General features: G+C 48.9%; 4 protein-coding genes and 1 pseudogene across 19 annotated transcripts in view; 4 read left to right on the forward strand and 1 right to left on the reverse strand.

The window, feature by feature from the left end:
* The window catches only part of LOC311633850 (heat shock transcription factor, Y-linked-like), a gene marked incomplete at both ends in the record, with an annotated part of 1,628 nt that extends 1,088 nt beyond the window's left edge, over nucleotides 1-540 (reverse strand). Inside the window, one exon of the mRNA XM_084906868.1 lies at nucleotides 28-540. Coding sequence (XP_084762994.1) covers nucleotides 28-540 — 513 coding nt within the window. The remainder of the gene's footprint in view (nucleotides 1-27) is intronic.
* A 43,158-nt stretch (nucleotides 541-43,698) lies between these two features.
* LOC311633025 (peptidyl-prolyl cis-trans isomerase A-like) lies at nucleotides 43,699-50,499 on the forward strand (annotated as a pseudogene). Its single transcript, XR_014797090.1, has 2 exons — nucleotides 43,699-43,822; nucleotides 49,508-50,499. The product of XR_014797090.1 is annotated as a peptidyl-prolyl cis-trans isomerase A-like (transcript).
* A 9,664-nt stretch (nucleotides 50,500-60,163) lies between these two features.
* On the forward strand, nucleotides 60,164-83,068 carry GRAMD1A (GRAM domain containing 1A). 12 transcript variants are annotated; one of them, XM_084905655.1, is made up of 20 exons: nucleotides 60,164-60,223; nucleotides 60,985-61,303; nucleotides 69,488-69,698; nucleotides 69,786-69,806; nucleotides 70,243-70,327; nucleotides 70,467-70,570; nucleotides 70,648-70,743; nucleotides 71,582-71,662; nucleotides 74,791-74,903; nucleotides 75,047-75,197; nucleotides 75,686-75,941; nucleotides 76,972-77,115; nucleotides 78,257-78,375; nucleotides 78,449-78,591; nucleotides 79,100-79,203; nucleotides 79,288-79,461; nucleotides 79,548-79,635; nucleotides 80,751-80,858; nucleotides 80,922-81,060; nucleotides 82,623-83,068. In XM_084905655.1, exons 2-20 carry the CDS (start codon nucleotides 61,035-61,037, stop codon nucleotides 82,713-82,715), a joined length of 2,499 nt encoding a protein of 832 aa, XP_084761781.1. In that variant the 5' UTR covers nucleotides 60,164-60,223; nucleotides 60,985-61,034; the 3' UTR covers nucleotides 82,716-83,068. The 12 variants fall into 12 exon arrangements, with proteins under 12 accessions (XP_084761781.1, XP_084761785.1, XP_084761786.1 ...); XM_084905659.1 differs by having other exon boundaries at nucleotides 76,975-77,115; nucleotides 80,940-81,060; XM_084905660.1 differs by having other exon boundaries at nucleotides 75,743-75,941.
* A 2,675-nt stretch (nucleotides 83,069-85,743) lies between these two features.
* Nucleotides 85,744-95,219, forward strand: SCN1B (sodium voltage-gated channel beta subunit 1). 2 transcript variants are annotated; one of them, XM_084906795.1, is made up of 6 exons: nucleotides 85,744-86,122; nucleotides 87,725-87,891; nucleotides 88,615-88,855; nucleotides 93,834-93,975; nucleotides 94,462-94,533; nucleotides 94,621-95,219. In XM_084906795.1, exons 1-5 carry the CDS (start codon nucleotides 86,083-86,085, stop codon nucleotides 94,526-94,528), a joined length of 657 nt encoding a protein of 218 aa, XP_084762921.1. In that variant the 5' UTR covers nucleotides 85,744-86,082; the 3' UTR covers nucleotides 94,529-94,533; nucleotides 94,621-95,219. The 2 variants fall into 2 exon arrangements, with proteins under 2 accessions (XP_084762921.1, XP_084762920.1); XM_084906794.1 differs by lacking the exon at nucleotides 85,744-86,122 and adding an exon at nucleotides 86,448-86,553.
* A 1,783-nt stretch (nucleotides 95,220-97,002) lies between these two features.
* Nucleotides 97,003-115,641, forward strand: HPN (hepsin). Of its 3 annotated transcripts, XM_084906793.1 has the most exons (13): nucleotides 97,003-97,166; nucleotides 97,723-97,792; nucleotides 102,958-103,059; nucleotides 103,141-103,182; nucleotides 110,496-110,625; nucleotides 110,696-110,818; nucleotides 110,938-110,978; nucleotides 111,686-111,851; nucleotides 111,946-112,136; nucleotides 114,342-114,437; nucleotides 114,627-114,769; nucleotides 114,928-115,092; nucleotides 115,303-115,641. In XM_084906793.1, the coding sequence occupies exons 2-13, from the start codon at nucleotides 97,777-97,779 to the stop codon at nucleotides 115,339-115,341; spliced, it is 1,254 nt and encodes a 417-aa protein (XP_084762919.1). In that variant the 5' UTR covers nucleotides 97,003-97,166; nucleotides 97,723-97,776; the 3' UTR covers nucleotides 115,342-115,641. The 3 variants fall into 3 exon arrangements, 2 of the variants coding, with proteins under 2 accessions (XP_084762919.1, XP_084762918.1); XM_084906792.1 differs by lacking the exon at nucleotides 97,003-97,166 and having other exon boundaries at nucleotides 97,195-97,792; XR_014797009.1 differs by lacking the exon at nucleotides 97,003-97,166 and having other exon boundaries at nucleotides 97,258-97,792; nucleotides 114,608-114,769.
* The last annotated feature ends 16,186 nt before the right edge of the window (nucleotides 115,642-131,827 follow it).

The raw sequence follows: 131,827 nt of genomic DNA on the forward strand, positions 1-131,827 counted from the left end.
AAGTTTTAACTGAAAATTTCTGAATACCTTGCTTAAAACAGAGACTTCTTTTTCTTCTGCCAGAAAGTCAGCTAGAGAAGCAGATCTTTGAAAATTCTGTCGCATTTTACTAAATCCATAAAGGTTAAGCTGTCGAACTAAACTTTTCATACTCTCAGTTTCGAATATTCTGAAAGGGGCCTTTCTTTCCAAAACTTCTTTCTTAAAAAGGTCTTCATTAATCACTATAGAAGTTCCATTCTCATCCCACCAAATAGACTTAAATTGATCGCTTTCAACTATCTTCCACAGTTTTCTGGGGAAGGTCATAGAAAGGAAATCATTGTCTTCATCTGGTTCGGAGGCACAGAATGTGTAACGTGGTCTTTTTATCAAGGTTTCTTCACACAAAGCCTGGAAGGCATATTCTTCTATCATAGACCTCAATTCTGAGTCCTCAGGGTAAGTGTGATCACACAATGCAGACCTAATGGAGGTTTCTGAATCATTTGATCCATCGTTAGGAGAAACAATTTGAATTTCTGAGGAAACATGGGCCATCTCAAATAAATTTTCTTTGGCGGCCTTCTACATCTGCATAATTTTGAACACTGGCTTCAAAGGCTGTCTTGGCAGGTTGACACAAATAAACTGCTCACACCATCACAATGGTCCTCAACCTGTGTAGCTGTGACATCATAAAATGACTGGTCTCCTAGCAATTAAATGTGATCTTCAACCAGTGTTTCCTTCTCACTCTATAGATTTTATTCAGTTTCAAATAAAATATAAGCCAGTTTTTAAATAAAAAATATTTTTATTGATTTCAGAGAGGAAGGGAGAGGGAAAAAGAGATAAAAACATCAAAGATGAGAGAATATCATTGAAAAGCTACCTCCTGCATGCCCCACACTGGGGATTGAGCCTGCAATCTGGGCATGTGCCCTGACCAGGAATCCAACTGTGACTTCCTGGTTCATAGGTTGATGCTCAACCACTGAGTCAAGCCAGCTGGGCTGAAGAGTACTTTAAAAGGAGAGATAAAAGGGATGTAGAACAGAAAGGAAACAGAAAAGTGTGTGGGTCTTCTTTCTAATTTCCCTGACATTATTATATCCAGTGATGTTAATGGGTTATTAAAGTCCCCTACTATGATTGTACTGCCGTTGATCTCTCCCTTGATATCCTCCAGCAGTATTTTTATGCATTTAGGTGCTCCTGTTTTGAGTGAATATATGTTTACCAGGGTTATATCCTCTTGTATTGATCCCTTTAGTATTATGAAGTGGCTTCCTTATCTCTTGTTATGGCCTTCACTTTGAGGTCTATTTTATCAGATTTAAGGATTGCTACCTGAACCTCATTCTCTCCTTCTGACATCCCTATTATGTGGGTATTGTTTCATTTCATGTTTTCCCAAAGATTCCTTAAATTCTCTTCCTGCTTTTTAATTATTTTTCCAATTGCTACTCTACTTGTTTTTTTTTCTACTTTGTCTTCTAACTCACTGGTTTGGTCCTCAGCTTCTTCTAGTCTACTGTTTAAAACCTTCCATGATGTTTTTTATTGCAGCTATGTCATTCTTCATTTCTTCCTGATTCCTACTCATGTTGGTACATTTCTCATTCAGTTTTATAATTCTCATTGAGTTGAGTATATTTCTCACCCATTCATTTGAACATCCATATAACCATTATTCTGAATTCTCTGTGACAAATTACTTGCCTCCATTTCATTTAGTTCCCTTTCTGGAGATTCCTCCTTTTCTTTCATTTGGGAGTTGTTTCTTTGTCTCCCCATTTTGGCGGTTCCTTTGAATTTGTTTCTATGTATTAGATCAAAGTGCTATAGCCACCCAGAGTTTTTGGGTTGGTATTGTGTAGTAGAAGTTTTGTGGGATCCAGTGGTGCAATCTATCAGGTATCCTGGGCTGGGTGTTCTTGGGAGGCCCCCTGCTTGAGATACTTGGGTTCTCCTGATGTAGTTGGGTCTTAAATGTTTTTGTCCTGTTCATGGATGGAGTCTCCTTCTCAGAGTGTCTGATTGTGTGGCTTATTCTTTACCACATTGTGCTAGCTGTTGTGGAGGTGCTTACTGAACAGCACAAAATACAGCAAGACAAGACACAACACAGAAGGAATAGAACACAAATGTACACTTGACCCCTAACCCTAACAAAAGTGATCACCAGAGATTGACTTTTTTCTAATTTTCTAAAAGAGAATTAGAAAAAAGAGAGCAAGATGATAGAAGGAAAAAAGAAAGAAAAAAAAATGTGTGGAGAAAACACAACAAAACAAATAGAAAGGGGAGGTCAGAATCTGCAGATGCAGAGCTTAAATAAAGAAAATAAGGTTAACAAATTAAATGAATAGGGGAAGGACCATGGTTTAGCATAGAGGAGGGAGGAAAGAAATGAGAAGATAAGAAAATAATTTTTTGAATAGGAGAATAGAGAGTATATAGGCCTAAATTAAGGAAGTGAAACAAGTTAAAAAAAATTAGGAGAAGAAAAGAGCAAGAGAAGAGAGAGAAAAAATTGAGTAGCGAAGAAGAGGAAAAGAGAAAGGGAAATTGAGTAGGAGCAGGGAAGAGGAAATTATATATATAAATATATGAATAGAGACTAGAATGGTAACAAATCAGTATAGCAGATAGATAAAGAAGATCAATTTTTTAAAAATATTTTATTGATTTTTTACAGAGAGGAAGGGAGAGATATAGAGAGCTAGAAATGTCGATGAGAGAGAAACATCGACCAGCTGCCTCTTGCACACCCCCTACTGGGGATGTGCCCGCAACTCAGGTACATGCCCTTAACTGGAATCGAACCTGGGACCTTTCAGTCCGCAGACAGACGCTCTACCACTGAGCCAAACCGGTTTCTGCAAGAAGATCAATTTTTTTAAATGGTAAAAAAGAAGAAAAAAACTAAAAAGGAAAAAGAAGAAAATGGGTGGAAAAAAGGAGAAAAGAGGAAGAAAAAGGTGCAAAAAATAAAATAGAAAATAAATAAATAAATAACTGAAGTGAAGTGTTGTTCATTCACTCAGCCAAATTTTAATGCCCAATGAAAGCTGGCTTAGATCCCCACTCTTCTGTTCTGTTGGCCAATTCTAGACTTTCTATTAGTACTTAGGTGCTAACCACTGTCAGACACTGCCTTTTGGCTTTTAACAGCCTGCTTGAAGCTCTACGTGATCCATGGGTTCACTGCTTGTGACTGTCTCCACAGGCCTTGGCTGTAAGTAGAAGGGGCCAATCTGCCCTCTTCGCCTGTCCACCAGCTGTCAATCTTAATCACTCGAGTGTTTTGAACAGGCTTTGGGTGAGGTTGGTGCTGTTTTGCTTTCAGGAAATATCGTGGATGTTTTTTCCTGGCCAGAGCCTCTCTGTGAGTGGTGCAAAATATTACTTGGCCCTTGGTTGGACAGAGATCCTTGTATGGAGAACAATGGAGTCAGCTGGGTCCCTGGAGTTTTTCTGCCTGGTTTTCAGAGTATTGGAGCTGGATGGCCCCTCTTCCAATCCGGTTACTGAGGGCTCCTTGAGACTGCTCAGACCTAGGAGTTTGGCCTCCGCCTTTGTTTCCTCTGTAAAGCTCAAAATGCAGCGTGTGGGAGGCTGTATCACCTGTCCTGAGGCTACTGGGAGGGGCTAGCTCCCCTGTGGAGAAATGGCCATTTAGGTTTGGAAGCACATAAATGATCTGGTTACTGCTTTTCCACATCTCCCTGCCCTGCTTCCCTCCCTGTCTCTCCTCAGGCACCTCACGTCTGAGCCTCCCTCCCTCCTTGCACCAAAGCCTCGGGTTTATTTCTGGGTTTACAGAATAAAAACAAAAACAAAAACAAAAACAAAACAACAAAACTACAGCTTTCTCTCCCACCAGCACCACGCTGCTTTCACCTTTCACCTGCCTTCCGTAGTGCAGCCTTTCCTGGCTATAGTCTCAGGTCCAGACTCCCCAGCAACCAGCACCCCTGTGACTTTTCCTTTTCACGGTTGGTTATTACGCCTGCCACCATGGAATTCAGCCTGGTGCTCAGCCTAGGCTGGGCTATTTTTCTGAGGGAACAAATTCTCCCATAACAGCTTCTTCCTCTTCCTCTCGGCCCGCTGGTCTGCAACTACACTGCCCAAGTGCCCATCAATAGATGAGTAGATAAAAAAATAATGGTACATCTACACAATAGAATACTTTGCGGCAATAAAAAAGAAAGAATTCTTAACATTTGCAACAGCATGGATGGACCTGGAGAATATTATGCTGAGTGAAATAAGCCAGTCAGAGAAAGATAAGTATCACATGATCTCACTCATATATGGAATCTAATAAACAAAATAAACTGATGAACAAAATAGTTCCAGAGACTGAAGCATAGAACAAACTGTTTAATCTCAGAGGGATGTGGGGAGGGTGGTGGGTAGGAAGAGGTCAACCAAACAACTTGTTTGCATATATGCATAACCATAAACAGTAGGGTGTGAAGGCTTGGAGTGGGTGATATAGGTGGAGTAGAAAGGGTCAGTGGTGGACAGAAGGGAACATATGTAATACTTTCAACAATAAGGATTTAATTTAAAAAAAGAGAGAGAGAACTTTCCTCTAAGTTGCCTCCCTTGTGCTCTAACATCAGTTTAATAAGATGTCTTAAAATTTTCTCTAGTGTTGAAGCATCCATCTTATATAAAAACTGCTGTTTGAAATTTTAACCCTGCTATTTGGCTTCTGTAAATTCTTGCTTGCTAAGACTACTCCCATTTCAGAGAGGCCATTAAACCTTCCCCAGACAAGTTTATCAGTGCTGGCACCAGGCCAGACCTCTGGTTGAGGTCTCAAGGCCCCAGTATATATGGGCTCTGTAAGAACTTGCAAAAGGGGCCAAAAACACTCCATATTTGGGAGACAAAGAAGGTAAAAACATATAAATAGGGAAAATTCCTGCATGTTGGGGCCCAGAATTTAAAAGACATTTTCCTCTGGACCTGAGCATAATAAATGTAACTCCATCTCTCTAAGTATTGCTTTGTTCTTCTTTGGTTTTCTGTAACATTATTTGGTTCCCTGACCATGAACAACTGTACTTGGCCTTTTTGGCCTTCGGTGAATGGGCCAGGTTTGGGGTCTGGGGGAGCTGGATAGGTCTCCGGGAGGTGTCGTTCTGCTGATTTAGCAGAATTGAACCAGGGGACTCCTGGCGCTCCAGGACCAGTGTCTATCTCAATTTCTATTTTGGCGAACCCAAGAACCCCAATGCCAGTAACAATATGGTTTCACTGGTGAATTCTACCAACTAATGATAGAGAGCCTGACGTAAACCCTAACAAATGATCAAATGATTTTCAACAAGGGTGCCAAGACATTCAATGGAGAAAAGACCGTATTTTCAATAATAGATGTCCGAAAAAATTGGATCTGCACATGAAAAAATAAAATTGGACCCTAGACCTACTGAGTCAGAATCTACATTTTTACCAAGATCTCCAAGAGACCCTTTTGCACCTTAAGTGTTGAGAAGTCTTAGCCTTGGCTGAACTGATTATTTCATTTCTAAAGCAATATGTTTCCATTGTTTCTACTTTAATGAGGCATTTTTCTTCAAGATCTATGAAGCACCTAAAAAAAAAAAAACCTCTGGAGCCTGGCCTGCATGGCTTAGTGGGTGAGCGTCAACCTGTGAACCAGGAGGTCATGGTTCAATTCCTGGTCAGGGCACAGGCCTGGGTTGCGGACTTGATCCCCAGTATGGGGCATGCAGGAGGCAGCTGATCAATGATATTCTCTCATCATTGATGTTTCTCACTCCCTGTCCCTCACCTTTCCTGTCTGAAATCAATAAAAATATATTTTAAAAATAAATAAATAAACTCTAATAAAATAAAATAAAATTGGACTTTCCTTTTGTGTCGCATATAAAAATTAACTCAGTATATATCAAAGACCCCAACATAAAGCTGAAACTGTAAAACTCTTAAAAACACTCATAGAAGAAAAGCTTTATGCCACTTATATGTAGAATCTAAAAAAAAAAAAAAAAGCTAAGACTACTTTCAGGGATCATTTCTATAATTTGTTACTAGAGAAGTTTCTCTGAATGTGTAGAGCACCCGAAACCACGAGGAGGAGATACAGCGTCCTCTCCTGAGCATGAAGCCGGCTCTTGGTGTTGCTTCAGCAACTGCCACTTGCCATTGATGATAGTTCTTCTGCCTCTTGGGAGAGAAAAGGGAGAGGATTAAAAAGAAAAAAAGAAAAAAAGCTAAACTTGTAGAAACAGAGATTGGAATGGTTGTTACCAGGGGCTGGAATGTGGGGCAATTGGGTATATATATGTTGTTAAAGGATAAAAACTTAAAACTGGAAGATGAGTAAGCTCTGGAGATCTAATGCACAGTATTGTGATGATAGATAATCCTGGAGAAGCGGCTGCCAGGCTGGGAGCGGCCAGGCCCGGAGCAGCAGCTGCCAGGCTGGGAGCGGCCAGGCCCGGAGCAGCCGGGTCGGGTGCGGCCAGGCCAGGAGCAGCAGCTGCCGGGCTGGGAGCGGCCAGGCCCGGAGCAGCCGGGTCTGGTGCGACCAGGCCCGGAGCAGCGGCTGACAGGCTGGGAGCGGCCAGGCCCGGAGCGGCCGGGACCGGAGCAACTGGGCCCAGAGCAGCCGGGTCGGGTGCGGCCAGGCCTGTAGCAGCAACAGCCAAGTCCAGAGCAACTAGGTCGGGAGCAGCAGTGACCAGACCCGGAGCAGCTGGTTGTGGAACGAACCAGAGCAACAGAGGCCAGGCCCGGAGCAGCCAGGCCCGAAACAGCTTGCTCCTCACCTGTCCCTGCCCACGGCTGCCTCTCAGACATGGCTGGAAACTTTTGCGGGAACTTGAGGGTCTGCTGAATCAAGTGATGAAGGCTTAGATCTGGATGTGTTGAGTTAGTATAGCGCTGGGGTGTTGATCTGAGTGCCTTGGGTGGTTTCTGGATGAGGCTGGTTGACCTATTTGGAAATGTCTTCTGTGTAAAGTGTATCATTGGGCATGTGGAGGTATTATTGATATGAGAAAATGCTAAGTAACAGATTTACTATCTGAAAAGGGATTTATTATCGGGGAAAGGGAGGGAGGAAGAGACTGAACATAAACTGTGCACCTATGGATGAGGACAATGGGGGATGGGGAGGGGGCGGAGGGTGGGGTGGGAACCTGGTGGAGGGGGGAAGAAATGAGGAACCTTTGTAATAATATGAACAATAAAGATTGATTAAAAAAAAATATGCACTTGAAAGTAGCTAAGGGACTATGTCTTAAATATTCTCACCATGAAAAAGAAATAATAATTCTGTGATGTGATGGAGATGTTAGTTAACACTACAGTGGTAATGATATTGCAATATATAAGTGTATCAAATCAACACATTGTATAACTTAAACTTACACAATCTTTTATGTCAACCATATCTCAGTAAATAAATTAGACAAGTTAAAAAAAAAAGAAAGGAATATTCAGGCCTTAAAATACAATGGTCCCCTGGAGATTTTGACATCAAATTAGACCTTGGTGATGACTAAGGTTTTTAGAAAGCAAGGTAAGCATCAGACCAGGAGGAAGAGGATCACCTGATGAAATGGTTGTCAAAAACATAAATTTAGAGGTGATCTCCTTACAGGCAGTAACGGTAACTGTATGGCATTGATATAGGGAGTTTAGGTGCCCAGGAATTGTGAATTTAGATTAACCAGTGTCAGTGATAATAGTCACACCCAGTGTGACTTAAATAGTAGTTCTTTGAGGAGCCCATGGGCCTTTCAATTAAGCCAATTTCCTGGGGCCTATAAGGAAGTGGGTGTTCTACTGAATGCCTTCTCCAAGAGCCCAGCATTTTGTATTCTAAGAAGTGAAATGGATGCCATTACCACTGTCTGTAATGCCAGGAACTCCAGTGGGGATAAGGAGTGCCATGATAAAGTCTTATATTATGGCCTTAGTATATATAGAAACATCTATAACCTTGATTTATTTTTGGGTGTATGTAAGCCAAGAAGTTCTGTGTTTTTTGTTCATTTGTTTTTGCATTAAATGAGACAAACTTGGAGAGAAATCGTTGCTGCCATTGTCCAAAGCAGACAGTCAAACCACTGGGTTGATTTAAAAATTTTTAAAAAATAAATAAGTAAATAAGTAAATAAATGGGAGGCGTGGTTATAAAATGTGCTACCCTTTGAGTTATAGCCTTTATCAGGGCCATGCTAGTTAACATTCCACTGAGCTCCATGACTTATAATACAATGTTATCATGAAGTAATAGAAACTCCCACTGCAGTTAGTTTACCTAGCTAATTCCAAGGGGCTCCCTAGGTATCCAAGGGGTCTGGGAAGAGGGTGTCTTCCTACAGCACCATAGTGTCTGCAAAGGGACTGAGGACAGGAGAAGCAGACCCCACCTATAGGTGAAACAATAGATATGCCTCACCTAATCATTATGATTCTTGCCTTGCTTAAATTTTCTTGTGATGGCACCTATTGCTCTAATATATTTCAACGTGGGCTTGGATGATCTGACTTAATGAGTAATAAATTAAAATTAATTAAGACTTTGACCTACAAATTGAACTTACAAAATGGACCACTCCCAGTTAAAATAGTTAATAAGGACCAAACAATGTAAGTTAAAACAGGGCCTTCAAGGATTGAACTTTATTATAGGAGACCTACTTAGTAAGGGGTGATTATCCCCACTGCTTTGCCATTTGACAGCCCAATTTTGTCTTTTCCTAATCCTGGAATGAATGGAGGCTCATGGTGGATTTCTACAAACTTTGATGCTATGGTCCTATTTCCAATACCCAATACCCAAAATTATGAAATTATCAACTTCATTCAATCAGTAGCTGGTAAATACTGTATTATTACCATTATAGATTTAGCTTATATGTATGCAGGTTATGTGGCTGAATTTCTGTTTTGGAACAGAACCAGGCCCTCTGATTGCTGGGGCTGACCAGCAGACGCTGAGTGATAAATGAATGGATTACTTTGACACAATTGTTTACTATGAAAGAGAGGGCTAAGAGGCTGCTTGGCTAAAGGAACCTGACAGCCTCAATTGCCTGCCTCATTAGGTTTTTGTTGTAACAGCAGTTTGAGATAAAGTTTATCTTTAAGATACAATCAGTACGTTAAGTAACCTGTGTTTGTAGTGTCTTTTAAGCTAGGACAACCAAAAGATTAAGCATAAGGATTCCAGTAAACACCAGAGGTCTGCTTGTGCACAGATTTGATTGGAAAGTGCAAGGAATAATTAGGGGCACACCTTCAGCATTCCCCTAAGTTGGAATTCCGGTAAACAGGATAGGCAGCCTTCCGCACACTTCCCTTTTCTCAGAATGTCCTCTTTACAAACTTTCCAGCCAAATCTCATGCTTCCCCACATCTGATAGTTCAGGTCTCTCTGTCCTTCCAGTTTCTGAAGCATTGAATTCATGTCCCCCTTCCCTCTAAGGATTGCCACCAAGGATGAAATCATATTTTGCCCCATAGCAAAGGGCTCTAAAGCAATCTGAGTCCAAGTAGTCAGACTCATTCCCAGAAGTGGCTGCCCCTGGGCTGAGATGTTTCCCCGAAGCCCTGCCTTCCTCTGCTTCAGACCCTGTGTGCAGCCCTGGCTCTGTTGCCTCATCTGTCAGTTATGGTCATTCTTTCAGGATAATCATTAATAAATGCTGGAACATTTTATTATTATTATTATTTATTTTAAAATATATTTTATTGATTTTGTACAGAGAGAAAGGGAGAGAGATAGAGAGTTAGAAACATCGATGAGAGAGAGTCATCAATCAGCTGCCTCTAGCACACCCCCTGCTGGGCATATGCCTGCAACCAAGGTACATGCCCTTGACCGGAATCGAACCCCGGGACCCTTCAGTCCCCAAGCCGACGCTCTATCCATTGAGCCAAACCGGTCTCGGCTAAATGCTGGAACATTTTAAATAAGAATATCTCAGTGTGTGTGTGTGTGTGTGTGTGTGTGTGTGTGTGTGTGTGAAAGAGAGAGAGAGAAACACAGAGAGACAGAGACAGAAAAGACAGAATAAATGCTTGTCAAGAAAGTTCTCTCCCAGGAAAGGAGGTCAGGATGGTTGCCCAGAGTGGTAACTTCTGCTCTCACTGGAGCATAGGTGTGTTTGGATTCAGTAGGTAAATACTGTTCTTTGTTTCTCAGGTCTTTTTCATGAGTTAATAGCCTTGCTTTTCCCAAAGAGAAATATTTTACTCCCCAAATCAAATCCCCAAATTCCCTCACATTCTCCAATGTACAGCTGGGGAAACTGGACTCTCATCCAGTCATCAAACTCAATTAAGAAAAATCAACTCCAGCAGACAACAGACCCATACTACTTAGAAATAAACTAACATCTGGTATGACTTCCACCTGCCCATTTTTTGCCACATACCGGATTCAGCTCATAAAATAATCTACCTTATTTAAGCAAGTTACTTTTTAGGAAAGAATTTTGCTGATTCAAAAAATAAGATTTTGGAACAGAGCACTCCCCAGGCATGAAGCTGTGGTCTGCAAGCTGCATGCCACCTTGGCGCCCATCACACCCTGTCCACCATGACTCTGGGCTCACCTCATCTACTCTTAGCGCATAAATTCAGAGAGGTCCTGGTCAGGTAGCTCAGTTGGTTAGAATGTCATCCAGATATGCTAAGGTTATAGGTTTGATTCCTGGTTAGGAACAACAAATCTCTCTCCCTTTTCCTCCTTTCCTCTCTCTCAAATCAGTAAAAGGAAAAATGTTTAAAACTATTTAAATTCACAGAGAAACATGAATGGAAAACAACAAAAAATGCTATCGGAACACTGGGGATCAGTAATTTTGCACAAGAAGCTTTGGGAGATGTTTACTGTAGTCTGTGTGAAATTGGAACAAAATTGAACAAACAAGATGGGTTTGGTGCTTTGAAGTATGAAAGCTGCTAGCGAATTCTATTCTCTATCAGGCGAAGTAACAAATTAATGAGGCTCTTGCAGGAAATCTGGGACTTATTAACACAGCTTGTTATGAAAATAGTCAGCTGATCAAGATGACACTGAATAACCCTTCAGAACTAGATGAACCAAATGAGGGAAGAAACATATGAGAAATATATAAAATATATTGAGTAGTGGAAATAGAACTCCCTAAATGAAGTAGAATGAAACAACTTGATCTAGAATAGTTGCCTGCAATTAGTGGTGGATAGAAGATTTAAAATAGCAATTTTCAGTAATGGCAATGAAAAAAGAAACTATAACAATGCTGTTAGAGGAAAACACCCCTTAACTTTCTAATAATTGCAGAGAAACACAATATGCATCTTTTTACAACACACTATGATTTTTAGGCTAGCCTACAGTTACAATATTCAGAATCCCTGAAGTAATCTGTGGTGAAATCTATCTATAAAATAGAGGGATATGCAAATTATCCAGGATGCCATAATGTTACGACTGAATAGCAGGGACCTGAGGCTGCATGGTGGTTGGCCTGGTCAAGGGACCTCAGGCCCTGCTCCCACCTCATGGGACTTGACAGAGGACCTTAGGCCTTCCCTCCCTGCCCCAGCGCTGGGCTGGGAGACCTTACTAGGGGTGTCGAACTCAATCAGAGAAGGGGCCAAAATCTAAAATCCAGCCTAAATCGCGGGCCGAATGGTTTACTGAACAGTCATAAACTGACAATGTTATAAACTGACAGCGGAGTGCAGTGATGACAGCGCGGTGCGGGCCACATTGCAAGGCCTGGCGGGCTGGATTTGGCCCGCGGGCCTTGTGTTTGACACATGTGCCTTAGACCATGCCCCTGCCTGGAAGGGCTTGACAGGGATCTCAGGCTGCACCCCCTACCCTAGGTCTTGCATTTTGTTTAAAACTAGAGGTCCAGAGCAGGAAAATCGTGCATGGCGGGTGTCAGGGCCAATCAGGGCCAGGCCATTCGGGGCCCAAAGGCCCCGGTGGGGTCGGGAGAGGAGGTGACTGTTGCCAGGCAGGGTGCAGAAGGAACAGATGTCAGATGCTGACGCTGCCCTTGGCACCCTGCTCTCCTTCCCTCAGTGCCACGCCATCACCAGAGGCCGACTGGTTTGGGGAGATCTATGGGGAGGTGCTGGAGGAGGTTTCAGTCCCTAGTTTGGAGCATGCAGGAAGCAGCCAATCAATGATTCTGTATCATTATTGATGTTTCTATTTCCCTCTCCGAAATCAATCAGATATACAATATATGTATATATGTATATTTTTAAATGCAAGGTTTTTAGAGGAAGAAAGGTAGGGCAAGGGAGCTATTGACTGGGGGCATTTGAGATCTTGCTCACATTTCAAATAGGATAACATAAGGTGGTCCTCAGGGGGTGACAGGTGAGGAGTGGCAGTGGGTAGAACAGGGCACTGGGGGCTGGAACAAGCTGCAATGACTGGGAATGCCTGTTACAGTGACACCAAATATGTGTTGGGGCCATCGCTGGGAGCATTCATCCCCAAGAGGTTTTGATTCCGGACAGGAAGAGAAACACGGAGATCAGCAAGCCTTTCTTAGCCTAGAAGGTGAGGTGGCGGCAGGAGTGGGCTGTCCTGCGTCCCCTACAAATGTAAAAACAGTGTCACTGCATATGGACATCAGTCACCAGCCAAATCAATGGCTGGTGACTGATGTCCTGGTGGCTGTGTCCTGCCACTCTCTGGCTGTGCTGCGTCGCTATTGGCCGGGGAGGCCAAAGCCACGCCCCAAAGCGCACGTAGTATACAAGGGTCCAGCAAGAAGCCAGATGCTGGAAGTGGAAGCCGAGGTGGCCCTGCAGCGCTCTGTCTGCCATGGAGCTAGCTGGACGGGAGCGGCTGTCAGTGTGACCGGCTTTGGAGTCAGAGGGGCTGTACTTCCTGCACCTCACAGCGAGTCCCTGTGAGCCCGTGGTGTGCCAGCTGGGCCGGGTGGGACCTGTGGAGGCCTTTCCCTCCTGGAGCCATTCTTCCCAGGGTGGCAGCGTCGGGCCGCTTTTTTTTTTCTTCTCTCCCCCCCCCCCCCCCCAGTTTATTTATTTATTTTTATAGGAAAGCAAGCTCTGGGCTTGCAGTTCCTGGATCCTTGGGACTTAGTGTGTGCTTCCAGGCCTCACTGTGCGCCCTCCCCCGACCCCCCCTGCTTTGAGCATCTGGCCCCTGGTAGTCAGTGCGCATCATAGTGACTGGTTGACTGGTTGTTCTGGTCATTCTGCCATAATGGTTGTGTTTTCATTGTCATTTGTTTACAGGATGTGTTTTATTTCTTCTTTGATCTCTTTGGTAACACATCCATTGTTTAATAGTGTGCTATTCAGCCTCCAAGTGTTTAAGTTTTTGTGATTGTTTTTACTGTAATTGACTTCTAATTTTATGCCATTGTGATCTGAGAAGATGCTTGACATGATTTCAATCTTGTTGAAAAAAAATATATATATATAAAAGTTTTCTTACCCATTCACTCACTTGATGTCTTTTGATTGGAGCATTTAATCCATTTACATTTAATGTTATTATTGATAGGTTCTTGTTTGTAGCCATTTCTGTACTTTATGCCTGTGTTCCTTCCTCCTTTTCTATTTACAGCATTCCCTTTATCATTTCTTACATTGCTGGCTTGGTAGTGATAAACTCCCTTAGCCTTTTTTGTCTGAAAAGTTCCTGATTTCCCCTTCAATTTTTATTGGTAGTCTTGCTAGATACAGTATTCTTGGATTCAGTCCTTTGCTTTGCATCACTTTGTATACGTCCTTCATTTCCTTCAAGCTTGATGTGTTTCTGTTGAGAAATCATTTGATAATCTGATGGGGGATCTTTTGTAGGTAACTCTCTGTCTCTCTCTTGCTGCCTTTAAGATTCTCTCTTTGTTTGTTAATATTTGCCATTGTAATTATGATGTGTCTTGGTGTGGGTCTTTTGGGATTCATATTTCTTGGGACTCCCTGTACTTGTGTAACTTTGTTCTTCCCCACATCAGGGAAGTTTTCTATCATTATTTCTTCAAATAGATTTTCTAATCCTTGCTGCTCTTCTTGTCATCCTGGCAGCCCTGTTATAGGCATGTTACTTCATTTTGTGTTGTCCCAAAGCTCCCTTAGGCTCTCCTCCTGCTTTTTAATTTTTTTTCTCCAGTTGCTGTTCAGATTGGGCTTGTTTCTCTACCTTATCTTCTAACTCACTAATTCAGTCCTCTGCTTCTTCTAGTCTACTGTTTAAACCTTCCATAGTATTTTTTATTGTAGTTATATCACTTTTGATTTCTTCCTGATTTTTGCATAGGTTGTTGATTTTCTCATCCATCTGCATGCTTCTGTTTCATTTATTTCCTTTCTTGGCGATTCTTCATTTTATTTCCTTTGGGGATTGTTTTGTTGTCTCCCCATTCTATCACCAGAAGGTTAAAATGCCAAGTTGAGGGGTTTTGGGCCATGTGCAGTGGGAATTTCATGCCATCTGTGGCACTGAAGAGCTCCGACACCAAGACGTGTAGCTGCCATGTGTTGGTGGGAGCCAGGTTCGCCCAGGATCAGTCACTGGTGCTCAGTGTGGCCTTGTGTGTGCACCTTGAATCAGGGGCCCTGCCTGCGCTACTGAAAAAGAGCCCCACTGCATGTGTCGAAAATCAGAGTCCCCTAGCGCATGCCAGAGTCAGAGGACCCCTGTGCCTGCACCAAGAATTGAGTATCAGAGTCTGTTGCTTTGTGATGCCTCATGCTGAGAATTGGAGTCACTGGCTCTTAGTGTGAATGCACTGGGAATCAGGGATCCCAGGTGTGTGCGATGAGAAACAGAGTCAAGTCACTGGTGCTCAGTGCTGCCTCTTGCGCAGAGAATCAGGGTCCCCGGTCTGCTTGGGGGAATGGGTTGCACAGTTGCACTGTCAGCAGGAGGTCCACTCCTGCACTGTGGAAAACAAACTTCCATGCACGCATGCCCAGAATCAAAATCAGGTGGCACTGCCACCCTGTTTGGGTGTGGGGTGTGGTCGCCCACTTGCATTGTGGGAAACAGATTCCCAGTACCTGAGCACGTGCCCAGGCTCATATTTCCATAGTGGAGCTGCATCCCTGTGTGAGGGGTGGGTCTAGCAGTTCCTATGGCACTACAGCGAGCCTGCGGGGAGGGGCATGGGCTTTGTAACTCACAGAAATCTGCGGCCGGATGTCTGGATTTTTGTTGTCTGTGGGTCTGTAGCTGTGGTCGCAGGTCTTTGTCCCTAGTTGCTGAAGGGTCCTGGTTTGTGTCTGAGACCAGATTGGGTGGTGGTGAGGCTAGGATCCTAGTCTCATACAGTCTGTTTTTCAAGATGATGTGGTCTCTGTGCTTGCGCTGGCCACCTCCCCATTGCTGATTCTTAAGTAGGATCAGCAAACTTTTTATATAAAGAGCCAAATCCTAAATATTTAAGCTCGATAGGCCATATGGTTTTTTCTTGCAGCTACTCAGTTCTACTGTTATGTGAAAGCAGCCATGGATAGGCTTGGTATGGCTGTGTCTCATTAAAACTTTGTTTCAGCCTGATCAGAGACAACCAATCAATGGCTCTCTTTCACATCAATGTTTCTCTCTCTCTCTCAAAAATCAATAAAACAAGGTTAAAAAAACAAAACAAATAAAACACTTTATTTCAAAAATGTATGGCAGGCCACATTTGGCCTGTGGACCAAGTTTGCTGGTACCTGAACTAGGTGGTCATGAAGTAGTAATTTTGTAATTCTGTCATTTCTTCAACATTTATTAGTTAGCATTCTAATATAAGAAGAGCATTCCCTTATCCCCATTTATTTATTTTTCATTTATTTTATTTATGCATTTTTATTGTATTCAGTAAGTTATAATATTTTACTATCATTCTGGTAGCAAATTGTCCCACATGTGGCAAATGGGAGCCTCTTTCTGGTAGCTTATGTGTCCTTTTGAATGAGTTTATATTAAAAAGAACACCTTGTAGTGAAATTTGCAGTATTAATATGCAAGCTAAAATATGTGATTAAATGGCATTTGCAAATTAGTAAAGAGCAGCTCTAGCTTCCCCCCCGCCCCGCCTCTCTGCGGCACTGATCTGTTGGAAGGGGGGAGGCGGGCAAGTCCGAGCCAATTGCACTCCCCTGTAATTCTCGGATATCCCTCCGAGTCAGATCCAAACGTGTTGCTCTTTAGATATCTCCCCTATTAGGAGCCCCGTCCACATTCACAGGTGACACCGGCCCAACAGCCAGGGGTTTCTACTTGTAAATACTACCCCAGTCCTCCAGTTTCCGCCTGCCTGGTGCTCGCTGGCTTCTGTCTTCCGATGCGGGGGACTCACCCTATCTCCGCGAAATCTGACCTTTTCGCCGGGCGGTGGGGCACTCCTTTGAGTCCAAGTGTTCCCACGCCTGGGATCAGCGTACTGGGGCTCACAGCTGCTCGGTGGTTGCAGCTGTGGGTATTCAGGCCTCTGAAACGATCCAATCTTCCTTTCAAGATGGCGAGATTTCCCCGTCCAAGCCCGTATGTAGCTCTGGGAGGGGACCCAGCCCCACCGTGGGTGCTTCCCCGTCAGGGGCACCCTGATCAGCGGCCCCCCAGTTTCTCCTGGTGTTCACCTGTCTCTTGGCTTGCTAATAAACACTCCAGGCACGACCCTCAGCTGCTCTCTCTTTCTGCTTGGGGTCAAGGCTCAGGACCCGCCTATCTATTCTTCCGCCGGTTCAAAAATATGAGAACTCCAAACTATGGAAAGAGCTTGATTCTCAAATCCAGAAGCAAACCAAATACTAAATTACAAAAAAGAAAAAAAAAAAGCACATTATATTAAAACTGTCAAAAATTAATGACAAAGGCCGAAACCGGTTTGGCTCAGATAGAGCGTTGGTCTGCGGACTCAGAGGTCTGTTTTGTCCCTCCGCAAGAGCAGTTCTAATAGGATGTTGAGAGGAAATGGAGAACAAGATGTTGACAGTGGACTCTATTGAGAGGAGACACAGCTGAGGAGTAATTGGGAAGAAAGAATGTCTTGGAAGAAAGTGCAGGGTCATAACAGTGAAGATAAGTAAGAAAGAGATGAGTGTTCTTTTTGAGAAATTTAAGGTCTTTTGCAACACATTTCAAAACAATTTTATGGTTAAAAGTCATATTGTTAGTAACATGCACTAATTATTTTTCATCTAGGAAATAAACTCAAAAAAATGTTTCAAAAAACATTTATGTGAGTGATGTCAGAAGCATGGCAGCATGGTAGGTCCTCACCTTTCCCCTATAGGTAGAAAAGCTATAATTCAACAAAGAATTCCCTACTCAACACACAAACATGCTTGAGAGATCTGTACATTGAAACAGCTAAAGGTGGGCCAACTGAAGTGAACAAGGGAGGAGGGAAAGGGAAAGAGCAGAGAGAGGTGCCATAGATGCAGCCTGGAGCTCACTGCAGGTCACAGGAGCAGGGGGAGAATCATGTTGCATCCTGCATATTCTGCAGCCCTGAGGAGCAGAGAGGTAGAATGGTCAGCTGAAACCAGTGACCAGGGCAGAGATGGTACACGAAGGTGGTAGCTGTGGTCTGGCAGCCGCCATCACCAGGCAGAAAACAAAGCCACAGCCTGGTTGCCTCCCATCACCGTCCCAGAGCTAGCAGCAGGCCCAAAAGAAGCTGTAGTTGTGAGTATTGGGTTACACAGCACATTATCTGCAGCCCTGAGAACTGGAGAGGAAGGAGCCTCCCTCTCTAAGCAGCAGGTGCATGCTGTGGCTGATCCCAGTGACAGATGGAGATAAAGAGGTATGGCAGATGAGGTCTAGCAGCCAAATTACCGGGAGAACAAAGCTACAAATGAATGAGCCAGCCACTCCTAGCCCACTCTGCCCTCATCCAGGTGGTACCTGGAACATCTCAGGCACTACAGCACTTCAGCAAGTGTCCAGTTGCAGGGAGCAGCACTGGCATTTCATGGGCTTGGAACTCAAACACATACCACTTCCCCCACTGGGGTGGTGCCCTGAGACCTAGATGACCTCAAGACAGAGGAGGTGCCCACCGCCCCAGGGAATACAGGGCATTTTCCATCACCCTGCAGAGATCCAAGAAGCCAGAGCAATGCAAGAGAAAATAAAAACTACTTCAGCACCACCTGCTGGAAAACCTCTTATCAACCTGCTAAATAGAGGAGTGCTAAGCCAGATTTCAATCCCATAAGTGCCTAGGAAGAGAAATAATTTATCAAATACCATGTGTCGTCAAGGGAACAAAACAGCTCAGAACGAAAGTAAAAATTTTCCAGAAGAGAAACTTAAAGGCATAGAAATATGTGACTTAAATGACAGAGAATACAAGACTGCAGTTCTGAAAAAACTCAATGAGCTACAAGAAAACTCAGGCACTTTAATGAACTCAGAAATAAAATCAATAAGCAAAATGAATACTTCACTAAAGATACTGAAATTTTGAAAAGAACCAAATAAAAGTGCTGGACCTGAAGAACTCAATAAAAGAGCTGAAGAATGAACTAATAAATTAGCTTAGGAAATAGAGCTGACAAGATGGAGGAAAGAATTTATGATATTGAAGATAGAAATCTAGAAATGACATGGAAGGAGGGATTTGAAAGTGAAAAAAAAAAAAAGAACACTGAGAACTCCATCAGTAAAAGCAATATAAGACTCATAGGTATACCAGAAGAAGAGAGGGAGAAGGGAACATATAGCCCATGTTTGATTCCAGTCAAGGGCATGTACATTGGTTGTGGCACATCCCTGGTGGGGGGTGTGCAGGAGTCAGCTGGTTGATGTTCCTCTCTCATCGATGTTTCTAGCTCTCTATCTCTCTCCCTTCCTCTCTGTGAAAAATCAATAAAATATATTTAAAAAATTAATGACAAAGAAGGAATTTTCAAGGCAGCCTAGGAAAATAAGACAGTAATATGAAGAAAACCCCATTAGATTATCACTGGATTTTTTTTTTTTTTTTTTTTTTTTTTTTTAGCAGAAACCCTATAAGCTAGGAGAGAGTGGAATCCAATATTCAAATTATTGAGAGAGTGAGATTATTAAAAAATAATATATCCAGCAAAGGTATCCTTTTGATATGAAAGAGAAACAAATTCTTTCACAGACATACAGAAGCTCGAGACCTGTGTTATTGGAAAAATTGAAGGAGTTACTGTATCTGAAACAAAAAGAATAAAGGATACAGAACTATGAGTAAGGTGGCTAATAGGCAGAAAAGACCAAGAAATTGAAACCATTATTCAGAAGATAATACTACTGTAATTTGGAAAGGAACTCAGGATAAAAAAGGATAATTGTGATAACAAAAACAGTGGGAGAAATGTCTGAATTTGCACAATGGAGTGGAGATAAGATACCTTAGGAAGAAAAAGGACTACTGTATATATGAAACTTTTTTTTCAAAAGCTAATGGTAACCACACCAAAAAAAAAAAAAAAAAAAAAAATCTAGAATTCAGACATGTGACAAAAAAAACAAGGAAATAGAGGGGGGAAATAATAGAATACCACCAAAGTAAAATAACAGAAACACAAAGGAAAGGAAACAATGGAGACAGAGCAGACAATAAAATAATAAAAGGGTTTTATAGGAAATCTTCATACAATGATAATTAACCTCTTATCAGATATAATTGGCAAATGGTGGGCTTCCTTTTCATAACCCATGGACATAAGCAATTGGTGAAGGCCTGCAAGGTGGATGGGATCAATGAGGAAAAACAGGGCACATCTGTAATACTTTCAACAATAAAGATGACATTTTAAAAAGGCCCAGGTTAACAGATTAGACCAAAAACAAAACCCAACCATGTCTCAGGAGATATAGCTCAGCTGCAGGGACAATTTAGACTCAAGAAAGGGTGGAAAATGGCACTCTAAGGAAATGGCATCCAGAGAAGGGCAAATGTAGCCATACTGGCATCTGACAAAATAGACTTCCAAGATAAAGAAGGTAACAAGTTAGATCTTGCTGCCCAGAAATTGCCCTCAGTTTTGGCTCAGATAAACTCATAAAAATTCTCTGCAGGTTCAGATGTTCTTATGTCAACAAACTGAGATGGTATTTAGTCTGAAATCTAAGCCACCCCTAAGACTTACTCATTTTCCCTGGATCAGCTCCCATATATACATGAGATATACTTGTTAATAAACATATATATTTTTTCTTGTTAAAAAATATAATAAGAGATAAGGATAGGCAATTTATCATGATAAAGTGACAATAATACATCAAGAAGATATAACCTTTATCCTATATAATAAAAGCCTAGGTGGTGTCACATTCTCGCATGATACCCTGTGTGATGTCATCACAAGATGGCCGCCACAAGACATGTGCACAGCGGAGGTGTGACCCAGTAGCCACTCCACGTGGTGAGGCCTGAGGGTCCCATGGCTCTGTGCAGTGCGGAGGAGGTAGGTCCCAGAAGAGGAGGTGGGTCGCAGCAAGGGAGGGCAGTTGTAGGTGATCAGGCCAGCAGGGGAGCAGTTAGGCATTCGAATGCTGGCAGTTGGACATCCCCCAAGAGGTCCCAGATTGGAGAGGGTGCAGGCCAGGTTGAGGGACACCACCCAACCGTGCACAAACTTCATGCACCGGGTTTCTAGTAAGTATATATGTACCTAATTAGGGAGCACCAAAATATATAAAGCAACTACTAACAGAACTAAAGGGAAAAACTGATAAGATTATCATTATAGCCGAAACCGGTTTGGCTCAGTGGTAGAGCGTCGGACTGCGGACTGAAAGGTCCCAGGTTCGATTCTGGTCAAGGGCATGTACATTGGTTGTGGGCACATCCCCAGTAGGGGGTGTGCAAGAGGCAGCTGGTTGATGTTTCTCTCTCATAGACATTTCTAGCTCTCTATTCCTCTCTCCTCCTCTCTGTAAAAAAATCAATAAAATATATTAAAGAAAAAAAAAGATTATCATTATAGTAGGGGACTGAAATACTCCATTGACATATGGATGGATTATTCAAACAAAAAATCAACAAGGAAATACAAGTTTTAAATAATACAGAGTAAAATGGACATAATCAACATTTACAGAAGCTTTTATCCCAGAACACCAGTTTACAGTATTTTCTGGCGTATAAGACGACCCCCTAATTTTACAGTTAAAACATAGGTTTAGGCCTATATTCGCTGTATAAGACTACCCCCCACTTCCGAGGCAACACCAGTTCTTTTTTAAATTAAATTTTTAATGAATGACATTTTTTGAACATACCGTAATATACCAAACATTGATATGATAAATGGAAGGTCTCTTCACAAATGGCAATGTCATGAACTTGACCGAGAAACAAAAAATCCAAAAGAGAACATTAACAATGATGGCATCATCTGGAAAGAAAATTACATGAAGAACTTTTCGGGATATACTCGGCATATAAGACAACCCCTGATTTTCGGTTGACTTTTTTTTGTTTCAAAAGTCGTCTTATATGCCGGAAAATACGGTATACATTCTTCTCTAGTGCACATGTAATATTCTCAAGGATAGACCATAAGTTATGATAGAAAACTAGCCTTAAAAATTTAAGAAGATTGAAATCATACCAAGCATATTCTCTGACCAAAATACTTTGAAATTAGAAATCAACTGCAAAAAGAGAGAAAACCCACAAATTCTATATAATAAAAGGGCAAATTGACTCTAATGGTAGAATGACCAGGGTGACCACTTGACCAGTCACTATGAGGGGCACTGACCATCTCTCTGTTCTTTTCCTGGCCAGCAGGCTTCGACTGCCTGATGGTGGATGGAGAACTGGGGTGGGTGGTGCCAGGCCAAGGGCCCCGCACACAGAGGGCAACTCATACAGTCACCCCCCACACAGAGGGCAACTCACACAGGAGTGGGGCTGGTGAGAGGGTGGGAACAGCCTACCTCTTTGTCCCTTCCCCCAGCCGTCAGGCTCCCATATCCCAGCCATCAGACTCCCATTGTCTGATGGCATACGGAGAACAGGGATGGGTGGTGGCAGGGGGCAGGGCTGGCAAGTGGGCAAAACGGCTGACCTCTCGGTTCCTCCCCTGGGCCGGCTGGCTCCAATCACCTGATGGCAAAGGGAAAATCGGGGGTGCTTGGCAACAGGGGGCAGGGCCAACTGCAGGCAGCCAGGGAAGATGGCCCTGATCGCAGGCCAGGCCTAGTAACTACCTGCACATGAATTTCGTGCACTGGGCCTCTAGTATGTAGATATTTAAAAAACATGCTACTGGAGATCCAAGATGGCGGCTTAGGTAAACACATCTAAACTGCTGCTGCGCACAACAATTTCAAAACTACAACTAAAAACAAAACATCTATCACCCAGAACCATGAGAAAACTGGCTGAAAGGAAGCTCCACAACTAGATTGAAAGAGAAAGGAGCATTCAGGGCACAACAGCTGAAATACTGAGGTACAGGGGCGCAAGTTCAATACGGGCAGATGATGAATCCCGGTTGGCGGATGGTGTTGCTTTCTTCAACCCAAAGAGAGACAAGCTCCCGATCTCTCTGAAATCCAGTTTCTGGGGAGAAGCTGGACTGTTTGCCATCGGGTCGGAAAGTGAGGGTGGTTTGCTTGCAGAGTTGCGTGCAAGAATAATTGTTTGCTATGCTGGGACACAAGAAACGGGGACACAGTTGGAGAGGCAGAGACTGCTGACTGGCAGCCATCGCTGTTTGCCACACCCTAGCCTAGAGACGCCCTGAGACTCTGCCCTGAGACTCTGCCCCGCACAATTACAAACATACCCAAGCTCCACACAGCAGCTTTTCATATGAATGGCCTTCTCTATTGCAGTTTAATCTAGCAAACTTGCAACTTGGTGCAGACAGCTCCAAAGCCTCCAAGCTCCAAGCAGGGAGGAGAGGACTGTGGTTCTCGCTGTAGCTCCTGTAGGGTGGCCTCAGATAGTAGCTGAACTGCACCCCATTGGAGATCTGGAGACGACACCAGATTTCAACTACTCTCATAAGGGACACATTCAAGAGACAGACTCAGTGAGCACCAAAGCCCTACGTGAACAAGTCCTCCCCCATAAACATGTCTCCAGCACAGCAATTTTTCTGTTATAGACACAGCAGGTCCTCACAGCCACTTGGCCTGGAGGTCAATTCCTCCCAGTGACACCAACAACATTCAAGACTTAAATACAGCCAAAACCAATTTGGCTCAGTGGATAGAGCTTCGGTCTGCGGACTGAAAGGTCCCGGGTTCGATTTCGGTCAAGAGCACGTACCTTGGTTGCGGGCACGTCCCCAGTAGGGGGTGTGCAAGAGGCAGCTGATCGATGATACTCTCTCATCGATGTTTCTAACTATCCCTCTCTCTTCCTCTCTGTAAAAAATCAATAAAATATTTTTTTTTAAAAAAAGACTTAATTACAACAAGGGTGTACACACAGTCCACAAAGGGGTGCATCAAGAGTGTCCACATCAGGCAACTGGGAGGCTAACCCATTGAACTATATAGGATACCCAGGCCCACAAAGCTACCCTACCAACTCAGGGAAGCAACAAAAATGCTGAGAAAAGGAAGGAGATCTCAAATAAAAGAAATGGAGGAGAACAAAAGATTGGATATAGAGTTCAAAACCACTGGGCCATATAGGACACCAAACACGTAAAGCAATCTTACCAACTCTGGGAAGCAGCGAAAATGCCGAGAAAAAGAAACAGATCTCAAGTGAAAGAGATGGAGGAGAACAAAAGACTAGATATAGAGTTCAAAACCACAGTTATAAGGTTTTTCCAAGGAAATAAAAGACTTGTACTCGGAAAACTATAGGACATTGAAGAAAGAGATTGATTAAGATACAAACAAATAGAAGCATATACCATGTTCATAGATTAGATCAATTAATATCATTAAAATGTCCATACTACCCAAAGCAGTTATTAGATTCAAAACAATTCCTATTAATATACCAATGGCATATTTCACAGAACTTACAACAAATATTCCAAAAAATTTAAATGGAGCCCAAAAGGACTCTGAACAGTCTCAGTAATCTTGAGAATGAAAAACAAAGTTGAAGGTGTCTTAATACCTGATATCAAACTATACTACAAGGTCATTGTAATCAAAACAGCTTGGTACTGGCAGAACAAGCATATAGGTCAATGGAACAAAACAGAGCGCCCAGAAATCAACCCATATCTCTATGATCAATTAATATTTGACAAGGGAGACAAGAGCATACAATGGAGTAAAGACAGTCTCTTCAGTAAATGGTGTTGGGAAAACTGGGCAGGGACATGCCCAAAATATGAAACTAGACCATCAACTTACACCATACCCAAGAATAAACTCAAAATGGATAAGAGGCTTAAATATAAGTTGCAAAACCCAGAAGAAAACATAGGCAGTAAAATCTCAGGCATCTCTTGTAGCAATATTTTTGCCAATATATCTCCTAGAGCAAGGGAAACAAAGGAAAAAATAAACAAATGGGACTACATCAAAATAAAAAGCTACTGTACAGCAAAGGAAATCATCAATAAAATGAAAATGGAACACACTGTATGGGGGAACATATTTGCCAATGATACATCTGATAAGGGGTTAATTTCCAAAATATATAAAGAACTTATACAACTCAACACCAAGAAGACAAACAATCCAATTAAAAACTGGGCAACATACAGATGGCCAATAGACATATGAAAAATTGCTCAATGTCACTAATCAGGAGAGAGATGAAAATTAAAACCACATGAGATATCACCTCACACCTGGCAGAACGGCTATAAATCAACAAATGGCAGTAAATCAACAAACAACAAGTGCTGCAAAGACATGGAGAAAATGGAAGCCTCATGCACTGTTAATGGGAATACAGACTGGTGCAGCCACTGAAGAAAACAATATGGAGTTTCCTCAAACACACACACACACACACACACACACACACAAAACAAAAACTAAAAATGGAACTGACCCAGTGATACCACTTCTAGGAATATATCCTAGTAATCCCACAACACCAATCAGAAAGTATGTATGCACCCCTATGTTCATAGCATCATTATTTACAATAGCCAAGATCTGGAAACAGCTCAAATGCCCTTCAATAGATGAGTGGATAAAAAAAGCTGTGGTACATTTACACAATGGAATACTATGAAGATGTAAAAAAGAAGGAATTCTTACCTTTTGTGACAGCATGGATGGGCCTGGAGATTATGATACTAAGTGAAATAAGAGACAGAGAAAGACAAATGCCATATGATCTCACTTATATGTGAAACTTAATAAGCAAAACAAACTGATGAACAAAAATAGAACCAGAGGCATGGATACATGGAACAGACTCACAGATTTCAGAGGGAAGGGAAATGGCAGACTGTATGAAAGAAGGTAAGGAGATTAGTCAAAGAACATACATGTACACCCATGAACACAGACAATCGTGTAAGTGGTGGCCAGAGGGAAAGGCGGGGGGCAGGGGATGGTTGGAGGTGGGCTAAGGTTGGGGAGAAACGGGTATATTTGTAGTAGTGTCAATGATAAAAATAAAGTTAAAAAATCAAAATGTCTATTGTGCAATATTGTTCATTTTTTTCATGGGTCAGGGAAGTCTTTTATTTATAGCTGGTTGGTCAGATTGAGATCAAGGCTTTACAATGGCTCATATAGCAATTGAGGTCCCTCACCTTCCCGTCTCTTCTCTAGAGTCAGCCTTGGAGGGAACAAGAACAGGGTCTTGAATAGCCACAGGACAGGCTAGGCAAAGGTGGGTAAATGCAAGGAGGGTCAGAACACAATGCATGGGTGACAGAAACAAGTTCGGAGGAGTGGAGGGACGAGAAGGAGGTAAGTGGGAGTGTCTTTCAGGTTGGAGTTAATGAGGGAGTAACAGTTGGGGGGGTGGGCTTTGAGAGGATTGGCTTCAGATAAGGTAGACTTGGATTTGTGAATGAACTGATTAAGACTGGACCGAAAAAGCCAGTTTTAACTTTACACTAAGAGGGATAAGCAGACCGTTGTTTAGAGACCATTTTTGGATCATTAGAATTCCTTCCTAATTATTTTTCCCATTGAAATTTAGAAGTCTCTTTTCAAGTACCAAAAAGTTAATTTTCTAATAATTTTCCTGGCACTTGAAAATTAAAGTGGTTGGGCCTGATCGGCTTTTGTTTGTAGTATGGGGTAAGAAATAGTACCTTTTTAGATACTTTAAAAATTTCTTTGGTTACATGTCTCTTTAGGTTTCTCTCTCTTTTTCAGCCCATTTTTATAACCTGTAAGTACCCTGATTAATGTTTAAGCTACCTATGTTTTTAATGTATGAGTGTAATTTTGTACATTTTCTAATAAAGTTGTTCTAATTCGATGTCAGGAGAGGGAGTGCTGTGAGAGTTAATATCTGTGTCTCTGGAATCAGGCACAGATTTCGTTTCTGGCTGGGCCGCTTACTTTGTAAGATGGAGTAGTTTTCCCTCTGAACCCGTAGCTCCAGGAGAGGTCTCCGCCTCAGTGCAGGCTGCTTGGTCAGGAAATCCTGTCCAGCAGACCTTTACCTTCTCTTAGAGTTCTGCTACCCCTTAGCTTGCCAACTAACACTTCCCAAATGACTCTCAGTGCTCCTTCTATCTGCTCTGGGACTAGACTCAGAACACGTCCATCTGTTCGGCCGCCATTTTGTCTTTATCCTGGCTGGGCTGCTTACTAACTCACCTTGGCCAAGTGCCTCATCTGCAAATGCTTCCAAACAGCCTGCTGTGAATTTAATGAGAATATGTGTCTAGAGATGTAGTGCACAGCACACCGCAGGAAATGCAGTCAATACTAGTGTAATAACTTTGCACGGTGACAGATGGCTACTAGGTTTGGTGTGTTGATCACATCAGAAGGTTTATATATAAAATTGTTACACATGGGGAAATTTATTATTTACAAAGGAAAAATAGGAACTTTATAGTAAGAAAACCAGCAGACACTATTTTAAGCAAGTGATCAAGGTCACCGTCACCAATAATATCATATTAACATCACAGCCCCTTGCTGGGAAGCACTGAGAAGGGCACAACATGACTCTTGTGGCATCCTTATCATAAAGACATAACCTCAATCTAATTGTGAGAAAAGCATCAGGCAAACCCAAACATGCTACAAAGATTTGTAGTAATTCTGGTCACCAATTATAATGTGTGTGGGGAAGTGGTTCGCTGTGACACCAGCTTGTTGTCCTACAATTCAACTCAGTTCTGTCACTGTCTACTGAAGATAGTGCCAGATACCACAGGTAGAGAGCTCAGTCCTATAAGACTGCACCCCTATACACACTTCAGATGCCAGTTGCAAGACCAGGTTATCACCCGTGCTCTGATTAATTAGCTACAGATTGGAGGTTCCCATGACTTCCTCCTCAGGTTTAATTTGTTAGAGTGGCTCAAGAACTCAGAGAAACATTTTACTTACTAGATTATCAGTTTATTATAAAGGATTATAACTCAGCCCTGGCTGGTGTGGCTCAATTGGTTGGAAAAATTGTCCTATACACCAAAAGGTTGGGGATTCAATTCCTGGGCTGGGAACATACTCAGGTTGTGGGTTCAATTCCTGGTCAGGGCATATATGGGATATAGCTGATTGATGTTTCTCTCTATCTTTCTTCTTCTCTCTGGAATTAAAAAAATATATAAAAGTTTAAAAAAGTATAGAAATCAGAAACAATTAGGTGGAAGAGATACATAAGGAAAGGTATGGGGAAAGGGCACGGAGCTTCTATGCCCAGATCTCCAAATGCTCACCAACCCATAGACTCTCCTAGACCCATCTTTCGGGTTTTTATGGAGACTTCATTAACCTTTGTATGATTGATTAAATCATTTGCCCTTGTGGATTGATTCAACTTCCAGCTGCTCTTCCCTCTGCAGAGATAGAGTGGGGTTGGGTTGAAAGTTCAAACTCTCTAATCATATTGTTGGATTCTCCTGGCAACTAGCCCCCACTTTTAGGCAGGGTAAAAAAAGTCACCTTATTAGCATAAAAAAGACACCTTTGTGCAAAGGTGTTTGGAGCCAGAAAGAGGACAAAGACCAAATATATACCTATTGTCTATTGCACAATTATAACTTGTCAAAAGTGTCAAGATCATGAGAGACATGGAAAGTCTTAGGATCTATCACAGATTGGAGGAGACTATTCAAATGAAGCAACCAAGACAACAAAAGGCAATGAGGGATACTAGAGTGGATCTTAGAATATGGAGTCCATTAGCTGGATAAATCCTCACAAAGTCTAGAGTTTAGGCAAATAGTATTGTACCAATATTAATTCTTTCGTTTTTGCCATTGTATTATAGTTATGCAAGATGTATAACAAGATGTATAGTGCTTCCTCTGCCCCCCCCCCAAGTGAGCGGTTGGTAAACATTTGCCAGCGCACTACTGTACTTAACCTAATTCACTTAACTAGTCCCCTATTAGTGAACATTTGAATTATTTCCAATATTTTTCTACCACAAAGTGGGTGGAGAGAGTCTGAAGGGAATAACCATACTGCATGCTTGTGAATATGTCTGTAAGAAATTATCTAGCACCATAATTCCTAGTTAAAAGCTAAGGGCACTGATACTTTTAACAAATATGTTGAAATAGCTTTCCTAGAGGTGAGGCCCACTCATGTGCCCTCCAGCAGCAGATACTGCCTATTGGTCTCCATCATCCTCAGCACAATGCCAGCGAACTCCTTTCTGTCACAGCCAATCTGACACATGAAGAATTGTTCTTTATAGCTTAAAATTTCATTTCTCTTCAGATGAATGAAATTAGTGGATTTTCTTTTCATTTTTTTAAAATTTAATAAATCTTTATTATTCAGATTATTACAGTTCCTCTTCCCCCCCCACCCCCAATAACTCCCATCCCACCCTCTTTTCTTACCTCCCCCCATTGTCCTCATCCATAGGTGTACAATTTTTGTTCAGTCTCTTCCTGCATCCCCACACCCTTTTCCCCTTGAGAGTTGTCAGTCCACTCCCTTTCTATGCCCCTGATTCTATTATATTCACCAGTACATCAGATTTTTAATTCACTTGATTTTTAGTTCACTTGTTGATAGATATGTATTTGTTGATCATAATTTTTATCTTTACCTTTTTCTTCTTCCTCTTCTTTTTTTTTTTTTTTATTAAATATATTTTATTGATTTTGTACAGAGAGGAAGGGAGAGAGATAGAGAGCCAGAAACATCAATGAGAGAGAGTCATCGATAAGCTGCCTCTTGCACACCCCCTACTGGGGATATGCCCGCAGCCAAGGTACATGCCCTTGACCGGAATCCAACCTTCAGTCCCCAAGCCAACGCTCTATCCATTGAGCCAAACCAGTCTCGGCTCTTCTTCCTATTCTTAAAGAATACCTTTCAGCATTCATATAATAGTGGTTTGGTGTTAATGAACTCCTTTAGCTTTTTCTTATCTGTGAAGCACTTTAGCTGACCTTCAATTCTGAATGTCAGCTTGGCTGGGTAGAGTAATGTTGGTTGTAGGTTCTTGCTATTCATCACTTTGACTATTCCTAGCCATTTCCGTTTGGCCTGCATAGTTTCTGTTGAGAAATCAGCTGACAATCGTATGGGTGCTCACTTGTAGATAATTAACTGTTTTTCTCTTGCTGCTTTTAATATTCTCTCTTTATCTTTTGCTCTTGGCATTTTAATTATGATGTGTCTTGGTGTGGTCCTCTTTGGATTCCTTTTGTTTGGGATTCTGCACGCTTCCTGGATTTATAAGTCTATTTCTTTCACCAGGTGGGTTAAGTTTCCAGTCATTATTTCTTCAAATAGGTTTTCAGTATCTTGGTCTCTCTCTCTTTTTCTGGCACCCCCATAATTCTAATGTTGGTATGCTTTAAGTTGTCCCAGAGGCTTCTTATGCTATCTTCAAATTTTTGGATTCTTTTTTCTTTTAACTTTTCCAGTTGAGTGATTTTTGCTTCTTTGTATTTCAAATCTTTGACTTGATTCTTGCATTCCTCTAGTTTGCTGTTGGGTGTCTAGATAATATTTTTTATTTCAGTCAGTGTATGTTTAATTTCTAATTGGTCCTTTTCCATATCCTGGAGTGTCTCTCTCATATCCTCTAGGGCAGGGGTCTTCAAACTACTGCCCGCGGGCCACATGCGGCCCGCAGAGGAGTCTGATCCGGCCTGCCAGGTTTTTTGGGCAGTGAGCGCAGCCGAGGTGTTACAGTAGGAATTAGTAGTTCATATAGTCCGGCCCTCCAGCTCTCTGAGGGACCGTGATCTGGCCCCCACTTTAAAAAGTTTGAGGACCCCTGCTCTAGGGTCTCGCTAAATTTATCAGCCTTTTCTAGGAAATTCTTTTTTTTTTCTTTCTTTTTTTTCTTCTAGTTTATTCTTACTCTCTTTTTATTCTCTCCCCTCACACACACAAAAAATTATCTTTATATACTTCCTCCCGTTCCTTCCCGGTATTCCCGAGGCCCGAAGCTGGAACTGGGACTTATTGCCGTCCACTTTGAAGTAACTGTCGGGTTTTCGGTTTTGGTTGTCTGACCATCCATCCCTCCAAGGAGAAGCACACAGACTGCTCTGCCCTTTCGGGGGAGGCAGGGGAGGCGACGGCCCCGTCCCTGAGCCTGAACTCATCCCCTTCCTCCACCCCGGCCTGGCAGCCCCGACGCGGAGGCACTGGGGTTTGAACTCTCGGGACTCCACAGCTTGGAGGCTCCGGGATCACCTGGAGGGAGGGGATCTGCCAGGCTAGCTGGGGAGTCTGTGTGTTTAGCGTTCTCTAGGAAATTCTTGAAAAACCTTATAACCATGGTTTTGAACTCTATCTCCAGTCGTTTGTTTTCTTCCATTTCTTTCATTTTTGATCTGTTTCTTTGTTTCCGCATTTTTGCTGCTTCCCTGAGTTGGTAGGGTAGCTTTGTGTGCTAAGGTATCCTATATGGGCCAGTGGATCAGCCTCCCCAGTTACCTGAGGTGGACACTCTTGGTGCACCCCTTTGTGGACTGTGTGTACAGCCTTGTTGTAGTTAAGTCTTATTTGCTGTTGGTAACACTGGGAGGAATTGACCTCCAGGCCAATTGGCTGTAAGGATCAGCTGTGTCTATGCCAGGAGACAGTTTTATTTGATTAGACTTGAAAAATTGCAAAAGCCTCTGTTTTCAGCTTGGATGGGGCAGAGTTTCAGGGTGGAGCCTACAGCTTTGACTTCCTGTCAGCCCCACTCTGTAATGTTCCTGAGTGTCCCTCGGTACTCGCTGCAAGCATGTCTGAGAGAAAGGTGCCCTTATGTTTCGCCTGCTGCCAGTCTAGTTTCTCCCCCAATGAATCTGGATTCCCAGATTCTTACCTGGAACTGGGGCTCAGCGCAGTCCGGAGCTTTCGTCTCCTTCCTGCTAGGGGAATCAAGCAGCACAGTTAACAGTCCATCCTCTGTGTGCATTCACATGCGCCCCTCTGGAGCTCTGCCTTTCGCCACTCCCCTGAGTTTCCGTCTTACAGCCCAGATTCCCTCCTTGTGAGCCTGGGTCACTAGGGTCTTGTCAGGAACTGGGGTTCAGTGCAGTTGGAATTGGGGTTCAGCACAGTCTGGAGCTTTTAGCTCCTTCCCGTTAGCGAACGCCAGCCAGACACTCAGCCGCCTCTTCCTCTTCGGCTCTGTCCTCTCCACATACACTCCTGTCTCTGTACCTCAGGCTTTTACAGCTCCTCTGATTTTCCTGTGATTTTCTCTTACTTCTACCCTGTCTCCCCGAAAATAAGACAGTGTCTTATATTAATTTTTGCTCCCAAAGATGCGCTAGGTCTTATTTTCAGGGGATGTCTTATTTTTCCATGAAGAAGAATACGGTACACATTTATCGTTAAATGAAAATAAAGGAAATTTATTACCTATATACGGTACGGTAGTACAGTAGTAGTCAACACAAACCAGACAAACTGTGAATCCTACAGTATCAAGAATTTACTCATTTATTCAATGACGATCATGTCATCATCATCTGGAACATCATCATAACAATCCAATTCCTGAATTTCCTGGTGAATTTCTTATGACTCCATTTCTTTCAGAATCAGTGGACTAAATCTCTCATGTTTAGCAATAGTACTGTCTTTAAATGAGTACTTCTTGTCAAGGTAGCCTACTCGCAGTGCATTTGCAATGCAACTGTCAGTGATTTTCTCCCATGAATTCTTCACCCAAGTCACAACTTCTTGTAGTTTAGGTTTCACAAAGTTTCCACGCTGATTTCTCTCCATTCTATTTTCAATGTAGTCATTAATTTCCATGCGCAAATTGTCTTTGAATGGCTTGTTTATTGCAATATCAAGAGTCTGGAGATAGGCCGTCATTCCTGCGGGAATCATTATCTGATCTATTTTTCTTTCGTGAAGAAATGTCTTCATGTCTTTAGCGCGGTGAGTGCTGGCTGCATCCCAGACTAGCAGACCTCTTTGGCTCCCTCGCATAACAAGCGGCAGCATTAAATCAACCCACTTCCATATAACTGCTTGTGTGGCCCAGGCTTTTTCAGTTTCAAAAATAAAAACACCCAAAACAGGTTCAATTTTTTCCTTCTTGCCCTTAGAAATGATTAAAGGTGGGATTTTAGTGCCATTCAGACGAATTGCCAAAATACAGGAAACGTGCACTTTCGTAAGCAGTGGAGGGAATGTACACTAAAGAGGCACCCTGCTATTCAATTGTTGTTTGAGATGATTGTCCCATAAACACTGCAGTTTCATCCATAGCAATCATGTTGGAAAGATTGTATTTAGAGAAGTCAGCATCATCAATAAAGGACTTGAATGCAAGTGCTCGCTTAATAACTTGAGTATCTTCCAACCTAAACAATGTTGTACCGGTAGATCTTCCTAAAGACAGTTCACTTCACTGAAGGAAATTATCCAGCCAGTGTTGTGATGCTTTGAAGTCTTTGGGGGCTATGTCAAACTGTGGTGCCATTGCAAGGGCAAATTCTTGAATCTGAGCCCTATTCACAACCAAAGCCTTTGCTCTCCTGTCAACAATCCATTCACAGATCAGGTATTCCAGCTCGGAAAATAATGGTTGCTGACCTGATCCACACTTGCGCTTTTTAGCATTTCCCTTGTCCACTTGTTCAATGAGGTTACCATACTCTGCTCGCCATTTTCGGACCAATCGGATACTCAACATCTTCTCTTTGCATAAAACAGTAAGATTTTGGCCCCAAGAGTCTTCCACGATTCCTTTCTTGTACTCCATGGAGTAGCTTTTTCTTTTTGCACTCATTTCTAGGGGTAAAAAAAAGGAATTGGGGTATCAAGGTTGGGGTAGGGGGATCACTTAAAATTCCACAGGAGGGATCAGAGGGGGGAATCAAAATGGCACAGGAGAATCAGAGGGGGGATTACCATTTTAGTAACCCCTTTTGATCCTCTTGTGTCTTTTTGATTGCCCCCTCTGATCCTCCTGTGTCATTTTAAGTGATCCCCCTCCCCCCACCCCTGTGCCACTGAACACCTTCACCAGACATCCCCCCTACCCTTTTATCAGACATTTACCCCCTGGGGCCTGCCTGGGGACTGTCACTGGGCTTGCTGGGGCCTGGATCTGGGCTGGAGCAGGGTCTGCCACTCACTTCAGTCATCATGAGGGCGGCCGCAAGCATCAGGTAGTGTCACCAGAGACAGACCAGCACTCACCACCTTCGCTGCGTCCCGTCCTCTCTAATCCACCTGTTCTTCTACACGCATCTGCGAAAGTCTCCTCCTCTCTCCCACCCCGCGCTCACCGCTCACTCCGACCTCTGCTCCGCCTCCACACAGCAGTGACGTCAGGACTCCGCGTAACGTCACTGGTTGCTAGACGCCAGTCGGGGCGGCCCTAGCGACCAGTTTATGGTAAATTAATTTTCATTCTTAGACAGAGCCTGGGGGGGCCTTATTTTCGGGGGGGGGGGATGCTTTATATTTCACTCAGAAGGAAACCTGTAAATAGGTCTTATTTTTGGAGGATGTTTTATTTTCGGGGAAACACAGTAGTTGTAGAATTTCCAGTCAGTCAGCTTTCCTGTGGTTCTGGATGTTGTCGGTTTTGTCTTTTAGTTGTATTTTTGAAATTGTTGTGCAAGGCTGCAGTTTAAGCGTTTACCTATACTGCTGTCTTGGTTTCTCCATTGAGTGGATTTTCTTATAAGACACCTTAAATTTTCCTTTTCTATGAACTATATCTTCATATTCTTTGCCCGTTTTTTTAACTAAATTGCTGTTTTTCATATTGATTTTAGGAGCTTTTTATATAACCATTTGTTATATTACTATCAATTATTATTATTATTATTATTATTATTTTAAAATAAATAGATTCTTGGTTCTAACAGTATTTTTTTTTTAATATATTTTATTGATTTTTTCACAGAGAGGAAGGGAGAAATATAGAGAGATAGAAACGTCAATGAGAGAGAAACATCGACCAGCTGCCTCTTGCACACCCCCTACTGGGGATGTGCCCGCAACTCAGGTACATGCCCTTGACCGGAATCGAACCTGGGACCTTTCAGTCCACAGACCGACGCTCTACCACTGAGCCAAACCGGTTTCGGCACTAACAGTATTTTTTAAAAATATATTTTTTTATTGATTTCAGAGAGGAAGGGTGAGGGAGAGAGAGAAAGAAACAACAATAATGAGAGAGAATCATTGATCAGCTGCCTCCTGCATGCCCCCTACTGGAGATTGAGCCTGCAACCTGGACATGTGCCCTTGACTAGAATCAAACCTAGGACCCTCCAGTCCACAGACGAATGCTCTATACACCGAGCCAAACCAGCTAGGGCACAATTATTTTTATTAGTATGTCATTTGTTTTCTTTTTTATGTAATTATTTAATAAGAATGTTTTTATATTCATAGTATCATACAAAGAAAGGCCATCCCAGCTCTAACCAGTTTGGCTAAGTGGATAGAGCATTGGTCTGCAGACTGAGGGGTCCCAGGTTCGATTCCAGTCAAGGGCACGTACCTGGGTTGTGGGCACATCCCCAATAGGGAGTGTGCAAGAGGAGGCAGCTGGTTGATATTTCTCTATCATTGATGTTTCTAACTCTATCCTCTCCTTTCCTCTCTGTAAAAAAAAAACAATTAAAAAAAGTCTTAAAAAAAAAAAAAAAAGGCCACACCAAAGCTGATGTTAATTTTTAAAAATACTCTTCCAGCCCTAGCAGGTTTTGCTCAGTGGTTAGGATCCTGGGTTCTATTCTGGTCAAGGGCATATGTGGGAGGCATCCAATTGAGACAGAGAAATGTCAATGTTTCTCTCTCACATCGGTGTTTCTATCTTTCCCCTTCCTTCCCTTGCACTCTCTCTAAAAACCAATAAAAAAATATCCTCCATGAGGATTAACACACAAACAAAAAAGAGATTATTTTAAAAAATACTCTTCCATATTTACTGAGAATATTTTCTGGTTTTTGTGCATTATGGTTACATGTTTGCACCATTTGGAATGGATCCTGATTTGAGGTTTTGGCTCTGTGGGGAAAGTGAAAATTTTCTTTTTTATTCTCTAGTTCCATCCTGAATAGGAGACAGATTGACAAGAGAAAAATAAAATGTAATTTCCTGTGCATAGGAGCCTCACATACATGAGAAAGAGATCCCACCTACATGACAGGTTCAAAGACAGAACAGAAAAGGGTATAAAGGACATTCTGAGTTAGTGATAAGGTAAGGCTCCTGGGGCTCCAGGGGGGAAGGGCTCAGGAGGATGATAAGGAGAGCAGAGGGTCCGTAATTAGGTTTGCTCTGCCCTCTAGTTGGGTCATAAAAATTTATTTCTGGCAATAATTCTTTTTATGGGCAAGATCCCTGTTTAAATTCTTTTGGATAGTTGAGGGGACAGGAGGGAGGCTCTCTTGAGTTTTCAGGGTCTTGGTTAGCTCAAAATAATTTATATACCACAGCCACACATATTGGGGCAACTCTTTCTGATGCCCTGTGGCTCTATATGCCTTATTCTCCTCTGTAGCACAGTGTCTGAAACCTAGGAGACATTCAATAACTATTTGTTAAATGGATGGAAAAAATTAGCACACAGGCCTGCTAACAGAACTGTCTGAAACCATTATTTCCTATTAGAGTCCAATGCATGAATTTGTGCACCAGTGGGGCTCCTTGGCCTGGCCTATGAGATCAGGCTGAAACTGCTCTCCAATATCAGCCGAAGGGTCCCTGATTGTCAGAGGGCACAGGCCAGGTCAAGGGACCCCACTTGTGCACAATCAGGGCTGAGGAGGGATATAGGAGGTTGGTCAGCCAGGGAGGGTCCGCAGGAGGGCTCTAGAGTATGTCCTGCCCTTCTCACTCAGTCCTGATTGGCTGGACTCCAACAGCAAGTTAACCTACCAGTTGGAGCATATGCCCCTTCATGGTCAGAACACTTCATAATGAGTGGTTGAGTGGCTTTAGCATATCCTTAGCATATTATGCTTTGATTGGTTGAATGGCTGACCATTTGACCAAACTCTTAGCATATTAGATTTTTGTTATATAAGACTAGTGGCCCAGTGCATGAATTTCCTGCATGGGGGGAAGGGAGGTTATGCATTATGGTTTTTGTGCATTATGGTTACATGTTTGCACCATTTGGAATGAATCCTGATTTGAAGTTTTGGCTCTGTGGGGAAAGTGAAAATTTCCTCCAACAGGGATGGGGCCTAATCCAGCAGTGGGACATCCCTCTCATAAGGGACTGCTGGCTCCTAACCTGCCTGCCTGCCTGATCACCCCTAATTGCCTCTGCCTGTCTGCCTGATTGCCCCTAATTGCCTCTGCCTGCCTGCCTGATTGCCCCTAACCTCTCTGCCTGCCTGCCTGATCACCCCTAACTGCTTTTGCCTGCCTGCTTGATCTTGCCCCCAACTGCCCTGTCCTGCCAGCCTGATCTTGCCCCTAACTGCCCTCCCCTGCTTTCCTGGTTGCCCCAACTGCCCTCCCCTACCGACTTGATCTCGCCCCCAATGGCTCTCCCCTGCTAAACTTATCTCACCCCCAACTGCTCTGCCCTGCTGGTCTGATCTCTCCCCCAACTGCTCTCCCTGCCAACCTGATCACCCCTAACTGCCTCTGCCTTCTTGATCACCCCTAACTGCCCTCCCCTGCAGGTATGATCCCAACTGCCCTTTCCTGCTGGCCAATTTGGTTATGATTGTTCAGTTTCTATGCCAGTCAGCATCAAAAGTTGTGCCTCCTAGGCAGCCATTGGCTCCTCACAGTTCACCCAGATTTGGTTATGATTGGTCTGTTTCTATGCCAGTCAGCATCTCTGGGCTTATCTCTGGACCTGATCAGAGGTGGGGATGGTTAGCAGCCCCTGAGAGGCCCTGAGAGAAACAGAGGTGCAGCTGCTGGTGAAGCCTGGAGAGAGAGAGGCAATGGCTGATCAACAGCTGCCATGGAGGCTAAGGATCACACCCTGCCTCTCTCTTCGGGCCTGATCCGCAGGCTCTTCGGCAGTCAGTGCTGGATCACTGTGCCTGCACCAGCAATGTAGCACTGTCTGCAGGATTGATTTCTGGTGTTCAGTTGAGCTTTCGATTGATCATTACGGACCCTGGGTTTCTATATATTAGGATTGCCCCTGTGAGTGACCTCCATGTAGAATGCCTCCCATTTTTCTTATTTCTCCCAAGAGAGCTCCCACAGAGCAATGTTCACTGACTTCTCTGAGGATGGGGAAACTACCAGCAGCTCTCTTCAGGTGAGGGCCTTTTGCGAGAACCACCATGGCTCTGATTGCATCTGTCTGAAATATTGGTCTCTTGTGTGGTGGTTACCTAACTCGCCTTGCTGAATGCCTTTTCATAATTTGGGGTGGTAACTTGGTGGCAACTACTGTATGCCTAGCTCCAGAGTACAGTAAACATGTCTTTTACGTCTGGCCCTGAAAACCATTGCAGATGTTAACACAAAAGTCCTAGGAAAATACGCTTTCCTCGAGTATTTGAGAAGCAAACAAAGTAGGACTGTTTTTCTTGGTGTGCAGTGCTTGGTTCTGGTTTACAGAATGTAAATTAAAAATGTAATGTGTAAAGACAAAAGGAAAGTTCATGGGGTAAACAGCTGATGTTATCATATGACTGTGTAGATGTGGGAGCAGAGAGGGGAAGCAGGGAGACAAGTGCCCAGGTGGCCCCAGAGTTCACTATCCTGCTTTCAAATGTTCTTTTTCCACTGAAACCGGTTTGGCTCAGTGGATAGAGCGTTGGCCTGCGGACTGAAAGGTCCCAGGTTCGATTCCAGTCAAGGGCATGTAACCTTGGTTGTGGGCACATCCCCAGTAGGGGGTGTGCAAGAGGCAGCTGATCGATGATTCTCTCTCATCGATGTTTCTAACTCTCTATCCCTCTCTCTTCCTCTCTGTAAAAAATCAATAAAATATATTAAAAACACACACACAAATGTTCTTTTTCCAACAAAACTCAGCCCAGAAATCCACTCCTGCTCCTCTTTCCCTCTGCCTGCTCCAATCAAGAATTTCTCCATCACTGAACTAGGCAAGGCTTCTTGATTCTGACGTGGAGAAGCATAAACGGCTTCTGGCCCAGGGTCCAGAACGGCCACAGAAGGAGAGGCAGGAGCTCAAATGAGAGACAGTGCATGACTTGGAGGAAACAGTTCTTCCTGGCACAGGAAAAGCCAGTACATCCTGAGGAAGCCACTTGTGCAAAGCCAGAGCCCTGCCTGGCCCAGAGGGCGCGTCCATGAATGTACATTTGAAGGTGGAGTGTGAGCCTGAGGCTTCCATGCTCAGACAGAATCTGACACAGGCTCCAGGGGAGGAGGGTTATAAGGGAATGCATGGGGTCAAGTGTTCAAGGTCAGCTCAGCAAACAGTAGACACTGAGAAAAGGAGCCAGCAAGCCAGCGTGGCATTGAATGCTTCCTTCTGGCACACTTGGGTGGGAGCCTGCTGTGTTGGGGGAGTGTGGGCATGTGTTTAACCTGAGTGTGACTGGGGATTTTGATGAAGAAATGACATGTGAGAGAGAAAAATAATTTAGAATATATAGAAGTAATCCTGTTATTTGCAGATATTTAATATTTTCTACAACTTTTGTGATATTATACTTAAGTACAGTTTTGGTAATATTATATTTAAAATATTTTTTCTTGAAATATTTATGTTTATTGCATGTAAATGGCTAATTATTTTGTGTCTACAATCTGTTAATAAGTTTAATTTGTATATTATAAAAATAATAATAAAAGAAAAGAAAAAAACATAAAAATTAAATACATGAAAAACATTTATTACCTCCCAGTTTTGTGAGTCAGCGTCCCTACCCAGGTGCTAGCCAGGGCTGGTGTCTCTTCTCATGGTTCAACTGGGAAGGAGCTGCTTCCAAGTTCATTCTGTTTCTCACAGGCCGTGGCTCTGAGGGCTGTTCGCCAGAGGCTGCTCTCAGTCCTCTTGTCCAACACGGCAGCTTGTGTCAACAGATGTGCAAGCCAAGAAGACAATTAAGAAAGTGCTAGCAGAGAGAAGCATGATCTTTTGTAACTTAATCATGGGTGTGACATGCCATCCCCTTTGCCATATTCCATTGGTTAGAAGCAAGTCAAGAAACCAGAGCCACACTGAAGGGAAGGAAATTATACAAGGGCACCAATAACAGGAGGTGAGGATCATTGGAGGCCTGCTTAGAAGTCTGCCTCCTGAAGGAATGGAAGTACCCGGAGAAAAACACCTAACTGCACTTCCCTCTGGTCTAGATTGTTCTTGAGAACTACTAGTATTTAAGGAGCCAACTTTTTAAATGAATGTGATGGCAAAGAAGAAAAAGTTAGAAAAATACCAGTCCTTCTAAAATTTTTAGGGCTAATTTCCTAATAGTTTATAAGCATTGGACTTAATCTCTAAGGAGACTGACTTTCAAAAATAGTAGTTAATGAAAAATAGGTCACTCACCTGTAATTAATTAAAACCAGAGCTTGCTCACTTCCACTTGCACCTCACCTCATCAAACTTAGTGTATTATCTTTGGGAGAGAGTCTGAGAGTGTTGCCGTTGTCTATTACCACATAACAAATCGCCCCAAGGTTTACCGGTTTAAAACATGTATTTTGCTCACAAATCTGCAATTTGTACATGTCTGCTCTACTCAGCATCAGCTGGGGTGGCTTGAAGACATGGAGCTGGAATCTTCTGAAGACTCTCTCGCTCACAACCAATGCTGGATCGCACCTGGAGTGGTGTCCAGGACACCCACGGGTGGCCCTTTTATGTGATTGCTTGGGTTTTCTCACAGCATGGTGTCTTGGTTCCCAGGGTAGCATACAGAGAGAGAAAGACAAGCAGAGTGTATCACCATTTAGGATTTAACATCAAAAGTCACCTAGCATTGTTCTCATCACTGTCTTAGGTCAGCTGGATTCAAAAGACGAAAGCATAAATCCCCTATCTTGATGGAGGAGTCTCAAAGTCTCGGGTAAGAAGGGCACGTGGGATGGAATTTATCTTCGGAAAACACAATCTGCCACAGAGGGCAAACTAGGCCCCGGCCATCCTGAACTTTCACGAGTGTCACTAGGCGTGTGCAGTCGGGAAGAGGCAGCAGGTATAATCTTGGTCCATGGAAGTACCATCCTTTCTGCCTCTCTCCGCTGGAGCAGGGGTTTGGGAACAGAACTACCTGCATGGACTGGAGAATATACAGGGCCCAGGGTTGCTGGCTAAGATTGTGGGTTTGGGATTCTCATTTGTCATGTTATTGTAAAGCCCTTACATCTCCCTGTGTTCCTTTTCTATTGCTGCAAAACAACTTAGCATCTTAAACAATGCCCATTTATTACTTCACAGAGTTATAGGTCAGAGGTCCGAGCACGTTTGGCTGGGTTTGCTCGGGTTACTACAAAGCTAAAATGAAGATGCTGGTGGCTGGGCCCTGGAGAAAAATCTGTAAATGCCCCAGAAATGATTTCTATTAGAGGAGGCTTCTAACATCACTTCTCTGCTGAGTGCTGCTAGGGAGGTTTTAGCCACCAGAGGATGCAAGAACCACAATCCCTGTACATACACCAGAGAGACTTGCCTGAGTTCCAGCTCCTTTCAACATACCCATTTACCTCTCTGTCACTCACTTTTTCACATCTGTACCCATCGAATCTAATGCAAGTGGGCATTGTGAAAACGAAAGAATGCCAGCAGAAGCAGCAGCATTGCCTGATAGTTGCTAGAAAAACAGAATCTCAGGCCCCAAGCCCAGACCTGTTGAATAAAAATCTGCACGTGGTGCCCCAACTGGTTTGGCTCAGTGGATAGAGCCTGCAGACAGAAAGGTCCTGGGTTTAATTCCGGGGCATGCAGAAGGCAGCCGATCAATGATTCTCTCTCCTCATTGATGTTTCTATCTCTCTCTCCCTCTCCTTTCCTCTCTAAAATTAATCTATAATAATAACAGTAATATGCAAATTGACCAGACCACTGAACAGCAGAATGACCATCAGACCATCTCTGGACGACCACACTGTGGCACTCACACACTGGCTACAGACTAGCCAAGGCGGGTGCTATGTGATTGGCTGGGGGCCTGGTCATCACCCCATGATCACCCTGCAGAGGGAAGCCCAGGCCACCAAACTACGGGCTGTGGCAGGTGAGTAGGGCCTACCTCTTTGGGGCAATTGACAGCTCGGCTCCCAGACTGTGAGAGGGCCCATGCCGGGCTGAGGGACAACCTCCTCCCTCCCCCAGTGTACAAATTCTGTTCACCGGGTCTCTGGTAAAAATACATTAAAAGAAAAAAAAGAAAAAAAACACCCTGCACTTTGTGAAGACCCCAGGCAGTTTGCGTGAGCACTGAAGTTTGAAGGGCACTCCAGCTCAGTGGTTTACAGCCTTGGCTGCTTGTTAGAATCACCCCAGGAACTTGAAAAATTCCTGATGTAAAGGCACCTTCTCTCCCTCTCCCCACCCCCTGGTTTGATTTGAGGCTGGATCATTAAAAATTCCCCTGAGGATTCCAATGTTCAGTCAAGGTTGAGAATCGCTGTAAGTCCAGCTCATTCCACACTGTAGAGCCTGCTGTACATATGGAACTGGGCTGTGGTGCCACACCACCTCCTCAGACAGAAACTAGCTCCCACCACTGGTGCTCAGTGATGGTGCTCCTGGTCAGTGGTGGGGCCTCGTGCTGCTGCAGAGCAGATGTGCTGGCTCTCCTCTGTGGAGTGTTCACTTGAGGATGCTCCCTCCAGAACTGCTACGTGACCTGGGCAGACCCCACCTGATGTTGGACCTGATGAGCTAAACTACACCTGGAGGGTAGAGGTGTAGCACTGTCAGGAAGGACTTTAAAAAATAGTTATCCTCTCCCATTTACATAATGCTTTGTAATTTCCAATGCACTTTTACCTGCATTATTTCATTTTCACAATGCCCACCTGCATGAACTAGATGGGTAAAGATGTGGAAAAGTGAGTGACAGAGGTAAATGGTTATGTTGAAAATTTCAGGATGAGTCAAGCAGAATTGGAACAAGAAATTGCTTTCCTAACTTTCCTGAGTTTCTAAGCATGATGTCCAGGATGTGGCAGTATCCCACTCCTGGCCGCTCTCTCCTCCCTGCGTGGCATCCTTTCTGGGGATTTTTGTCTTTGTTCTTCCTTCTCCGTTCTCCTCCCCAATTTGAGGGTTTGTTTTGTCATTCTGGAATTCTCCATTAATCTCCTCCCAAATGTCCACTAACATCATTTCTCATTTTAATGATAGGAATAGTCACTTGAGGTGGAGTAAATTCTTAATATGTACTAGCAATAATGATAGTATTTCTTGGATGCCATGGACTGGTTTCCTGTTGTATTTCTAGTACTTTAACAAAATATTTGTGGAATGAATGAACTACAAATAAAATGGGGGGATTTGCAAAATTTAACTGAGAGAGAATAAGCAGACACAGAAGAGGAACCAGCCAGGAGTCTGCAAGTGATGCGGTGGGCACAGTTCTAACCTCTGATCCGATGTGGAAGAGGGAGTATGGAGAAAAAAAATTGTCAGGGCCATGAGGGTGGGGGTTGGTTTTATCTTCTCAAATAATGGCCAGTTCTCCTGCATACCATTCCCTTTTTCTGCTCCTCTCCGTGGTGCAGAAAATAGAAGCTACAGTCTGAATGTATTTCCTGCTCAAATGAAATGCTATATTGTTCTTTAGAGAATTCCCTGAACCTCTCCGGATGTTGACTCTTCCATTCAGGGCCTTCCTGCTTCCCCTTCTTCTGTCAAGTGCCCTTACTCCTCTGGGCCCACAAACCCTCCTCCTTCTTGGGTCCCTAACCAACTCTTCTCCCCAGACATCAGAGATATAGGAAGGAAGTGAAATGATGTGCTCTGGCTTTACCTCGTGTTTCTGCCCATCAGGAGGAGGCCCCAGCTGGAGCCCACCATCCCATGGCTTTCTCCCACTATCACCCTCTTTCTTCCTTGAGACTGGGCCATTCAAAGGCCTGCAGTGCCTGTCCAGGGTGGGGCTGTGGCCAAGGCTCCTGCTTAGTCCATTCTGCCCCTGGCACCACGAATCAGTGTCTGACATCCAGGATGCTCTTGGCCTGTACTTAGGGTCTCATGAGGGGCAGGTGATGGCGAGTGAAAAGGCCACCCCCAGTGGACATGGAGACTGACGATAGGCAGGCTGAGGAGGAGCAATGGTAATGGTTAGAGTGTTTCAGGATCTAACCCCAGTGTAAAAGAAAGAAAAACTTTGTTTCTCATTCTCAGATCACAAGGGAAGAAACTTCCACCAGTACGTGGATAAAAAGAAAGAGTATTATGACTGGACAAGTTGAGGCCAATTTGGGTTGGGCCCCAGGTAAGTGAAGAGGCCCTAAGAGCCCAAATCTTTCCCTTCATGTTGCCCTAAGGTATTTAAAAATCTCTTGTTTCTGTAAGGCCCAAGCCCCTCCCTCAGGTTGTCTTGGATCAGATCCAAACGAGGTAGCAAACATTAAGAATTTTTATCCCCAGAAAACCAAGATGGCGGCATAGAATAGATACCTAAATGCAGCCTACCACAACAATTCAAAATTTACAACTGGAAAACAGGAAATCAACAGCCATGCCCTGCTCTCCAGCCACTTCTTATAAGCAATTGCTTTCATCTTTTAGCTCTTCTGATGTTGCTCTATATTGCTGTACAATATGCATATCCTAATATATTTTCTGCATTTTAATATTATTGAAGAATGATTCATCCTATCTAATAAAAGAGTAGTATGCAAATTAACCATCACTCTGCTACACCCACAAACCATACCCACCAGCCAATCATGAGTGAGTATGCAAATTAACCCAACCAAGATGCTACAGCCATGGAGCAAGCAGGAAGCTTGGGTTTCTCCAGCAGTGGAGGAAGCCGAGCTTTCCACACACCCTGGCGGGCCCAGGCCTCCACTGAAGGCTACAAAGTTTCAATTATAGAAGATAAGTAAATCCCAGATACCAGGGCCTCTATTTGGGTCACCAGGGGGTGTGGCTGGCCTGAAAACCACCACAGGCCCCTTGCCCAGGCTGCCCCATTCCCCGAGGGAACACCCACCCTGATCCAGGACTCCCTTCAGGGCAAACCAGCTGGCCCCCACCTGAGCACCAGGCCTCTATCCTATCTAATAAAGGAGTAATATGCAAATTTACCATCACTCCAACACACAAGATGGCTGCCCCATGCGGTCAAAGATGGCTGCCCCCATGTGAACACAAGATGGTCACCACAAGATGGCCATCAGGGGAGGGCAGTTGTGGGCAAATAGACCAGCAGGGAAGGGCAGTTGGGAGGGACTAGGCCTGCAAGGGAGGGCAGTTGGGGGCAATCAAGCCTGCAGGGGAGGGCAGTTAAAGGTGACCAGGCCAGCAGAGGAGGGAAGTTGGGAGCGACCGGGCCTGCAGGGGAGAGCAGTTGGGGGGAACCAGGCCTGCAGGGGAGAGCAGTGAGGAGGGACCAGGCCTGCAGGGGAGGGCAGTTAGGTGCAAACAGGTTGGCAGGGGAGTGGTTAGTGGTGATCAGGTCGGCAGGCAGAAGCAGTTAGGGCAATCAGGAAGGCAGGCAGGCAAGCAGTTGGGAGCCAGCAGTCCTGGATTGTGATAGGGATGTCCGACTGCCCATTTAGACCTGATCCAACTGGACATCCCTCAAGGAGTCCCAGATTGGAGAGGGTTCAGGCTGGGCTGAGGGACACCCCCCCCCCCCAATGCAAGAATTTGGTGCACCAGGACTTTATTATATAATAAAATGCATCCTGAGAATACGGAGAACCAAGATGGCGGCCTAGGTAAGCACCTAAGCTGCCGCCTTGCACAATTTCAAAAACAACTAAAATCAGAACGGACACCATCCAAAAACACAGGAAAGCTGGCAGAGTGGGAAATATACAACTAGAAAGAAGGAGAGAGGCTCATGGATTGGATTGGGAGCTGCAAAGCGCTGAAGTAGGGAGACACTCGCATGCAGAGAGGAAGTGCGGCCAAATGCCTGGTTTGCAGGAGGGGAAAGGAAGTCCCAATTGCACTGAACCCTTTTCGACTGTACTGAACCCCAACCCTGGCCAAAACCCTGTGAACCCAGGCTCATACGGTGGAGTCTGGACTGTAGAGAAAGGCTCTACCTAGAGACTCAGAAACTGGGAGACTGGGGGAGCCAGGAGCCGCAGCAGGCAGGGTCTACAGTAGCACACTAGTGAGTATGCTCAGAGGTCTGACCACATAGGTTGCCACTGCCTCTCCATAGCAGAAGGAGTCAGAAGCTTCAGACTACAGAGACCCATCCCAATTCAAGGTGAGCCCCTGGGGCACCCACACTCTTGCACGGGGAATCTGGGATGATCAGGTGGAAACTCAGGGGAGCCGCTGAAGGCAAAGGCCAGGTGGAAACTCAGGTGAGTGCACAAGGACAGGGCTGATGGGAAGCCAAGACTGTCAGCTCAGCCCTGAGATTCTGCCCCATCCAAGCTGAGCACAGAGGCTTCTTCAATTTTGCAAGTCTGATCCTATAAGACTGTCTCCAATACAGAAGGTATCCCAGAGTAGACACAGCTGATACCCATATCCAATTGGCCTGAAGGTCAATTCCTCCCAGGGATACCAACAACAATCAAGACTTAGCTATAACAAGGCTGTACATGCAGTCCACAAAGGGGAGCACCAAGATTGTCTACCTCAGGTAACTGAGGAGGTTGACCCACTGGGCCATATAGGACACCAAACACACAAAGCCATCCTACCAACTCTGGGAAGCAGCAAAAATGCCGAGACAAGGAAATAGATCTCAAACAAAAGAGATGGAGGAGAACAAAAGACTGGATATAGAGTTCAAAACCATGGTTATAAGGTTTTTCAAGAATTTCCCATAAAAGGCTGATAAATTTATTGAGACCCAACTAGAAATTAAACATAAACTGACTGAAATAAAAACATATTATACAGAGATCCAACAGCAGACTGGAGGATCACATGAATCAAGTCAAAGATTTGGAATAGAAAGAGCCAATGGACACTCCTCTGGAGAAGCAAGAACAAAAGAGAATCCAGAAAGTTGAAGATAGTGTAAGGAGCCTCTGGGACAACTTCAAGCATATCAACATCAGAATTATGGAGGTGCCAGAAGAAGAGAGAGTGCAAGATACTGAAAACATATTTGAAGAAATAATATCAGAAAACTTCCCCCACCTGGTGAAAGAAATAGACTTACAGGTACAGGAAGTGTACGGAACCCCAAACAAGAGGAATCCAAAGAGGAACACACTAAGACACATCATAAATAAAATGCCAAGGGCAAAAGACAAAAAGAGGATCTTACAAGCAGCAAGAGGAAAGCAGTTGGTTACCTATAAGGGAGCACCCATACGACTATTAGCTGATTTCTCAACAGAAACTATGCATGCCATAAGGGAGTGGCAAGAAATATTCAAAGTGATGAATAGCAAGGACTTACAACCAAGATTACTGTATCCAGCAAAGTTATCATTCAGTTTTGAAGGGCAGATAAAGAGCTTCACAGATAAGAAAAAGTTAAAGGAGTTCATCACCACCAAACCAGTATTATATGAAATGCTGAAAGGTATTATTTAAGAAGAGGAAGAAGATTGAGTGAATTAAAAATCTGAGAAACAAAATAAGCTGTTGAATATAATAGAATCAGGGGCAAAGAAAGGGAGTGGATTGATAATTATCAGGGGGAAAGGGGTGTGGGGGTGCAGAAAGAGACTGGATTAAAAGCGTACACCTATGGATGAGGACAATGGCAGGGAGTGGAGGGGAGGTAAGGGCAGAGGGTGGGGTGGGAACCAGGTGGAATGGAGCTATGAGGGGAAAAGGAGAAAGAATTGTAATAATCTGAGCAATAAAGATTTATTAAAAATAAAATAAAATAAAATAAAATGCATCCCTTTTTTGTTGCTAGTTTTTTAAAATACATTAATTCCACTCATATTTATTAAGTATCTACAATGCCCTAAGGGCATTACAAGTAAGTCTTTGAGACATTAGCTTAGCACTTTTCTTCAGGCATATTGATAATAGAAAAAGTAAAACAATCCTATATAATAAAAGCCTACTGTGCTATATGTCTGGTCATCTAGTCGGCGGTTCAACCAATCAAAGCGTTATATGTTAATGATATGCTAAGGCCACTCAACTACTCACTACACTTCGATCAGTTATTTGATTTTCCTGCCATTTGGACTATTTGCATATAAGGGTTTTATATATATATATAGATGATTTAATAGGACATTATAATTAACTAGAGGCCCAGTGCATGAATTCATGCACCAGTGGGGTTCCTCTGCCTGGCCTGTGGAATCGGTGTGAAACTGGTTCTCTGACATCCTCCAAGGGGTCCTTGACTACAAGAGAGTGCAGGCTAGGCTGAGGGGACCCCCCCCCCACACACACACACACTATGCAAGATCAGGAGGGACGGGTTTGTTGGCCACCTAGGGAGGGACCACAAGAGGGCTCCAGGGTGTGGAGCTTATCTCAGTCCTGATTGCCTGGATCCCAACAGCAAGTTCACCTACTTGTCAGAGTATATTACCTCTGGTAGTCAGTGCATGTCATAGCAACTGGTTGACTGGTCAACTGTCTATCCCCTAGAGGTCAGTGTATATCATAGGGAGTAGTTGAGTGGCCTTAGCATATAAGTGTATCTTATAAGTGTATCTCTTTTTATAGTTACTATATCTTTTTTTCATATTATTGAGCATTTTTAACATCATTACTCTGAACTCTGTTTTTAGATAAATTTCTTATCTCTACTTCATTTATCTCTTCTGAATAATTCTCTAGTTCTTTCATTTGGGAGTTGTTTCTTTGTTTCCAATTTTGGTTGTCTGTTTGGGTTTGTGACTATGTATTAGGTAGGTCCTCTAAACCTCTCAACCTCTAATGCAGGACAGTGTTAAAGGCTGTTTTTGACTAATTGGGTTAGGCGAAGACTCAAAGACTCAAGGCCTCCAGATTAGGCAAAGACTCAAATCCTAATAGGATTCCAACTTTAATTGCCCCCAGGCAATTGTCTTCAGGTATGGTGAGAGGCTTTTTTGTTTGTTTGTTTATTTGTGTGTGTTTTTTTAGGGTGGGGCAGTTGCTTTTGTCTGGAGGCTAATTTTTACTTTTAATCTCTTAAGTGGCTTCAGGGCAAGGTGTTTTCCAATAGGGTGTGTCTTCCCCCCCAGGCGAGGTAGATATCTATGTGGGAAAGACGTCCACTGCTGCATGAGGAAATGACTCAGCCCAGGAAACTTGGGTTGTCTGCCTTCTGAGCTCTATCCCCCTGAGTCCCCAGACCTGGGTTCTGCTCTCACAGCTCTAGTCCACTTCACCCTCCCTCTGCCAGAGCACAAGGTGAGTGGCTTCACAGGAAAGTTTTGTGCATTGGCCCTTCTAGTGGGTGCTGGAACTTTCAACTGTCACTCCCTGGCAGACAGCACCCCACTGCTTTATACAGCCAGATGTTATGTGGGTACCCTCCTCAGTTTTGGTGCTCTTTGTTGAGCCCAATTTCGGGATTAGATTCCAGAGTTCTCAGTGGCACTCCAGATATCTCTCTGGGACTTTAGTTGCCATCTGTGGGTGCCTGTCCAGCTCTTTCACACCTTTGCCCCTCCTTCAAGCTGTTTGCAAACAAAGTGGTCTCCACCTTTGGTTTTTGGGTATCAGGGGTCTCTCCTGTCAGTTTTCCATTGATTATTCAGGAAGCCTTTCCATACGTCAGTTGTATTTCCAGCTTGTTCCTGGACTGATGTACAGGCCCCATCGGTTCTGTCAAGACTGAATAGGCTGTCCCAGTGTCCACCAGGAAACAAACAGGCTTGCCTCTCCTACCTTTACAAAAATCTTTATCAAATTAACTTTTAAGCCTCCTTTCTACAATATATCCTTCAAAAATACATAACCATGCCTCAAATTTTATAGAAAAGGCAAGGGAGGAGGGAGCAGGTCCAGTACCCTGTTCCCAGGCCTCCAGCCGCTTGAAATTTAAAATGTCACATTTTTCCTACAGGTACAGATCTAGCCGCACCTCTAAGCCCCCTAACGGAACATCGGTGAAAAGCGACCAAACCTATTGTTTGGAGGAGTGTCCTCCTCACAGGCCTGACTATGGAGCCAAATGAAAGCTTTCCAGTTCCTCCCTTCTTTGATCTCTTTGCAAGTAAGCATGCATCACCTCATTTTAAAAATTTTCTTAATAATAATAAGAGAACTGGCTTTGCAGATGTCGCTGCCCTGAAGTCGCCCGTGACCAGCCATGAACCCCACCGTGTTCTTCAACATCGCCTTCGACGGAAAGTCCTTGAGACGCGTCTCTTTCGAGCTGTTTGCATACAACGTTCCAAAGACAGCAGAAAACTCCTGTGCTCTGAGCACTGGGGAGAAAGGATTTGGTTATAAAGGCTCCTGCTTTCACAGAATTATTCCGGGATTTATGTGCCATGGTGGTGACTTCATATGCCATTATGGCACAGGCACAAGTCCATCTATGGTGAGGAACTTGAGGATGAGAACTTCATCCTGAAACATACAGGCCCTGGCATCCTGTTCATGGCAAATGCTGGGCCTAACACAAACGGCTCCCAGTTTTTCATCTGCACCGCCAGGGCTGAGTGGTGGGATGGCAAGCACGTGGTCTTCCAGGTGACAGAGGCATGCATATTGTGACAGCAAGGAGCGCTCTGGGTCCAGGAATGGAAGACCAGCCAGAAGATCGCCATTGCTGACGGTGGACAACTCTGATACATCTGACGTGTTTTATCTTCACCACCAGACCATTCCTTCTGTAGCTCAGGAGAGCACCCCTTCACCCTGATTTGCTTGGAATGTTCTATAGTCTTTGTGCTCTTGCCAGTTTATTGGGTTCCATAATTTCTTACCCCTTCCCAATCTAGCTGGATTGAAGAGTTAAGTTTATGATTATGAAATAAAAACAAAATAGTTGTCTGTCAAAAAAATAATAATAAGAGAACCAATATGATGGCATAGGTATATGCCTATACTCACTGCCTCCCACAACCACATCAAAATTACAACTAAAATACAGAACAACCATCATCCAGAAACCACCTGAAAGCTGGACTAATGGAAGTCTTATAACCAGAGAAGTAAAGAGGAAAGCACATTGGGACTAGTAGGAGGGGTAGAGGTATGGAACAAACTGGTCTGGCACCACATGTGCTGTTTTTTAAATCTGGAGGGATATCTCGGCTGTGGAGGCCACCTGTGAGGAGCAAGGGGTCTCATTCCCATACCAGGCCCCTAGCCTAGGGTTCCAGAGCTGCAAAGAGAAGTCATCACAACTACAGGCTATAAAAACCAGTGAGGATTGTGACTGAGAGACACAGAGGAAATGCAGGCATTCCTCTTAAAGGTTTCATACACAAACTTAGATGGGCCTGCTTCTTCGTGCTCCAGTTCTGGGGAGGACCCAGACACATAAGGGGAGGAACCGGATTGTCTGGCATTGGGGCAGGAACTCCGGGCAGCTTTCTTTAAGACAGAGGTGCTCACAAGGGTCATTGTTCCTGTGCTGGAACCTCCTTTGTTACAGAGTTGACTGACAGCCATATATGAGTCTCCATAAGCCGGGAGCACACTATTTGCTTCACCCAGAATATTTCCTGAGACCCTGTCCATCTAATTTGCAGCCCCACCCAAGTTGTATGCAGCAACTTTTCCATATGAATGTTCTGTTCTGACTCAGGCTTTAGACTTTGCTAAAATCTCTCAAACAAGCTGCAGCTGGTGTTAGCATGCCCCAAACCTATCAATAAAAGTTCCTAATCCCAGAAATAGCTCCAGTCTGCCTTGCTTCATAGCTATGCATTGCCTCTTGCACAGCAGCTCTCCCACTATAGTTGCAACTGGTCCTCACAGCCAATGGGCTTGAAGGTCAACTCCTCCAGGAGACATCAAGAGCAGTCAAGGCTCAACTATAAGACCATGCTCACAGCCCACACAGAGTCACATATAGAGTGCCTACCTCAGGTGACTGGGGAGGCTAGGCTATTGGTCCCTACTGGACACCTACTACACAAGGCCACTATACCAATTCCAGGAGACATAGCAGCTCTACCTAATTCAGAGAAACAAACACAGGGGAAAAGCCAAAATGCAGAGACAAATAAACATGTCACAAAGAAATGGAAGAGAGAACTACAGGATACATTGAGTTCAAAACCATGGTTATAAGGTTTCTCAAAGATCTTCATGAGACTTTCAAGGATCTTAGTGAGAATGTCAAAGACATGAAAAAGGAACCAGTCGGAAATTAAGCATACACTAACTGAAATAAAAAACAATTTACAACAGTAGAGTAGAGGATTCTTAGAATCAATCAACAGTAGAGTAGAGGATTCTGAAAATCAAATCAACAATTTGGAATATGAGGAAGAAGAGCAAAAAGAAAAAATAATCCAAAAATATAAAGATAGTGTAAGGAGCCTCTGGGACAACTTCAAGTGTACCAACATTCACATTATGAGGGTGCTAGAAGGGGAAGAGAGAGAGTAAGATATTGAAAATCTATTTGAAGAAAGAATTACAGAAAACTTCCACTACCTGGTGAAAGAAATAGACTTAGAAGTCCAGGAAGCACAGAGTCCCAAACAAGAGGAACCCAAAGAGGCCCACACCAAGACATATAATAATTAAAATGTCAAAGACTAAAGACAAAGAGAGAATCTTAAAATGAGCAAGAGAAAAGCAGTCAGTTACCTATAGGGGGGTGCCCATATGACTATCAACTGATTTCTAAACAGAAACTTTGTAGGGAGTGGCAAAAAATATTAAAAATGATGAATAGTAAGGACCTATAACTAAGATTACCCAGAAAACCTCTCATTTAGAACTGAGGGTCAGATAAAGAACTTCACAAACAAGAAAAAGCTAAAGGAGCTCATCACCACCAAACCAGTTGATATAAAATGTTGAATAAAACCAGTTGATATAAAATCTTTCGAATAAGAATAAGAAGTAAAAAAATCTATAATAATAATAATAGAGGAATATGCAAATTGTCCAAAAATGCTGTCACAGTAACAATAACAACCAAACAGCAGGCTGCATGGGGCAACAAGGCCAGCAGGGAGGTTAGTGAGAGATGACCAAACAACTGAACAGAAGGCTAAGTGGGCGACCAGGGTGTTAGAGGGGGAAGTTGGGGGCAACAAAGCTGGCAGGGGGGCAGTTGGGGGTGACCAGACCAGCAGGAGGGGGGTGACCAGGTTGGCAGGGGGGGCAGTAAGGGTTTGTCAGGCAGGCAGGAAGGTGAACAGTTAGGAGCCAGCAGCCTCAGATTGTGAGAGGATGCAGGTTGGGCTGAAGAGACACCCCCTGCACAAATTTTGTGTACAGGGTCTCTAGTATGAACAATAATATGGCAACTAATACATATCTAATAATAATTGGATATAAAAATCAAAATAAAAAATAAGAAATCTAATGAACAAAATAAACTGGTGAATAAAATAGAATCAGAGGCATGGAGGCATGGAACAGACTGACAATCTCAGAGGGAAGGGGGATTAGGGCTCCAGAAGAGATTGGGGAAGGCCTGGGGTGGGGTGGGAACTAGGTGGAGGAGGACAATGGGGGGTAAAGAGGGACACCTGTAATACTCTCAATAATAACGATTAAAAAGAAAAGAATTTGCTTAGTAAGTGGTGTGTAAAAACACCCAGAGCTAAACCAAACCAACATGGGGACATGACAAGCATTCCAGAATTTTCATGTTTGTCCTAGCTCTATTTTCCCAGCATCTAATTGCCACCATCTTTTACAGTGTGGTTGTTGAAATCATGATCCATGGATACTTATTTAAACACTCTTCCCCCAGCCCCTAGAACATGTAATTGCTAAAACAGTAATTGGGCACTCACCGTGCGCCCAAGCCCAGCCTAAGATTTTTACTTCTATTATCATATTTCATTAGAGCCTCTCAAAAGCCCTTAAGGTGGGTAATAACATTTTCCACACTTCAAAGATGAGGGCTGTGACTGGGTCCATCTGTCCATGGCTTACCTCCCATTTTCTAGAAGAGCAGCCTACAAGGTGTGTCAGAGGGAGGGGAGACAACCTAGAAAATCACTGCAGTGTCTCAAAAGGCTCTCCACCATCACTGCTGAAATGAAGCCTCCAATATCTTCCTTGACGAGTTCTCAGTCTGGGCAGAATACTGGATGGAAGTTCTCATAGTAAATGCCTCCAAAACAGTTATTTTCTATTGTATTTGTTCCTGACATCTTTGCAGGGGGGAAAAAATGTGATTCTTGAAGTTTTGAGAAGTTGAACAGGCCAGCCTTTCGTAGACTGCGCCCCTCCATGCAGTTTTTAGGGTCAGAATAAAATATATAAAATGAGAAGGCAAAATAGAAAACTAGCTGGGACAAAAGCTGGGGAGAAGGAAGAAACCCTTGGAAGGCCTAGTCTTTAACCCTCTGGTTGGAGCAATGCAAATATATCCATCTTTATCCCTCCTGCCCTTGTCAAGGTGCTGAGTCCTTGGGAACTCAAGGTACATGAAAAGTCCTTCCCAGATAACCCCAGTTTGTAGGAAATGGTCTTGGATAAGATTTCTGCTCTGAGAGCAGCAGCACCAACACTTGGATCCAAGGTGCTGGAGAGGCAAAGCAGAAGAAACAGGCCCCAGCAATACTGTCTGGCTGGGCAAGGCAGAAGGCGACTGAGAGGAAACAGCCAGTTAGTACCTAGAGAGGCATCAGTTATGTAGAAAGGAAGCGAGTCTAGACCAGAGGAAAGATTTTCAGATTGTGTAAACAAGGAACTGAATGGGAGGACTTCAGAACATTTGGGACTTTCCAAAGGTGGAAAGTGTGGGAGGGGATTTGTTAAAATCAGACACACTTGAGTAAGAAACCGTACTTAGAGTGTGGGTGAGATTTGGTAAGAAGTTACCAAACCCATGTGGATACAGAGAAAAAAGCCAGAAGTCACAGTTCAATGGAAACAGATACTAGTAGATACAGTCATGACACCATGAAATATCTGGGAAATGCAAATATCACCTTATTGCTTATAACTTGTCATAAGCCTGTACTCTCCTGAGTACCCACGGAGGAGTGGAAAGTGGAAGTTACCATTGACTTTCTACATCAACTCTTCCTGGGGAGAATGCTTGGAAATAGTATAAAATCTGGACCCCTCAACCCACTGTGCCAGCTCCGCTGGGAGGAGACTCCAGTGGGCAGTCTCCTGCTGCTGCTACTCCCGAATGTGGGGAAGGCAGGAATAATGAAGCAGGAGGTTTTCAGCCCACAGAGCTTTTAGGATAGGAAACATAGGGACCTTCACGTGGAGTTCTTAGTAACCTTGTTCTGTTTTGAGATTTCATTTCCACACAATAGCCCTTCCCGTGTTTCCAAGGACATTAGTTTCTAATAAGTTTCCTTCTCTCCACAGCCCTAATGCCTACTATCACTTTTACTCTAAAATCTGTCTGGAAGGCAGAGATCAGAAAAAGTCAAGCCCTGGTCAGTATTCCCAGTGGTTAGAGCCTCAGCCCACATACCGAAGGATCTTGCATTCGATTCCAGGTCAAGGGCATGTACCTAGGTTGCAGGTTCAATCCCTGGCCCCAGTTGGGGCCAGCAAGAGCCAAGTTTCCTGCTCCTCTTCTTTCTCCTTTATCCCTTTCTTCTACTCTTTTTAAAAAGAGGGGAAAATATATACTCAGGTGAGGAGTAACCAAAAACAACCCACACACAAAAGAAAAAAGAAAAGGTCAAGAAAATACTGACTGCAAGGCCAGGTGCCCATATAACTCAGCCCTTAGAAAGAATCTTGCATTAACCTTGTTTCTGAAAAACACTAATCTTGCTCAGGGAGAGAAGGGTGGGATCTGGGGAAAGAGATGTCCTGTGAAGTGAGAGAAATCTTGACAGCTAGACATCTCATTGTCATGCTAAGGATTCCCAGGATCAGCCCTGTTCTGTTTGGCCAGCTGCCTGTTGAACTTCTCCATCTGGAGGTTCCACATGCATCTCCAAATTTTCCTAAATAGAACTTTTGATGTTTTTCTGCAAAACTTTTCTTATTTCAGTCTTCCACTGCCTCCTCCATTGGTAAACCAAAGGCTGAGCCTCATGCTGGGCCACACTCCTAAATATAAGCTGATAGGCAAGAATCATGCACATATATAGATATATCATAATTAGGTCTACTTAATTAGGACAGTGTGCCTTTTGCACAGGAAAAGATGAATGAATGGATGGATACTTGATGTGACAGAGAAACACAAGAAGACATGTAAATGAATAGCAGCACTATTTGTAACATTACAAATTGGGAAGCCTTTGAATGTCCATTAACATAATAAGTATATAGTAGTATTTATCTACAATTTATTTCATAAGTGGAATATTATACAATACTAGTAGCCTTGCGCACAAATCTGTGTGCCAGTAGCTCTCTGCAGGGTCTGGCCACTCCGTGCCTGCTGCCCAGAGGTTCTCCACAGCCCAGATGCCCATCAGTGGTCAGGAATGGAATGCTTGCTTCATCGCCAGGGTGATGATGCAAGCATTCCGCATCCTGGACTGGCCAGAGGCCCATTCACAGCCAGGTGCAGAACGCTTGCCTCATCACCGTGGCAACAAAGCAAACATTCTGCCATGCTGCTCACACTGCCCGCTCTTAGCGGCTGCCCCCTCCACCCTGGGACTGGAGTACTCCGGTGGGGCTAAGAAGACTGGGCACCATCTTGTGGCTATGGGTGCTGCCATCTTCGTGACAGAGTGTCAGTTAATTTGCATATTACTTTTATTATATAGGACTAGAGGCCCGGTGCACAAAATTCATGCACTGGGTGGGGGGTGTCCCTCGGCCCAGCCTGCACCCTCTCCAATCTGGGACCCTGTAGGATTGGGCCTAAACCGGCAGTCGGACATCCCTCTTATAATCTGGGACTACTGGCTCCTAACCACTCGCCTGCCTGCCTGTCTGATTGCCCCTAATTGCTTCTTCCTGCCAGCCTGATCACCTCCTAACTGCTCCCCTGCCAGCCTGATTGACGCCTAACTGCTCCCCTGCTGGCCCGATGGCCCCCAACTGTCCTCCCCTGCTGACCTGGTCATCCCCAACTGCCCTCCCCTGCTGGCTTAGTGGCTCCCAACTGCCCTCCTCTGCTGTCCTGGTCAACCCCAACCTACCCTCCCCTGCAGGCCTGGTTGCCCCCTCTCCTGCTGGCCTGGTTGCCCCTAACTGCCCTCCCCTGCCAGCCATCTTGTGGTAGCCATCTTATGGCAGTCATCTTGTGACAACGTGGGGGCAGCCAACTTGTGATGACATGAGGGAGTGAGGGCCGCTTAGGTTTTTATTATTATAGATTAAAAGGAACAGTGTCACCTGTATACATGATTCATAAGCCTAAAGATAAATGGGAAAAGCCAATATAAAAGAAGTAAAAATGTGTTATTCTATTGATATGAAGTTCAGAAATAGGTAAAACTAAACTAGGGTGTTGGGGAACATGCATTCAAGTAGTAAAACTCTAAAGAAAATCAAAGGAAGGGATTATTACAGAAGTCAGGATGTCATCTGGAGGGCTTGTTTGGAAAGGACTTGTGGCATCCAGGGCTGAGGGCAACATGCTGTTTTTAACCAGGATGTTTCCTTTATATTTATAAAGTGAATGGCATTTATATTTTATGTTCTTTCCTGTGTGTATTAGCTATCACAAAAAGGTTTTTTAAAACAAAATACCAAATGAAAAAAAAAAAAGCTATAAAATAACTTCTCAAGAAACTTTATTTTTAAAAAGTACCTACACATATGATAATGATGGTTGCACAACAATGAGAAAGTGGCTAACACTTCTAAATTATAACCTAAAAATGGTCACAATGGTAACTTTTATGTTGCATTTTATCACGAATTTTAAAAATATCTAAACACACAGAAGTGACATTAAAACATACCTGACTAGCCGAAACCGGTTTGGCTCAGTGGTAGAGCATTGGTCTGTGGACTGAAAGGTCCCAGGTTCGATTCCGGTCAAGGGCATGTACATTGGTTGCGGGCACATCCCCGGTAGGGGGTGTGCAAGAGGCAACTGGTTGATGTTTCTCTCTCATTGACGTTTCTAGCTCTCTATCCCTCTTTCCTCCTCTCTGTAAAAAATCAATAAAATATATTTAAAAAAAAATAAAATAAATAAAATAAAACATACCTGACTAGCCTAAGTGGTTTAGTGGTTAAAAGTCAACCTATGAACCAAGAGTTCATGGTTCAATTCCTGTCAGGGCACATGCCAGGGTTGCAGGCTCAATCCCCAATAGGGGGCGTGCAGGAGGCAGAAGATCAATGATATCTTTCTCCCTCTCCCTTTCATTCTGACAATAAAAACACATTTAAAAATGTGAGTGGGGTGGTGGTAGAAGGAACAAAAATAAAATAAAATAAAAAACAACAATAATCCTATGTAATAAAAAGATAATATGCAAATTGACCATCATGCCCTTGCACAAGATGGCCGCCCCCATGTGGTCATAAGATGGCTATCAAAGATGACCAGCAGGGGAGGGCAGTTGTGAGCAACCAGGCCAGCAGGGGAGGGCAGTTGTGGGCGATCAAACTAGAAGGGAAGGGCAGTTGTGGGTGACCAGGCCATCAGGAGAGGGCAGTTAAGGGTGACCAGGCTGGCAGGGGAGGGCAGTTGGGGGTGATTGGGCCAGCAGGGGAGCAGTTAGGAATTGATCAGGCTGGCAGAGGAGTAGTTAGGAGTGATCAGGTTGGCAGGCAGAAGCGGTTAGGGGCAATCAGGGGCAAGTCAGGTGAGCGGTTGGGAGCCAGCAGTCTTGGATTATTAGAGAGATCCCAGATTGTAGAAGGTGCAAACTGGGCTGAGGAAACCCTCCCCCCTCAGTGCACGAATTTCATGCAGTGGGCCTCTAGTAAATAAATAGAAACAAAATAATGTGGGTGGATGATAGCTGATAAATGAGGACTTCTGGAGGGATGCAGGGGGAGGGGCACACTTCAAGGTGTGCTTGTTTCTCAAATTGGGTGGGTGGGAGTTATGAGGTTCATTTTGCTGTTACACTTTGTAACTCACATCTATGGTACAGACATACGCTAGTATATGGTGATTATATATATAAAAGCCTAAGCAACTGTTGCAACCAAAACAACCAAATGGATGACCAAACAGGCTGTGTAGATGACCAGACTGGCAGGGGGTTTAGTGACGGCCAAACAAATGACTGAGCAGAGGGCAGTGAGGGGTGACCAGGTCAGCAGGGAGGCACTGAGGGGTGACCAGGTCATCAGGGGCAGGCAGTGAGGGGCAACCAGGCCTGCAGAGCGGGGCAGTTAGGGGCGATCAGGAAGCAGGCAGGTGAACAGTTAGGAGGCAGTGGTCCCAGATTGTGAGAGGGATGTCCTAGTGCTGGTTTAGGCCCAATCCTGATCGGACCTAAACTGGCAGTTGGACATCCCCCACAAGAGGTCCTGGATTGGAGAGGGTGCAGGCCAGGCTGAGGGGACCCCCTGTGCACGAATTTCATGCACCAGGCCTCTAGATATGTAATAAAATGAAAAGTCAGAGAGAAGTGCCCGGGCTTAAACCCTGGGAATAAAAGTGAGATCGGAGGAGAGCCAGGCCCTGTGGCATTTTGGAGGTTTCTGGTAGAACAGTCTCCCAGGTTCTAGCTTCTGAGAGCAGGGCAGGAAGATGAGAAGTGGAAAATGTGTGAGATTTGGATTTGGCCACCTGGGGGGTCTCTAGGTTGGAGGAGCAGTTCTGGGAGAGCAGTGGGGTGAGAAGCTAGGTTGAGGCTGGCTGCTGGCAACAGAAGGACATGTGGAGAAAGGGGCTACAGGCAAACCTGACAAGCTCAGGGAAGGCCTGGATGGTGGTCTTGCAACCTTGAAGACCTAAAGTACCCACAAAGGATGGGGTCTGAAATTAAACTTTAACTAAAAGCAGTTATAGCGGGTAGTCACCTCCTAGGCCGGTATCTTCACTGACAAGGTCAACCTTCACCTTAACTGTCTTTTTGCACCTATGTTAACATATCCTTGAAATGACTGGGTAACTTGTAACTTCCCTTTTTCTGGACCCCTTGGGCATAACCTAATGTGCCTGGGCACCAAGACAGATACCACAAATTCCTTCATTATCATGTTAATTGTTCCTATACCCATCTCTATCATTTTACTTTTTATCCAATCCCAGGAGTTCATCCCCTCCCTCCCTATTTGCTTTCTCCCACCTCTCTAGTCTATCACCAATGGATTTCATGTAACCCACCTAAGTCCCTTCCCTTTGATTGCAATGTAGTATAAATTCAGATGGAACCCGCCATTCTCCAGAGCATTATCAAGATCCATTGAAGTTCTGCTTCCTGGCAATTGTTGACAGTTAGGTTCAAATAAATTCACAAAAATTATTTACAGGCTTGAATGCTTTTATGTTAACAGATGGATTAGTAGAGGCCTAGGATGAAGACAGCCCCTTTCTCAGCAGGACAGTCAAGAGGTAAGGGCACTACCTTCAGCTTCTTCTATGGAATGAACTCCCCACCCCCACTTTGTCATTTCTCCCGCTGGCCAGAGGGGAACATGACTCCAGTGGACATGCTATTCCAATTGGCAAGGTCACAACTCTCTGGCCCAGCCAGGACTCCCGGGGGAGGGAAGGGCTGTTCTTTGCCCTTATCCTGGAAGTCCAAACCCCGTGAAGACAGAAGACGGTAGAAGCCGTAAGGTAGGGGTATTGGGGTGCCTGCAAAGGACCCTGGGGTCCAGGCCTGGCCTGTTAGAGTCTTCTGTGAACCAGGGGAACCGTCTCTGGGTCCCACAGTCCTCCTTCCCTATTGCTGGGCAGCTTGGTGCCAAGAAGCCCTTATTGTAAGGACAGACAGACTGATCTGACCTCCCCAGACCCAGGCAGCCTCCAATATCACAGCAAAACCGCAGGAACTGGCCAGGTTTCCTCTCCTCTGAGGAGGCCGCAGCCCAGCCACCCTCCATTGTTAGTCTTGGGAGGGGAAATTGCTGAGCAAACAGGGAGGGGAACTCCTGGATTCTGCCTCTGGATCAGCCCGTTACCCAGGCCTGAGGCCTCTGGGGCCCTTCAGGCCTGGCTCCTTCCTGGCCCTGTGTGCAGGGGAGCTGGGTGGCGGTTTACAGAAAACCCAGGGCGTGGCCTTGGTGAATACTCAAAAAACAAACAAACAGAAACTCCCTGTCCCTGAACAGGTTTTATGAACATTCACTGACGACTTACTGTGTGCTGGGCCCTAGGCTAGGCCCTCCATATGTAAGAACGTTCTGACACTGCTCAGCCACCCTAAGACCTTCAGTTTCCGGAAGAGGAAATGGAGGCTTGAGGTCATGAAGGGAGGATACCGGCAGAGGTGGGAATCCCACCCAAACCTCTGTGGTCCCCACAGAGTGCTCTGCCCCTTTTAGGGAGGAGCAGAGCTTGGACAGGACTTGTCCCCTTTACCTCTTTTTCTCCCCCAGAGACCACACCTGCTGTCCAAGGCCCCAACAAAGCAGACAACGCCCTTCCCATGGCTGAGCTCTTGCCCCTGCTCCCTGGGGCGTCCCTGCTCATCCAGGGTGGAGCCCAGGACTCACTTGGCCCCCCAGCCGAGTGGCAGAGCCAGCAGCCACAGGATGGCGGGGCTGAGGACCTGGCCTCAGAGCCCTGGGGACTCCTGGAGGTGCCCTCCATTCAGATAACACCATCCAGTGATGGGGAGTCACCCGACTGCACCCAGGCACCCCAGCGCCTGCAGCTGCTGAGGACCCCCGACCTGGAGAGTCTGCCCCTGGACAGGTGAGACCTGGGCGGGCAGGAAAGGGCTTTTCTCTTTCTGGGGACTCATGCTCAAGAGGGGGTTTGCTGTGGCTGTCTGCCTGCTCATTAGAATGCGGCCTTAGCCTGACTGGAAGGTGTTAAGTAGATGCACAAACAAAAACAGGAAGTTGGGAGTACACCTTGGGACAAGCAAATCTGGGCTTAGCTGAGCGCCCAGTGTATTTCAAACTATGGATCATGACCCATTCAGAGACCATGAAACTGATGCCGTGCATGGCAATTGGCACTCCCCTCCGCCCCAACGGAATTAGGATAGAATTGGAAATAACACAGCATATGAGGCATAGTGAATAAGTATGGTCCTTACAACTTTTGTGAATTTACATATGTTTCTAAGTGTGTAGGGAAGCCAACATAAAGGTATTGCCTGCTGCAGCTAACAGGGGGAAAAAAAAGTTTAAACAAAATTTTTGCAAAAGAACACTAGTTCTGGCACAGGGAGGCAGAAACTGGGAGGTTCAAGGCTACAGGGGAAAAGAGGAAAGAGCTACCCTGGCCCTGAAGAGAAATATGCACAGCGGTTTCTTCCTACTCATAAGATTAAAGTTTATGAAGTAGAGCTCTGTGTGCCAATGTGGACAAATCCCAGAAACTGATGACAGAGAAAACAGGTTGTAAAATCATACAGTAGGAGCCTAGTTGTGTATCTTTTTATAATATGTACAACAGTACATATTACATTGCTGGTAGGTGCATCCCTGTGTGGAAGAAGGATGGAAAGTGCACAGCTCCAGGGTAGTATGTACCTTGAGGGCAGAGGCAGAGAAATAGGGTGGGATCTGGGCCATTGGCTGTGACTGTAATCACTTATTTCTTTAAAAAACAACAAGAAAGGGTCTGAAGCAAAAATGGCAAAATGTCCACACCGATTATATATGGGTGGTGTGGACACAGATGACTGTTATATTTTTTCTTGTTTGAAATAAACAGTCCCTAATTAAAAATGTTAAAGTATTTCAAAACAAGGAACAGGCTAAGAGAGTAGTGAGACAGAGGGAGACGATGGGGGGCGGGGGTGTCTCTCTGAGATCTGAGGGTGAGAGGGGAGATCTGGGGGGAAGAGCTTCCAAGCACAGGAAACTGCAAGTGCAAAGGCTTGGGGGAGGGAGTGCACGAACCTGTCTGCTGAGTTAGAGGAACAGCAGGGAGGCTGGGGCTACACGGAGTGAGCAGGGGAGACAGGTAACGTCAAAGTGGTGTCTTGGGCATCAAGGTGAGGGCTTTGCCTTTAGCTGGAATGAGATGGAGCCCCAGGAGAGCTCAGAGACTGGCAGGGTTCACAGGCTGCCTGTGGGGTGGGAACAGGAGCAGAGGCTGCAATCTCCCAGAGGGAGGGCGTGAAGGCTGGGCCAGGGTGGGAGGTGGAGGGGAGGAGTTTAGATTCTGGGTAGATTGTGTAGGTGGAGCCCGCAGTTTGCTGATTGGAGAGCGTGTGAAAAAAAGAGAGGAGTCTGGAAAGACTGCAGTTTGGAGGCCGCCATCCACCAAAATGGAGATGTGGAGTTGGGCTGTTGGAGGCTGGGAGAGGGATGGGAATGGAGTGTTTCAAGAGGAAGGACAGCCTATCCTGTAGAGGGGTGGGGAGGAGGACTCCGCGGGGTGCCTCTGGCCAGAGCTGTGGGGGGACCCCCATTCCGTGCTGCCCGCCCAGGAGTGCAGGGCCGCGGAGGCGCGGGCCGTGGCGCAGCGCGGGGCTGGGCTCACCGCGGCCGCGGGCTGGCGTCCTGGCCGCCACTCCGCCTCTGAGGCCGGGCTCCCCCATCTGTGAAAGGCGCTGCTGCTCTCCCACAGAGCAGGGGGTCCCCGGGACTGGGCCGGCCACTCAAGGTCACGGCGCAGGCCCGCCGGGGAGGCTGGGGTCTGACCTCGGCTGAGCCGCCGGGACGAACAGGGTCCCCACGCCCGGCGCCGGGGTTTCCGGAGGGCGACCTTCCCGCAGCCCGATCCCCGCCCCCAGGGCCCGCCGCCCCAACTCCGCGGCTCCCCACCTCCTCCCTCCACCCGCAGCTCCGCCCTCCTCTCAGGTTCCTCCCGGGGGAGTGAGGGGGGTCGGCCCGGGGCGCCCGGGGGGCTGAGGACCCCTTTCCGGCCGGAGGGAGCACAGCCTGTGCCCAGGCAGCTGCCATGGCGGCGTCCCGTTCCAACCACGTCAGCCGCCGCGGTCCCTGCTCCCCGGAGGTTCTCGCTCTCCGTCTCCTCTTCCTCTCTGGCTTCGGACCTCCGGCGTCCCAGCCGCCCCGCCATTGCTCGGCCTCACTCTCCCTCCCCTGCTGCGCCCCATCCCCGCTCCCAAATCCCTCGGTCTCTGCTTCGCCCTGCGGCCCCAGGCGGCCCGCCACCCCTCCGCGGCCGGAACAGAACCCCCTGAGTCTCCCGCCCCTCAGCTCTCCGCCTCCTCCTCCGCTCCCGGCCCCCTGCCTGCCCCCGCGGCCTGATCCCCAGGCCCCGCCCCTCGCGGCCTGATCCCCAGGCTCCGCCCCCCGCGGCCTGATCCCCAGGCCCCGCCCCCCGCGGCCTGATCCCCAGGCCCCGCCCCCCGCGGCCTGATCCCCAGGCCCCGCCCCGCCAGGGCCAGCCCCTCCCTCCGGCCCGCGGGCCGGGGGCGGCGCCTTGACGCGAGGCCGGGGGGGAGAGGGGGGTGCGTGACGCGGCGGCGGCGGCGGCTGCGGCTGCGGAGCCCTTTTGTGCGGGCGGCGGGCGGCGGCCTCGGAAGGCGCGGCGGCTGTGCTGCCGGGACGCCCAGCTCGGCCCAGCCCGCTCAGCCGCCCGCCCTGCCCGGCCCTGCCCCGCGGCTGGGCGCGCCCGCCCCGCATCCATGTTCGAGTAAGGACCGGCGGGCGGGGGCCGGGCGGGGGCCGGGCGGGGGCGCGGCCGGAGCCCAGGTCCGCAGTCCGGGCCGGGGCGGCCTGGGTGGGGAGGGGCTCGTGGTCCTCGGTGCGCACGGACTGAGCGCCGACGGCGGGCGCTCCTGCCAGGCTGCCGGCTGCCGGAGCGATGCGCCTGGTTGGCGGGGCCGTGGCTGCGGGGCCGGCTGATTCCGCGGGAGCGCGGCCTGCGGGAGGGCCCGGCCCGGCTCGCTCCGGCCCGGGAGGCGAGGGGGGCGACGCTCGCCCAGGCCTTTGGACAGGGCCGGAGGCGGGGCTGAGCCTCCTCCCACCGTCCTGTCGGGTCTCGTCCGGGTTGGGGGAGGGGGGGCGGGTAGGGAGTTCCAGGTAGCCGGCCGACCGCGTGCCTGGCCCCGCGGGGTCCTGCGCACTGGCTGGGCCGGTGTTTCCGAATAATCGTAGGTGTCTGGGTGTCAGTGTCCTAGTGTGTAGGCCGCTGTGGTCCCCTTTGGCCGTGTGTGTGTGTGTGTGTGTGTGTTACCCCGAATTCCGTGTGTTACTGTAAGTTTCCTGCGTGTGTCTGATTGTGACTCTTAGTGTGTCTGGGGCCCAGGTTATGTGGCTACTGCCTAAGGGGGTTGTATGATGTGTCTCATCCCCTCAGACCTCCGCTGTCAGATTGGACTTGAGAGTATGTGTACCCGTGTCTAGGTTCCTTGGTGCAGACAGCTGTGACCCTCCCTGGCTGTGTGTGTGTGTGTGTGTAATTTACATCTGATTCCATCTTTCAAGTGTCACTATAAGTTGACTGTGTGTTACTGTAATGTGTGACCATATGTATATGTGTCTGAGACTCTGTGCTCACTCCTATGACCAACCATCTGCTCTGAATGTGCCTGTAATTTACCTCTGACCGTATTCACTCTGTGCAAAGTTAGTTATCTGGGTGTCCAAGCATGGCCACATATGTGTGACTGAGACTCTGGGGTTGTGCCTATAATGTACCTCAGATTCCATCTTTGTGGGATAGCTCCTGTGTGTGTCCGTTTGTGATTGCTTTATGTGTATGCCTGGCCTGCCATGTGTGCAGCTGGGACCCTCTGGGGCTTTGTGTGTGTGAAGAGCAAGAGAAAGACCCCTTGTGACTTAGTGGGCCTGGGGCCCTCCCTCCTCAGACCTTGCGGGTACCCTTGACTCTTTGGAACAATAATCATAACTGGCATTGTTCCTGTTACAGTTTGTATCAAACCTGGCCTCTGTGTTGTTGAGATGGAGCCACACTCCTGGGGCCCCGTTATTCTGGGTCCTTGGCTTCTGTGCGAGGGGCAGGGTTCTCTGTCAGCAACAGCAGCCGACACCTCCATCCCTTGCCTTTGCTTTGTCTTCCCACCACGTGGTGAGCACCCTGGGAGCCGAGCTGACCCTGTGACTTAATTTCCCCAGGCTGTGCATGTGCTAGCTGGGCCCTCTGTGACTGCTCTTTCACTGCATAACTTTCACTGGGAATGTTGTTTGCTTTCAACTCTTCTCTGAGATGTTCTCATGGCTATATGTGTGAATGTGATTTATCTGGGACTTTTTATGGTTTTCTGTAACTCTGCAGCCGTGTGTGTGTGTGTGTGTGTGTGTGTGTGTGCACATGTGTGTGTGTGTGTGTAGATTCTGGGACTTTGTGGCTGTAGCATACTTTAATGCTGTGTGTAATTATGCTGGGACTCGGGCTCTGTGTGTGACTGTAACATACCTGTGGTGCTATTGCTGGGTGGGGTGTGGGGAAGACTTCTTGCAGCTGTGGAGAACTGCAGTTTGCCTGGAGCCCTGGGCCTGTTTCGCCCCAGGAAGCTGGAGGTGAGGTGTCTTCTGTGGCAAAAACCCATTTTCTTCTTAGTCCCCGCCCCCATAACGGTACTCCAGCCACTTGGGGCTCCTCCCTCCTGTCTGCTGCAGGCTGCTGGTTGGGCGGCCTCAGGGCTGTGTCTGCCCTTGAGCACTTCCTGTTCCTCCTGCTGAGGAGCAACAGCAACGTCTGGGAGCACAGGCCCTGCCCTGCTCTGCCTGTCTGTGTTAGACCTGTCCTCAGGCGCCCTCCCTGACCTGTTTGTGCGAGAGCCTGGCAGGTTGAGGAGGGGTCTGCATTCATACCGGAGGGGAGAGGATGAGGTAGGGAGGAATGGTCACCTTTCCTTCAGAGCCAGCCATAGCTCACCAGTGCCCATAGGTTGAAATTCAAACCCCTGCCCAGAGCCCACAGCACCCCTGGGTGGGCCTATGCCTTCCTGTCCTCCTTCCCCACCCCACTGGCCACCTCACTCGTAAGACCTGCTGAGCTCACTGTTCCTGCTCCCTAAACAGTCTTCTCCGTCCCTTTGCCGGATCTCTCTTTATCCTGGGGGCTCAGCCTAAGTGTGCCCTGCACCCCACCCACCCACTTAGCCCTCCTTTATCACTGTGGTCCTCCAACTTGAACATGCACCAGCCTCCTAGGCCCCATCCCATCTCTGATTCAGTAGGTCCGTAGTGGGTCCCAGAATCTGCATTTCTCAGTTTCCAGGTGTTGCTGGTGCTGTTGGTGTGACCAGTGTCAGTGAGATTATCACCCTCGTTTACATGTGTCCTGGTTGATTGTTCCCCAAACTGAACGTCCAGTCGTGCAGGCAGAGTTTATACCTGGTTTGTTCACCCTGTGTACAGTGCCTAGTGCGTGGCAGGTGGTCAGTGTGTAGTTAGTGAATGACCACAATTTGGGGTCAGTTGGGCTTGCCATACCTGTCGCAGTCAGCATAGCATCTTCAACACGAGTGTGCTGGGGCAGTGGCAGTGGCCATGTGCTCCATTTCAGGCTGACAGTCCTTAATGATCAAATCTGCGTGCTTCCATGTGGTAGGCTGTCTGTCTGTCTGTCCTGCAGACAGCCCTGTGAGGTCGGTACTGTTATATTCCCATTTTATGCAAGAAGAAACAGGCACAAAAAAATCGTTCAGAAAGCTTTAGACACTTACCCAAGGGCACCCCGGGCAGTGGCCAAACAGATCAGGTTTGGCCTCAGCCCTCAGAGGATTGGGCAAGCCAGGTACCTGGTTGAATCCAAGTTCCGGGCAGGATGGGGGAGACGAAGAGGCGGAAAGGAAGGGGGGTTGGGAGGTAGGAAGTGGGTTTTAAATAGAGGGAAGGAAGGTGTCTTGGAGACAGGTCCATTGAGCTGAAGGAGGCGAGGGAGCCCTGCAGACTCTGGGAGAAAGGGCGTCTGTGGGACGAGTGAAGACAGGAGCTGGGAAGAGTGAGCGAGAGGAGAGGTGATGAGAGCAACCAGCCCTGGGCTTCTAGCTGGAGCAAGGTGCGGCAGGGGAAGGCTTATGAGGAGGGCCCGACCTGCCTGCGGTTCATAGGCTCCCTCTCACTGCATATGGGGGGAGAGGGGTGGATCAGGGAGACCTAGGGAGAAGGTGGCTTTGAAAGTTTAAGAGGAGTGGTGGTAGCTTAGGCACCATCTATTTTATTCATTTATTTATTTCCACAAATCCATTTCACAAGTACAGGGGACATGACTGCCTACCCTGGTCCCTGTCTTGAGCAATCCCAGGGACAGAGCCGTAACCAAGACAACAGGGAGCTTACAGATCTGTAGGGGAAACGGAGTTGTCATTACACAGTGACAGCATGGAGTGGTCAGGGCTAGGATGAGAGAAGCATGGCAGAGTGGTTAGAGCTGGGGTAGAGGCGGTGGGGGCAGTGTCCAGGAGGGAGGAGGTGTGGAACAAGAGTCCTGAAGGATGCATAAGAATTTGCTAGGCCAAGAAGAGAAAGGGCAGTCTGAACAGGAAAAGAGCATGTGCTCAACCTTGGAGACGAGAAGTTTGAGGAGCCCCGTGTGGTTGAGGAACTCCTGCCTCCTTCCCAGAGAGATGGAGTCCCCCATGTTGGAATCCTGCTCTGAATTAAATGGACAAGTGGTTTGCTGCTTTGGGCCTCAGTTTCTTCCTCTGTGAAAAGGGTACGTGTGTGATAATTGTATCAAATGCACAGCATGCTGTGGGAAGAGTACATTCATCATACGGAGAGCTGGCCATGATATTGGGTCCTGACGAGTCCCTTTACAGTTCCCCAGCTGACCCCACCACCCTTGGCCGGTTGTGTTTATTCTGTCCTGTGAGCATTCTTCTTCTGGGCTGTCTCCCAGCAGCAGTCCAGTCCTCCCAGCTCGAGTGGTATCTGCTGCTCCCAGCTCTAGGCACGTTGGGATTATTCATGTAGTCACCAGTGTGTACTGAGAGTTCACTAGATGCCAGGTTCAGTTTTGGGTGCTGGAGGAGACGATGGACAAACTGAATAAGTGACTAGGAGGAGTTCAGATAGTGTGGGTCACTTCAGGGGGCCACCCGCGGAAGAGCATCGAGTGGAATAAGACAGCTGTGTATGCTGTGCCTATGGAAGGACATTCAGGCACAGGGAATAGAAGTGCAGAGGCTGGAATGGCGGGTGACAGGGACGATACTAGACCTTGGGTGCCACGGTAAGGACTGCTTTCAGCTGAATTGAGCTGCAGCCTGTGAGAACTCAACCAGGAGGGTCCTGTCCTGACCTGACTCATAGGCCCCCTCTAGCTGGGGGGGAGTAGATTATAGGGACTACTGGTGTGCTGGAGGCAGAGTGGGCGCTGGAGGCGGGGAAGAGGGTTTTATAACAGAAATGCTGTATTTTCCGGCGTATAAGACGACCCCCTAATTTTACAGCTAAAACATAGGTTTAGGCCTATATTCGCTGTATAAGACTACCCCCCACTTCCGAGGCAACACCAGTTCTTTTTTTAATAGACCGCCTCTCTGACTCTGGCCAATCTGAGCAGGCTTTTTTTCGTTTCAAAAGTCGTCTTATACGTCGGAAAATACGGGTAATGGAAATAGATTTTGGAGGCGGGACTTGCTAACAGATTAGAAATGAGGGGGAGCAAGAAAGAAAATGCTCAGGTTTTTAGCTCAAACAACTGAGTGGAATGTGGCTGCTCAATCAGTACTGTACAAATGACTAATAAGTTAATTAAAAAATAGCAGCTATACTGAGAGTGCTCTGTGTACCAGGCTGTATTAGAAGCACTGTGCGTGTATTGATTCGTTTAATCCTCCAGACAACTAGATGAGAATATGTACTTCTCACCCTTAGGTCACGATAAAGTAACCGAGGTACCGAGAGTTAGGGAGGCTGCTCTGAGCCATGCCGCTGGGAAGTGGAGTAGAATAGATGGTGGGGATCAATGGACTGGTGGGCAGGTCTCCATACCCCAGCTTGTTTTACTCCATAACCCCTTCTTTCCCTCCCCCAGTACCACCCCCCACTCTGGCCGGAGCACGCCAAGCAGCTCCCCATCTCTCCGAAAGCGGCTGCAGCTCTTGCCCCCCAGCCGACCCCCGCCTGAGGCAGAACTAGGCACCATGGTGGAGAAGGGGTCAGACAGCTCCTCAGAGAAGGGTGGGGTGCCTGGGACACCCAGCACCCAGAGCCTGGGCAGCCGGAACTTCATTCGCAATAGCAAGGTTGGTGCAGGCCCAGGCCGGGTGGGGAGAGGGGTGGGAGTTGGGGAATTTAGGGGCTCATTCTGATTCCACTCCTTTCTCTTGCAGAAGATGCAGAGCTGGTACAGTGTAAGTGTTGGGCAGAGGGACTTACTGGAGGGGAGGGAGGGAGGAAGGGTGGGGATAGTAAGCAGGAAGTGAGTGTTGGAGTCAGTAGACCTCGGGTCATATCTCTGTTGCTAGTTATGTGCTGTGTGATCTTGAATGAGTTGCTTAACCTCTCTGGGCCTCTCTCCTTGTGAAACAGTCCTATCTGAAGGCCACTATGGGTCAGTGTTGGTGGTGGGTATGTGACATAGAGCCTGGCTTATGTAGAAATCAGTAGATGGGGGCTCTCATCATGGTTACTCTCATGTTACTGGCAGTGGAAGTCAGAATGAGCTAGACTTGAAGCCTCAAAGAGCCTGTCTGGGACAGAGGAGACTGAGGGGCTTCTGGGAGCATAGTGGGGCAGAATTAAGGGTATGAACCCCGTCTGGATTCACACCTCCCAAACTTTCTCCAGATGCTGAGCCCCACGTACAAACAGCGGAATGAGGACTTCCGGAAACTGTTTAGCAAACTCCCTGAAGCTGAACGCCTCATTGTAGGTGAGTCTGATGCCCACCTAGTCTCGGACCTGACCCTGAGCTCCCAGCTCTGCCCTTCCGACCCTCCCCGCCTGGGTGCTAGCCAGGCCAGCCGTGTGACTCGGGTGTCCGTCCGCCCATCTCTCCCTGGCCGCCTCAGATTACTCCTGTGCCTTGCAGCGTGAGATCCTCCTCCAGGGCCGCCTCTATCTTTCCGAGAACTGGATCTGTTTCTACAGCAACATCTTCCGCTGGGAGACCACAGTAAGCCAACGCAGGGATGAGAAGTGGCCTCAGGGCAGGGAGGGCTCTGGCCCCTTCTGACCCACCTGTCCCTCTAGATTTCCATCCAGTTGAAGGAAGTCACTTGTCTGAAGAAGGAAAAGACAGCCAAGCTGATCCCAAATGCCATCCAGATCTGCACAGAGAGCGAGAAGGTGAGCGAGAGGACCTGTTGGCAAGGCCCTGTGGTCACTGATCTTAGCCGGCTCCTCCCTTCTCCCACCACCAAAGCCCTGTATTTTCTGCTCCCTGATCTGTGCTCAGTCTGTGGCTTTCTCTTTGTTCTTCCTGCCCCTGCCCTGCCTAAGGCTCCCATCATCTCTGACCTGGATCTCTGCACCAGCTCCTACTTCCTTAGTCCCTGCAGTCTCTCCTTTCCCCCCACACACACAGCTGCTGAGACTGGATTAACAGTAAAATTCTTCCCCCCACGTATCTACAACTCAGATGTCCCCTCTCCTTGGAAGCCTTCCCTGACACTCCATTCTGTCCTCACAATCTTACCTCAAGGTCCGAAGATGGCTGCCTCACACCCACGGCCCAGACAGGAAAGGAAAGAAATGTGGCTGGGAGACACACGCACGCATGCACGCACGCACGCACCCCACATCACAGCAGAATTCCCTTTGTGTTTTATTGGCCAAAAAAGAATCACCTGACCACCCCACTGGGCAAAGGAGGCTGGGAAAGTACCACGGGCTCCTCCCCCTCACAGCCCAATCACTCTGGACTGATCCCATCTGGAGATGTGCCTGCCTCCTGCCCTGGACTGAGCTCTGGGGGCGGGGGCGGGGTCCGGCCCAGGGTCCATCTCCTCATCATAGTGACTCCAGCGTCCATTGCCGAGTTGGGCACAGGATCACATTCTGTGGCATGAAGGAAGGAATGGTGGGTGGATGTACATCAGGATGGAGATCAGGAACAGAGCTGGATGGGGATGGAGCTTCCCTCCATCCTTTGGTGACTTTCCCACACCCCATCTCTCTCCTGCAGCATTTCTTCACCTCATTCGGGGCCCGGGACCGCTGCTTCCTGCTCATTTTCCGCCTCTGGCAGAATGCACTGCTTGAAAAGGTGGGCCTGGATGAGGCCAGGGTGGGGGGTGGGGGTGCTTACGGGTGGGCCAGGGGACCACAGAGCCAGGGGTGCAGAACTGCAGGACCGCTCAGCTCTTCTCTATGAGTATCTGCCCACGGATCGGCAGCTTCCTCCATAGGCACCATGAGGGGTCACCATGGGCTCGAGCACCAGACCCTGCCCACTAGAAATATGTATCCATGGCCCCTTATTCACCATAGCGATTTTATATATGTGGCAGCACAATCTGATCTGGACTAATAATATGTTGATTATCTTGTGTGTCAGCACTGCATAATGGAACTTCCTGCTAGGATGGAAGTGGTCTCTGTCTGTGCTGTCCAATAGAGTAGCCTGCCAAGAGTCTGTTGAACTCTTGAAAAGCAGCTGGTGCGATTGAGGATCTGCACTTTTAATTTTAATTAATTTAAACGTAAATGGTCATGCATGCCTATTGCTAGCACAGGTCTAAATCTCACTATTCATGTGTTTCAAGACAAAAAGTTATTAATGTGCATGACTGGAGTAAAGCTTAGATGTGATGAACATAAAGTTATAGTATCCAATATAGAATATACCATTGATTCTCAAACTTTATAATTTCAGAACCCTTTATACTTGTTAAAATAATTGTATCAATAGACTCCAAGAACATTTGTGTAATACCTAGTGATATTTACTATATTAGAAATTGAAACTGGGACATTTTTATTTTTATTTATTTTAAAAATATATATTTTATTGATTTTTTACAGAGAGGAAGGGAGAGGGATAGAGAGTTAGAAACATCGATGAGAGAGATACATCAACCAGCTGCCTCCTGCACACTCCCCACTGGGTATGTGCCCACAACCAAGGTACATGCTTTTGACTGGAATCGACCCTGGGACCCTTGAGTCCACAGGCTGACACACTAGCTACTGAGCCAAACCAGTTAGGGTGAAACTGGGACATTTTTAAACACAAGAATACACAAGCTCACTTGCATTAGCCACTAGAAAAATGACAGCATGGCCTGTTACAGCCTCTGGAAAAGTCCCTTGTATACTCATGTGAAAATAAAAATGAAAAGATCAGTAACATCTTATACTATTAGTAATATTTATTATACTTGTGAAATAATTTTGACCTCATGAACCCCCTGAAAGGGTCCAGGGGACCCCCAGAAATCTTTGGGCCACACTTTGAGAACCTCTGACTTACTATACACTTCACGGATATTAAATATAGTAGTTATTATCATTGGCAATGTAATTCTTAAATCCCAAATTTTAATTTTGAATTATATCTTGCCCCAAAGGTTAGGGATTTTAGATTTTTACTTACTACAATCTGATGACCCATTGAGTGCTAGCTGAGCTGGCTCTCCTAGAATGTCCGCTGTAGTTGCATAGGTTTACCTAGGATGCATTTGGCTGCAAGTGACTGAAATGCCAACCAAACAATGGCTTAAGAAGCAGATACTGAATTATTTCATAAGGTAATAATAGCTAACACTTCTGGTGCTACTAAAGTGCAAGGCACTGATCTGAGCATTACATGAATTAACTCATTTAACCTTCATAACTACCCTACGAGGCAGTATATTTACCTCACCTGTGGGGCATGGAGGGATAGACTTGCCCCTGGTCACATGAGCTTCTATGTGGCAGTCAGGTTCTGAAGTCCACTCATCCATTGCGTCACACTGATGCTCATGTAGCAACAGGTCTGGAGGCAGGTGGTCCAGGGTGGGTTTGAAGGCTTCCCTATGTTGTCAAATCCCAATCTCCTGTCCATTTTTCCAGACTCTCATCCTTTGCATATTAATGTTTTGTTCACATCTCATCCTTTGCATATTAATGTTTTGTTCACATGCTTGTTGCCCCGTGGTTACAAGGTGGCTGCTACAGCTGCGGGCATCATGCCCTCATATAAGTGTCCCAAACATGAAGGAGAAAGGGGGTGAATAGAAAGTGGAATTTCCTTTATAGGGAGGAAAAGCCTCCTTTAGCAGATTTCTCTTTCTATTTGTTTAGCTAGAACTGGGTCACATGACTGCCTTCGGTTGCAAAGGAAGTTGGGTTTGTGGCAAAGGAAAGATGAATTGGCTGGAGAAGATTTTCACCCCAAACAAATCAGAGTTCTGCTGACAGGGAGGGAGGGTGGCTAGATGTCAGGTTGGCATGGCTCATGGTCTGTTGCTGCTGGCCTGTAGCCCCTCGAAGGCCCAGACCCGCTCCTCCAGCAGTTCCGCGCTCACACCGGTCCTCTCGGGGGCAGCCCCAGCCACTAGGGGCAAGAGAGCTGGGGCAGGGGCCCAAACAGGACAGCACAGTGTCAAAGTCTGTAAGAAGGGGAGGGCAGAGGAGGGTTCCAGATTGTCAGGGTTGGAGTTCCAGCCCCATCACTGAGGAGCTGAGGGACCTGGATAAGTCACTGAACCCCCCATTGGTGAAAGGGATGCTGTCCCTCCTTCACAGCAGCCAGAGCTGGGCGCAGAGTAAGTGCTTGGCAGTGTCAGCTCTTATGGGGCAGGGTTGTCACGTGGTTAGCTCAGGATGCTAGACCAGCCCTGGGTTCACATCTCAGCACTGCCACTTGGGCACCTCTGTGCTTCAGTGGCATTGTCTTAAAACGATGATAAATGCACCAACTTCACAGAATTGTTTTAAAGACTCAGTAAGTTAACTCATGTGAAGGCATTGGAATGCCTGGCATATGGTAACAGCTCAGTGAGTGTCTGCTCCTGCTGCTATCAATATCACTGTTAGTACTGTTTGTCATTGTCATTTACCCCTTCTGGCCGGACCCCTGAGGATGCTGGAGAAATGGGTGGGGGCAGAGGTTCCAGAGGCTGGCTGGGTTTGAATTCCTGACCTCGTGTGCATGACTTCTCCCCCTGGGCCTTGTATTCTCCTCTGTAAACTGGGACCATTGGCCTTAGTGTGTGAGTATTGTGAAAACCTGAGGGGAAAGTCCTGGGCAGGCTGACTCCTCCCCGGGGCTGCCGAGGGGCTGAGATTTATTGGGAGACCATGCTGCCCCATGTGGGCACTGGGGGGACTAATGAGGCTGTGGGATGGGTGGGAAGGGCTCTGGCCTGGTGAGGTGGAGGCTAGCCCCCTTACGTCCTGCCTGCCCAGACGCTGAGTCCCCGCGAGCTCTGGCACCTGGTGCATCAGTGCTACGGCTCAGAGCTGGGCCTCACCAGCGAGGACGAGGACTATGTCTGCCCCTTGCAGCTGAATGGTCTGGGGTGAGTCAAAGGTTGACAACTGGTTCCGGGTTTGGGGGAGACAGGAGGGGCTGTGTGCAGAGCTCCTGGACTCCTGGGTGGACCGAGGTGGGTGTATGGGGCTCAAGGACACGGTGACCTCACCCCCTTCCCTTTCATTGCAGAAGCCCCAAGGAAGTAGGAGATGTGATTGCCCTAAGTGACATCACCCCCTCCGGGGCAGCCGACCACAGCCAGGAGCCAAGCCCAGTGGGTTTGCGCCGTGGTCACATCACCCCCAACCTTTCCCGAGCCAGCAGTGATGCAGACCATGGGGTGAGCAGGAGAGTGAGAGAGAGAGGAGGGTGCTGAGGGGAAGAGACAGGCGAAGGCTAGAGGTGGTGTTGGGGAGAGGGACAGGTTAGGGGAAAAGGAGGGCATGGTCAGAGAGATGGGAAAGTGGATGGAGGGGTAAGAGAGGGGGTAGATGGAAGGATAGGATGGGGCTTGGCAGTGGGCAAGGAAACTAGGGTCAGGCAAAGGAGAGACAGACAGATGGAAAGAGTGAGAGACAGCAGAAGCAAGAGAAGAATGGATGGATGAGTTAGGATATAGGCAAGGCATGGACAGGACAGATGGATAGGACAGGTATAAGAAAGCTTATGGCCCAGGCATCCAAGATAAGCCTGGAAGGGGCTCTCAGCCCTCACCTCGGTGGCCCTAGGGCCTCTTGTAGCTCTGCTGTAAGCCCTCCATATACATGTGACCTCCGGGAATTGGTTTTCTTAAAGTCTTCAATTCTAATGGTTGATGTGGGCACACAGGAGGCCCTCAGGCTGGAATGGAGGTGGGACAAGGCTGGATTAAGCCATTCTCTGCAGGCTGAGGAGGACAAAGAGGAGCAGACAGACAGACAGACAGACGCCTCTTCCAGCCAGCCAGTGTTTCCAGTGGCTGAACCCCTGAACGGAGAGCCCACCCCACCTGATGGGCCCACTTCCTTGGGCCCCTTGAAACTGCTGCCCAATGAGGAGCTGTTGACAGACACGAGTAACTCCTCCTCGTCCACCGGAGAGGAAGGTGAGGCAGGTGGTCTGAATCATTTCTTTCAGTCGCATGTGCCAGCCTTACTCAGACTGGTATAAACAAGGATTTGCTAGCTCACTGGGCTAAGAAATCCAGGGAGTGGGCAGGTAAGGCATTCAAATGGTGTTGTTGGACACCTGGTGTCTTTAGCTCTGCTCTAAAGGCAGTAGGGCAGGGTGGATAGGAGCACAGATGCTAAAGCAGATTGGTAGGGTTCAAATTCTGGCCACAGTGGTTCCTAGCTATGTAACCTGGGCAAATTATTTAACCTTTGTGAGCCTCATTTCCCCCATCTGAAAAGTACCAATAATATTCACTTCATAGGATTGTTATTAAAAGAATTAAATAAGGTAATACAAGTAAAGTTCTTGGGCCAGTTAGTATTACCTATTCATCATCATCATTTCCATTTCTCTGTACCAACTTCATTTTCAGGCAGCTTCTCCTCTTGTGGGAGCAGAGGGAGCCCCTGCCCTGCTCCAGAGAAGCCAGGCAGAAGGAAAAGATGCTTCCCCAGAGGCTCTGCTAACAGCTTAGGGTTGGCTCTGAGTGGAGAGCGAACCAGCTCCTGAGCTAATCACTGTGGCTGCCTGGGTCACACACTCCCTCTGAAGCAGTCACTGTGGCTGTTTGCTCTGGTTGCACACACCCCTCTGAACCAGTCACTGGTGGCCTGGGATCACACACATCCCTGAGCCATCACTGGTCAAACGCCACAGGCCAGTGAGCCTGTGATGCTGGAAATGCAGTTGGCTGGGCCTACGTGATTGCTCCACCTTGAACCAATCCTGGTGGCTCTGACTGTCTGGGCCTGGGGAACACGCCACCCTACAGCCACCCCTGGGGCCGAGGGGGCCGAGTAGTGTGCTGTGTCACAGGGTCCACTGCGGTCTAGGAGGATAGGCCTGCCCACCCTCTCCACAAGGCCAGGAGGGGGGAGTGGTCACCACAGGGAATCCGAGGAACCACTCTGAGGAAGGAGGAGCACGGGTGGCCTCATTCGCTGCCCTTGTGTGTGGCCCAGCAGACCTGGCTGCCCTGCTTCCTGACCTCTCTGGCCGTCTCCTCATCAATACCGTCTTCCACGTGGGTGCAGAGCGGCTCCAGCAGATGCTCTTCTCAGACTCGCCCTTCCTGCAGGGCTTCCTGGAGCAGTGCAAGTTCACAGGTCAGGAGCTGAGGCCCCCGGCACAGGGAGTGGGGAGGACGAGCCCGGAGACACAGGCCCTGCTGTGCAGGCTGGGTGTGGCAGCGTGCGGGGGTTAAAAACAGCATCCATGAGACCGGAGTGGGCTGCCTCTTACTAGCAGGGTTCCAGCCTGTCTTGCCTCAGTTTCCTCCTCTGCATGATAGAGGTATGATAATAGTTCCTGTCTTATTAGGGCCTCAGGAGAGTTAAGTGAGTTAATACTAAAAAAATGCCTAGAACAGTAGCCAATAGTACAGATTTTGTAAATATGACGTAATGATCATACATTTAGTGCCCATTCTATGTAGAGACCAGGACAGATGTACCCAGAATCTAGTAAGAATGAGAGGAAATGGATTCTCACAGAGATAAGGGTGCGTGTCAGAGGGGTAGCTGAGATCTGAGAAGTATCAGGAAAGGCTGCTGGAAGGATGTGAAATTGAAACTAAGGCCTGAAGGAGAAACTTTTCCAGGGAAAGAGGAGGAGGCGGGGGAGAGGGACCCAGGAGGCCCTGTGTGTGCCTGTAGAGGCCCTGAGGCTAGAGGCAGGCACTGCGAGAGACGCCTTGAGGCTGGGCCCCTGTGGCCTGGTGTGGCGAGGGGAGCCACAGCAGCAGGTAAAGTGCAAGGGTTGACCATGAGACCAGCAGAGGGGTTGAGGAGTCAGATGGGGCGGGAGTGTCCAGGCCCAGGGCTCTGGGGAGAGCTGGAACACAGCTGTACCTCCCCTGAGAGAGGGCTCCAGAGCACGGGCAGGCTTGAAGAGATGCTGAAGCCAGTGTGGGGTCCAGGGGGAGGGAGGGGTCCAGGGAACTTTCAGGGGAAGGTGTTCAGGAGGTCACAGGATCTTAGGTCTGAGGCTCAGGGGAGAAGCCAGGACTGGGACAGAGAGGGAAGCTGAGGCTGCAGGAGTGGATGAGATGGCCACAGGAGAGGTGAGAAGTGTAGGGAGAGGAAAGGTTCCAGCCATCATCAACATACAAGGTTTTAAATGTCTCAAGGAAGGTGGGGTAGGCACTAAGCTGGGGACGGGGAGGAAAAACAGCTTTGGGGGCAAGCCTACAGCCTATGGACAAAGGGCTGGAGAGTACTGTCCTTATTCTGCTCTTCCCTGCCCCAGACGTGACCTTGAGCCCCTGGAGTGGGGACAGCAAGTGCCATCAACGCCGAGTGCTGACCTACACCATTCCCATCAGCAACCCGTTGGGTCCCAAAAGCGCCTCGGTGGTAGAGACACAGGTGAGCCGGACATGTGGCCAGCTGGGTTGGGTGGCAGGTGGGGCAGCCCTGACTCCCTTCCTTGTCCCTGCAGACCCTGTTCCGGCGCGGCCCGCAGGCGGGCGGGTGTGTGGTAGACTCGGAGGTGCTGACGCAGGGCATCCCTTACCAGGACTACTTTTACACTGCCCACCGCTACTGCATCCTGGGCCTTGCCCGGAACAAGGCCCGTCTCCGGTGAGCAGCTGCCTTACACCCCACTCTCCCAGCCAAAGTCAGCAGCAGAACGTTGGTTGCTGTCCTAAGAGGCCAGGGATATCCAGAGCTTCTAGAAGGATGGCGCTGCCATTGACCAGGATGGGGAAATGGGGAGAAGTAGGAGCTCGGTGGGGACGTGTTAAGCTAACTTAGACCCCCCCCCCCCATGTAGAGGTGCATGCAGCAGCAAGATGGAAGGGGTTCAGGGCTGAAGAGGGTATTAAACCTCAGTTTGGGTGGGCAATGCTGAGGCAGCACTTACAGGAGGGAGACTTGCCAAGGTAGTGGGTGTGGACAGAAGGGTTTATGGGCTGCCTGGCCAGCACTTCTGGTGAGCGGGGACCAGAGGGAAGCCATGGGTGGGCGGGGGCAGGGTGTTTGTCTATGGGTGTACAGGGCCTCTCTGAATGAGTGGGAAAACCCCCAGAAATGGGGCAGCAAGGCTAGAATCAGACCCTGACCCCTGACTTCATTCCTCCACCCCCAGAGTGTCCTCTGAGATCCGCTACCGGAAGCAGCCCTGGAGCCTCGTGAAGTCTCTTATTGAGAAGAACTCGTGGAGTGGCATTGAGGATTATTTCCACCACCTGGGTAGGGCACAGAGCCAGACAGGACGGGGATGGAGGGGTGGGGGCCGGTCAGGCTCAGACCTGCAGAGTGCTCTTGTGTCCGCAGAGCGAGAGCTTGCCAAGACCGAGAAGCTATCCCTGGACGAAGGCGGGAAGGACGCCCGGGGGTTGCTGTCAGGCCTGCGGAGGCGGAAGCGGCCCCTGAGCTGGAGGGGTCACGGTGATGGGCCTCAGCACCCAGACCCAGACCCTTGCACCCGGGCTGGCATGCACACCTCGGGTGTGTCCCTCAGGCCTGGGCAGGGCAGGCGGAGGAGTGGGCCCTTGGGGTGGGCTAGTGAGTCTGACTCGGAGTTGCTCCCACAGGCTCCCTCAGCTCCCGCTTCTCAGAACCATCCGTGGACCAGGGCCCCGGGACAGGCATCCCCAGTGCCCTGGTGCTCATCAGTGTTGTGTGAGTAGGAGGCCGGGCTTTGGCTCGGACAGCCTGGATCTGCATCTTGTCTGTGTGACCAGGGCCTCACTGGGCCTCAGCTTGAGTGGGAGTGTGTGCAAACCTCAGCAAGGATTGAAGGAGCTGCTGTCTGGGATGTGCCTGGCGGAGCTCCGTGCACAGCCTGCTGCTCTGTTCATCGCAGAGAAGTCTTCCTGCTGGGAGAGGGGCGCCCCGGGACTCTGGGAGGTCAGAGGGACCTGACCTCACCCAGGGGGCAGGGAGGGCTTTCTGGAGGAGCAGGAACCCAAATGAGGTGAAATTAGGTGAGCCAGGAGAGATGCAAAAGAAGCAGTTACACTTGCACATTGTATTCATGTTTTCTGTGCCTAACCCTGAGCTGGTGGTGCTGGGGGCACAGTAGTTACCAACAGCTCTGGGGGGAGACAGTCCTGGCACCAGACCACAGTGATGGCGGAAACACAGGCAGAGGGACAGGGCTGGGATGGGAGAGCCTGGGGGGCCAATGGAGGCTTCCTCCCAGCGGGATCAGAGGGCGGTTAGAAAAGGCTTCCTGGGGCAGAAGAAGACTCCTGAGCTGAGGCCCCAGAGGCTTAGGCAGGGAGACCCGCATGCAAAGGTCTGGAGGCGTGGGGGGCAGGACACTGAGGAAATGGAGGTGAGATCCCATGGACAGGTACGCTTGGGGTGAGCGTCAGATGAGCCACGCACTCCGCCTGTCTGGGCCTGCCTCAGGTTCCCAGCGGCAATCTAGTGAGAGGCTGTGTGGCATGCTCTGCTGGGACGGGTGAGGAGGGTGGGGGAGGGTAGGATGAGCTGGGCAGTTCTCATCTCTTTGTTTCCCCACACTGCCTCCTCAGGATCTGTGTGAGGTAGGGTCTGCCCCTCCCCTCCCCTCTCACCCCTGGCTGTAGGCCTCTCCCAGGGAGGTGATTCGGTGGACAGTTAAGGGTGTGGGCGTCAGACAGGATGAGAACCCTGACTTGGCTGCTTTGTACCGTGTGACCCTGGATATGTCTCTCCGTCTCTGAGCCTTAACTTCCTCCTCTGAAAGGGGGGGCTGTGGTGTCCTTTCAAGTTGTGCCCAGCTCCTGACCTCTGTCCCCTGCTCCCAGCCTCACCGTCCTCATCGCCCTCAACATCCTCCTCTTCTACCGCCTCTGGTCCCTGGAGAGGACGGCCCGCACCTTCGAGTCCTGGCACAGTCTGGCCCTGGCCAAGGAGTGAGTGGTGTCCCGAGGGGGTCGGGAGCGTGGCAGGTGGGGGGAGGCCAAGACCCCACTCAGGTCCCCTACCCCCCACAGCAAGCTCCCCCAGACGGCGGCGGAGTGGGCGGAGGTGCTGGCTCTGCAGAAGCAGTTCCACAGCGTCGAGGTGCACAAGTGGCGGCAGATCCTGCGGGCCTCGGTGGAGCTCCTGGACGAGGTGCGCCCGGGCTGGGGGACCCTGCACTCACACCCACGAAGCGGCAGGTGCCTCTGGGCCTCCGTTTCCTCCTCCGTAAAACGAGGAGGCGCTCATAGCCCCCAGCTTCTAGGGTTGCCCAAAACAGCAGAATGGAAAAATAGAATGTCTGGCTCTCATCCTGGGCCCCGCCACTAAACGGCAGTAATAATTGATCTCTGCTACCTTGTTTTGACTGCCTCGCCCCCCAGGTTTGGCTTGGTTTGGGGCATCCTCTCCCCCAGCATGACCAGGCGGTGCCTGCAGCTCTAAGCTGACAAAGGAAAGTGCTGCTCTCACTGGCTGTGCCCGCCCCAGAAGCAGCACAGCAGCCAGGGGCAGCCAGGCTTGTTCCCTGAGTCCCTCTCCCACTTGAAGTGACTAAGGGGGCACATAAGGGTGGGAGAAAAGTTCTCCAAAGGATACTGGGGCCTCACCTCTAGAAGGGGTTGCCCCTTATAGTTCAGGGGCAGCATCTATTCAGAAGGCCATGTTTAAATTCCAGTGTGTGACTTGGGGCCTTGGCTTCCTCTGTAAATGGGGTAGTAATTGACGTTACCTCAAAGACTGTTATGAGGATTAAATGAATTCAAATTGAAATAGTGCCTAGTTCATAGCGAACATTTTGTGTTTGCTCTTTTAGTAGTGCAACCCCAGTGCTAGGCACACAGTAGGTGCTCAATAAAGTGGTGTCTCAGCACAAATTCCAGGCACCTGGGGTAAGGGCCCATTGTGGGGAGTGTGTGTGGGAAGTTGGGGAGCAGCTGGCATTGGCTGGGCACCCAAGGGTATCTGAGTGTAAGTTGGTGGGTAACAGTGAACATCGTGTCTGGTCACCATGGGCCATAATGCTGAGGCTTATCTAGGGGCCTCATTGCATCCTGGAATTATGCTCAAACAGGTACGCTCCCTCTGGGAAAGGCCATAGGACAGGGTTTGAAGCTCAGAGAGGGAGGGCAGAGCCTCTCCATCCTCAGCTAAGTGCTTGTTCTTGTGCTCTCACATTGCTATGGGCTCAGAGTTGACTTTTCAAATGTATGCCAACAGCAGACACTGATCAAGCTGGGCTGCTCTAAGCGTCAAAATGACCAACTGCTTTGCTTGTCATGGCCAGCCTCTGATGGAGGCGCTCTTAGCCCCCATGTGATAGATAGGGATGCCGAGGAATGGAGCGATTGAACTTGCCCAAGGTTGCATAGCCGGGAATAAGAATGACATGTGTGCCAGGTCCTAGGTGGTCACTCATCAGGAACCTGAAATAACCTGGTGCAGCAGGTATGTGTGACCCATCCTTCGCTGAGGCACCTGGGACGGGGAAGGGGCTTGCCCAAGGCTATTCAGGAAGTAGCAGCGGCTGGGCGTGAGCCCAGGCCATGTGGGCCCTTTTCGTCTGCTGCCTGTAAGAAGTTAAACTGGGTACAGATGGCTCCGCTTGTGTAACATGGTGACCATGGCAAGAGGACTTGGCCTCTCTGAACCTTCAGTTCCTCAGCTGCAGAGTGGGAAGTGATATCAGCCCTCCCAGCATTCACCTCTCCCCCCAGATGAAGTTCTCGCTGGAGAAGCTGCATCAAGGCATCACTGTGTCAGACCCTCCCTTCGACTCCCAGCCACAGCCCGACGACAGCTTCTCCTGAGGACGCCAGGCCACACAGCCATTCCCCCAGATGGACACAGAACCTCGGTGACCACTGCTGGCACGGTGTGAGCACCAGGAACCTCCTGCCCAGCCATCCCAGTGGCCCAGCTCGGGGCCATGCAGACATGGGGACCACAGAACCAAGATGCACTTTAGACCAGCGTGTGCGAGTCCAGCTGCCATTGCCTGCCCAGCCAGGGAGCTGGCCTGGCCTTCGGCAGGCCCCTGCTAACTTATTTTGCCCTGCTGGAGTTGTGGGGGCACCTCCTGGGGTGCCCGATTCCCTCAGCTCTGGGTTTAATGTATTATATTTATTTGGGCTGACAGTCCCAATAAAGGGTTGGAAATGGCTGTGGCTGTGCCTAGGGAATGGGCGGGAGCCTCCTGTTGCACTCATCCCACGCGCCAGGGAAGGGGATCTGTCCATTTCCTGGGGCGATAGTCCCCACTTGACCTGGAATTCCCTAGCGTCGCACACAAGCTCTGCCTCATCAGGGTCCAGTGTGGGGGCTCCTAGGACAGACTCTAATGTCTGGTGGCCTGGGTTCAGATCCCACCTCTGAATCTTAAGCAGGCGTGTAACCTGGAGCCGGTCAGTCAGGTTTAGTTTTGTCTTCTGTTCACTGGGCGTAAGAATAGCCTCAATATGTCCCAGTGAGGCTGCAAAAGTGAGTTGTTCTTGAACTTAAACTACCTCAGAATCTCCTGGAGGGCAGATTGCCAGACCGCTCGGCAAAGTGTGATTCAGCAGGTCCAGGTGGGCCAACAGCCTGTGCTGTCAGCAAGTTCCCAGGTGATGTTTGTCTGGGGATCCCACTTTGAGAACTGTTTTGTGAGGAGTTAATAAATGTGGCCACTCATGATAGGGTGGGGACTCACTAATGTTACTCATTGCAGAAAAACTGCAGGGGGAAAAAGTGAGTACCTGTACATGGTCTGATATTCATTTCACACGGTGTGAGCACCAGGAACCTCCTGCCCACCCATCCCAGTGCCTGGCACTGGCTCTGTGAGATGGAGACAGATAGTTACCTGCCTGAGGCCCCTGGTGGCTGCACATTTAGATGCAAGGTCCTGACTTCTTCAGGACCCCCCTACGGCCCATCCAGATGAGGCTGTCTGCACCCCTGTCTTACTGATGAGGAAATGGGCTTACTCAGCCTGGCGCTCAGTGAGGGGGCTGGAGGGAGACACAGCGGGGCACTGTCAGTGACTCTCACCCCAGACTAAGGGATACAGAGGACCTTCAATATGTCCCAGTGAGGCTGCAAGAACTTTTGTAATTGATGGTGTGGGGCAGAGGACCGGAGGAATGGGACAGAGGCAGGATGGACCACAGGTAGGGAAGAGCAGAGCCAGCCTCTTCTATCCTCTGGCTATGTGGTCATGGCAAGTTACCTACTCTGAGCCTCAGTTTCCCATACCTGTAAAGTGGGCACAATGGCAATACCCACCTTGTAGGAAACATTATATGAATTAATGTTAGGAAAGGTGCATAGAGCAGCACCAAGCCCATAGCTGGTGCTCAGAGAACATCTGTCGGTAGGTGCCCATGTCCTCATTGTGCCTCTGCCTACCACCCCTGCCAGAGGGAAAGCAAGGTTATTTTCTGTGGGGGAATTTCACAACCCAGGAAGTAAGTGCTGGCACAGAGGTCCAGACCACAGGAGTGTCCGATGTCCCTGGCTTTGTCCCTCTGCCACAGGCCTGCCCCACACCCTGGTTCTTGTTCAGCAGGACTAGGCCAGGGAGTTTCTGGAACTCTTCCCTCCACTACCCCTGAACTAGTGGCCAGGACCTGAACTGGGGGCCAGTGACCCCCCCCCCCCCCCATCAGAAGTCTCACCCCCACCAGAGTCTGACAGCCTATATTCTCCATTTGGCAGAACCCACTGACAAGACAGGCCACTTGCCATCACTGGGCAGGATCCCAGATCTACCTGAGGCCAGGGGCACGACTCTAGGTGAGGGAGTGGTCAGCCTCAGTTTCCTCTTTGTGAAATGGGGCTAATAATAGAACTTGCTGCACATGTTAGGAGTTAGAAGTTGATTTAGCATATCACAAGGACTCTGGCATTGGCATTTATTTATTCACAACAAATATTTATCAGGCACCTACAATGTGCCTGGCACAGTTCAGGTCTGGAGACACAGGAGCACAGGACAGTGTCCTCAACCTGGGGGTGTATATGCCAGGATTGGAGGGACAAACGGTGAGCGAAACTATATGAGGAAGAGCACAATGTCTGGTGACAACTGCTGTGGGGAATGTAACAGGTAAAGGAGGTCAAGTAAAGCCGGGGGAGGCGGTTTCTCTGGAATGGACAGAACCTGACGAAGGTGACATTGAAGCCGAGAGCTGTAGGAGGAGCTGTGTGAGCCTTTTGGATACTTGGGCGGAGAGTGGTCCAGGCAGACGGGAGGGCAAGGGCAAGGGCCCTGAGGTGGAATGAGCTTGGTGTGTTGGAAACAGCAGGGACCTGGGCAGCCAGCTTAGCAGTGGGAGCGAGGAATAGAAGATGATGTCAGAGACAAAGGAGGGGGCATCGTCCTGAAAGATAGCACCCCAACCCCCCCTCCCCCCCAGGGCGTCCTCTGGTTTGGATCCAGAGTGTCCTGTTTGGGAGGGGTCTGCATGCCCTGGCCTGCTGGCAGGGATCACTTGGTGGTCCAGCAAGACCCTCTTGATCCCATGAGGATGATCTCTGAAATTTGAATTCTTAAGCCCTGCCCCCAAACTGCCTTCTCAGTCCCCTTGTGATTCTGGGGGTGACCTTTCCCAGACTCGGACGCGGTGGGTTCCCAGCCGCTGGAGGGGCCAGACACCCAGACCATGCGCCCTTGCCCAGAAGCCGTGGTCCTGAGCCATCCGGAGAAGAGAGGCCGGTGGAGCGGGCGCCTCCGGGCCGCTGCGGCAAAGGCTTGGCAGCCGCGCCCTCCCCCCCCCCCCCGCCCCCCCCCCGCCCCCCCCCGCCCCCCCCCCCGCGGTGATTCATCCCGCCCCCTCCCTCTCCCCCCTCCCTCGCGGGCCGCCGCGGCTGCAGTGCGCAGGAGAGCGGCCCGCACCCCAGCGCCCGAGCCAAGGGGCCTGGGTCCGGGCATCCGGATGCGCCGGGCTGTGCGCGCCAGCGCAGCAGCCTGACCAGCAGCAGCCGCCGCGCGGCGGGGATGCCCGGACGCCGGGCCCGGGGGCCGGGCCCCCGGCGGTAACCGGAGCGGGGGGGCCGCGCCCCCCCTCCCCCATCTCGCTGGTTCCAGAGCCGCAGCTGCTGCGCCCGCGCGCTCCGGGGACATTCTGTCGGCCGCCGGGCCCGCCGCCTCTCGCCCGCTATTAATACCGGCGCCCGGGAGGGGCGAGCGCGGCCATGGGGACGCTGCTGGCTCTCGTGGTCGGCGCGGCGCTGAGTAAGTGAGCGGGGGGCGCGGCGAGGGCACAGCGGGCGCGGCGGCGGCGGCTCGGGCTCCGGACCGCGGAGGGGGCGCGGGGCCGCCCCGCCCCTCCCCCGCCCGGCCGAGTCCCGCAGAAGTTGTGCGCGGGGCGCGGGGCGCGGGGCCGGGTGGAGTTGCGGGTGGGCCAGAGGCGGCGGGGTCCCGCCGGCCCGGCTTCGCGTCTCCGGGCGCCCGGCTGGGGGCGAGGAAACGCGGAGTCAGCTGCTGCCGGAGCCCCGCAAGCTGCAATGTGACACCCACGCCGCAGGGGAGGCTGGGGGTGGGGAGGAGGCGGCGCCCGGAGACAGACGGAGAGATGGAGAGGCTCAGAGATGGTGACAGGAGAGGGAGAGGGCGAAGGACCGGCGTGCTCTGGAGTGCTCCACTGGGAGACTGGGGAGATGGAGGTAAAGGGGCAGACAGGCGAGAGAGGCAGAGTTCGCCAGAGAAAGTGATTGAGGACTGTTCATCTGAGCTGCAGAGGGAACGAGTTAAAAGAGATGGAGATGGAGACAGGGTAGACACGGGGAGGAATGGAGCTTACAAGGGGACAGGGAAAGGTGGAGAGAGCGCGGAACAGCGTGTCTGAGCCCGGAAAGAGAACACAAAGTTCTTCAGGAAAACCCCCAGGAGAGAAAAAGAGAGGGGTCAGAGACAGTTATTCAGGAAGGTGGAAAGGGCAGCCGAGTAAGGGGACAAGAATAATAGAGGAAGAGACAAAAAGACCCAGAGCTGGAGCTGGAGGCACAGCATTAGTGACCTGGGGGGGTGGGGGAAGCCCCCCCCCCCCCCCCCCCCCCCCCCCCCCCCCCGGAAGGAGGCAGCAGGTAAGAATGTGGAGGAGGGACCGAAAGGGCTGGAATCCCATGGAAGTGCAAAAGCCCTGAGGCAGGAAAGAGCTTGGTGAGTTTGGAGAAGCCGATAGGAGGTGGGAGCCTGAGGACAGAGGCAGGAGAAGTTGGGAGCAGGGTCTGGGGGGAGGAGGGGATGACATAGGAACTTGTGGGATGGGGAGAAGGAATGGAGTGTGGGTGTTCCCTACTTCTAGGGCCTACCTCTCCCTTTGAGGCTTTCCCAACCTTCTCTGGAGCTGGTTTTGCAGAGCAATAATGGTGGAAATGACTGCCACCTTGAACTTCTAACACAGCTGGGATTTCAGACCCACCACTTAGATGCTGCAGTACCTCAGACAAGTGGCCTTCTGAAGAAGGGGCACTTGGGTAGCACATACTGCGAATTGCTGAGCACAGTAACAGCCCTATCGATTGGGGGCCTCCGGTGTGCCGGCCCCCTGCTGTGTGCCAGCCCCCCACCTCGGGGAGTTACCTAACTTATGGAATCTCTCTGCAAACTCCAAAAGCAAAGATGGTTGCTTCCCTCACCACGCACAGAGGGAAACAGGCTGAGCAGATGGGTGACTTGCCAAGAGCACACAGAACCTGGCCGAGCCAGGCTGTGTCCGGCTCTGTCCACTCGTCTTCGTTACTGAGGGGAAACATGGCTTCCGAGGGGCCTGCGGGCCAACAACCCTGAGCCGAGTATGGCGTAGGGTGCTAGGTGTCCCTGCTGTCCCCACAGTGTCCTCAGCCTGGGCGGGCTGTGTGGAGGTAGACTCGGAGACGGAGGCTGTGTACGGGGACACCTTCAAAATTCTGTGCATCTCGTGCAAGCGTCGCAGCGAAACCACCGCTGAGACCTTCACCGAGTGGACCTTCCGCCAGAAGGGCACTGAGGAGTTTGTCAAGGTGTGTGGGAGCCCGGCCTGGGGTGTGGGAGGGTGAGCGCAGGTGTCTGAGTGGGGGCAGGACTGAGGGGGCTGATTGTTTGCTCTCAATCATGTGCTATTCTTGATGACCTGAATTCAAGTTTCAGTTCCACCGCTGACCAGCTGGTGACCTTGGGGAAATCACTGAGCCTGTCTGAGCCTCAGTTTTCTCCTCTGTGAAGACAGGGTGGTCGTGGGGCCCAGCTCACAGTCTGTGAGGAGTGACTGAGTCGGGGTACCTGGCCCGCGGTTGGCACGATGGAGTAATGTACCGGCAGAATGTCTGGGGCGGCTGTCACGGAGGAGAGCAGACGTTCTGGCCTCCTTTACACCGTGTGTGCTTTGGATGACAGCAGAGGAGGCGCCACACACGTGCAGGGCCCGCTGGAGGGTTAGGGTCTACAGCAGCGGGATCAGGCTGCCTCTGTCCGAGAGTGAGGCGGAGGTCCGGAGACCGGGCAGGATTGTAGAGAACGAATAGGGGCTGGGGAGGGAGTGGTGGGGGATGCACGTGAGTGTGTGTCTCAGGATTAGGGGCACGGTCAGGGCCTGAGGCAGACCCAGGCATGACCCTATCCCGCTGTGCCCTCTCCCCTGAGCCCATGTGTGTATCTATATGTCCGTTTGTGTGTCAAGGCAAGGGACAGAATAGAGGTCTAGGTGGGGGAGTGGGTCCGGCTGCGACCCCCACCGCTGCCCGCAGATCCTGCGCTACGAGAACGAGGTGCTGCAGCTGGAGGAGGACGAGCGCTTTGAGGGCCGGGTGGTGTGGAATGGCAGTCGGGGCACCAAGGACCTGCAGGACCTGTCCATCTTCATCACAAACGTCACCTACAACCACTCGGGTGACTATGAGTGCCATGTCTACCGCCTGCTCTTCTTCGAGAACTATGAGCACAACACCACCGTCGTCAAAAAGATCCACTTGGAGGTAGTGGACAAAGGTGAGTCAGGCCCTGCCGTCTCCCTCCCCTGGCAGATGGGGGGACAGATGGCAGGTAGGGGACAGGCTGGCTGCATTCTGGGCCAGCCAACTGCCTAGGGCAGCGGGGGAACAGCACCTCTTTCCCCAACCCCACCTCGGGCCCCCATTTCCCTTCCATTCATGGAGATGCCACGGAAAGCCTCTCCCATGCAAGCTCTGGGTGTGAAACCTTTGCTGCCTGTGCTGTGTGACCTCTGGCAGGTGTCTTTCTGTCTCTGAGCTGAAGGGTTTGTCTTGTAGGAAACGGGATGGTAATGGTATCTACCTTTCAGGATGTTGTTTGAAACGTTCCTATGTTGCAGGGAGGTTGTGAGGACTGAGTGATATGCTGGGTGTCAGCTGCCGGCATGCGTGTATGTGGGCGATGGTGGCAGTTCGGCTTGTCAAGTAGCCTGAGCTCCGTGTCACCGAGGGGGAGAGATGTGAGTGCATCACCTAGGGTAGCGCTCCTGCAGTTCGGCACACAGCCCTCCCGGAATCTTGCCAATGTGTGGGTCTGGGCCCAGCAGACCTGGTGGGCACAGGGTCCATTTCTGAAAAGTGCTCAGGCGAGACTGGTGCTGCAGGTCTGGGGCCACCCTGAGGAGTTTTTGAACCATTTCGTCATTTTGGCTTCAGTTGCCTTGGACTCTTTCTCTGAACTGTATTCTGAAGGATGTGAAGTGGAATTTTCCAGGGCCCTATGACCGGATCGGCTTAGAGGGTTGGGGAGATATCCCAGACCTTGGACCACCAAAAAGCTGTGGCAAGGCTAGGCCTTGGGGCCCATGGCACACACACCCCATCATGGGCAATGGGATCGTCCTTCCTTTCCCGAGACAGGTCTCAGCGCCTCATGTAGATGGAGACCCTCTGGGCTGGGGCTCTTACAGGTTGGGGAAGCCCAGGCTCAGGAGGTAAGATTACGTGGCCAAGGTCATGGGGCCGGGACCTGAACTGAAAGCCAACCAAGATTGTGTGACTGCCGTTTCTGCTTTGGCATGATTCACTGTCTTCAAAGTGATCCAGCAGCCTGGCTGGTGTGGTTCAGTAACTGAGCGTCGGCCCATGAACCAGGAGGTCACGGTTTGATTTCTGGTCAGGCACATGCCTGGGTTTCAGGCAAAATCCCCAGGAGGGGGGTGCAGGAAGCAGCCAGTCGATGTTTCTATCTCCATCCATCTCCCTTCCTCGTTAAAATCAATAAATTACATTTAAAAAAAACACACCAAAGTGATCTAGCAGAATTCAATGCAGGAGGTGTGTCTGAGCAACTCTTCCGTGTGGGACCCCGTGCTGGGTGGGCAGCCACTCGCACGGCAGAGGGGCCCGCCTGCGTGAGGGTGGAGAAAGTGCAGTGGCTGTGACAAAGATGCCCAAGTACTGCGGCTTATAATCTGTCAGTCCTGACTCTGAATTAGTGCTGAGATGAGGGGTGGGGGTGGGGAAGAGGAAGGTGCCATGATCCCGTCAGGCACCACGGCTCTTTCCACCTGTGGTCCTGCCGCGCTCAGGCTGCCACCCTCATCTTCGTGGTGGAGGCTGGGGCTCAGGCACACCGTGGGTCAGTAAGTCTCTCTTTTTTAACATTATCTACCATATTGCTGTACCCTCAGTCCTTGTTCGTACACATCTATCATATACAGACTCTTTATGCTGTGTTCGCAGAGCCTGCGGTTTCGGCATTACCCCCCTTCTCTGGTGTTTTTATCTACTATATTATATTGTAGTATTGCCTTTTAGCATCACTCACTATACTACAGTGTTTTATATTCTACTATCTTAATATTACTTAGCATACAACAGTATTTTTTATTATAATCCATCACACTAAAATATTTTTAACATCTACCATATTTTTATCATTACCTACCATACTGTAGTATTTTAAAATATCAATAATATTGTAGTATTTAAAAAATTTACCTGTTGCACTATAATATATTCATCACCCAACATATTGTAGTATTTTTATTTTTTTGTTAATCCTCAGCAGAGGATATTTTCCATTGATTTTTGTTGTTTTTTTTTTTTTGAGAGAGTGGAAGGGAGAGAAAGAGACAGAGAGAGAAACATCAATGTGAGACACATTGACTAGTTGCCTCCTGCATCCTGACCAGCGCCAGGGATTGAGCTTGCAACTGAGGTATGTGCCCTTGATCGGAATCAAACCCAGGACTCTTCTGTCCACAGGCCAACATTCTATCCACTGAGCCAAACCAGCTAGTACTTTTAACCTTACTCATCACATGATAGTATTTTACTACCCATAATATTATTGTATTATTAGCATTGTTGGCCATGCCGTGCCGGTATTCTTTTTTTTTTTTTTTGGTGTCTGTGTGTAGAAACTGTTGAAAGTTTCATATTAGTTTGGTCTTTTTAAAATATCAATATATATTTTTATTGGTTTTAGAGAGGAAGGGAGAGAGAGAGATAGAAACATCAATGATGAGAGAGAATCATTGATCAGCTGTCTCCTGCACACCCCCTGTTTGGGGTCATGTGCACAACCTGGGCATGTGCTCTGATTGAGAATCAAACTGTGGCCTTCTGGGTCATAGGTTGATGCTCAACCACTGAGTCACACTGGCTGGGTCATATTCTTTTTTTAATTTTAGTTCGCTCTCTTACTGAGTTTCAACATTACCTATCAGCCTGTGTTGCTTCCCAATAATAACTGCTAGGGAATGAACTGAGTCATTTCTAAAGGAGGGGCAGTGGTGTGGTGGTGAGACCCTCCCTGGCTTGGCAGAGGTACAGAAGATGGTAGGAGACATCTGCGGCCCCCGTGGAGTGGGCTGGCAGATGGGGAGAGAGGGCTAATTCTGTTTTGGATATGTCAGCCAAGTGTAAGTGAATCAGGAATCTTTGGCAAGTTTATCTAAAAGTCTTAGGATTTGCAAACTGAAAACACAACTAGACAATTCCCATAGTGTTCCAAAGAAGAAAGAAAAGCTAAGAGCTCTCACAGTAAGAAGTGCATTCATGAGACAAACCAGTCTTACCTCCTGAGCCTCTGGATAACCCAAGCTGTGATTTCCTAGGCGTCTAGTAACCTGGATAATGGATGTCAGCAGGTCTGGACAGGTGAGCATTACGTAGTTCAAAAGTTTACGTTTCCAGGCTAGTGGAATCAGGAGTAGAGTCATCTCCTCTGCCTCTATCCCTTTGACTTCAGTAATTTAGCAGCTTGAACAGAGTGATTTCTTCACTCTTTCCGCAGATGTGCCCAGTATGAGTTGAGAATGCCTGAGGTGAAGCAGTGTTTGAGGTGGTGAGAAGTCCGGCCTGTGTGGGCATGAAGCTCTTGTAAGATTTGGGTTTTTCATGGAATCAAAGATCTCCCCAGAGAAGGTGCCTCTGAGCCTCTCTGTGACCCCTGTGCCTCACTTTCTCATCTTTCTGAGGGAGAACCATGGCCCTCCATCTGAGATGTCTGCATGGGTCGCTGGGGACCGCACTCTGTACAGCAGCTATGTCCAAGCCTTTCTCTGGCTGTGGAAGCTTTACAGAGCAGATAGCCGCTCAGACCCTGCAGTCAGTTAAAGTTGAGTCCCGTCCTGGCTGAGCATTTTTGCTCAGCACCTTCCCCTCTCTGGGCCTCAGTATCCTTGTCTGGAAATGAGCTATAGAGCCGTGTCTGTCACTGTCCTAATCAGATGGAAGAGCAGGAGGTATGGAGTTACTTAAATCATTTGGGCACTGAGTTCAGGAGCAGGGTTGTGTGAGCTGTATTGAACATTTATCCGTCGACTCAGTGCTTCCTGAGGTCGGTTGGCATGGGAAACCAGAACTGTCTCTACCTTCGAGGTTGTTTTGAAGGGTCAGGGGATGTTCAGATAAAGACCAAAGCACAGAGCCGGCTGAGAGCACATATTCACTGCATGAATGAATGGGTGAAGTGGGAAACCCTGTCCCCACCTCCTCCCGTGGAGAAGGAGGGGGAAGCATCCAGCGCTTCCCCTCCCTGGCGCTGGCCCAGAAAGCATCACTGCCACCTGCGGGTGAGCAGCGGAAAGTGCGCGCTGACGGAGCAAGGCCACGTGGGCACGGTGGGGGAGGTGAGATCCTGGCCGCCGGAAGGAGGGGCTGGGGATGCAGACACCTGCGGAATCTGCCCGGGTGCCACAGGCTTCAACTCTGGTCCCCTGGCTAGGTGCACTCCTGTCCGTGCACGTTTGGGCTCCATGAGAGGAGCCGGTGCTGTGGAAGGAGAGGCGGCGCAGCCTCTGTCCTCCATGCATGAAGGATTGGAGAGCAGCCTCAGCAGCCAGTGCTCAGACGGTGCTGTCTGTGAGTGCGTCCGAGCACCTGAGGGGTGTTCGCTGCCATTTTCTCTTCCCAGCCGCCCTGTGAGGAGGCATGAGTATTATCACCCTCATTCTACAGAGAGGGAATCAAGGCCCAGAGGGGGAGGGTCACTTGCCTACAGTCACACAGCTTACTAACAGGCAAAGCCCTGACAGTCTGATCCCCTGCTCTTAAGTCCTATGCTGTACTGCTCTAATAACAGTAATAATATTAATAACAGAAAATATTTATTGACTTCTATATGTCAAGTTTATGACTTTTTAAAAGCCTTTTTAATTCTACATCACTCTTATGAAGGAGATATGATGGGGAAACTGAGGCCCAGAGAGGTTGAGTCACTCGCCCAAGGTCACACAGCTGGCAAGTGGCAGAGCCTTCTGGTTGCAGAGTATAGCTCTTGGGCACCTCCAGCCACCTGGCTGACACCGATGCACCCTCGAGGTGCACAGGGCGGCAGGATGAGGTGCTCCTGCAGCCCGTCACAGCTGGTGACCGAGAACACAGTCACAGCGATGGCATAGGGAAGCTGCACATTGCCATGTGCGGACCAGGCCACTTGTCCCAGCTGGCACAACCAGCTTGAGGAGCTCGGGCGGTCCTGAGCCTGGCCTTAGCTGCCCCTTAACCCTGCCTGGCCCCTGCAGCCAACAGAGACATGGCGTCCATCGTGTCTGAGATCATGATGTACGTGCTCATCGTGGTGTTGACCATATGGCTCGTGGCAGAGATGGTTTATTGTTACAAGAAGATCGCTGCTGCCACAGAGGCTGCTGCGCAAGAAAATGCGTAAGTGGGGCCAGTGAGGAGGGGGAGGCGACCCAGGACTGCCCCGAGGGGAGCGTGAGTGAAGAGGGGAGGGGAGGGGGGCACTCCCGGGCACCGTCTGCCAGTTGTCCCCAGAGGGGGACATTGGCTGTCAGAGATGGGAGAAGGTCCCAGCCCCTCCTCTCTCATACTCTCAGCCCCACTTCTTTTAGGGCCTAGGGTTCAGGCCCAGCATACTGTCCCCCTCAGATCTAGGAGTCCGGGCCCCAGCCTCTTTCTTCCACGGGACCCAGGCGTTTGAGCCCCCAGTCCGTTCCCGCCTCAGACGCAGGACTCCAGACTCCAGCCTGCACTTCTTGTGGGTCACTAGGAGTCCGGCCTGTCTCCCCTCCTCTCTCTCACTCCGGAGCCCTGTGCTCCTGGGGCAGGGACCAAGCCCTCCTCAGCCTCCTGGCGGTGGGCCAGCCTGGTGAGGGGGTCACTGTCCACCTGGCTTTGCTCCCACAGTTCGGAATACCTGGCCATCACCTCAGAAAGCAAAGAGAACTGCACGGGAGTCCAGGTGGCTGAATAGCCCTGGTAAGGTGGCTGTGTGGGCAGGGGCTGGTAAGTCCGGGAGGGGGTCAGTGCACTAGGTCCCTGATCCTGTTTCTCCCTCACCTTTAGGCCCTGGGCTCCTCAAGGAAGAGCCAGCCCTAATGGGGAACTTCTGGGCAAAGCCTGCCCCCAATGGGGGTTGGCCATTCCGGGGCCTCCACAGCCTCAGAGTCCTGCCAGCGGAGCTGCTAGGGCGGGGGGGACAGGCGGCTTAGCTCACGCCCTTAATCCAGCCTTCTCCCTCCTGCCCACGTCCCACTCTCGCCATGCATGATGGCTAAAGCAATATGCCGCTGCCGCCACCCCTGCTTCTGCTGCCTGTTTTTTGGGGGGCGGTGAGGTGGGGGCAGCGGCTCTGCACCCCTCCTTCTTGCTGATTTGCACACATGGGCCGCTCAGACTCGCGCTGTGGGGCCCGGCCCCTTCCTGCCCAGCGGGGTCGTGACGGCCAGAACAGTTTTGCGCAGGGGGCGCTGGAGCCCACGTCAGCCCTCACCGACACCCCCCTGCTTCCTCTGGCCGGACCTGGGCCCTCTCCTGTGATGCTCCCTTGCCAGCCCCCCTCTCTCACCAGCCTTGGATTATGGCCACTTAGAGAGTGGTCCAGACAGCCTCGTCTCTCTTTACACAAGTAGTTTTGTTCGTGAAATAAAGATTCTTGGACTTGATTTCTAGTCTCTCTCGTGAACCCAGTCGCCCTCTACACCCCACCCCCAAATCCAAGAGCCTCAGTTTCCCCGGGACCTGCCCTCCCTACACACAGTCAGGGATGAGGATGGGGAAGGAACAGGTGGGTGTAGTGTCTCAGGCTCAGTGCCTGCTGAAAGCCCAGCAATTGCAGCCACTTAGAACTTGATTAACGTGGGATCGGGGTGTCATTAGCTCAGCGGTGACCAGGAGTGGGAGGGAGGCTGGGAGGGAGCCAGCAGGCAGCGCGGGAGGCGTGCTTCCGCGGCGAGAAGAGGCACGGCGGCTGGGGCGTGGGCTTTTGTGTGGCCCAGGCCGGCGGTGCCGACCAAACCATTCAGCACAAATGAATCAGGAGGCTTCGTTAAAATTGGGGTTTGCAAATAAACACTATCACGTGATACCCAGGGTGTTCCCAAGAAGAGATAAAGGTGGAGAGCTCATACCGTAAAAAGCACATGCGCGAGGGGAAGTGGGTCTGCGTTCCTGGCTTCCGAACGGGTCTGGAGTTGTGGTCAGGCGCCAGGGGTCTGGACACAGGAACGTTCTTCCCCAAGCTCTTCAGACGGCCATCTATAGGGTTTACGCCTCCAGCCGCTGACGCACGGCTGGAAAGCCCAAGAGTTCTAGTTCCAAGTCTAGTCAAAGCAAAAATAGAATTGTTTTCTCATAGGATAGGTACCTTATCCTAACTGACTTTAGAAATGTAACAGCCGCTATAGTGACTCCATTTCATTTCTTCCCTCCTTCCTCGGCAGTGTGGGTCTCTGGAGTGGTGGGAGTTGGGGAGGGGGAAGCAGAGGGGGAGAGAGACAAGGGCTGAGCAGCACCAAGCCCACGGCAGTGTGTCCCGGTGGGACTGCGGCTAGGGGGGTGAGCGTGTGGGGCTGGCTGTGCCAGGACAGCCTCGCGGGGGAGGGAGGGCCGTGGTCTGTGTATGTGGCTGCCCTCAGTCAGGTGTCTGGAGGTGTCGGGCTGTGTATCTGGACCTGGGCTGTGACGCGGATCGCTCTGACCACCAGTGTGACAGTGTGTGTTTGCCATTGGTCACTTCCGGCCACTTGGCTTGGGCCCCAGCACGCAGTGCTGCCTTTTCCGGGCCAAGCCCCTTCCCCCTCCCAGGACTGCAGGCTCCAGAGGTCATTGCTGCCGGCAGCAGAGAGGCTGCCAAAGCAAACCAGCCCCCGTGACTTGTAGGAAAGCAGCTGGGGGAGGAGGCTGAGGGGGGGGGGGGGTGCAAAACAGACGGACTGGGCAGGGGACTTGGGAAGGGTCAGAGGCTGGAGCCAGAGTTGGGGCGGGGAGGAGTCTGGGGAGGGGTCTGGGGCAGGGCCTGGAACTGGGGCAGGGACAGGGACTGCCTTGTCCAGGAGCTGGACAGGGGGTGTTGCAAGGGGCCGGGGTGGGCAGGGACAGAGTTAGGCCTGAGCTGGGGAAGGCCGGGGGCTGGGCAGGAGGCAGGAGAAGGAGCAGGGCAGTTGGGGGACTCTGTCCGACTCTCTCTAATTCATACCCCCATTCTTTAGTCTTCATAAGCACCCCCAGCCTGCTCTGCTTCCCCAAAGCCATGTCCCCAGACCAAACCGGCCCCTACACCCACCTCCCCTGACTGGCACACATGGGCCCACCCCTCAGGCTGGAGGAGGCAGGTGGCTGGGCTCCCCTGGCCCAGCCCCTGCAAACCCTGCCCCGTCAGCCAGGTGGCCTCTGGCGCTGCCAATCCCTTTGCCCGCCCCTCCACACCCCTTTCCCCGCCTCCTGCCCAGCCCCCTCCTCCTCAGGTGAGGCAGCCAGGCCTAGCAGGCCCCACGCCGCTGCCTCTGCCTCCTGGCCGCCGCCGTGGGGCCACCATGCTGCTTTCCAGGCCTGGAGACTGACCCTTAACTGGCACCATCTCTCAGCTTCGCCCCCACCGGCCGGACCCCAGGGTAAGGACCAGGGCCCTCAGTTCCAGTCCTCAGGCTCGGGGTCCCCTCACTCCCACCCAGCCTGACGCCCCCCTCCCAACTGAGGGAGTCCCAGGGGCCCCAAGAGTGGGCGCTCACACTTCTCTCCAAGGACCTGGGAGCAGCCCCCCCTCTTCAGATTCAGGGGTTGGGTCCCGGTCTCCTTCTTCCTCAGAACTGGGTGTCCTGCCCCTCCACCCCTCCAACTGCATACATGGAGTCCTGGCCCCCAAAACCGTCTTTCCCTGGGCCCAGGGTTTCAGGCCCCCCCCGCCCCCCCGCCTGGGGATTCAGACCCCCCAGTCCTCTGTCCTCCAGGCTGGGACAGGGAGCCCCCGCCCGCACATCAAGGTGTCTCCCTGGCCACCGGTCAGACACTGACCCCATCCTTGAACCCAGCCAGTTGTGCGTCCCTGATCACGGCGTGCTCTGGCGGGGGCCCAGGTCCTCCAGCCTCCCTGGATGGGCGCCTGGGCCTGGGGGCATGGGAGCTGGGCCGGGCTCCCCAGGCCCTGCCTTTCCGTTCATCTCCCCACAGGTCCTGCCCCGGCCCAGGAGGTCAGCCGGGGAATCATTAACAAGAGGCTGTGACATGGCGGAGAAGGAGGGTGAGTCCCCCTTTGCGCGAGCCCCAGCTCTGGCTCTACCCGACGGCCCCCTCCCCCTGTGCTTTCTTCCCAGCCCTCTGCCCCCGAGCCCCCTCTCCCTGGCACTCCTCCCGGCCCATCCCTCCTCCTCGGAAGCCTTCTCCGCCCCATTAACTATTGCCACATGTCCTGTGAGTCTGCGCCACCACCTGCCCACCTGCTGCCCCGCAGGACCTTCCAGGCCCCTTGCCTCAGTTTCCCCTCACCTCCCAGCAGTTCCTCAGCTGACCCCGGGCCTCTCCTTCACGTGGGGCTGTGGTGGGGAGACTGGCTGTTACGGTTAAGTACACAGACTCCGGAGTTGAACCTTTCGGGTTGAGTTTGAATCTGCGTCTGCCACTTTTTTGTTGTGTGATCTTGTGCAAGTGACATCATTTTCCTGGACTTCAGTTCGCCCCCTGGGTCAAGCACGGATCCCAATGCCACACGAGGTTGTTGGGCTCAGGGACGGCAGCAGGGCAGGCAGGTTGGGAGGTTGGGAGCGGGATGGTGGCGGGGGCTTGGCCTGTGAGATGTGTGCTGTTAAACAAAGCTCATAACAGAGCTCAGCAGACGTGGAGTCTGGGGATCTGAGACCCCCACCAATCCAGACATTCCTCCTGCCGCCTGGCATTGTGGGCAAAAGAGCAGAGGGAGGACTTTGGACCTGGCAGGATGGAAGGAGAGGGGGGAGAGCAGAGAATCCACTCCAGGGCAATGGGAAGAAGCCACTGCCGAGTGGCTGGCACCCGAGGGCTCTTGGCAGCCCGGCCAGGGAGCCAGCTGGGCGCTGGGGGAGCGGCTCTTCCTCCCTGCCCTCCGTCTGGGCGGACTCCCTCTCCTCCTCCTGGAACCGGGCTAGCTGGGTTCTGTCCTAGGTAGCAGTGCTTTCTAGCTTTAAGGCCCTGAGCAAGCAGTATGCCTACCTCTCCGGGCCTCAGTTTCTTCATCTGTAAAAGGGAGATGGTACTCATGCACACCTCACAGGGTGGTGCGGGTATTTATGCAGGAAGTGCTGAGTGTGTTGGCTGCAGTGATCAGTGTGGATCACGGGCTCCTTGGGTCTCAGTACAGTTAGCCACGCAGACCCCCAACCATTCAGCGATGGCCAGAGTGCGGCCAACTTCCAGGGGCTCAGGAGAAGGCGCTCCCTGCATTGAAATACTCACACCACCCTGTGAGGTGTGTCTGGGTACCATCTCCATTTTGCAAACGATGGGCAAGATGGACAGAGACAGGTCTGGGCGCAGAGGGAACTGAGGCACAGTGGGCTCCGGTGCATCCTCAGGCAGCTCAGGCCGGTCTTGGAGGGGAGTCTGGCTGGAGGGTGTGGTCAAACCAGGACACAGATGCTGAAAGGTTGTGGTGCTGTGCTTACGTGCTGGGTGACCTGGGGTCGGTGGCTGGGCCTCTCTGGGCCTCTCTTCCTCACCCATAAACCAGGGTGGGGATAACAATGATACCTTCCTCACCAACAGTCGCAAAGACTTGAGGATCTGCAGGTCACGGCCATGAGCTGGCATGCAGGTTGAGAGCCATCACTGCTGCATTGGTTGCTCGGCCTTGTTAGGCCCAGCGCGAGGGTCCTGGTGCTCCTCAGCCTTGGAGGAGGTGATGTCTGGGTTGACACTCATGATGAGGAGGGAGTAGGAGGTGTGCCAGGCAGAGGGAACAGCCTAGCTAAATGTCGGCAGGTAACAGACTGCTGGAGGCGCAGTGGCACGTGGCTAACCGGGTATTCCTGGAAGTAAAGTTGAAATGGGGCTGAGAGGGTGATGAGGTGTGTCAGTGGGACCCAGGTCTGTTCCCACTATTTTTGATGAGGAGCAGGCAGACACCTGGGTGTGCTGGGTCTCTCCACAAGGTGGCGCTGTTTGTTATTCGTTGTTGCTCTTTTCTAACTTCTATTTTTAAGTTCTGTGGTTTCAGTTGTTTTTGGAAGGACTCTCAGGTTAAGGGAATATATGTTCAACTTTCAAATCGCTACCAGCCGTGCTTATGTGCGAGGGTTGCTGGCGCCACAGGGCTGAGGCCTTGGACTATGTCCTGTGGAACACTGGGGAGTCACGGGGAGTTCTAGGGAAAGTAGGGACAGGTTGGGTTTGATATTTAGCAAGAGCCCCCAAGCTTCCATGTAGAGGCTGGACCAGAGGGGGAGCCTGAGCCAGGAGTTGGATGGAGTGAGGGACAGGGAAGAAGAAGGTGGGCAGGAGACATTCAGGAGGCCTGCAAGCTCTGAAGGGAGGGAGGTGTCCTGCAGAGGAGGGGCAGGCCTGAGGATGAGGGCTTCAGGTGTGACCTGGGGATTTGGGAAGACATGGAGGCCAGTGTGGGACCTGAGGTGTGAAAGACCTAGAAGATTCCAGAGGGGACATCTAAGAGACTGCAGGACCCTCATCTGCAGGAAAGTCCTGGCCTGGGTCAGAAAAGGGAAACTGAGGCTGTGGAGACCAGGGAGACCATGGCCCACTCTGTGAATTCCAGATTTCAGAGATAAATAGATCAGGAGATGGAGAAGGCACTGTCGGAGAAGTAGAAGGCAAGACTTCTGGGTGACCCAGAGTTGAAGTTGGGTTGAGGGGGACTGAGACATGAAGTTGTCAGCTGAGTAGAATCTCAGAGACAAGATCCAGAACTGTCACTTGTGAGGGTTTTATAGACAAATGGTGGGGGCAGAAGGAGGTGCCCTTGCAGGAGTGCAGAGCAGAGCCTCTGGGTGAAGTTGGGGGGGTGCGGGGAGGACCTGGCTCACTGATCTAAAAGGCCCGGTGGCTCCCATAGAATCACGAAAAGGATGGTCTTCTCTCAGAGTGAGGGTGCTTCCTGTCCACCAGAGGCACCTGTTGGGGGGTTGCTCGAGGTCCCCTGAACCAGAGGGCATGGAAGGAGGCTCTTCCTCTCGCCCTAGGAGACATGGGTGGCAGAGCTTTCTGCCTTAGCAGGCACAGCAGAGCACAGCTGAAAACAAAGGAACCAGGACCTCCCACTAGAACCAGGAAAGTGGGAGGCACAGAGTTGGGAGTAGGCCCGGGACATAGCGAGGTCTGCCAGCTGGGCCTCTTTGGAGGGAGGGAGTGTTCTCTCGTGCCTGACGAGAATGGCTGGGCTCTCAAATTCTTAAGACACCCGGACAGTGCCATCCCAGGAAGGTCCTGAACTGCTCCCCACTCTGTTGCAGGTGCTTGGCTGGCCCTGTGCCTATCGGCCTGACGACCATGACACAGACGAGAGAATGGGATCTCCTGTAGCCCCGGGAGTGCCTGGCAGATGCCAAGGGCAGTCAGGCACATGCCAGGCCCAGCTGAAGGCTTTCAGCAGCCTTTTCTCTTTGTTCCTTCCGAAGCGCCTAGCCAAGGGGTTGGCTTTTAATCCCCAGGGGCCCTGGTGTACAGGGAGTGAAACCCATCTTCTCCCCAGGTCCCCGGCCTCCCTGGCTGGCCCCAGCTTTTCTTCCACTGTCTCCTCCAAGTGCAGGCCATTCTGGCCATATCAGTGGCCTCTCTTGCCCTCTAACAGATCATGATTATTCTTGCCTTTGACTGTGCTGTTCCCTTTGCCCTCAGTGTTCTTCCTTAAGGCCTTTGCATGGCTGGCTTCGTTTCAAAAGGCACTTATTAGGTTGGGCTTGTGTGGCTCAGTGGTTGAGCATCTACCCACGAACCAAGAGATTACTGTTTTGATTCCTGGTTCGGGCACGTGCCTGGGTTGCAGGCTCAATTCTCATTAGGGGGCATACACGAGGCAGCTGATTAATGAGCTTTCTCTCTCATTGCTGTTTCTATCTCTCTATCCCTCTCTCTTTCAAATCAATAAAAAGAAACCCGTATTTTTTAAAAAATCACTTATTAGGGAGGCCCTCCCTGAGCACCCTACAGAAGCTACCTGCTGCCCCCGACATGCATCGCTTTCTTTATGGTCTTTGCCATAACTGGAAATTATCAAGTTCATTTATTGTCTACTTGTTCACCTCCCCCTCACCTCACACACATGAGAATGTGAGCCCTATGGCCAGCATCTCATCCATCTTGTTTTGGGGTGGGTCCCTAGAGCCTAGAATGGTACCCAGTACACAGCAGATGCTCAACGGGACAATGAACGAATGAGATTCCATTTCACCCATGAGACGACTGAGGCCCAGGGAGGTGAAGGGAGTTGCTAGGACCACATTGCTTTAATGATTGAAAGGCACTTTTTGAGAACTTGCTATATGCCAGGGTCTGTGTACAGGGAGAGGTAGCATGGCTTAGTGGTTATACATTTGAGCACCAGCTCCAATTCTTCCAGGGTTCAGGACCCAACACTGCCTCTTGCTAGCTGAGTCACTTCAGGCATGTGATTCTCCTCTGGGCCTCAGTTTCCCCTATATGAAAAATGGGACTCATATTGAGATAAGGACTGAATAAATTAATGCATTGAGAGCAATACCTAGAGCATAATAAGCATCTGATAAGCGTTCGGCTATTATTTAAAAGAACTTTATTATGTAAAAGTATTATTTTTAGAGGTGAGTACTAGGTGGGTGCCCATTAAATAGGTGAGGAAACTGAGGCTCAAAGAGGTGGTGTCACCTGTCCCAAGGTCTCAGCTAAGAGTGGGGAAGGTCAGTATTTAGAAGTGAGGCTGGCAAGTTTTTAAACTTAAGTTCTTAACCTCCAGGGGCAAACTTGACCTTGAAGCTGGGTGGTGTGGGAAAAGTCTGGTACCCAGGGACAGAGAGTCTGGAACATTAGAGAGAAGTGAGGCAGTGAGGGAATGCCAAACAGCAGGGAGGAGAGCTGCTAAGAGGGCAAAGGTCAGGAGTCACAGCCCCCATGAGGCTCCAAGAACGTCTGGGAAAGTTAGCAGGAATGAGAGGTCCAGGAAGAGATGTCCCAACGTGATGACGGGGCTACAAAGCAGCGTCACTGGGGAGGAGAAATGCCAGGAGCGCAGGCAGCAAGCGTGGCAGCTGTCCCGGCCCCTCCCCTTCCCAGCAGAAACCCTTGAGGAGCTGGACACCTGGCTGTCCTCGCTGCAAGGGAGAGGCAGCCCTGCCCACGGGGCCTGGTGGGCTCCGACATGTGCGGGCAGACAGAGCTGACCCTGTGCCCAGCCCCGCCCTGACGGGGACAGGCCTGCCTGTGGCCCCAGCGTGGTCTCTGTTGCAGGCGGCCGGACTGTGCCATGTTGTTCCGGATCCAAGGTAGCAGCTCTCACTGCGGGGACGCTGCTGCTGCTGACAGGCATCGGGGCAGCATCCTGGGCCATCGGTGAGATTGGCCCCCGCACCTCTACCCTCCCCTGCCCCTGCGGCCCCCGCCTACCTGCCCTCACCTCTGCCTTCTCTGCAGTGACCGTTCTGCTCAGGAGTGATCAGAAGCCACTGTACCCAGGTGAGTGAAGCAGGCGGGGACCCTCTGGGGCGCCCTGAAGGAAACCTGGGCCTGGTGGGAGCTCAGCGGAAGGACTTTAGAATGAATGCACTCGTGCCGAGTGCTTGTCTGGACCAGGTGCTGCTGTAAGCAGTTCATTTGTCTAACCTCGTGTTTCCCAGACTCTAAATGTGTTACCCATTAATGTATCATAAAATTAAATTAGTGAGCTGAAAATCGGATGTTAAAAAGTATGAAATAGATGAGACTAGAAAATATTCGAAGGAATCTCTCTCAGTAAGAGAACCTCTTTTTTTTTTTTTTTTAAATATCTTTTTTTATTGATTTGTACAGAGAGGAAGGGAGAGAGATAGAGAGTTGGAAACATTGATGAGAGAGAGTCATCAATCAGCTGCCTCTTGCACACCCCCTACTGGTGATATGCCCGCAACCGAATTCCATGCCCTTGACCGGAATCGAACCCGGGACCCGTCAGTCCCCAAGCCGACGCTCTATCCATTGAGCCAAACCGGTCTCGGCGAGAACCTCTTGTTAATCTTTTATTTTGGTTTTATGAGGGTGGGACTGTTATTCTCTCCATTTTAAAGGTGGGAAACTGAGGCTCAGAGCCACGGGATGGTTTACCTCAGAAAACATAAGTTCAAGGCCTCATCATGATGGAAAACTGTTTTTGGTTTTATTGTTACTGCAGAGCGTAGACAAAACATGTCTGAGAGGCACTGTGTGAAACCAGAACTCTCTAGCTCCCCTAGAAGGTAGCTGCTGTCGCCCCCTCACAGATGTGGAAAGTGAGGAGCAGAGAGAACACGCAGCTGGCCAGTGAGGGGCCAGGCAGAGCCCTTAGACGTGCCGATGGAGCTGTGTCTGCAGAGGCAGGGGAGAATGGCCGCCCTGATGAGCAGGCACAGAAGCTCATTGTGGAATGAATGAATGAGTCGCCCAGAATGCTAGCTCCACGCTGCCTTTTCGTGGTCCAGACAGCAGGAAGGAAGGGGAAGCTGGGGGATGGGATATCTTTTTCACTCCCATGCGCCTCACCTGCTTCCATAAAGGACTCAGCTCACATTAAGAGAAGAAACGAAAACCCAGACAGGGGAAGCCAACATCAGTGCTAGTGGTCAAGCCAGCACTTAATGTGCCAGGCACAGGCCTTGGCTCTACAGCTGTCAATTCATTAAGTCCTCACAACAGCCATTTTAATATGGGGAAACCGAGGCACACAAAGGCCAGGCGATGTGCTGCAGGTCACAGAGCAAGTAAGCTCTGGGGCTGGAGCCGGCAGCTGGGCCCAGCTCTTGTGCAGAGCCCGCCGGTGCTGCGGCCCCCCAGGAAACGGGAGCTGCCGTAGCTCGGGCTCCCTGTGCCAGGCCCCGGCCGTGGCCAGGCGCAGCTGAGCTATTGTCATCGCCCCAGATGGGGAAATCGAGGCCACTGAAGTGCACTCACTGGCCCAAGAGCACATGTCACACCAGGGGCAGGGCAGAGGGATCATGCCCCTGCCACGTCGCTCCGTGCTCCCGCCACCGTTGGGCTCCCAGCCAGCGAGGGCCTTCTTCGCCCTCACTTCACACCTGCTCCTGGCACTCTCACACCCTTGAAGGACGCTCCTGGCACCATAGCCTTTGTTCACCCACTTTTCCCAGCTCGTACCTAGAGGCAGGTTTCGGGGTTCTGCAGTGTCACTGCCAAGGGGGGGTCCTGGCAGAGTCCCCATGTTCTCACCGGTAAGCTTGGGGTGAGAATTAGAGGACATATGATCCAGGCAGGGTTTGGCCGTGAGCCAGCTTGGTAAACATTGGCTTTAACTTCCCTGAGCTAGGCCTTCGGCACTCCCAGACTGCATGTTTCCCAGGCCATGGCCATCCGGCTGCGTGGGCAAAACCCTCCTCACCCTCACAGTGGATTGCTTACTCCTGAAGAATTTCAGGAGGGCAGGGGCATTTTTATTATTATTTTTTTATTATTATTATTATTATTATTATTATTTTTACTGCCCCAGACAGTGTCCTGAACATGGTGGGTGCTCAGGAATTTATTTATTTTTAATTTTTACTTGAGGATATTTTTCCATTGATTTTTAGAGAGAGTAGAAGAGAGTGGGAGAGTTTGCCAGGGCCTGGGCTGGGGAGGAGCCTGAAACCTAGGGAGAAACCCGCAACCTAGATACGTGCCCTTGACCAGAATCGAACCCAGGAGCCTTTGGCCTGCAGTCCGACACTCTATCCATTGAGCCAAACTGGCTAGAGCAGGAGATCTTTGCTTAACGAATGAGCACAAATACAAACTGCTAAGACGGAGTAACTTGTCCTGGGCTTCACTGGGCGGAAGGTAACAGGGCACAGTTTTGACCAGCTCAGGCCGGTGCCACACCCTTGCCCTTCAGCTATACTTGGGTCTTCAAAAAGCATTGGGAAATTACGAAACAAAAAAACACACACAAAAAATTCCCACAAAAAATAAAACTATATCTTGCCTAATTTTTCTGGAGTTGTCACACTTCTAAATATATCAGACAATTTGGTAAGCAAGCCAGGTGAGCCAGAACACACTTTGCATTGATTAAAATAATACAAATGAGAATAAAGCGTTTAAAAGTGAGAAACAGTGGCTCAAAATAGGGCTTTAAAAATAGCTAGAGGAGGCATTTTACATTCCTTCCCCTCCACCTTCCCTAAAACACAATCATAAAGTGATAATGGTTTCCTAAAACCTCATACTTTTTGGAAATCACATTTCTGGAGCACTTATTTCAAAATAAGAATTTACTCCACCCCACTTGGTATTTCAAGTCCAAGTCTTGGTCTTGGTCTTGGTGCCACCCAACAGAGGTGCCAGGAAGCCCCTGCCCAACCCCAGAGCAAGGGACCATGATTAAAGCAAGGAAGCAAGCCAGGAAACGCCTTTTTAAAATTAAATATATTGGGATGACATTGGCTATAGACTTCAAGTTTACATTTCTATGAAAAATGATTTGTATATTGCATCATGTATTTGTTACCCAAAGTCAGATCATCTTCTGTTTCCAGATATTTGACCCGTTTTACCCTTTACTTACCCCCCAATCTCCTTCCTCCGATAACCACCATATTGTCCGTGTCTGCTTTTGTTTGTTTATCTTGTCTGTTCATTTGTTGCTTTTACTTTTATATCCCATAGATGAGTGAAATCATATAGTTCTTGACTCTTTATGTCTGACTTATTTCAGGCAGCATGATAGTCTCAAGATCCATACATGTTGCAAATGGCAGTATTTCGTCTTTTCTTACTAGCCAGGAAGCTCTTAGCTGGGCTGTGGGTGAGTGTATTTGGGATGGGGATAAGTAAGGGTCTCTGTGAGACCCACAGAAGGAGCAGGGTGTATGCAGTCAGTAGGCCTGGTTTCACAACCTGGCTCTGCCAGATTTTAGGCCCCTGGAAAAATACATCCTTCCTGAGGCTATTAATTTTCTTTCTTTTTTAAAAGCATTATTTATTTGCTTTTATTACTAGAGGCCTGATGCATAAAATTTGTGCATGGTTGGGGGAGGGGGTATACCTCAGCCCAGCCTGTACTTTCTCCAATCTGGGACCCCTTGAGGGATGTCTGACTGCCTGTTTGAACGGGCAGTCGGGCATCCCTCTCACAATCCAGGGCTGCTGGCTCCCAACCTCTTGCCTGCCTGCCTTCCTGATCGCCCCTAACTGCTTCTGCCTGCCAGCCTGATCACCCCCTAACCACTTCCCTGCCAGCCTGATCATTGCCTAACTCAGGAGTCCTCAAACTTTTTTAAGTGGGGGCCAGATCACGGTCCCTCAGAGAGCTGGAGGGCCAGACTATATGAACTACTAATCCCTACTGTAACACCTTGGCTGCGCTCACTGCCCAAAAAACCTGGTGGGCAGGATCAGACTCCCCTGGGGGCTGCATGTGGCCCGCGGGCCATAGTTTGAAGACACCTGGACTGCTCCCCTGCTGACCTGATTGCCCCCAATTGCCCTCCTCTGCCAGCCTGGTTGTCCCTAACTGCCCTTCCCTGCAGGCCTGGTCCCCCAACTGCCCTCCCCTGCAGGCCATCTTGTGGTGGCCATCTGTGTCTACATGGGGGTGGCCATCTTTGATCACATGGAGCGGGCATCTTGTGTTAGAGTAGGGGTGTCGAACTCAATCAGAGAAGGGGCCAAAATCTAAAATCCAGCCTAAATTGCGGGCCGAATGGTTTATTGAACAGTCATAAACTGACAATGTCATAAACTGACAGCGGAGTGCAGTGATGACAGCGCGGTGCGGGCCACATTGCAAGGCCTGGCTGGCTGGATTTGGCCCGCGGGCCTTGTGTTTGACACATGTGTGTTAGAGTGATGGTCAATTTGCATATTACCTCTTTATTATATAGGATTCTTAAATCTTTTTTTGTTGAAAGTATTATATGTCCCCCCCCCCCATTAACCCCTTCCAGCCTGCCCCTGCCCCCCACCCCAGGCTTTCAGAGGCTCAGTTTCTTCTTCTGTAAGATGGGCATAGAAATGGTCTCTACTTCCTGGGACGGTATGGGAGAGAATAAGACACATAGCATGGGGCTAGCCCATGTACATCACCAGGAAATGTAGTCAGTATGATTATTTCTTCACTGTTATTGTTTCACCCTTATGAGGGGAAGTTGCCTAAGAGGCTGTGTAGGGCAACTTTAAAAGCTTGGGGTTTGGAGTCGCTGGGGCCTGAGTACATATCCTCTCTGCCTTGTTTGGTGATGTGGGGCAAGTCACCCCACCTCCCCAAGCTTCCACTCACCCATCTGGAAAATGGGGATGACCTTTGTGGCCTTGGGTACAGTGACAGAGAGCATGTAGCATAGCGCTGGTGCACAGTAGGGCCTCAGCAGGACAGGGTTCTCCCTGAAGTCCTCGCCCAGATCTGTGGGGCTTGGGGAAGACTGCTCGGCTTGGTGTGGTCTCACTGGGTCTTCCCTGAGAGGATGCGAAAGTGACTCTCACCAGAATCAGGGTCCTAGAACTCTCAGAAAAGGAAAGGCTCACAGCCGATCTTCCTCCAAACCTACCTTCCCGCTTTCCCCAGCCCTGCCAGTGGCAGCTTAGTCCTTCAAGTGGCTCAGGCCGAACACCTAACCCGTGACCCCTCTCTTTCCATAATCCAATTGTCCCCAAACCCTGCGGGCTCCACCTACAAAATCTGTCCAAAACCTAAACTCTTCTCCCCTCCAGTGCTCCACCCTGGCTCAGCCTCCATCCTCTCCCTCCTGGACATACAGCCACCTCTCTCTCTCCTGCTTCCAGTCCCTCCCCCCCCCCCCCCCCCCACCCTGTTCTCCAACCTCCTGGCTCAGATCCTCCCAGGAACACCTCACTCCTGGTAAAAGCAAAGTCCTGGCGTTGATCCAGGCTGTGTCCTGCTTCCCCTTCCCCTCGCTCACTGCTCCCGCCTTCTTACTATTCCTCAGCCCCCACCCCAGCCTGAGGATCTTTGCAATTGCATTCCCTTCCCTTGGCCTAGTTTTCTGTCCCCTCACTTTTCTTCACAACTCTCTTTCTCACTTCCTTCAGGTCTTCGTTCCCTTACCCCTTCTCGGGAAGCTTTCCTTCCCAGCTATTGAAAATCGCAGCCTCACCCCAACCTCACCACTCACACCAGCACCCTGACTCTGTCAAAGCTTGATTTGTCTCCCTGACCCCTTCTTTGGTGACACATGATCTATTTTCCTTATCTGCACCTTTCCTTATCCATCTCACCTATTGGCCTTTGAATGCCACAGAGCAGGGGTTTTGTCTGATCTGTTCACTGCCTACACTAGAGCCGGCGTGTACTGAGTGGGGAATGTGAATAACTATGGCTAAGGGCTGTGGCCTGGCTTAGGGGTGAGCAAGGTCCTCTGGAGGACCGAGTGTGGGGAGAAGCCTGGGAGGAGCTGACATCAGCTTTTTTTTTTTTTTTTTTTTAAATATATTTTATTGATTTTTTACAGAGAGGAAGGGAGAGAGATAGAGAGCTAGAAATGTTGATGAGAGAGAAACACCGACCAGCTGTCTCCTGCACACCCCCTACTGGGGTTGTGCCCGCAACCAATGTACATGCCCTTGACCGGAATCGAACCTGGGACCCTTCAGTCCGCAGACCGATGCTCTATCCACTGAGCCAAACCGGTTTCGGCTGACATCAGCTTTTAATAGCACCAGCGCCAGGCAGGAGGAATCCCTCTCAGGCGCTGTTCCACCCTCCTGTGTGTCCCTGCCCCACTCGTCTCTGTGTGAGGATGTGCCTTGTTGGGTGACATTTATTGTTACTTCCCTCACCTCCGACTTGGGCTTGGTGAGGCCTGTCTTAGTCATCTGTGTGAACCTAGCATCACCCCTCATAGGACTAAGCATGAGGTATGTGTCTATTAAAGCTTAGTGAGTTTGGTGAATGAATGAGTGAATGAATGAACACTACACCATCTGCTTGGGGAATTATCATGGACTTTAATATACCCAAGGCTCTGACAAGTCCTACAGGAAAGCTACCTATCCTTTCCTCTTATTTTAATTTAAGACTATAAGCTGTCTATTTAAATATTTTGGCAATCTGATGTATTAGTCAAGGATCCTCAGATGGCATAAGATGGAAGAAAAAAAACCAAACTGGCTAAACGAAAAAGGGAATGATTAACTCAACCACTCTGGGGATTCTTCAAGCCTGGCTCCATCAAGAAGCTTAAAACTATCAGCAGAGCCAAGACTGGTTTGGCTCAATGGATAAAGTGTCGGCTTGGGGACTGAAGGGTTTGATTCTGGTCAAGGGCATGTACCTTGGTTGCGGGCATATCCCCAGTAGGGGGTGTGCAAGACTCTCATCGATGTTTCTAGCTCTCTATCTCTCTCCCTTCTTCTCTGTACAAAATCAATAAAATATATTAAAAAACAAAACAAAACAAAAAAAACCTGTCAGCAGAAACCTCTTGGCTTTCCTCTGTGCTGGCTTATTTGTCCCCTCCCGTGGGCGAAGGGCCTCAGCACATGCAGCCTCACACCATTTTCTGGGGGAACTGGTTGAAACAGTTTCCCTCTTCCCAACGTCCCACAAGGTCGCAGACGGACACACGGACACACGTGAGCAGCTGCTTAGGAAGTGCTGTGGGAGGAGGACTTCCCGGTCCCAGCAGGGCCAGCCACGCCCCCGGGCGGGCGGCTGTGCCCCGGTCTGACTTGTCACGTGCCCTGTGGACACGGTCAGGAGTGGGGGGCACGGGGCGCTCTGGTCAGCCCTGTGGCACTCAGACTGGAGGCGCGAGCCAGCCAGGCGGCGGGGCGGGAGGGAGCGCGTGGCGTCTGTCTCCCTGCAGTGCAGGTCAGCCCCGCGGACACGCGGCTCACCGTCTTCGACGAGACGGAGGGGACGTGGCGGCTGCTGTGCTCCTCGCGCTCCAATGCCAGGGTGGCGGGACTCAGCTGCGAGGAGATGGGCTTCCTCAGGTACTGGGGTGCCCTCGGAGGGTGGCCGCGGGAGGGCGGGAGGAGCAGGCCTGACCCCTGCCCTGCCCAGGGCACTGGCCCACTCGGAGCTGGATGTGCGGACGGCGGGTGCCAACGGCACGTCAGGCTTCTTCTGCGTGGACGAGGGGAGGCTGCCCTACGCCCGGAGGCTGCTCGAGGTCATCTCCGTGTGGTGAGGAGGGCCGTGGGTGGGTGGGGGCGCACCCCGCCCCGGCTCTTCCTCAGTTTCCTTCTCCGTCTGAACTGGCCTCTTTCTCTTTCTCTCTGTCCCCGTCCCTGTCTTTCTTACAGTGACTGTCCCAGGGGCCGCTTCCTGGCTACCATCTGCCAAGGTGAGACCCTGACATCCAGAACCCTCTTTCTGAGACCAGGGTGGGACCTTGTCCCTGAGGATGGGTCTTGTGCCCTTCAGATCTCCCAGGGCAGGGCCTTGTCCCGTCAGACAACCCCAAGCCGGCAGTACCCTGGCCCTCCAAGGACCAGGTCGTGTCCTCTCAGACCCCCCCAGGGGAGCCCCCTCACACTCCCCGGAGTGGGCGTTCTCTCAGACCCCCAGGGGAGCCCCTCACACTCCCGGAGTGGGGGCGTTCTCTCAGACCCCCCAGGGGAGCCCCCTCACACTCCCGGAGTGGGGGGCGTTCTCTCAGACCCCCCCAGGGGGAGCCCCTCACACTCCCGGAGTGGGGCGCGTTCTCTCAGACCCCCCAGGGGAGCCCCTCACACTCCCGGAGTGGGGGCGTTCTCTCAGACCCCCCCAGGGGAGCCCCCTCACACTCCCGGAGTGGGGGCGTTCTCTCAGACCCCCCCAGGGGGAGCCCCTCACACTCCCGGAGTGGGGCGCGTTCTCTCAGACCCCCCAGGGGAGCCCCTCACACTCCCGGAGTGGGGGCGTTCTCTCAGACCCCCCAGGGGAGCCCCCTCACACTCCCGGAGTGGGGGCGTTCTCTCAGACCCCCCAGGGGAGCCCCTCACACTCCCGGAGTGGGGGGCGTTCTCTCAGACCCCCCGGGGCCCGCTCCCCTGACTCCCTCTCCGGCAGACTGCGGCCGGAGGAAGCTGCCCGTGGACCGCATTGTGGGAGGCCAGGACACCAGCCTGGGCAAGTGGCCGTGGCAAGTCAGTCTTCGCTACGACGGAGCGCACCTCTGTGGCGGGTCCCTGCTCTCCGGGGACTGGGTGCTGACAGCCGCCCACTGCTTCCCTGAGTAAGGGGCCCCCACGGCGCTAAGGGGCAGCGGGGCAGCGCGGAGGGGAGGCTGCCTCCAGGCAGGCTGCCACCTCCCTCCTGTTCCCTGGCAGGCGGAACCGGGTGCTGTCACGGTGGCGTGTGTTTGCCGGCGCTGTTGCCCAGGCCTCACCCCACGGCCTGCAGATGGGGGTCCAGGCAGTAGTCTACCACGGGGGCTATCTCCCCTTTCGGGATCCCAGCAGTGAGGAGAACAGTAACGACATCGCTCTGGTCCACCTCTCCAGCCCCCTGCCCCTCACAGGTAAGTCTGGGGGCTGAGCCCTGGCCTGGCGACTCCTGAGGCCGGGCGTCCGAGGAGAGACCATGGCGATAAGGGAAATGCTCCTGAGGGACACAGGGGTGGCCGCCAAGTGGGGATGATTAGTGCGGCCGCTTTGTGAAGTCTGGCAGTTCCTCAGATAGTGAAACATGGAGTTGCCATGGGACCAGCACTTCCACTCCGGGGGATGCCCCAAAGAAATGAAAACACGTGTCCACGCAGGAGCTTGTGCACCAGCATGCACAGCGGCACTGTTCGCAGTGTCAACAGGTAGAAACGGCATGTCTGAGCCCTGACAAGTGGATAAAAACGTGGTCAATCCGTACAGTAGAATACTGTCTGGCCATAGGGAGGAACAACCATTTCTGTGCTACGCGGTGGCCAACCCCGAAAACATTCTGCTAAGAAAGGAGTCGGACACAAAAGGTCGCTCTATGATTCCTTCCATATGGACTGTCCAGAGTAGACACATCTATGGAGGAAGCAAGCAGTTTCGTGGTGGCCAGGGATGGGGATGGGAGGTTGCGGGGAGAGCTAAGGACACAGGTTTCTCTGGGGGTGATGCAAATGTCCTAAAATTGATTGCGGGGCTGGATGTACCTTCCTAGTGCTCCGCATGCCACCCAACATCTGTGAGCCCACTAAGACCACTGACTTGTGCATCCTGGGCGGGTGAATTGTGTGGTGTATGGATTATACCACACAAATATAAAAAAATTTTTTTTTTACCACAAAACCCCAAATGAAATGAAATGAAGACAATGCTTTAAGTATATGGATGAATCAGGCAGTGAAGAGTCACCCCCCTGCAGCTCTCGGGGGCATTCCCTTGCTCCCAATGAGGAAGACACTTCTCCCGGCCTGCCTGGCGGGCTGAGGGCAGGCCTTGGCTGCAGCCTGCAGATGCCATGGGTGTAATAATAACAGAAACCATGTGGTGGAGATGGGCTCCGACAGGCACCAGGCTGAGATAACAGTGACAGAGCACGGCAGAGGGATGAGGGGGTGAGAGGAATGAGCACGAACACTTGCACGGCGCCTTCTCTGTGTCAGGCCCTGTTCCAGGGTCCGTGCACACGTCCTTCCGTTCTCTCCGCAGCCTGGGAGGGGGGTCCTTTTATCACCCTGTTTTCCACCTGGGAGAGGTCCGGACAGAGAGGAGGTGAATGTCTGACTCCCACGGCTGGCAGATGGCAGAGATTTGAGCCCAGGCCTCCTGGCACTGGGATCAGCCTGCAACCCCGAGGCTGTGTGCCAGGGAAGCCAGGACCATTTTGTGGTTTGCATTATACTTATTTTTATGGTTATTTTCTTTTTAATGATTCATGATTCTGGTTTTCCATTTAAGGGAGTGATACATATTCTTTTTTCCCTTAAAACAAAATAAAGTCTCCTCTTCAGAGTGAGGGGTTGGCAACACTGAAGTAAGGAAGTATCCATGAGGCACAGAGGGTGGACTGAGAGTGGCTTGAGTTAAAAAAACACGGCTGAGGGGGTAACAGCTTCACCGTCAGACGCAGGTCCTTGCCAGCTGTGTGATCTGGGCATGTGGCTTTACCTTTCTGTGCTGTAGTTGCCCTCATCTGTAAAAAGGACTTCCGAGGTTATTGACATGATTAAAAAGGTGAATATGAGTCCCGACCGGTGTGGCTCAATTGGTTGAGCGTACCTTGCACCAAAGTTCGAGGGTTCGATTCCCAGTCAGGGCACGTGCCCAGGTTGCAGTCTCGATCCGCAGTAGGGGGTGTGCAAGAGGCAGCCAATCAATGTTTCTCTATCATCATTGATGTTTCTATCTCTTTCCCTTCATCTTTCTCTAAAAATAAATAAATAAATAAATAAATAAATAAAAGCATATTTAAAAATAAAGAAAAGAACATGGCCTGGGAATTGGGCAATCTGGGTTCACATTCCGGCTTTGCCATTGACTCTTCATGAGACTTTGAACAAGTGCCTTGGCCTCGCCCCCTTCTGTGAAATGGGGTAACAGTCCTCTTCCTCCCTGGGCTGGCGGAGGTGGAAGGAACTGACCAGGAAGGGGCCAGATTCCGAGTGGGCGCTCAGTAGATGGCAACTGCTGCTGTAGCTGCTTTAAAGGACAGAGGACCGGGTGTGGCAGGGGCACTGGAGGCAGCTGGACAGATGTTGGCTCCAGGGAGGGCTGGACCAGCGTGGTCTCTCTCGCAGAATACATCCAGCCCGTGTGCCTCCCAGCTGCCGGCCAGGCCCTGGTGGATGGCAAGATTTGTACAGTGACTGGCTGGGGCAACACGCAGTACTACGGTGAGTCCCTCCCTCTGCCTGGGAAGCCGCCATGCGGGAGGCTGACCTGGGCCAGAGAAGAGCAGTCTGGCAGGTTTGGTGCCTCCTGGCCCTGAGCCACAGGGACACTGAGGAGCCTGGGGTGGGCACCAGGAGGGGAGGGGGTGTGCATGCTCACCAGCTCTCCCCAGCCTTGCCCCACACCCCCAGGCCAACAGGCTGGGGTACTCCAGGAGGCCCGAGTCCCCATAATCAGCAACGATGTCTGCAACGGTCCTGATTTCTACGGGAACCAGATCAAGCCCAAGATGTTCTGTGCTGGCTACCTCGAGGGTGGCATCGATGCCTGCCAGGTGAGGGGTTGCGGGGCATAGCCCCTGACCCTGCCACTCTGGAGGTGGAGGCACAGGGCAGTGGGCGGCCGGGCTCCCTGCCTCAGGGCCAGATGGTGTGACTACAGCCCGTGGCCATCCGGAAGCACCACCAGCCTTGCCTCCCCTTCCCCCGCCAGGGCGACAGTGGTGGCCCCTTCGTGTGTGAGGACAGCATCTCTCGGACCCCACGCTGGCGGCTCTGTGGCATTGTGAGCTGGGGCACCGGCTGTGCCCTGGCCCAGAAGCCAGGCGTCTACACCAAAGTCAGTGACTTCCGGGAGTGGATCTTCCAGGCCATAAAGGTGAAAGTGGGGCCCACATGGAGCCAGAGGACGCAAAAGTCTGGGACTCTCACTGGGGAAAGGCAGGCAGGGTTTTCTGGAGACTTTGCTCGGGCCTAGAAGAGGCACCTGGAGCAGAGGCATTTCAAAGGGCTTCTTGGAAGAGGAGGCTAGTTGTGGGACTTTGAGGGAAGCCTCTCAGACCTCACAAGGCCCCAATTGTCTCCCCAGACTCACTCCGAAGCCAGCGGCATGCTGACTCAGCTCTGACCTGACCTTCTCCTGCTGCAGACGCCTCCGGGCCGAGCTGATGTAGGTGGCCTCAGCCCACATGGTGGGACCCACCCTGGGCTGGGATGGAACTGTTTTCTTCTGGGGCCCAGCCCACAAGTCCAAGGATACCCTCCCTCCAGGGTCCTTCTTCCACAGTGGCGGGCCCACTCAGCCCTGGGACTACCTGAGACTCACCTTCCTGACCCGCGTGTAAATATTGTTTGCCATCTGGGGATCCCCATCTAGGTATCCCCGATGAAAAGCTGTTCTTTAAATAATAAAATCGGTTTTGATTAATGTGGCCTCTGAGTTTGCAAACATAAGAAGCAATGAGGAAGGAAACTAGGAATTAGGGCCTGGAATAAACCAGGCAGGGACCGTGACCTCTAATTCCCACTGCTCAGGAGAAAAGAATTGATTCATAACTGGAGGTGCCCTGAAGCATCTGGCTGCAGGTACTGTTGGATCCAGCTATATATATATATATATATATATATATATATATATATATATATATATATATATATATATTTTACCAGAACTGTGCCTGCTTTCCTCGAAAATCTGCTTTTCTCTGGGTCAGCTTCACATCCAAGTAACCTTCCCTACAAGCAGAGACAGAGATGCCCCCCCCCCCCCAAAAAATAAATAATAACTAACCACCTCTGGGGTTACACATCATGAACCAGTTAGTGCCAGAGGGAAGGGAATGCTTCTTCCCCAACAGCCATAGCAAAAAAGCTCCAATAATGCATTGAATAATGCAAACCTCTGAATAATGCATTATCTTGGAAAATGCTCCAAGCATCACTCCCTGCACACCCAAATCTCATTGGACAGATTTGGGCCATATGCTCATATCTTATCAAATCACTGTACACCTGACACATGAGGTGGGAGGGAGGTTTGACCCTCAAGAGCTGCATGAATGTGGGAGTTCTCCAAAGGAACATGGGTTGCTATTTCCAGAAAAAATGAATGTAGATACCCAATAAGAAAAAAAGACATCCACCTTTGGTCAACACAGGAAAAGGCCCTACGTAGGATGGAGACAGGAGCACCAGCCCTGTGCTGAGGCCCCACCTCTTCATCACCTCTTCCTTCATCGAGGCTGGAAGTTGGGTCCCAGCTTCGGACACCCACTGTGTTTCCTAAAGCACCTGCCGCCCTTGTGGGGGCCCAATGGCCACAAGGGGGCGCTGCTGCCTCTAAACTGCAAGAAATTAAGGCCCTTTTGGCTAGTTGCTGAAAAGGAGATACTCTGCAGGACAACGCTGATCGAGTGCAGGTTTCCCATCACTTTCAACGGCAACAATTATAATGTTTTTCCCATCAACTACAAGCCCCCAAACAATTTTCTGGAACATTAATAGACACAGGAAAGCACCTCTGAATAATGCATTATCTTGGAAAATGCTCCAAGCATCACTCCCTGCACACCAAACTATGCATGGTTGATCCCCACCCTGCTTAGTCCATCATAGCATCCAGGTCCCAACCCACATCTGGTTGGCAGAGCTCCACGCAGTTTTCCCAGACGCCTGCCTGTGGCTGGCAGTCCTGGCCATCCTGTTTGAGGTGTAATCGAAGACCTGACTCACGTGGCTGTGTTAGAAGTGCATTGACTTACAGGGCTGTGATATACCCTCTCCTTTGTAACTGTCAGCTGGAAATTGTACTGAACCTGTGTTTCATGAAGTTCTGGGACTCGGAGAATACGGCCCACCCGCAGGTTCTGAGCAGATCACGTCCTGGAGCGTCTGAGAGGGCACAGCTCAGCCTGGCCAGGAAGGAGCGGTCTAGGAGGAGAGGCTCCTGCTCTGTGGGGACTGAAGGGGCCACGGCCCTGCTCTGGAGGAGCTGAGGAATGTGGCCCTATTCCAGGGTATCTGTCTGAAATTTGGGCATTAAAAGTCCGTAGGCAGCCTACTGGGAAAATGTCAATCGGGGCCCCTGTGGATTCTGCCAGCATCATTGCTGCCGTGGAGGGAAAGTGGGGTGGGGAGATTATCATTCACTCAACAGCCATTCACCAGTTTCCTTTGTATGCTAGGGGTCAGGGAGCCCCAGTTTCTCCTCCTGTTCCCATCAACCTGCCACCCATCCCTGAGAAAGTCCCAAAGAGATTGGAAAAATAATAACAAGCGCAGGGCTGCTTTGAAGTAGTGCTGGAATTTTGATCTTCAGAATAACTGCCTATCAGAACTCTCACTTCCATGTAATTGCTGTGCATCTCTGAGCCAGAGCATTTGGCTCATCTAATCTGATTACTGTAACCACACCAGGAGCAGCAGCAAGGCTCTGCACTCATTGTTATGTTTATAGCTGACTACTCACTTTCAAATATAGAAAAGCCTCCTGGGTGTAACTTGGAACGGAAAGCTCCGTATGCGGTTTATAAATTGGCATTCTCCAGTCAAATTCAAGGAGAAATGTACAATTATCCTCTCACAACAGTTATTCTGAAAGTAAAATGGCACCATGATTAGCAATGATTGTGATGGGCATTCATTTTATATTCAGAAATAATTATTGTGAATGTTCAGATAGTGGTGTAAGTATGGAATGGATTTTTGTTTCTGCAGAAAAGGAATACTGCTTAAATCCTGCCGTTATTAAGTGAGCAGGTGTTCCAGTTCTGCTGCTGTGTAACAAACCGCCCAGACTCAGTGGTGTAAAATAGCAACCATTTATTATGCTCAAGATTATGTGGCTCAAAGTCAGACTGAGAGCAGCAGGGACCGCTTGCCTCTGCTTCATGATGTCAGCTCCTCATCTAGGAGACCTACAGGGAAGAGTGGCTCAGTGAGCAGGGCCTGGGTTGTGAGCTTCCTTACAAGCCTGGTGTCTGGGCTGGAAGGCTCAAAGGCTGGGCTTAGTTCGGACTTCCAACTTAGTGTCTGTCCAAGTGGCTAAGGCATTTGAATTCCTTACATGGTTCAGGGCTCCAGAGTGAACATTCCAGCAAATGCTGCCTTTTGCACCCAGTCTCACTTCTGCTTTACTCTGTGGTTGAAGCAGCACACACCTGCCCAGACCCAATGAGAGGAAACAGAGACAGACCACAACTTTTTATCTGTTAAAAAAATTTTGGCCATGTTTTAGAACTGCTACAGGAACTATTGACTATGGAAGCATGTTGGCTGCTGACAGAAGAGGAATTATACTAAGTTATTATTGAAGTGCTCAGTCTGGAAGATTCACCTGCTATAGTCCTATATAATAAAAGCTTAATATGCAAATCGACCAAATGGTGGAACCACTGGTGGAACAACCAGCTGCTATGATGCACACTGACCACCAGGGGGCAGACGCTCAACACAGGAGCTACCCCTAGCCTGCAGGCTCCAGGCCAGTCAAGGTGGGTGCCAGCGGGCATCCCCTAATCGCCCCTTGGGTTGTACCACAGAGGGAGGTGACCAGTGGCGATGCGGGCGGGGGTGGGGTGGGGCTGGCCAGCAAGTGGGCTGCTGCCACCCCTCAGTCACCCCATGGGTCGCCCTGCAGATCAGCCCTGATTGCCTGCCAGGCCTAGGGACCCTACCTGAGCACGAATTTCATGCATCAGGCCTCTAGTGTGGATAATAAAATTCTGACAGTAATACATGACTAATACATTTTCTGATTTGTTTATATATCTTAGTAATTCATTCTTAGATAGTGTTATTCATTTAGCTTTGGCCATATCTCTTTAAGTTAAACATTTTTTTAAGTACAGTTGACATTCAATATTATATTGGTTTCAGGTGTGCAGTACAGTACATTTATATAACTTACAAAGTGATCCCCTTGATAAGTCCTGCACCCACTTGACATGATATAGTTATTACAATATTATTGACAACATTCCCTGTGCTTCATTTTACATCCCCATGACTAATTTGTAACTATCAATCTTAAAGGTCCCAAGCACAGGCCCACTTATGTTGGAAGCTGCCCATTGTTCTCACTAGCAGAGAGGTGTTGACAAGAAACCCAGAAAGCTGGAGACCCTGAGCTCTGAAAGGTCAGAGCCAACCACCCACTGTCTGCTTGAGACAATGGTAGCTGAAGCAACCTCCACCGTTTAATCTTATGTAAATCCTTGCTGATGGGCTCTCATCCAGCTGTTACTGGAAATTGCCTGCCTAAGGGCTGTAGGTGGATCACAAACCTTAATAAAAGGGATTGCTAGGCCAGAGCAAAGTGGAGTCCTCTCTTGGGCTTCCGCCTGTCCCCCAATTCCCAAATTAGTATTTTATTGTCTCTTTAGTTTGTGGGAAGCCTCCTCCAGAGCCTGAACTTGGAACCTGAACCCTAAACCCCATGTGGGACATGGGAGGTACACTCGCAACTTGCAGTCCAACATGGGGCATTTGCACACTTATTCACAAACTCCAGGGAAGTAACAGCAGCTAGACAAGCTGCAGGACATCAGGAGAGAAACTGAATGATCTGGCATCAGAGCAGATCTTCTGGGACAGAGTGTTACCAGGCACCATCGCTCCTTTGTGGACATCTCCTGACACAGCTCACAGGTGCCAAAATTGAGTCTCCATGAACCTAACACTGCTCTTGCCCCACCTGGTGATTCTCTGAGACCCCATACTACCCAATTCAAGTGCACACCAGAGATCTTTCTGAGGGTAATCCACACAAATGCTGTCCTGGCCCCATACTGCAAACTTTCCTAAAATCTCTCAACTGTCCACAGATCCCAAACAGGCAACAGCTGGCCTCGGGATACCTTGCATCTCTTGCCAAATGGCCTCAAGCTCAGCACTAGTGCAACTAATCTCCGTTCACAACATAACCACCTCAAGGCACCTTCAAGCCCAGCACAGGCAGCTACCACCAAATTGCAGATCCTTTGTAACTCCTATCGAGTGGCCCTCGGTCAGATAAAGGTAGCAGCTGACCTTGGCCTGCACCAGAGCCCCTCCCAAGAGGCCCCTAAACCACCATACCTGGTGGCCAGCTTCAGACCACACTTGAGCACTATCCAATTAGTGCCACAAAACCAAAATAAAACACACACACACACACACACACACACACACACACACACACACACCTAAAGGATGGACTCAGCAGGCACCAGAACATTGCTAAAGCAAGGTGCAAGCCTCCACACAACAGCTCGTCCTCTGTAGTCACAACCAGTCAGCCCACCCACTGATGTGCCAATAGCAATCAAGGCACTATCACAACAGGAGAGCACACACAACCCACACAAGGGACACCCCTGGAGCACCCGTCTCAGGTAAACAGGAAGACTGTGCCATTGGGCCCCACAGTACACCTATTACATGAGGATGCTGGCCAAATATGGGAGATGTAGCAGATCAATCTAATACGTAGAAACAAACACAGGGAAACAGCCAAAATGAGGAGACAAAGAAACATGTCCCAAATGAAAGAACAAGACAACACCCCAGGGAAGGAACTGTACAAAATGGAGGCAAGCAATCTATCAGATGTAGAGTTTAAAACACTGGTTATAAGAATGCTCAATGAGAGACTTGGAGAAAAAAAAAAAGAAAAGCTCAATGACTTAGGGGAAGAATAGATGACCCCAGTGAGAACTTCAACAAAGAGATACAAAATATTAAAAAAGAAGGCAGAATACATAAAAAAAGGACGTCAGAAATAAAAAATACAATAACTGAAATGAAAGATACATTAGATCAGTGGTTCTCAACCTTCCTAATGCCGCGACCTTTCATACAGTTCCTCATGTTGTCATGACCCCCAACCATAAAATTATTTTCGTTGCTACTTCATAACACTAATTTTGCTACTGTTAATGAATCGTAATGTAAATATCTGTGTTTTCTGATGGTCTTAGGCTCTACAGCAGCAGTTCTCAACCTGTGGACATCTCCTGTTCCCACAGGTTGAGAACCACTAGCAGGGTGGCCTAAGACCATTGGAAAACACAGATGTTTACATTACGATTCATTAACAGTAGCAAAATTACAGTTATGAAGTAGCAACGAAAATAATTTTATGGTTGGGGTCACGACAACATTAGGAATTGTATTAAAAGGTCGAGGCATTAGAAAGGTTGAGAACTAGTGCATTAGATAGAATCAAAAGCAGATAAGATGAAACACAGGAACAAATCAGCAATTTGGAATACAAGTTAACAGAAAACACCTAATAAGAATGGTAGAAGGAAAAACAAATTTTTACATGAGGATAGTTTAAAGGGCCTCTGGGACAACACCAAGTGTATCAACATGCCCATCATAGGGATACCAGAAGAAGAAGAGAGAGAGCAAGGGACTAAGAACCTATTTGAAGAAATAATGGCTGGAAACTTTCCTAACCTGGTGAAGAAAATAGACATACAAATTTAGGAAGCACAGACAGTCACAAACAAGATGGACCCTAAGAGGCCCACTCTAAATCACAGCATAATTAAAGTGCCTAAGGTTAAAGAGAAAAAAAAAAAGAGATTTTTATTTATTTATTTTAAAATATATTTTTAATTCACTTCAGAGAGGAAGCAAGAGGGGAAGAAAGATAGAAACATCAACAATGAGAGAGAATCATTGATTGGCTGCCTCCTGCATGCCCCCTACAGGGTTTCAAGCCCACAACACTGGCATGTACCTTTGACCAGAATCAAACCCAGGATCCTTTAGTCTGCTGGCTGATACTCTATTCATTGAGCCAAATCAGCTAGAAAAAAAAAAAAAAATGAGAGAGAATTTTAAAAGCAGCAAGAGAAAAGCAATTAGTTACCAACAAAAGAGCTCTCATAAGACTGTCAGCTGATTTCTCAATAGAAACATTGCAGGCCAGAAGGGATTGACATGAAATATTTAAATGACCTATAACCAGTTCTACTCAGCAAAGTTATAATTTAGATTCAAATGAGAGAGATAAAGACCTTTCCAGACAAGAAAAAGCTAAAGGACTCAATCATTGCCAAACCAAGAAATGTTAAAAGAACCTTTTAGAGAAAAGAATGAAAAAAATGAACATAAATATGAATAATAAAATGGCAATAACTATGTATATATCAATAATCACTTTAAATATAAATAGATTAAGTGTCCAGTCAAAAGATATAAGATAGGATGTCAGAGGAATGGCAGTGTGATAGGTTACCCTGGTCTCTTTCCTTGAAGTTACAACTATTTCAACAGCTATAATTCAACAAAGGATTCCCTGCTCAACACATAAACACATTTGAGGATCCACATATTGAAACATCTTAAGTCAGAATAAGTAGGGGAGGAGGAAAGGAAAAAGAGCAGAGATGGATACTACGGAAGCAGTCCAAAGCTCACTGTGAGTCTCAGGAGAGGGGAGGAATCAAGATGCTGCCTGTACTCCCTGTCGCCTAGAGTAGCAGAGATAGAGTATTCCTGCCAGTGTGGTTGGTAGATGCTGTGGCTAAACCCAGTGACTTAGGGAGAGACAAAGTGCAGAGGGGCAGCTGTGGTGGTCCAGTGACTGCCGCTGCCAGGCAGGAAAACAAAGCCAGCAAGCTTGGCTGCCGTCCCTCACGCTCCCAGCACTCCCCTCCCCCATCCTTCCAGAGCTAGCAGCAGGCACCCAAAGAAGCTGCAGAAGTGTGCCAACCTCAGAGCACATTACCTACAATCTTCAAACTGGAGAAAAAGAAGCATTTTTCCCTGAGTGACAGTAGCATGCTGCAACTCATCCCAGCTATGGGGTGGAGATGCAGAGGGGAAGCAGCCGAGGCCTGGCAGACCCATTAGCAGGAGTACAAAGCCGCAAAGGCACCAGCTGGGCTCTCCCATCTCATCCTCCCCCTACGGATTGTGGTTACACTGCCCATATCATCTGCTGCAGGGGATAGCCCTGGGATTTCACAGGCGTGGAACTCCATCACCAACTGCCTGCCCCACAGGGTATTCCCTGAGACAAGGCAATCTGATCACAAAGATGCCGGCCTCCCCATGGAATACAGGGCATTTCCCACAACCCTACAGAGATCTGAGAGGCTAGAGAAGTGAAAAAAAAAAAAAAAGAAAAGAAAAGAAAAGAAAAGAAAGAAAGAAAAAAATTCACACTTCAGCCCCTCTTTCTGGAATTAAAGAAAGAGCAGATTTCCTTTCATAAATGCTTTGTCAGAAAATAATTCATCAAATACCATGAATAACCAAAGTAAAAGGCAGCTAAGAAATTATTTCTTTTAATTTATAGAAAATAAATGTAAACACATGGAAAGATGGGATTTAAATGACCGGAAAAAAGATGATTGCACTTCTGAAAATATTCAATGAGATATAAGAAAACACAGATAGGCAGTTTAATGAACTCAGAAATAAAATCAACAAATGGAGTACTTTACCAAAGAGACTGAAACTTAAAAAAAACAAACTCTGTAGCTAAAGAACTCAATAGAAGAGATGAAGAATGAACTAGCAAGCTTATGAAATAGAGCTGACCAGCTGGAGGAAAGAATTAGTGATATTGAAGATAGAAATCTAAAAATGATACAGAATAAATACTTGAGAGTAAAAATAAATAAATAATTCAATAAGAACTCTCTGACTCCACCAGAAAGAGCAATCCTATGTAATAAAAGCCTAGTATGCAAAGACTGGTGGAATGACCCATCACTAAGATATGCACTGACCACCAGGGGGCAGGTGCTCAACACAGGAGCTGTCCCCAGCCTGCAGGCCCCAGGCCAGCCAAAACAGGTTCAAGCAGGGGACCCCCCCATTGGCGGCACCAGTTGCCCTGCAGAGGGAGGTGACTGGCAGTGGTGGAGAGGGTGGGGGTGGGGCCAGTGAGTGGGCAGCGCCAGGCTGGCCAACGCAGGTGCCAGTGGGGAACCCTGATCACCCTGCTGGTCACCCCACAGATCAGTCCTGATTGCTGGCCAGGTCTAAGGACCCTACCCATGCATGAATTTCATGCATTGAGCTTCTAGTATAAGGACAATGCATATACCAAAGGACAGGAGAGAGAGATTGGCACAGAGAGCCTATTCAAGCAAATAGCTGACAAAGCATCCCAAACCTATAGAAAAAAGCTAGATCCTCAAATCTAGGAAGCAAACAGAACACCTAATTATCTCAAATAAAAAAGCTTTCTCCAAGGCACATTATATTAAAACTAGAGGCCTGGTGCACAAAATTTGTGCACGGTGTGTGTGTGTGTGTGTGTGTGTGTGGGGTGGTCCCTCAGCCCAGCCTGCACCTTCTTCAATCTGGGACCCCTCAAGGGATGTCCAACTGCCCGGTAAGACAGTGGGATTGGGCCTAAATGGGCAGTCAGACATCCCTCTCACAATCTAGGACTGCTGGCTCCCAACTGCTCATCTGCCTGCCTTCCTGATTGTCCCTAACCACTTCTGCCTGCCAGCCTGATCACCTCATAACCATTCTCCTGCCAGCTTGATTGATGCCTAACTGTTCCCCTGCCATCCTGTTTTCCCCTAACTGCCCTCCCCTGCTTGCCTGATCACCCACAACTGCCCTCCCTTGCAGGCCTGGTCCCTCCCAACTGCCCTCTCCTGCTGGCCATCTTGTGGTGGCCATCTTGTGTCCACATGGGGGCAGAATCTTGTGTGTTGGAGTGATGGTCAATCTGCAACTTGCTCTTTTATTAGATAAGATAGAGGCCTGGTGCACGGGTGCGAGCCGGCTGGTTTGCCCCGAAAAATGTCCCAGATCAGGGTGGGGATTCCCTTGGGGCAGGGGTCAATCTGGGTGAGGGGCCTTTGACAGTTTTCAGGCTGGCTGAGCCCCCAGGTGACCCAAGCAGAGACCCTGGTATCTGGACTTTATTTACCTTATACAATTGAAACTTTGTAGCCTGAAGTGGAGCCAAGTCTCCTGCTTGCTCTGTGGTGGCAGCCCTTTCTGTTGGGATTTATGTATCTTCTATAATTGAAATTTTATAGCCTTAAGCAGAGGCCTGGGCCGGCTAAGGTGTGGGGAAAGCTTGGCTTCCTCAGTCGCTGGGAGCAATCCTAGCCTCCTGCTCTTTCCAGCTCCATGGCTGCCACCATTTCTGTTTGGATTTATGTATCTTATATAATTGAAACTTTGTAGCCTTGAGTGGAGGCAAGGGCAGGCGGAAAGCTTGGCTTCCTCTATTGTCTGGGAAATCCAAGCCTCCTTCCTGCTCTCTGTGGCCGTAGCCATCTTGGATGGGTTAATTTGCATACTCACTCCTGCACACTTGGCTGGTGTGCATGGCTTATGGGTGTAGCGGGGTGATGGTTAATTTGCATATTACTCTTTTATTAGATAGGATTGCCAAAAATTAATGAGGGAGATCCAAGTGGGCAGTGGATTAGGTGGAAGCTCACTCAAACTGGAATTACAACTAAAGTATTAGAAAATCAACCTGAATAACCAACTGAAGACTATCTGGAGAGAAGCCTTATAACCAAGGACTTGCAGAGGAGGCCACATCGAGACTGGTAGGAGATACAGAAGTATGAGAGGGCTGGCTGAGCCCTCATGGCTGACAGCTGAAGTTCTGGAGGGATTTATCAGCTGTGGGTGATTCCTTTTGAGAAGTGTGGGGTCCAAACCCCATGCTGTGCTCCCCAGCCCAGACACCCAGAGTCAGTAATGGTAACCATATAACATCTGGCTGTGAAAAGCAGTGGGGTTTCTGTCCACCAGGGAGAGAAATGCAGGCACCCCCTTAAAATGCCAGTGCACAACACTTCATTCTCAGCCACTCGTCCTGGGTACCAGTAGAAGGAGGGCAGATCTGACTAGAGCTCCATGAGGAGAGTATGGGGTTGGTGGCTCTGGGGAGAGAACTGAGAGGGCAGCCGCCAGGATCCCTGTGCCAAGTCATTCCTCCATACTGCGTAAGCCAGCTTTCTCAGGCAGAGCATTCCCCTCCATGCAGCATCAGCCTGAGGGGAAGCAATAGTCCCACCCATTGGAATCCCTCTTACCCCTCCCTGTGGAGCTTACACCCTTTTGAGGAGTATAGCCAGGGACTCTTTTTTTTTTTTTTTAAATACTGATTCTTTTTATTTATTTATTTATTTATTTATTTATTTAATATATTTTATTGATTTTGTACATAGAAGAAGGGAGAAAGATAGAGTTAGAAACATCAATGAGAGAGAGTCATCAATCAGCCGCCTCTTGCACACCCCCTACTGGGGATATGCCCGCAACCAAGGTACACGCCCTTGACCGGAATCGAACCAGGGACCCTTCAGTCCCCAAGCCGATGCTTTATCCATTGAGCCAAACTGGTTTCGGCAGCCAGGGACTCTTTAAGAGACTAAGCCTATCAGACAGCCTGCAGGCAGAGGCAGATTTCTGAATGCTTTGAGACTTTTGCAGATTTAACTCTGGACCCAGTGCTAGTAAAAGCTGGCCTAAAGGAGCCACAAGCTTTGATAGCTCTAAACAGGTTACCCAGGGCCATTCACAGACAGCATCTGACATTGGCCTACACAGGAGTTCTTCAGAAGAGGCACAGAACCAATACATCCAGTGGCCAGCTCTATACAACAATAGAGCAGAATCTAAAAAGCTTCATAAACAACATATCCACAGGGAGATCTCAGTAGACTCCAAACCCTGCTGAGGTGGATTCTGCTTCATATGATCAGTACCTGTGCAGCAGTTTACATGCTGTGTTGGAGGCTGAGCCTCACTGTCAGCCAGGCTGAGGGTCAATCTCATCCACAACTGGGTAAATAGCAATCAAGACTCAATCCTATATAATAAAAGAGTAATATGCAAATTGACCATCACTCCAAGCACAAGATGGCTGCCCCCATGTGGACACAAGATGGCCACCACAAGATGGCCAGCAGGGAAGAGCAGTTGGGAGGGACCAAGACTGCAAGGGAGGGCAGTTGGGGGCAATCAAGCCTGTAGTGGAGGGCAATTAGGGATGACCAGGCCTGCAGAGGAGGGCAGTTAGGGGTGACCTGGTCTGGAGTGGTGAGCAGTTAGGGGTGATCAGGCCTGTAGGGGAGGGCAGTTAGGGGCAATGAGGCTGGCAGGGGAGCATTTAGACATCAAACAGGCTGGCAGGGGAGTGGTTAGGGGGTGATCAGGCTGGCAGGCAGAAGTGGTTAGGGGCAATCAGGAAGGCAGGCAGAAGTGGTTAGGGGCAATCAGGAAGGCAGGCAGGCGAGCAATTAGTTTAGAGCCAGCAGTCCTGGATTATGAGAGGGATCCCCGATTGGAGAGGGTGCAGGCTGGCTGAGGGACACCCCCGTTCACGAATTTCATGCACCAGGTCTCTAGTTACAATGTAAGAGCCGACACCCTGCACATGGAACATTCTTACAGCATCCAGCTCAGGAGGTCAGAAAGACTGCATTACTGGGTCCAACAGATCACCTACTACATAAGGCTACCCTACCAAGACTGGAAATTGTAGTAGATCTATCTAATACATAGAAACAAACACAAAGTGGCAGTCAAAATGGGGAAACAAAGAAACAGGCCCCAAATTAAAGAACAATATAATTTTCCAGAAGAAGAGCTAAATGAAATGGAGGTGAGCAATTTATCAGATAGAGAGTTCAGAGTAATAATTATAAGAATGCTCAACATTCTTATAATTATAAGATTGAGCATTCTTATAATTATAAGAATGAAAACAACAACAACAACAACAAAGAAACTATGAAGAATGCCATATCTATACTAATAAAATGGTAATATGCTAATTAGACCAGATAGACCGGATGTCTTCTGGATGTCCAGCTGTGGCTGTGAGGGCCCAGGCAAGCTGCCATAGCTGGGAGGACCCATCGCAGAGCCCTAGCCGGTGGGCAGGGCCTCCCTCTGTGCAGCATTGATCACAGAGCCCTGGCAGGGTGGGCAGGGCCTCCCAGGATCACAAAGCCAGGCAGGGTGGTATTAGCCTCCTTCTGTGGTGGCTGCCACCAATCACAGAGCCCCGGCGTGGTGGGCAGGGACTCGCTCTGTGGGGCATCGATCTGTGGGCTTCCAGACTGCCAGAGGGCTCAGGCTTCCCTGAGGGACTCCCCTGAATGCATGAATTTCATGCACTGGGCCTCTAGTCTGAAATAAAGAATCACTGGAAGGAATACACATTTAGCATGAAGAAAGAGAGGACTGAATCAGTGATTTGAAAGACAAAGTAGAAAAAAAACACCCAGTCAGAGCAGTCAAAGGAAAAATGAATTTGACCTCAAAAACAAGAGAGAAAAAAAAGAATGATACTATAGCAAATTGAAAAAGTTTCTGCACAGCAAAAGAATCCACCACAAAACAAAAAGGCAACCAATCAAATAGGAGAAGTCATTTGCAAGCAACACATCTGATAATGGGAAAATATTCAAAATGTATGAAGAACTCATATAGCTCAACAACGATGACCAAAAAATTCAATTAAAAATGGGCAGAAGACCTGAACAGACAGTTATCCCAAGAGGACATACAAATGGCCAACGGGTATATGAAAAAATGCTCAAGTTTTATAGTTATGCAAATCAACACTATAATAATAGCACCTCATACCTGTTAGAATGGCTACTATAAATAAGACAAATAATAACAAGTGTTGAAGAGGTTGTGGAAAAAAAGAAATCATGAGCCCTGGACAGTATTTCTCCATGGTTAGAGCACTTCCCCACACACTGAAGGGTCACCCGCTCGATTCCAGATTCCCGGTCAAATTCAATCCCCAGGCCCATTTGGGGTGTGTTTGAGAGGCAACCAATCCGATGTGTTTCTCTTTCTCTGCTTCTCTCTTACTCCACCTCTCTCCCCCCCTCCCTTTCACTATTGCTAAAACTTGAAAAAACGTCCTTGGGTGAGGATTAACAAAAAGAAAAGAAAAAACAAAACAAATAAAGAAACCTTGATTCACTGCTGGTGAAAATGTAAAGTTGTACAGCCTCTATAAAAAGCAGTATGGAGGTTCCTCAAAAAATTAAGAAGAGAGTTAACATATGACCAGTTACCGCTCTTTGGAAATCTCTACTGGAATAAATCTGTATTTATTTGTAAAGTTATATGTGCTCCTATGTTCATTGCAGCACTATTCATTAGCACGACATGGAAACAACCAAACGGTCCTTCCACAGATAAGAAAAAATGAAGTACTGTCGTTTGTAACAACCTGGATGGATCTTGAGAAAATCATGCTAAATGAAATAATTCAGGTGAAAAAGTTAAGAGCCATGTTATTTCACTTAGATGTGGGTTATAAAACTGAGAGTGATAAATGAACTAAACAAACAAACAAAAACTCATAGACAACAGTATGGTGGTTACCAGAGTAAAAGGTGGGTGGGCGAGTAGTAAGGGGTAAATGCATGTCAACAAAAGGAGATCTGACTCTGGGTAATAAGCATACAATGCAATATTCAGATGATGTAATACAGTTGAGATTGATATAATTTTATTAACCAATGTCACCCAATAAAATTAATTTAAAAAATGTTTAAATGACACAGGGTACCTGAATGAGAAAACAAGACCCATGCATATGCTGAATACAAGAGATCCACCTCAGATCAAAAGACTCATAGATTGAAAGTAAAGGGATGGAAAAAGATATTTCATGCAAATGGAATGAAAAAAAAAATACCTGGGGTAGGAATACTTATATAAGACAAAATAGACTTTAAAACAAAGGCTATAACAAGAGACAAAGGAAAACAATTTATAATGATAAAGGGATCAATCCAACAAAAGATATAATCCTTGTAAACATTTACATACACCTACCTTGGGTGCATAAACCAAATATTGGCAGACTTTAGAGAAAGATGGACAGTAATATAACAATTGTAGGATATGCTCACACCTCTTCAACATCTTTCAGACAGAAAATTAACAAGAAAATAGCGACCTTAAATGAAACACTAGACTAGACATTAAAATTACCTGAAAGTAATTGATACTTTCAGATAATTTTACCCCAAAGCAGAAGAATATACATTCTTTTCAAGCACATGTGGAACATTTTCCAAGACAGACCACATGGTAGGCCACAACACAAGTCTCAATAAATTTAAGACAATTAAAATCATATTAAGCATTTTCTCTGACCACAATGGGATGAAACTAGGAATCAATTACAAGAAAAAAAACTGGAAATACATGGATGCTGAATAACATGCTTTAAATAATGAATAGGTTAACAACGAGGAAGAAATAAAGGAAGAAAAAAGAAGATATCTTGAGACAAATGAAAATGAAAACACAACCCAAAATTTATGGGACTGACAAAAGCAGTTGTAAGAGGAAAATTCATGGTAATATAGGCCAAACTCAAGAAATAAGAAAAATCTTAAATAAACAATATAACCTTATACCTCAGGGAACTAGAAAAAAACAACCACAAAGCCCAAAGTGAGTAGAAAGAAGAAAATAATAAAGATCAAAGCAGAAATAAAATAGAGTCTAAAATTAATACAAATTATCAATGAAACCAAGAGCTGGTTCTTTGAAAAGATAAGCAAGATGAATAACCCTTTAACTAGACTCATCAAGAAAAACAAAAGAGAGAGGACCCAGATAAATAAATTCAGAAATGAAAGAGAAGTAACAACTGACACTCCAGAAATGCAAAGGATTATAAGAAAATACTATAAACAACTATATACCAACAAATTGGACAATCTGGGAAAAATTGATAAATTCCTAGAAACATAGTCTTCCAAGACTAAATCAAGAAGAAACAGAAAATCTGAATAGACTGATTATTACTAATGAGACTGATTATTACTAATTTAACAAAAACCTCCCAACAAACAAGTCCTGGACTGGATGGTTTCACAGGTGAGTTTTACCAAATATTCAAAGAAGAGTTAACACCTATTCTTCTCAAACTGTGCCAAAAATTTAAGAGGAGGAAAGTTTCCCAAGCCTGTTGTACTAGGTCAGCATTACCCTGACTCCAAAACCAAACACGTTATTTAAAAAAATTAAAAATTATAGGCCAATATCCCAGATAAACATAGATGCAAAAAAAATCCTCAACAAAATAATAACAAACTGAATTCAGAATACATTAAAAAGATCATTCATGATGATTAAGTGGGACTTATTCCTGGGAGGAAAGGTTGGTTCGATATCCACAAATAAATTAATGTGATAGCCAAAATTGGTTTGGCTCAGTGGATAGAGCGTATGCCTGCGGACTAAAAGATCCCAGGTTCGATTCCGGTCAAGGGCATGTACCTTTGTTGCAGGCTCAGGTATGACTCAATGGCCTGAGAATCAATTCCTACAGGTGGGGTCTGAGTACCTGGCCACCATCGTGGCTTCCAGGGCAACTTCAGTGGTGACCCCAACAATGACAGGGTGCTGCCCAGCAGGATGCCAGACCCCAAAGATGCTGACTTTGGCAACCCAGGACAACTGGCCTTGGTTAGTGGCCACACTGGGCCAGGGAGGCCTGGGCTGGCGGAAAGGTTAGGCTGAGGAGAGACAGCAGGCAAGCAGTCAGAGTCCAAGGACAGTCAGGATGAAAAAGGCCACCAGTAGCAAGCATATGGGCTTCTTAGTATAGGTGAGGAAACCGAGGCACAGAAGGA

Source organism: Pipistrellus hanaki (assembly GCF_964339955.1).
Source record: "Pipistrellus hanaki genome assembly, chromosome: 15".
Classification (NCBI taxonomy): domain Eukaryota; kingdom Metazoa; phylum Chordata; class Mammalia; order Chiroptera; family Vespertilionidae; genus Pipistrellus; species Pipistrellus hanaki.

Bases quoted from the DNA above. Each gene is read 5' to 3' on its own strand.
- GRAMD1A (XM_084905655.1), top strand. From the start codon at position 61,035: ATGGCTGAGCTCTTGCCCCTGCTCCCTGGGGCGTCCCTGCTCATCCAG. The intron at 75,942-76,971 runs GTGAGGCAGGTG...TGTGTGGCCCAG, and splicing joins CTCGTCCACCGGAGAGGAAG to CAGACCTGGCTGCCCTGCTT. The intron at 81,061-82,622 runs GTGCGCCCGGGC...CTCTCCCCCCAG, and splicing joins CGGTGGAGCTCCTGGACGAG to ATGAAGTTCTCGCTGGAGAA.
- SCN1B (XM_084906794.1), top strand. From the start codon at position 86,463: ATGGAGAGGCTCAGAGATGGTGACAGGAGAGGGAGAGGGCGAAGGACC. The intron at 86,554-87,724 runs GTAAAGGGGCAG...CTGTCCCCACAG, and splicing joins GGGAGACTGGGGAGATGGAG to TGTCCTCAGCCTGGGCGGGC. The intron at 88,856-93,833 runs GTGAGTCAGGCC...TGGCCCCTGCAG, and splicing joins CTTGGAGGTAGTGGACAAAG to CCAACAGAGACATGGCGTCC.
- HPN (XM_084906792.1), top strand. From the start codon at position 97,399: ATGGAGTCCTGGCCCCCAAAACCGTCTTTCCCTGGGCCCAGGGTTTCA. The intron at 111,852-111,945 runs GTAAGGGGCCCC...GTTCCCTGGCAG, and splicing joins GCCGCCCACTGCTTCCCTGA to GCGGAACCGGGTGCTGTCAC. The intron at 114,770-114,927 runs GTGAGGGGTTGC...TTCCCCCGCCAG, and splicing joins GTGGCATCGATGCCTGCCAG to GGCGACAGTGGTGGCCCCTT.